Below are 144,179 nucleotides of genomic sequence, written 5' to 3'. Positions count from 1 at the left end.
ACTGATGGAAAAGATAGAGAACACAAATACAAAAACTTCAAGGAAAGTCACTTAACAGCACTGTATATTCTGCTTTCAGATGAATGGTTATGAGGAACTATATTAACCTCAGAATGAAGCTGCTTTTGCCTCTGAACAGGCTGGCTCAGTGGAATGCCAGAACTCCTTCCGTAGCAATGTCATTTTTATCTAGCTGTGGCTGCTGTCTGTCTCAAGGCCATGACATTACTGTAGAAAATTCCATTCTTCCCTTTTCCAAAAAAAATTTTTGAGATAGGATTTTTCTGTGTATCTTTGGAGACTTTCCTGGAACTCACTGTGTAGCCCAGGCTAGCCTAGTCTCTCTGTAGACCAGGTGGCCTGAAACTCACAGAGATCCTCCTGCCTCTGTCTCCCGAGTACTGGGATTAATGGCATGTGTCACCACCACCCAGTCTCTATTTCTAACTTTTAAAAAATTAAATTATATGGGTGTTTTCCATGCACGTGTCTCAGCACAGTAATTATAGAGGCCAGAAGAAGGCAGGAGATGCCTGTAAGCGGAATTACAACAAATGGTTAGCTACCATGTGGGTTCTAGAAATAAAGCCTAGTTCCTCTGTAACAACAGCCAGTGCACTTAATTGCTGAGCCATCTCTCTAGCCCCTCTTTTTATTTAAAATTAATTTCCATAAATTGTTAATTAAAATATATTAATGTCACATTTTCTTTCATCACTTCATTCCATCCCTTCAAAAATCCCTTTGAACTTCTTCCTTGTTAGTTATGGGTGAACAAGTATTAAGAAATACATGAATACAACCTTCTGTGTCCATTCTTATTAGTTGTACATATATTGATAATCAGCTAACCATATTGTACTGAATAAACAATTATGAAGCTCATCTCTGCCTGAGGCTAATTCTCTCAAATGGAGGAGAATTCCACTTTTTAATCAGCGCTTTCTTCATGAAAAAAACAACTCTTTGTCCTTACTGGAGTGGATACTTATTCTGAATGTAGATCTGCATTTCCTACTGCTATGACCAGATTGCAGGGAACCCCCACAAGACCAACATAGAGACCAAATTCAATATATAAAATCAAAGAGCTTTTATTTTCAAGCTCAGACCTTGGTCTGTGGTACACAGCAGTAAGAGCAGACAGATCTGTGTCCAGGAAGTTTGGGGGTTTTATCATAGCAGAGATTAGGGTGAGGAGATTTCTAGGGTTCAAGACCCTGATTGGCTGAAAAGGGGACTTGAGAGGGGATGGAATGAAGAGATGGAAAGAAATGTGATGTAATATCTTTTAATTAAAATTTATAGAAGTAAATTTTAAATAGAAAGGGGCTAGAGAGGTGGCTTAGCAATTAAGGTCACTGGCTGCTATTACAGAAGACCCAGGTTTCACTTCTAGAACACACATGGAAGCTAAAAATTTGCTGTAACCCCAGTTCCAGGCATCCCCTGCCTTCTTCTAACCTCTGTTAGTACTGTGCACAGACAAAACATCATAAAACTAAGTTTTTATGTTAGAAAAAGAAAAATCATGGAATTCTTTACAGTGAGGGCACAAACCTGAGAGATACAGGAGCCAGGGCTAGTTAAACATAACTTCTTCTGGTTTTGCATGGAAGCAGCTGTGGCCTTCTGCTCCTAAGCCAGCCTGCTCAGAGGAAAAGCATCCTTGTTCTGAGGTTAATAGCGATCATCATAACTCTTCATCTAAGAGCAGAATATATAGTACAGTTAAGTGACTTTTCCAGGATGTTTTCTGTATTTGTATTCTTTCTCTTTTGTATCTGTGTGAATTGTGGCATTGGTACAGTTATCTTTTTTATAACATCAAGATTGACAGGTCACATGTGCTCAAGAGCAATCTACTTTCACTCTGTCATTTACCTGATTTTCAGCTAAGACCTTGTGGTACAAGATGAACATCCCAGAAGCATTTCTTCTTATCATTTTTATAATTTATCTAAGTTTCTACATTACTTTGAGATAAGAATTCCCCTAAATGCCTTTGCTTTTGCATTGTGATCATGTTCAAAAATGGATTTGTTAACCTAGCCTGTTTAGGAATAGGGGAACTCTACATAAACATGTCCAGACACCCTAAGTAAAATGAACATGTTCACTTTGTTTAGGAAAAGCATTGGAAAATCATCTATTACTCTACTGGCCTCCTACTGGTAAGAAGTTTTTCTTCTTTCTTCTGTCTTGACTATTGTGACTGTTATTTTTGGTAGTCCAACTACTATATTTGGACATAGCTAAAACCTGAAGAGTTGGGTACACTTGTGAGGGATTTTTTAAAAAGGTTTTGAAATAAAAGTCTTATCTTTAATGTGGGTCATTTGAGGTGATATCATCCTTCAGCTACTTGGTGGCTGTGCACATCTTCAACTCCAGCACTCAGAAGGCAGAATCAGTTGGACTTTCTGAGTTTGAGTCCAGCCTGGTCTACAGAATGAGTTCCAGGGCTTCACAGGTAAATCCAGTCTCAAAACACCAAAAAAAAATAAAGTATAAGCTCCACCTTCACTCTTGATCATACATTCTGGAGACAGCTTAAATATATAGAACACTGAGGAGGGAGCACAACTTTGCCTGCTTGTCCTGCATCTGGCTACCACGTTCTTTCCTTTAACAACATTAAAACCTACTTCCTTAGAATTGTGGTGTGCACTGAAGACCAATTGAGATATACAGTCTCAGGAACTGAATAATCACTGAATTCTACAATTTCCATTGGTAGCAGCCATTGTTAGACTACCTGAACCACAGTTTGTAAAACATTCTAATAAATCCACTTTCTGCCAGACAGTGGTGGCACACTTCTTTAATCCCAGCACTAAGGAGGCAGAAGCAGGTGGATCTCTGTGAGTTTGATCGAGGCCAGCCTGGTCTACAGAGTGAGATCCAGGACAGGCTCCAAAGCTACACAGAGAAACCCTGTTTTGAAAAACATAAATAAATAAATAAATAAATAAATAAATAAATAAATAAATAAATATAATAAATAAATAAATAATAGATAGATAGATTAGATAGATAGATAGATAGATAGATAGATAGATAGATAAATAGATAGATAGATAGATAGATAGATATAGATAGATAGATAGATAGATAGATAGATGATGATGATAGATAGATAGATAGATAGATAGATAGATAGATAGATAGATAAATCTACTTTCTTCATACATGCAGAAATTCATTCTACCAGTTTTGATCATGTAGAGAACCTTGAATAAAGCAATTGTATTTTTTGACACCTGCCCACTGAGTAAGATGTGCTGACTAACAATAGTGCTTATAAACACATTCTTGCTAGTTCAATTATTCAACTATCCATGAAGACTACTCTTTACTATCATTCATTTGCTAACAGTTTGCTCTGAATATTTGGTATAGAACTCCCAATGCAATGTAACTATTATCTTCATTGTGATCATGTCCCTGCTTTGCTTTGCTGCATGTCTGAAGTCCCTGTGACAACCAGATAAAACATACCTTCATTTTACTTGATGTCAGTGTTAAGTCACACAACAAACACTCTCCTTGTGTGCCTTTACATCTCTCTTTAGTTGTTAATATCCCAGACACTCTTCTGCCAGTGTGACAGGGAATGACTCCACCCCACATAATATATAGTGGTCTCTTCAGGCTAACTAGTCCCATTGTTTCCAGGAGGAAGAAGACGAAGTGCCTATGGAGAGCAGGAGGAGAGTAGGGTCTGCTATTAGAGCCAGGGGCAAGTGCTATTAATAAGCATATCCCCGCTGATCTAGAAAAAGTCTTCGTCTGGGGTGGAAGGGAGGGACAGGAACCATTGTGCTGTGTTTTTAAACACATTGTAACCCATGGGATGTGCTCTTGTTACTTAGTTCTCACTTGCCAATCAGGCCCTCCAGATGATCTGTCAGTCAAAAGAGGTACAGGGTCCTTCCTGCCTCCACAGGCTTCAGAATTTGCTTTGAAAAAGAGTTGGCACCAACAGTTTTATGTGGTGTGTTGTGCTGTGATTGCTGCTGCAGGAAGCTGAGCTGAGAAACCATGACATGGTGAGTGAGGAGGTGCTGTTTCCCCGAATGATGGAGCAGATGGTGAGGTGCAAGAGCAAGTGTGGTGTGTCCTCCCCGGATCTGGGTGGGAACCTTCCTGCAGAACCTGTCCCGTGAGATCCCATGTGGTACTTGAAACTCCCTGGAACCAGGGACAAGCCACTGAATAACTGCTTTGTGGGCTGAACCTGCTCACAAAATTGGAAGTAGGAAGCTGTGCTTAAAAATATCTTTGTAGGCAAACTGAAAATGCTTTGGTGCACCCATGGAAAGCAGTCTGCCAAACATGGAGAGTACCTTCTAGAGGTTCAGTATTTTGCATTTAACTTTTATATGTAAGGTCCATTTATAGTTAATTTTGTGTAGGTTGTAAATGGCATCTCATGCATTGGGAGCACTCCACTACTAAGATGAGATGTAGAAGAGTAGAATTGGTGATATAAAGGATTTACTGATGCTTAGCATATAGTAAATCACCCAAACTAGAATTTAGCTGAGGGAGGACTGCTCCTAATTCACCCCAAAGATAAGTACATGCTAACCAGTCAATTAGAGTTTAGAAGTGTAGCATATACTTTTGTTCATCAAGATTGTCCAGATATTTGGCTCTAAGCAATTACAAAGGAGCCACTGCTAAGTTACAACCAGCCACTAGGCCAAACTTTTATCAAAGAATGGGACTCTAACAAGATGCTCATTGAGGTACTACAAGGTCACAATCAACCTTAAGGCTTGGTGTGCCAAACGTTTTGCACAGATTGCAATGACTATCAAAAGAGCAGCAAAGAGACTTTTATTTATAAGCTCAGAGATTGGACTCTGTCTCATGGAGCAGTTTGGGCAGAGAACCCAGAGCCCAGGCAGGGTGAGGTTTTTAATCATAGCAGAAGTTGGGGTGAAAGGATTTCCAGGGTTCAGGACCCTGATTGGCTGACTTTGTATAGGGATATAGGAAATGTTCAGAATGTGAAGTATTTCCTCTTAGATGCAGGCCCCACTGTGTATGGTCAGCTTATGGCTTTTCATGGGTCCAGGTTTTGCCACACAGAAACTGTGTCTGGGCCTCTAAGCCTGTCATGGCAGCTGTATGGTCAAACTGTTTTGGGGACCCCCACACCATAAAGTTTCAATTTTCTTCTTGAGAAAAGCATAGTTCTGCCACATCAACAATATGACACCAGGTGACAACTGTTTGAAAAGAGAAACACTGTTGTGTTAAGGACTGGCCTGTAGCTAGAGTTTTCCTGCCTGGACCACAGTCAGGACAAATCTCTCTCACTTGCCAGTCCCACAGCCACTCAGAAACAACCAAGTAAACACAGAGACTTAAATTGCTTACAAACTGTATGGCTGTGTCAGACTTCTTGCTAACTGTTCTTATAGCTTAAATTAATCCATTTCTATTAATCTACACCTTGCCACGTGGCTTGTGGCTTACCGGCATCCTCACATGCTGTTTGTCGTCACAGCGGCTGGCAGTGTCTCTGACTCAGCCTTTCATTTCCCAGCTTTATTCTCCTTCTTGTCCCACCTATACTTCCTGCCTGGCCACTGCCCAATCAGTGATTTATTTATTGACCAATCAGCAACACACTTGACATACAGACCATCCCACAGCACTTCCCCTTTTTTTTTTTTTTTTTTCAAAAAGGAAGGTTTTAACATTAACAAAGTAAAATTACATATAATGTGTGAATTTGGGCGTAGCTTCTCTTACTACTTCCTGCTGGAGGCGGGCACTGTATCTTATGGGGACACAAAGAAAATTTGGGGATTATGGAATAGTCTGTGAGGCTGTATTGTCTGAGCCAGTTGCCTTCAACCATTCTGGATGTTGGATCATCTGGGCCATGGTGTCATCAGAGACCTTTCAGGGGGTCTTGGCTGGTCAAACCTGATGTATCTTAATCTGGAACAAATCCATAGCCTCTGGCTTTCTGTGGGAACAAAAGCAGAGTCTTCTTTCAAAGCAACACACCCTTACATCCAAATTTTGAAGTCAAAGTATCTTTAAAATATACATATTGGTTTAACTCAACATCTTTTACGATCAAATGTTTTTCTGCAGTTAAAAATCCCAAAGACAACACAATCCAGATTCTCTGTGTAATATTCATCTTCACGTGGCTTATTTTTTATATTAAATTTACTGTCTCTTTAAAGACTTTATTTTTTAAAACTATGTAGTTGTTTATATAACTGTATATACCACTTTTTCTGTCTCTTTCAAGCCTATGTATATTTTACACACATTGTAAACTATTACATCTGAATCTGTCTTATTGTAAATCTATTGCTTTAAACTGCAGCATTCCAAGACTGAAACAGTGCTATGGCTGCTGGCTCTGCCCACCTCAGCTTCCCAACATGGCAGTGGTACGTTTTCCACCAGCTCTGGGAGCTATTGTGGGTCTATACTTTTATCCAAGCAGTGTGTAGTCCAGAAACCACTTTTTTGTTTTGTACTAGCAAAGGCTAAATCCATCATGCAGTTTAATGTGCCACTTGCAGAGGCCTCATTCCCGCCATACGGCAGGTTGAGCTTGCACTCGAGGAACCCACAAGTAGCTCAAACCAGCAGCTGCCGCTCACTTGAGAGAGACAGTTAGGACACTGTTTTTAGCTCTGTTTTAGAATCTTTTCTCAGGTTTTATGTGGAAACTCTTGCTAACTCGTTGGGCACCATTTGTAGCTAGAGTTTTCCTGCCTGGCCACTGGCCAATCAGTGATTTATTTATTGACCAATCAGGAACACACTTGACATACAGACCATCCCACAGCACTGGCCTGATCAAGCAAGGCTTTCTTTTATACTCTCCCCTACATTGCTGAGAGAGCTAGTAACAGCCTGGGGCCTAGGCCTTGGGAGCTTTCACTAAGGGCCTGATATATTGACAATAAAACAGGACTCCTTCCCTAAAACCAGGATTACGTTTGGGAGAGCTGGTAATGGTCTGTTATCAGGGCCTTTGTGATAGGCTTGTTTCAAGTCATGAGAATCCAACGCCTTCTACCACATGAGGCTGTAGTTATCAGTCCATAGATCTTTGTGGGCTTAGTCAGTCATGTTCTTGTGATGCCCTGTATCCCCTTGTGCAGCATTATTTGATTAGCCTCCTCTTTGTGTCGACCCAATTATATGATACTTTCTGCTGACTTCCTAGAAGTTTCCCATTTCCTTCCATGTCCCCCTTGGAAGTTGTATACAGGGTGTTATTCTTCTTATTTATTTATGTATGTTTGTATTTATTTATTTATTTATTTATTTATTTTTTTTATTTTTTTTTTTTCGAGACAGGGTTCCTCTGTAGCTTTGGAGCCTGTCCTGGAACTTACTTCATAGAGCAGGCTGACCTAGAACTCACAGAGATCTGCCTTTCTCTGCTTCCTGAGTCTTGGGATTAAAGGCATGGTCCACCAATGCCAGAATGCTACTGTTCTTAAGAAGCTTAGTTGACATGAGACATAGATTTTGTAACACCTCCCCATCTCAGCTTTTATCTTTTCTACCTTATACTTTTCTTCTCTTTCTCATTCCCTGTGACCTTCACCTCAGGACCCTGTCATTAAAGAAGATCCTTCTGTTTCACATCACGGGGGTACTTAAGAAATGATTTTGGAAATGTCTTTACTGTTTAAGTCTCCCATCTGTCTAAGTGAGTATACATGAAGTCTTCTGTACCTATTTAAGTTGTTCAAGTGTTACCTGGAGCCTGAACCCAAATGTCACAATGATGATAGCATATGTAGAATGCAAGATCTCTTCTAGGCTGGCTCCTTTTTGAGCATTAGTCAGGGATGGATACACTGTATAATAAAAGAAAATTTTCTTTATTAATCTCTTAAGTGTGTGAAGTGATTTCTCCTTGAGAAGGTATATTAATTTTAGAACATCTGCATTTTGATCCTGTTAGAAAAATCTTTCTGAAACAAGATCTCTTACACTGACATCAGTGACTTCACTGTCCTCTATATTATACATGCAAAATCTTAAATTCAATGACTGTACCACCTCAGAGTTTCAAAATTGCCCATTTGAGTTGTGGAATTGAATATCTATTGCAATAAAAGGATTTTCATGTGGAGCATGGTTTCTACCTTAAGACCAGAATAGAAGAAATAGTTTATTGTGTACACTGATGGGGAAACAGGTAGACAACAGGTTGCTGGGATTATCATTATGAAAAATGACTTGACTGTAGCAGGGGGAGGGATTGTTCAATTTTCCAGCATGTACTAATTGATGTTTTGTGAATGAAGATAAACCAGACTGGTTTTTGTACACTTTCAGGAGATTTAAGTTCATCAAAGAATATTGAATTTTCAATTAAGTAGCTCTCCTATGCAGATATATTCAGTTCTGCTTGACACAGCTATGCCAACTCAGAGGTTTGAGAAAAAGGCCATTGACTATGACACTGTGTGTCAAGATCCAGATCTCAACAGCCAACAGCTGTATATAGGCAAAATCAATCTATCTCTTATGAATGACATCCCCTCTTCTAGAGAAGGACCTAAACTGTTCTTCAAAGTCAATATAGCTAAGTTTTATCTTAAAAATACATTATTTTTATCATATTAAAGTGTCACTTATTGGTATTATTTTTAACATTTTCTTTAAGTGCATCACTACTATTACCTATTTGTTTCTGTTCTTTAATGTTTCTAGGTCATTAATTGTTTCATTCCTTTTCTCTCCAGAGCTATTGATTATTGATTTCTGTGAAGAGCAAGGTCTCCTGAAGCATAGGGTTGATTCATGCTATGTAATTGAGAATTTTCTTTGAATACCTAGTCCTTCCTCTGCTGCCCAGTGCAGGGAAGACAGTTCTGCAACTCCTTTTTGGCTGGGCACAGAGAGAAAGAAAAAATTTTCATCAATGTTGTTTTAATCAGATATTATAGAGAAAGAGAATATGTAGGTCCTTAAGGCTCCTGAATAACACCTGTGCTGAGCCTCCATTTGAAATTCCTAGCTGACTCTCTTGTGTGTAGCAGGTTAATTCAATCACATTCCCATCTCTATTCTAAAGTCTTTCATGATGCAGGTCTGAATGCATGAAAGGAGAACCCTCAGTTTGGTCTGCCACTGAGAGCCATAGTGCACTATATCTCATTTCAGCTATAGAACAGGAAATGAGAATTTTGTTCCTTGCCTTCCAGTCTCTGTGTGTATTAGCAAGCAGAGGGTGTTATTGGTGTTTTAAATCTGAGATATTACCAGAAAGGTGAAATTTTAAAATAAAATTTTCTGAGAGGATCCACATGGAAGGAAAAAGAGAGATGGCATATTCTCAGGTAAATATATAAATGGAGATGAGGTATGTTGACTGTAATTACAGAAATGCTTCATTTGCAGTAGCTCCTAATGTTTAATTTACCCCTTAGTTTTGACAAGGTTTTCTTTTTCTTTTTCTGAAGTGCTTGTGGAAGTAAATTCTTATGAATGCATGTCACCTATGTGTGCATCTCCACTTCTAACAGTTCTTCCACTATTTTATTTTTTCTGTATTAATTATTTCAATTGATGCATAATTTAGAATTTTTTGATGTTACACTCAAACATGGAAACTCACTTCCTACTTAGAATGTAACTGAGCCATTTCTAAAATTGAGGAGGACCCAGTTCCATGATCCTTTCTCCCAGGAACCAATTGCCCATTATTTAAAAGCCAAAGAAAGGGGGACAAAGAAATGCTGCAGGCCACAGGAATATATCATAAGAACTCAGCTGGTTATGGCAAAGTCACTTCCAGGAGAGATCAAGGATTTCCTCCAGAGGAAACCAAAATCCAAGGAGCCTTAGGTGTTATTTGGCTTGTTATATAGCAGCTGTCTTCTGTTATGAAAATCATGTGTGCCTTCATAGTTTTCCCAATTGACTTTTCCCTAAGAAATGCTAACAGTGTGGACTGATCACTCTCTGGACATACACTTTCCAGATATTTGGAGAACAGCCTCAGGAAAGGCTTTCGCTGGAATCAGATATCTCCCTTAGCCACTTTCAAGGACAAACAGTGATATGCTAACCTGTCATTAGCACTCAATTGACCTCCTCTTTTACCACTCCCATTTTGGATTGTGAAAAAAAGCCTGGTGGTCACTGCCTGAGGAAAATTCTTGCCTGCCTTTATAACCCTGTAGAATTCAAGCCTCGTGACCTTGCTCAACCAGGGGCTTGATATAACTGAGGACGGAGAAGAGAAAAGAGAATGGAAGAACCAGATGGGTAAGAACTTGAGAGGAACAAACTGAAATGGGGAAGAACTAGATTGAAGGGCTAGAAGAGAGTACTAGAGGAATGAGATGGAAGATGATGAAGAGCCAGATGGGGAAGTCCTAGCTGGGTAAGAACAAGGTGAAAAGGACCTAGATGAGGCAGAATTAAGATGAGAGAATTAAGATACAATTTAAGAGGGAGCAGTAGATAAACAGAGAGAAATCAGGCAAGAAAGGAGCTAGGCACGAGAACAGAACTAAAGCTGTGTATATAGGATGTTATGTCAGAGGAATTAAAGCAAGTGGACTATAGAGCTTGGTGTGCTGAGATTCTATTTCCCGAATATAGTCCTCGCCCTTAGTAGTTCTCTCTCCTGAGTCCCTGGGATGTATAATATTAAGGCTGGTCCCTCTAATATTATACAAGAAAGAAAGAGTATGGTATGTCTGCAACCCAATTATAATGTTTAAAGTAAAATTTCTATGAAAGACATACTGTCTTGGATACTAAGATGAAATATTTAAATATGATACAAACTTCCAAATGGAATTCATTAGTCATGATGTGGTGTGAAATTATCCTAACAGAAGTGTTTTGTTCTTTTTACTCTTCTGTTTTTTGACTAGATTTAAAGAGTCTATTCCATCATTTATTTTTGTTAACTACTAATCTCCAAGGAAAGCCACAATGCCCTCCTGTTGTGTTGACACCTGGTACCAATTTCTCCCATGGGGACTGATGCTGATTTTCTTGCATTGGCTGAACAGTGTCACAATTGCCTTCATCACGTAGAGTTCACAGTTTTCTCTTTAGGAGTTGTAACAGCTTTGAAGAAATTTACAGAGGAATATGCAAATTTAATCAGGATTCATGTAAAAACTGGAGTTTCTCTTCAGGTATCATCTTTACTCCCTTTTGACACAGGAGGAAACGTCCAACATTCTGTATATGCGCTCTAGCTGTTAAAAACAGAGATGCTGATGCAGGGCTAAGTTCTATGCCTTTACATTTGTGTTGCTTACTCATTCCTGAAATAATCCTTTGATAGATCAAAGCCCATCCAAGATGAGAAACATCCTTTATAAAGACATAACTTCTAATTCTTTCTTAAAGAGATCCACCTACTAAGAGAAAAACATTCAAATGAATGAGCCTCTGGGCACCATTCAGAGGGAACACCACACACTTGAAAAGAAGAAAGCCAAGCCTTTTACTGGCCTTTTCATTGGATAGATTGTGGTGTCAAAAAGAGGTCATTTTACCCATGTAGGTCAAGTCCACACAAACTGTGTTTAATACAAATACACAAATGTACTCAAGAATATTTCTATCCTGCTAGCTTTACATGCCTAGAGTCATTATCTTTCCACATAGTTTCTGAACCCTCTTACTCTCCCATTCTCCATTAGACTTGTAAAAAGTATAAAGCTAAAAAATATATTAGCTATCACTACTTTTTTTTAATGAAAGGTTTGGTTTCAATATCTTTATCTTTCTGTGAAGTATCATGTTCCAAACTGCTTCTGGGCAAGAAGCAGTTGAAAACAGCAGTTCACATCTGAAAATCCAGATTTTTTTAATTATAAAACCAGTTTGCAGTCTCCCAAAGAGTTCAGTAATGTTAGATGATCACTCAATTCTGGATATGACTGTGGGGAATGACTTACACACTTTCGTTCCTCTGCACCAGCTCACTGATACATTCATAGGACTATCTGGTTTCAGAAATAATTAGCTACAGGCTTACATTCCCCACTTCAACTTCTGCATCTGTTCTGATGATCTTGTATGCTTATGTCCTGTGTGTGTTCCATACTATGCTCTGCCTCAGAATATCAGCAATCCCAACTATTTCTTTTCCTATTTTAAATAATTAATTGATATCTGCATCCTGACTAGTGATTTCCCTCCCTTGCTCCTCTCCTTCCAGTCCCTTCCTCCAACCATCCTTCTGCCTATCACCACCCAATCCTTCTCCTTTCTATTCAAAAAAGTGGCAATATCTCATGTATTTTAGCCAAACATGTCACATCAAGGTTCTGTAAGTCTAGGCACCTCTTCTCCTATTAAAACTGAACAAGGCAATTCAATATTAGAAATGTGTTTGAAAAACAGGAAACAGACTCAGAGACAGCCCCTGCTCCCTCTCTTAGGAGTCCAACAAGAACAATCTACAATGCTTTTACATCTGTGAAGAGGACCAAGTTCAGTCCTATGCATGTTCTCCATTTGTTGTTTCAGTCTCTGTGAGACCCTATGAGTCCAGTTTATTTGATTTTGAATCTCCACTATATCTTTGGTATAGCTCAACTTAGAAATGGAAAGGAAAGAGGGATCCCTTTCTTGCCATGATATCACTAGAGAAATGTACATATAGAAATTCTGGAATGCATTAGAAATCAAGTTCCTATTCTTGTTGTGAAATCTACTGTTCTCCAATGTTCCTTTTTAGACAATATGTAAAGGTCACATCACAATTCTATATCTGGTGTATGTTCATCTATCTTTCTCTGCCAGAGTTATTGGGAAGAAAATTGCCTTGGCTGAGCTGCATGCTGGTGTTGCCTAAGAATCAAAAAGCCAAAATCACACAACACGTTTCAATCTGGATTTCCCCTGTAACGCTGATTCCATACCTCTCTACCCATCATGTCACCAGCACTTATTTCACACCATCCTCCTTCTCACAACCAACATATTCAAATAATATACATTAATTACTGACAAGAGAATGTTTTATATTTAACCAATTTTTCTCTCTGCCATCAAAACATTTACATTTATGGACATAAGTTATAACAGTATGTTTTTCTCAACCTGTTGGCTTTCAAGGATATGGCCATTAACTTCACCCCAAAGGAATTGGGTTGTCTGGACTCTGCTGAGAGGCCTTTGCCTTTCAATGACAAGTTGAAGAACTACACCAACCTGGTCTCTACAGGTGAGTTTATGTATTTTTTTATATTATTAGTAGTTTAAATTTGAGATTTCTATCAAGTGTTATTAGGAGACATACAATTTTTTTTGTTAATAAGTCCTACATGTCTTTTTTCAAATGGTTGAATTTTGGTATATAACACCCATTTATGTCACTCATTCTTGTCTTTATATCCATCCTCCTACACAATGATATAATTTTTACAATCTTGTATTATACATCGCTGCATACACTCTGTAGAATATAATTCATGGATTATATAATACATGGATACCCATCTTCACATGATATTCCATGCTTGTAGTTTTGCTTTGTTGTAATTCAAATGGCACTAAATGTACAGAGAGAGAAATCTGAAAAAATCTCGATATTTTAAAGCATCTTATAGGGCATTTAAAGTCAGAAAGTCAAATATAGATCTTCCATTATTTTCCTCTTTCTCTGAGTTTAATCTTGAGTTAGGATTCCAACTATATGGATCATATAAAGACTGTGTCATGTTTCTGCCAATGCACAGGATATTTTGTATCATCACAAGTGCTATGTACCAACCTTGACCAAAGCAAAAAATCCTGGAATGAGGCTGTAGAGCAAGCAGGATTCAAAGAACCTGGTAAGTTCAAATGAAGCATTGACAAGGGCCTGGGGTCCACATGAAGGAAATTTCAGTCCTGCAGTGGCCCAAGGCAAGCTATTTGGTAAAAAACATTCCTGAAAATTTCAGGTGGAATAATATCTTTAACATATGTGTTAGAAGACCTTATCTTATTCACACATGAAATGTGTTGATTGGAAATATAGAAATTCAATATAAATTGGGAAATGGATGTGAGGGCCTATTCTATACCCCTCTGCATATCTATACCAATCTGTGTTTTTCAGCATTGGAAATAGTATTAAATTGCTATGATTGCTGTATTAAAATAAATCTTGAAATTAGAAAATATAGACCAAGGAAGATTTTTTTTCTATTTAGAACATTCCTGAGTTCTTCATGATTACATGAATTTTCCCAATATATCCAGGATCACATTATTCAATTCTACAAGCAAGTATCAGTAATTTGTGGTTTGAAATTGATCAGGGTTCAAAACTATATTAGTGTTGTGCTCTAATCCTTAAGAAATAGGGAATGTTAAGTTTAATTGCTTTGAGTCCAGAGTTATAAACAAAGTTATTTCATGTTTTCCTAATTGACTGATATTTGTCTTGTGTTCCATTATGATGTCTATTTTAGAGGACCTACTATGGGTTGAGCAATAGAATTCATATTCTTTGATATTTATATAGGACATTCTATAGCTAACCCTTCTGTCTACTTGATGTATGATTTCATTTAATTCTTATATTTATCTACTTACTTTTTTGTCCTGATCACTTGTGTATATAACAGGGTGTTGTGCTGAAATCATGTATTATTATATTTTTTGTTAATCTCAGTGTATAAGGTATTAGGTATTTTATGAAATAGGTTATACCTCAATTTAATGTACATACATTTGTGGTTGTAATGTCATCTTTCTTGATTACTGAATTAATTGAGATGTTAATTCCTCTTTACATATTTCTTATCAATTTTCCCCTAAAGTCCATTTTGTCAGATAGTAGGGTAAAAACATCTTCTTTTCCCCATTTATTAGAGTAAATATTTCATCCTTTCCTTTTATGGCAGTTCCCTATCTTTAAAGCTGAGTTTTTTGGAAGCAGTAGTAAGATTGGTTTCATTTTTCAATCCAGCCACCTACCATGTATTATGTGATTAGAGAATTGATGCTGTCATTATTTCAAGCTATTCTAGAAATGTATGTGCAGTATAAATTTTAAATATATTTTATTCTTTATTTTGTTGGATTTGTTTTTAATTTGTCCTTATTTGTACTCTGTGCTTTAGTATTTACAGCTGATTTTATTTCCTTTCTCTACTCTCTGAGTTAAGGTTATTATTCTCTTTAGTATCATTTTTAAAACAGTTTTAATTCTATTTCAGTCATGTACTTATTCTTTCTCAGTTTCTTCTACATCCTCTCCTTCTATTTACCAACTGGGTTTTAAGTGCTTTCTAAAAAAAGAAAAAGAAACCCAATACAATGAAAATGGCCCCCAAACCAATGAAACAAAATCAATCCTATACAAACAGACACAGAAAGAAACAAAAACCACCAACATATAACCAAATTAAAGAACACACACCAAAAACATAGGAGGTTCATTTTATATTTCGTCAAATACTCATGAACATGAGGTCAAATCTGGAGTGTTTAATATGTTGAGTGTCACTCTATTGGAGAAACTTTATGTTATGTCTCAGCTGGTTAAGTGACAGTTCATTTGTGCACATTTAAAATAATGCTTTCATTTTAACTCAGTCTTTGATTATCTTTAAATGCAACAAAATAAATTGTAATAAGATAAAACAAAACTTATCATATTGAAGTTTTACAAGACAAAACAACACAACAAAAAGAGTCAAAGGATAAGCATAATAATCAGAAATCAACTCATTGTCATGCTCAGGAATCCCAGAAAACCATTAAACTGGAAGCAACAGTTTATACAAAGAAAACTTGTACAAACCTGTGCAGTCCCTGTGCCTGTTGCTTCATTCTCTCTGAGTTCATATAAAAATCTCCCATGTTAATTTAGAGGGCCTTGTTTTCTTGGTATCTTACAAGAAATCTTGTGCTATTTCCACCTTCTTTTCTGCAGGGTTGCCTGAGTTATGGAGAGGTGGTATTTGATAGAAAGATCTCATTTAGAGCATAGTGTTCAAGATCTCTGACTCACTGTGGAATGTCTGGCTGTATGTCTATACATTTTCTATATTCTTTAGGAGAAACCTTCAGTGACATCATGTGAACAACACACTGACTTATGAGTATTGCAGAATATCAAGAGGAGTTATTTTATCATTACATTTTTCTTTCTTTAGACAAGTAGTATTTTGATTTATTATAATTCCTTTGGCACTCTAGCATCAGGTTTGTGGTCACCTAAGAAACATCAGAAAAGGTATTCTTCTGGAGAAATGACCTTAAGTCAAATCAGTTATAAGTTGTTTGCTCCTTCAAGTTTTGTTCCACTTTTGTCCTACCTTATCTTGCTTGCAGAAAACCATTGAAGATGAAGGCTTTTGTGGCTGATTTGGCATACATGTTTCTATTTAAAATGCAGAGATCATTCTTGTACCAAAGAAAATAGGGGTTTAAATCTCTCTGTAGGCACTAGGCCTATGTCTCCATTTTCAATGATTTGTATAATTATTGTCTTCAGCAATTAAATCTTGCATTCATTTCATGGAGAGGAAGGTATAGAACTGGCAATAGCCTGGCTTCTTTGGGTATATACTTTGGTCTACTTGAGTAACATTCAATTGTATTGAACACAATTTTCATACTGAAATAAGTGTTAGATCATAAGAGAGAGACATTTGGGACTCTGCTTGCCCCATTATTTGACAATATTTTTTAGATATTATATATATATATATATATATAATATCTATCATCTATCTATCAATCTATCTATCTATCTATATCTATATCTATATCTATATCTATATCTATATCTATATCTATATCTATATCTATATCTATATCTATATCTATTCCTTGAAGTTGCTCCTGAATTTGGTTTCAATTCTACCCCTCAAATACCCATTAATTTTTCTCAGTCTCTCCATGTATTCCTGTCTAGAACCCCATCTTTACTCACCTGGCACACTACTTCCTCCCATTCCAGTGTCCCATCTATCCATACTTGTTTATTCTATTTCCCTTCCTAAGAAGATATACTGATTCATCCCCCTTGTGATTTTACAGATTGTAGCTTTTTTATCATTGTCTTCATGGCTCTTATCCACATATAAGTGGACCGTGAGTGAGGGGAGTCAACACCAGAATGTCTGATAAAGATCTGAGGATGAGCCAGGTGGTGGTGGCGGCGGCAGCGGCGGCGGCGGCGGCGGCGGCGGCGGCGCACGCCTTTAATCCCAGCACTCGGGAGGCAGAGCCAGGCGGATCTCTGTGAGGTCGAGGCCAGCCTGGGTTACCAAGTGAGTTCCAGGAAAGGCGCAAAGCTACACAGAGAAACCCTGTCTTGAAAAAAAAAAAAAAAAGATCTGAGGATGACATTGAGAGACAGGACTTAGGGACAATGAGGGAGAAGTGATGATGTGCAACTAGTGTCCTTGCTTCTTTGGTCAGGATGGCATCTGTATTTGAAGAGAATGACTGCTGAAGTTTCACTTAGGAAGAAAGAAATGAGTTAGGAGATGAAAATATGGATGGGGAAATCTGTGTAATACATTTTAGATTGGTGCAATAAGAAAGGAATGGCTTCAGAATGTGTTGTGTTTTCTTCCAGATCTGGGAGTGAGACTTTCAGGATAGACTGAAAAGAGCAGAGAAAAAGATGAAGATCATCAATACACCTACCTGCATCTCTTCCCAGTGTGGTTCTTCAGCCTTTGTTTCTGCTGGATTTGGAGTGTGGGGCCATGCAATCAGTAGTAGAAGGAACGTTCGGGGGTGGGCTGTGGGATCCCCAACAGATAAGGAAGGCTGAGGCTGCCACAGTTCTGCTACATGGCTGGGGCTGAAACTAGTGTATTGGACTTAAAGAGCCATGGTGAGAGGTGAAGTTCTGGAGTTAACCTAACTTCTTCCCTGGCAGGAGTGGCTTATAGAGTTCCAGGGAGTTCCTGCCAGAATTGGGGGCTGAGATCAAGAAAGGTTGTGAGTAGGAGATTAGAATTGGAAGACGTATATTACCCAATGGAGGTGAAGTCACAGGCAGCATGGAACCTGCAGCAGGCCATTTTGTCACAGCTGAAGATGGGTCTGTAGGATTAGATTAAGGGAAGCAAACGTTGAGGTGAATTTCTGCAATTAATATATCTGCTGTACTGGCTGGAGTTGCCTGTGTCCATTCATCAGTCTAAAATAATGGTTCCTGTATTGATGTGCATGTTATGAATTATTTCATACCTTCTAATTCATAAAAAAAAACCCTTCTCCTTCATTTACAGCAGATAGTTCTGCTTAGTACACTAGTCAGTATAGGTCCTTACTCTTTAGGATTGCACTGTTCCTGGTTCTTTTGGTCAGTATCTTCTGTTAAATCAGCTGTTATTTTAATGGGCTTTCCTTTACATAAGGCATTTTGTTACTTTCTTGATATTTCAATGCTCTTGTTTTGTTCTGTATATGTTCTGTATACTAACTAGGGCTTGCTGTGTGGTGTTTCTTTTTATATTTTTGCCTACTTGGTGTCATGAGTGTTTCCAGTTTCTGAAATGTTATAACTTCTTGAGTTTGGCAAATTCTTTCATGATCTTGGGGGAAGATTTAATCTGTGCCATTGAGGTAAGATTCTTAATACATATTTCTTTAAAATTTCTAATATTCCTATGGTATAGATCATTACCTGTGTAATTCTTTTTTGTTCTATATTTTCATATACAAATATATATATATACATATATATATATACATATATGTGTATGTTTCTGATCTGCAGTTAAATGACTCTTGTTTTATTGAGTTTTGATATTCTATTTGGTATTTTTCTGTCTTACTTATAAAGCATTATCTTGACTTTGCTAACTAGTTTCCTGTTATAACTTCACTTCAGACTGAGTTCTAATTAATAAATCTATACATTTTTTGAGTTTTTTAAAGACTGCACTGTCCTGATTTAAGTCTCTGTGGTCTCTTACATCACTCAGGTTTTTAGGTACTCCTGATTAATTTTATTGGGTTGTTTATTAGTATCTAATTTAAGCACTTTGACTACTTTAATAATGTTTGTGATAGTTCTTCCATCTTCTGTATCATGGTAATTACTGATTGAAGAGTATTTCAATGACACTGATAGAATTTGGTGGGGGGGATGTTAAATGCTGACTTTATTTTTTATATACTATGTGTGACTTCCTATTGTTGTGTTAAAACACCATTGCCAGGGAAATGTATAAAATAAAGGGTTTCATTGGTCTTACAATTCCATGACAATAAGACTCCACTATGCCACAGAATGAATTCAAGAGGCAGCAGACTTAGCAGAAAGAACAGATAATATTCAAATATCAAATTTCAATCAAGCACCAGAAAAGCAACTAAAGAAAGTGTGTAGTTCTTACACTTGAAGGTCTTAACACAATTCTACATTTCATTCACTAAGCCCATATTTTGAGTAAAATAATGTGGCTACTTGAAAATGAAGTTGCCAAGTATCTGACCTTTAGGGAATATACTTCAAAGTAGCATACATAATGATCATATTCTTGTGATCAAAATTGGTGTGGTTAATTATTTTGTCATTTCTATGTCATTTCAAAAGGCAGATTAAATAGACAACATTAATTGCAGGGAAGCTTATATGTGAAAGCTATATGTAGCATGTGTAGATTTTTCAGGCATAGGGACTAGGCAGTTTGCAAAGTGTGCATTCCATTGTAAGGGTGAATGTGGGAATATTCTGGACAGAGCTTATTAGTCTAGACATGGGCACATAGGGTGGAATATAGGCTAGAACCTGGGAATGGTTAGGAAATATGGAGGAGGGGATATTGTGGATTCACCAGTCTGAGGACAAGTATAAAATTTATGTTACCAGAAAGGGATCAAAAGTGCTGATGATTTGCATAAAGTAGAACTGTGAAGTATTCTGTGCTCCCTTGCTAGGGATAGAAGAAAGCCTGGGCCATTCACTGTGTTTGTAAGAGTTAGCAGGTGAGGTTGTAGCTTCTATCTTTATTGTGTGTGTAGGAAATGATTCAGAGTCGGGTGATCATAAGTTATTATGCAAATCAAGAGTTTGTTTGTGTTCATTTCTTCCAGCTCTGTCATATCACCAGACCCAGGAGGTTCTCCAACGGAAGTACAAGCAAGATCTTTACACAGAGAAAGAGCAGGCATATTTGAAACTAGTGGTCTTGACATGCTACATACAAAGAAGTTCTGGTAATATCATGGTGACAACAGACAATATGAATTATGTTATAATGAGAGTGATGTTTATAAAAAAAGGCATTACTTATGAAAAACATCAGGAACCTCAAGTGTCTCAAAACACATCATACTCTGTGTCAGTCACAAGTTCAGAGTCAAGTGATTTTAGGGAAAAATATTCACACCAAGCATGGAGACCTGGTTATACTCTAAATGGATATGTGAAAACTTCACAAAGGGACACACAGAGTAATAGCTCAAATTCTTTGCAACACTTTTCAAGTGCTGTAAAGATCAAATGCTACTTCATCAGTTCCTGAAGGAAGGAGTGCTTTAAGCACAGAAAAATATTTGAATTGGCAGCAGTATGGTATTTCCTCTATTCAAAATTCAGTAGAGTTTCCTGGACAATTACTTCCACTATATGACAATTTCCACAATTTAGATCAACATGAATATTTTAGGAATGAAACATGGCTTAAAATGTGTCATGGGGAAAGTAGTTGTGAAAATTTCTACACTTTTAGTGATGATAATAATGACCTTGCTAAGTTTTCTTTGCTAAATAATTGCCAGGATAGTCAGTTTGGAATACCTTCTAATGGCAAGGACTCATGGACTTATTCTACTTTTGATATACTTCCTAGTAATTCTCCCATAAATACCTGCTGGACAGTTAATCATTTTGAAAATCATGAAAATCAGAAGGTTTTTGATAAGTACTCAAAGACTTCTTTGCACCGACTTGACCATAGCCAAGAAAAGCATTGGACAAGCAATCAACATGACCAGATTCTTAATGAATTTGCAAACTTTTTTCAGTATAATGAAATTAGTACTCAAGAAATTTATGAGAGACTCAGAGGTGTAACAAGTACTAAGGTCACAATTGAATCCTCAAATCCAGAGATGGATAATATAAAGCATAAAGAAACAAAATTTTGCCAGGTTAAAGACTGTGATAAATTCTTCTATTTCCATTCAAATATCATTCAGAATAATTCAAGTCACACTGAAGAAGAGAAACCATACAGATGTAATGATTGTGAAAAGTCCTAAAGCAAACTCTCATACCTTAATATTTATCACAGAATCCATATGGGAGAGAACCCTTATAAATATGAAGAATGTGGAAAGTCCTGTAGCAAAAGTTCATCCCTTCCTCTTCTCCACAAAATCCTTACTGGAGAGAAACCTTATAAATGTGATGATTGTGGAAAGCACTTTACTAGGGACTCATCTCTTCATGTTCATCAGAGAATCCATACTGGAGAGAAACCTTTTAAATGTGATGACAGTGGAAAGTCTTTTGTCCAGTCCTCCAGTCTTCAATGTCACAGGAGAATCCATAGTGGGGAGAACCCTTACAGATGTGATGAATGTGAAAAATGGTTTAGGTATAGCTCATCTCTTCATGTTTATCAGAAAATCCATGCTGGAGAGAAACCTTATAAATGTGATGAATATGAAAAATCATTTGTCACGTCCTCCAATCTTCAATGATATAGGAGAATACATACTGAAGAAAAACCTTATAAATGTAATGAATGTGGAAAGTACTTTAGGCATGTTTCCTCTCTTCATGCTCATCATAAAATTCATACTAGAGATATACTATACAAATGTCAAAATGCATCAAATCATTTACCCATTGCTTTTCTGTCAATGATCATCACAGAACTTGTACCTAAGTTAAGCCATATAAATGTAAAGAATATGGAAATTCCTTTACCAAATCTCTTTACCTTTACATTTCTCTTCCTTGAACCCATACTAGAGAGAAACTTTACAAGTATGAAGAATGTGGAAAATGAGGCACGAGAAAACTCACAAGAAAGAAACAGAAAGAAATTCTCTAATAATTATCAAATTTATTTTATTATCATATATTTTTGCAATAAAATTTTTTTCTAAATGTGTGGAATATACAAATCTTTGATCAATATTCATTCCTTACACAATATCACAAGTATCACTTTAGGAATCTCTACCCTTGATGCAAATTTAGAAGTGTTTATTCAGAAGCAGACCTTATATTTACTAAATGCTTATTGAAAAAATATCTATGCATGTTTTTTAAATGTCAACTCATTAATTACAAAGGGTTCTTGTTTGAAAATATTAAAACAATGACAATGTGAAACAGAAGAATTCTTGCTAATAGATAATTATTGACTGCAATACAAAGTAACTACATAATAACTTTATGCAATTTGTTGAAGATGATGTTTTATTTTGTGTGATATTACTGTATTCTATATCACTTATATTTCCAGTATTTTAGATTTTGAAAAGTATAAGTGATTGTTTTAACCTCATTTGGATTCCCTGTTTTTATGAGTACAAATAAATGTATTATTCCTTTGGTTTATTTATATTTGCCTTGATGAGTTGAATCTTCATTAAATACGAGGAAGGCATTATGAAGATTAGTTGTTACACAAATGACAGTGCTAACAACAATGTATCATTTAAATTAAAACTAGGTTCTAAATTGCCATCATGCATTTGATTTTTGGCTCACAGCCCTAAATAAGGAGCAAGCTGTGTTATGAAACATTGTCATAGTATAGCTAGATAGTCTGTCTGTCGCCTTTTAGCCCTTTCTTCTTGTGTTGTATCTTTAAAATTTGGAAACTGCCTTTCCAGAGGACATTTATTTCTGTCTCCCTCTTAGGTTTAAGATGAATGAGGACACACTTCTGATGTCTTTACTTAGTCCATTGTACGATGTAGGAAACCCGGGAGTAGGGTATGGGAAATGAAGTATTTGATGAGGAAAATGATTCTCAATGCCAATGGAAGGTATATCTCAGAACGACAGACTTTCCTACCACAGAATGTGCTACTGAGGTCTTTTTTTTTTTTGCTTTCTTATATCAGCAACATTTCAATTCTCAAAAGTATTCTGTGATTTTTCTCTTAAGCATCACAGAAATTCAAGTTGAAGGAACACCTGCTTCTTCTGATGCTGGGAATGATAATGAAAGTAAAAATAATTTTTCCTGTAATTTTTCTCTAGTGCCAAATGAATGCCTGAGCTACCCCTAGTGCATGGTACCATAAGTGGAGACCCACAGCTTTTTGTTTTCCTTTAGTGAAAAGCATTTTCATGATGCAACAAAAAATATAAACTTTAAACAACCTGTAAGATTTCACAAATATTTTACCTGTGGCTACTGCTTTTTAAAATGGACAAGGAAGGTTGCAGTTGGAGCAGTATAAAAAATGACCAAGCCAAAATCAGCACCTAGGGTCTTAACAGAGATACCCCACAAAATGAACTACCTGGAGGGCAGGAGAGACTTGAACTTCCTTCTCCGAGGGTCGAGACACAGTTGCTGTCATTGTGCTTTGTGTTTGTTCTTGCTTCAGTTAGGAGTGTTTGGATGGTGAATTCTTCCATGGTAATAGATTTCTATGTTCTCAACTGGAGAGTTTACAAGGAAGGCTTTTTTGATGGCTTAAAGGGAGGTGTTGGAATGACCCTAATTTGGGAGCTTCTGACCCAAACTTAAAATATCAGATAATGTTGCACGTTTTAAATACATTTTCCACTTGACTACCCAGGACCAACACTGTTCTAGATATTGTATATGAGGATAATGATAATATGCACATATCCAAGATGGAATTAAGGACAGCTTTGAAGCGGGAAGACTGTGCTGATGATGGGGAGCAAACTGAGTCATGCTGGTGGTAAACTGGCTAGATTTATTTAAACTGTAGCTGCACATTGTGCACTCTGGCTGAGGGTCTATAACGTCTGTCTGTAACATCACTCCACATTTGCATTGGGGAGCACATGTATAAAGCCATTATTGAAAGAAGTGATCTTCATGCCTGTTTTTTCCATCATTTGTTTTTGGTAGAATTCTTTAAAAATAAGCTCAGCCAAATGTTCCATAAACTTTTGTTTTTAAAGAAAAATAAGTAGGTGTGGAAGGTGGGAGCTTTGTAGCTAGTTTCCTGGGCTGTCTCCTGCAGCCGTGGCTGTCTTTGTTTGTGATTGGTAGAATCATGCTTTGAATTCCAACTTTCTTGGCAGTGTTAGTGATTTCCCAGAACACTTCTCTGTCATGTAAATTGTCACATAAATGTGGATGAGCCAGGAGTGCAGGAGGGTGTCTCTCACTTTTGCATTTTGGAAGTGAACTCTTGCATTTGGAAGTGAACTCAGTGACTAACCCCAGTCTGGGCAGCAAACCCACCCCTTACTTGCTGAAGGAGGGGGTAACTCACTCTGACACCACAGCTTTTTATAGTCCACCCTGGTTGCTCTGACAGCCCAAACACCTGAAGGTTCCCCACTGTGGGAACTTGAAACATGCAAACCCCAAAGAAGCCCACCTGCCAAGCTTTGGTTTTGCTGGTTTCTGAGAAGGGTTTTGATTTCATTACACCAATAGTTGATGTCAGGGACAAGAACAGAATCTCTAGTTAGTGGAAAATACAGACCCCCCCCCATAAGACAGGGAACTAGATCATCTTACGGTCAGGTTGCCTAGCAACAGGACATTAAGTCAGAGCCCTTGACCTTTTCACCCTGTAAACATCCTATACAAACATTCTGTTAGCTTGCCCCACCCTATGCAGATAACAGCTTCTTGCTCCCCTCCACCCTGTAGGAACTATATAAACCCTCCTGGAGAAAAATAAAGTTGCACCTTGATCAGAATCTTGTCTTGGTGTATTTCTTTGTGTCTCCTGTCCCTATCATTCCATCCTTAGGGTGATTGAGTTCCCATTGAAGCCCTGCTGGCTGGGGTAACTGGTGCCCAACGTGGATGAAACCACCTCTTGAGGATCCAGAATGTCGTCTCCAGGAGGAAAGACCAAGGACTTGGTGAAGTTGTTGGATCCCTCTGAAATCGCCCGATTCAAGACGTGATCTCGGAGGAGAGCAGAGGTGATGCACATAAGAAAGTAACGAGCCATGGGACAGGCAACTTTGTCACAAGATTTATTCATTTCTGGCCTAAAAGAACCCCTCAAGACATAAGGATCTAGGGTAAAGAAAACAGACCTTAAAGCCTTTTTTGATTATTAATGACATTCTTAGGGTCTATAAACATTTCCCTGACATACAAGAGGTTATCAATATAGGAGAAAAATCTTAAAACAAGCCTTCCACTCCCCTTCTACCTGCCATAAGACCCATGAGTGCTTTCTAGTCTGCCTTTGGTCTGTCCTTAAGATCACGACCTGCACTCTATGGAAGAGGGGACGCTCATGGCTTTTCCTAAGAATCCTCAGGAGTCCGCCCCTGACCATCTTTATCCCTCTGTTAATAATTTTACCTCTAACTCCCCTCTAGACCCACCAAGGAGGCTTCGCAAGAAAAAGGGGCGGCCCATTACCACAATCCAGACTGGCCCCCCTACAAAAATCTCCCCTTAAAACAGGAGTCCTTGGGCCCTTTTATACCACCTGAAAAATCTCTGGCATTTCCCCCTTCTGCAATGCCCCCTCCCTATGTTTCTCCATCTTCCCACTTTTGCCGGCCATTCTTGATGAGTTGGCTCCCCCTGTCCCAGATCTCGGCTCACTGGAACCGGCCCTCCAGGATAGCAGGGAACATATTGAGCTTTTAAGAGAATTGAAAACTTGACAAAGAACTTAAAGATCTTGTCCTTGAAGTGGTGGTTCCCGGCTTGCTAAAACCATCGCAAAAATCTATTAAATCAAAAATTAAGCCTCAGCCTGTCCTGGCATTTCCCATTACCCGGAGCCAGACCTCTGGGGACTCATCCAAGGGAGCTGTCCAGAGCGCCCCCTCAGAGGGTTTGGAAGACCAAAATTAGGATGAGGAGGAGGAGGAGGAAGAGCTGTCATCAGAGGGTCCCCCACACCCCGCCACGTGAGACTTATCACAAATTAAATTTCTGCCTTATTGAAAAACTGAAATCCGCCTGTGCTCAGTGTGGTTCCATGGCTCCTTTTACAATAGCCTTGGTGGAAAACCAGAGCAAACATTGGTTGACCACTAATGACTGGTATTTCCTTGCCCTCGCAGCTCTTTCTGGGGTGACATTGTCCTCTGGAAAACAGAATTTACAGAAAATTGTCAAGAAGTTGCTCAAAAAAACATTGAACAGCCTCAAAAACTTCAACGCTAAAGAAACACCTCAGCAACTCCCCTTATGATACAAATGCAGCAATGCTAAATTCCCTCCTGGCCTCCTGGCCCAGATTCAAAACACTGGGGTCTGGGCCTGGAAACACCTGCCCCAAAAGGGTTCAGCTACCACCTCATTGGCAAAGATTCATCAGGGCTCTGATCATCCTTTTAGCGATTTTGTCTCTCGCTTAAATGATGCAGCTGAGAGACTGTTGAGACCTAGCGAAACGAAAGTACCTTCATTAAACACTTGGCCTTTGAAAAAGCAAACTCTTCCTGCCAGGAAGTCCTCCGACCTCATAAAAACAGAGGAGACCTGACTGAATATGTCAGACTCTGTTTGGGTGTTGGCACTGCCCATGCCGTGGTATTAGCAATTGGTGCCACTCTGAGGGATTCACAACAGCCTGGAGCCCACACCTGTTATTCCTGCAAACAACCCAGACATTTCGCTAGTGAACATCCCCAGAAAGGTAACAGCCCCACACCCAGCCAGCCCAGGAGGCAGCCTCTATGAGGCCCCTGCCTTCCACTCTCTGCCCCCGCTGGAACAAGGGCCATCACTGGGCTAGAGAATGCAGGTAACGAGGGTACTTATTTCGAAGTTTTGGCACAAGAAGAGGCCTGGCAACCAGAGAGTAAATGGCATTGGCAGATGAGGAAGGCTTCATTTTTGGGTGCTCACTCTCTGGATCTGCTATTGGACTGCTATTCATAGTCATGGAAGTATCCAGACTAAATGTGCTTACAAGTCTATGAACATCTCCTCTAGATTCCATTTGTGAAGGCAATGAGAATGGAAGTGAGTGCTGATTAGTCAGTTCTCTTCCATTCCAAGGATCACTAGGGCATGAGGTAACTACTGGTATTTTTGGGATTTGCCAAGGCAATCTTGAGTCCCCTGGGTGGCTGGAGGAGATAGGGTGTGGTTTGTCTCTGGATGGGCAATCGCCTGGTGTACAAAGCAGGGACCATCTCTGAGATCATGTTTCTGCTCCAATGGAGTAGGGTCAGTCTGGAGGAGGTGGTGGTGGAAGATCTCGAAGTGTGGCAGGTATAGGCAATGGTTTGTCTTTGTGAAGGTAGCCAGAACCAACCTTGGAAGTAGTTCCCAAGACTGAAGTGCTGGCAGGACTATATGCTTGCTGTTGTAGAAGTTCAAGTCTTGGTGGCACTGGAGGGAGGGAAGCTTGTGGGGCCATGGAGAATGGAGAGGAAGGCCTTTCCACCTTGGCACCTGCCAACTCCTTCATCATGAAGAGAGAGTCAGAAATGCCAACAGAAAGAAGGAAAGTCTGAGAAGGCCAGCAGCTTTCTGATTCTCATGATGTGAGGTAGGAGAACATTCAGCATTAACACCATTGCTGATCATCACAGAAAGACTAAATCCTGTTAATGGTGCCATAAAAGAGATATACTCTGCTCCCAGATGGTTACCAGAATGCCTGGTTAGAGCTGTAGATATACCTGATCTGCCCAGGAGAGACAGCCCCTCTCCTGAGGAACCTTCTTCTGTTTCAAATGCTGTCTCTCCAGAAAGCCTTCCGGGCTGTTGTCCTCACCCACAGCAACCCCCACCAGCCCTTTAGCTCTGTTATCACTCTGCTCCACCCTTTTATGAAAGGAGTGGTTGTTGATTTAGCTTGTGAAGTGTGTGGGTCACCAACTTCCGTTCCCTCTCCTTGGAGTTCCATTGGCTGAGCTCTAGCAAGCATGTCAGTTAGAATGGCACGTGAAAAACAAAAAGATGAGGAAACGATCTTTATTACTGATTAATATTGCTATGTTGGCTTTTCAGAGTTCCTGTGGGGGGGGGACAGTGGGAACTTTTACAGCAAACTGTGTTTGAGAACTTTCACATAGCACACAAGTCCCATAGTCAATCATGTTCTGGCCTGAGCAGGGACACTGCTTGTCACAAATCCAGTCTGACAGCAGGGGCCATGTTTCCAAGAGCAGTGCTGAAATTTCATCCAAAGAGTCAGAAAGGCTTGTTGGACCTGCTGGCCTTGGTGTCACAGGTAGTCATAGCCCTGTTGGGCAGGTAGCACAGCAAATAGGGCAGCACCAAAGAGAGGGCACCCATGAAGGACCAGCGGGTACAGCAGTTGGAGCAGGAGTAGGAGCAGGGATAGTCATCGCAGGAGCCCTCATCATCCTCACTGGTGCAATGGTAGAAGATGCCTTGTACTAGGCACATGCATGTGCCATAGACTCAAATCATCCTTGCTCAGCTGATTCTAACCTTCTGCTTACAATGATACTCTTTAAAAAATCCTGTAACACTGATGGCAGAGGAAGCCCACCGATCCCATCATATGTAGTGCACCTGCAGATAACTGGGTGGGGTCACTGTGTTGCCACTCAGGGCACTCAGGTTCCTTCCACCTAGACTAACCTATTATTTTTCAAATCAATTCCTAGATCTCTAGGAAGAGAAGCCACACTGAGACGACTACTTTGATGGGAGCCTGTTACTGCCATCACCTTAGCGGTCCTTTTGGGGGTTGGAGGAGCAGGAACAGGCACAGGGATTGCCCCTCTGGTCCTGTCCAACCAACATTACTCTGAGCTTCAATTTTCCATAGATGAGGATATTGCCCACCTTGAATGGGGAATTTCTGCCCTCGAGTCATCCCTTTCCTCCCTAGCTGAGGTAGTTTTACAGAACAGGAGAGGCCTGGATCTCCTCTTTCTACAACAGGGTGGCCTTTGTACTATGCTCAAAGAGAAATGTTGCTTCTTTACAGACCACACTGGGGTAGTCAGAGACAGTATGGCTAAGGTTAGAAATGGACTAAAAAAAGAGAAAAATAAAAGGAGAACAAGAGCTCGGGTGTTTCTAGAATTGGTTTTCCACCTCCCCTTGGCTAATAACTCTTCTTTCCTCCCTCCTAGGACCTGTTGTAGTCCTGGTCCTTGTCTTTGGGCCATGGGCACTTTCCCGGCTCACTCAGTTCATCTGAAGCCAAATAACAGACCTGTGGGCCAGGCAGATCCAGGTTCATTACCACTGTCTTGATATGCAGGACTCTAGGGTTGAAATTTCCCCTGACAAGAGATGTCCCACACAGACCACTTCACTTGGGGGAGGCTGCACCAGTTTGTGGAAAAAGGCTCGCTCAAGGCATGATTGGAGTGCAGCTGGGACTTCACAGGCTGGGGACCATGGTACCCCAAAATCCCGAGAGCCTGGATTATATGCCCTGTTGCATAGCAGTTGTGCAGTAGCAGCTTTGTGCTTACCCATTTCTGCTCCCTCAAAAAATTGCATAGGCCATTGATTCCTGCACTATGGGGACGCCTGTGGTGCTTGAGTCTGGAGAGACATTCCCTCTCGAACCTTTTTTCACAATCTCTAGAGGGACAGGGCCTCTGTAATCCTCCATGCAAAGCCTCTTTCAGAGCCCTCCTTATAGACCATTCGAACCTGGTTTATGTTGGCCCTTAGATTTATTACTAAGAAGGGGGAGATGTCAGGGACAAGGATAGAAATCTAGCTAATGGAAAAATACAGACCCCCCGATAAGACAGGGAACTAGAATATCTTGCGGTCAGGTTGCCTAGTGACAGGACATTGAGTCAGAGCCCTTGACCTTTTCACCCTGTAAACATCCTGCATAAAGATCCAACACAAGCATCCTATTAACTTGCCTACCCTATGCAGATAACAGCTTCCTGCTCCACCCAACCTGCAGGAACTATATAAACCCTCCTGGAGAAAAATAAAGTTGAACCTTGATCAGAATCCTGTCTTGGTGTATTCCTTTGTGTCTCCTGTCCCTATCATTCCATTCTTAGGGTGGTTGAGTTCCCGTTGAAGTCCTGCTGGCCGGGGCACATATTAACATGTATTAAATCATTAATCACAGAAAATCTATATATGATATTTTTTCATTTCTATCACTTTATCATTTACCTGTTTGGATAGGATAATTTGATCTAAATTGATAATGCAATTTCCAAGTGAACAGAAGGTTTAATAATGGCTAATAGTTTCATTTTATATTCTAACAATTATATTTACATTGTTGGTTACATTACTGTGCACCCCAGCCTGAGCACTGAGAGGCAGAGGGTGTTTCCCAATGTGTATGCTAATTAGAGGCCGAGTCCCTGAGTTAGAGGCACTTTCCACAAGTTTATGCTAATAAGGGGTGGAGCTTTCCTCAGAATGCTAATTAGAGGCCATTTCCACAGGTTTATGCTAATCAGGGATGGGAATTTCTGCAGTATGCTAATTAGAGGCCATTACTTCTTACAGGGAATCAAAGGCTGCTCTCAGTGACTGAAGTCCAAATCCAGGTAAAGTGTCAGCTCCTACAGGAGGGACTGTCAACACTCACAAGGAGGACTGAGTGTCAGTACCCATAAGAATGACTGAGTGTCAGCACCCATGGAAAAGACTGAGCACCCAGGAACCAAAGGAAAACTGAGGATCCAGAACCCACGGGAAGGACTGAGTGTCAGCACCAATGGGAAGGACTGAGACTCTAGCACCAATGTGACCCCAGTTCCCATGGGAATTACTGAGCCCCAGTACCCAGCCCAGAAAAGTGCAGGCAGATGAGCCACAGAAGACCCAGCACCATGGACTCATGAGCCCTGACTACTAAAAGTAGTGGTGGAACAGAGAAAGGCATCCTGGGAAAGGAAGTCAAACACATACTGATGTTGGACTGTTGTAGAGAGAGGCATGCTGGGAAATGACCTGAGGGGCATGATTGGAAATATAGTTTGTAATACACTAACAATACTGAGATGTTGTAGAGAAAGGCATGCTGGGAAATGACCTGAGGGGCATGATGGGAAATATAGTTTGTAATACACTAACAATACTGAGAAAGGCATCCTGGGAAACAAAGTCCAACACCTAGTGATGATGTAATGTGAACTGGAAGTTTCCTCCCAACTCCAGAACCATGACGGGAAATGTAGTTTCTAGAACAATGACGATGTAGAGAGAAAGGCACCATGGAAGATGAAGTCCAGAGCTGAGAGATACCTAACCCTTACCCTAACTTTGACCCTGACCCTGACCTTACCTCCTGACCCTGACTCTGACCCTAACACTATCCCTAACCCTAACCCAAAACCTAACTCTCACTTAACCCTAACCCTAAGAATAACCTTAACCCTTAAACCTAACCCTGACCACCTGACCCTGAACCCTGACCCTAACCCCATGACCCTGATCCCCTGACCCTAACTCCATGAACCTGACTCCCACCCTCACACTGCTGAGGGCACAACAAACCTGCAGAAAGTTCCGTCCACGTGCTGAGGCCCAGGATACATGCTGAGGGCCCTAGACACCTGATGAAGAATAGGGGAAACTCCTGAGGACACAGGACTCCTGGGAAATAGAGTCCAAATGTTAGAGTTCTGTGGAGAAAGTCATCCAGGGAAATGAAGTCCAAAGCATATTGATAGTATAAAGAAGGAACAGGAAGTTTCAGTCTCCCTCAACAGGCATAATGGGAAATGTAGTTTTTAATATACAATACACAGAAAGGGATCCTGGGAAATTAAGGTCAAAGCATATGATGGTATAAAGAGGAAACAGGAAGTTCCTTTCTGACCCAAGAGGCATGATGAGAAATGTAGTTTCTAGAGCCATTCTAATGTACTGAAAAGGAAACCTGGGAAATGGAGTCCAATCCATACTGATGGTGTCATCAAAGGCATCCTGGAAGAGGACGCAAGAGGTATGATGGGAAATGTAGTTTGTAGCACACTAGCAATGTAAAGAAAGGCATCCTGGGAAATGGAGGCCAAAAAGAAATGATGATATTAAGATAGGACAGGAAGTTTCCTCCTGACTTGAGATCCATGAGGGGAAATGTAGTTTCTAGAACATTGCAGATGTAGAGAGAAAGGTATCCTGGGAGATGAAGTCAAGATGGAGAGACACCTAACCCTGACCCTGATACTGATGGTAAATCCGGAACCTACCCAGACACTGCTGAGGATAAAAAACCTGCAGAAGGTCAGGTCTACCTGCTGAGGCCCTACACATGCTGAGAGCCCTGGACACCTGCTGAAGAAAAGGGGAAAATCCTGAGGACACAGGACACCTGGGAAATGGAGTCCAACATGTCATGGTGCTGTGGAGAAAGGCATCCTGGAAAATGAAGTCCATAATATAGTGATGCTGAAGAGAAAGGCATCTTGGGATATGAAGTCCACAATGTCATGGTGCTATGGAGAAAGGCATCATGGGAAATGTAGTCCAACTATAGTGATGCCATAGAATAAGATATCCTGGGAAATGAAGTACATATGTACTGATGCTGTAGAGAAAGGCATCAAGGGAAATGGAGTCTAAAATATAGTGACACAATACACAAAGGCATCCTGGGAATTAAAGCACAAAACTCTGATACAATAAGGAGAGGTATCCTGGAAAATAACCCCAGTAGCATGATGAGAAGTGTAGTTTATAATAGACATACAATAAAAAGAAAGTCATCCTGGGAAATGGAGTACAAAGCACACTCATGGTATAAACAGGGAATAGGAAGCTTGCTTTTGACACAAGAGGCATGATGGGAAACATTTTGGCATCGATAATACATAGAAAAGCATGCTGGGAAATGGGGTTCAACAGGTAGCGTTGCCAAAAGGAAAGGCATCCAGGGAAATGACGCGAGTGGCATGATGAGAAACGTAGTTTGGAATATAAGGCCAATATTGAGAAAAGCATCCTGGGAAATGGAGTCCAACATCGAGCAATGCTATAAGAAAAGAGATCCTAGGAAATTATCCAAAAGGCATGATGGGAAGTGCAGTTTCTAGAACCATTCTAATGTACTGAAAAGGAATCCTGGGAAATGGAGTCCAATCCATACTGATGGTATCATCAAAGGCATCCTGGAATAGGACATAAGAGGTATGATGGGAAATGTAGTTTGCAGCACACTGGCAATGTAGAGAAAGGCATCCTGGGAAATGGAGGCCAAAAAGAAATGATGATATAAAGATAGAACAGGAAGTTTCCACCCGACTTGAAATTCCATGTGGGGATATGTAGTTTCTAAAACATTGCAGATGTAGAGAGAAAGGCATCCTGGGAGATGAAATCAAGATGGAGAGAGAACTAACCCTGACCCTGATACTGACAGTAAACCTGGAACCTGATCCTGACCATATACCTGGAACCTGACTCTAACACTAATACTAACCCAATACCTAACCCTTACCCTAACCCTAACCCTGAGGAGCAAAGGACACACCTATCCCTAACCAATAACCCTAACCAATAATCATAGCTGTAACACTGTACTAACACTAACCCTAACCCTAATGCTAAATTTAACCACTAACCCTAAAACTAGCCCTAACCCTAACCACAAAATCTCTCTACCATAACCATAAAAACTCGTAATCCTTAACCCTAACCAGAACCCAATGACAGTAACCCCTGACCCTAACACTAACCCTTATACATAACATTAAACCTAACTCCCTAACCCTAACCCTAACAACCTGACCCTAACCCCCTGAACATGACCCTTGACCATGACCCATACCCACACACTTCTGAGGCAACACAAACCTGCAGAAGGTCAGGTTCACATGCTGAGGCCCAAACCTGCTGAGGGCCCTGGACACCTGCTGAAAAAAGGGGAAAATTCCTGGGGATACAGGACACCTGGGAAATGGAGTCCAAAATGTCATGGTGTTATGGAGAAAGGCATCCTGGAAAATGAAGTCCAGAGTAAAGTGATGCTATAGACAAAGGCATCCTGGGAAGTGAAGTCCAACACCTACTGTTGCACTCAAGTGTGAAGAGGAAGTGTCCTCCAAACTCAAGAGCAATGATGGGAAATGGAGTTTCTACTCCAATGCTGATATAGAGAAAAAGGCATCCTGGGAGATAAAGTCCAAAACATAGTGACAATATAGAGCAAGATATCCTGGAAAATGAAGTCCTGATCAAAGAGACACCTAAACCAAACCTAACCCTAACCAAAACCCTAAAAACACATATAATTTACTGTAGCTAGAGTTTTCCTGCCTGGCCCACAGTCAGGACAAATCTCTGTCACCTGCCAGTCCCACAGCTGCTCAGACCCTACCAAGTAAACACAAAGACTTATATTGCTTACAAACTGTATGGCCATGGCAGGCTTCTGGCTAACTGTTCTTATATCTTAAATTAATCCATTTCTATAAATCTATACCTTGCCACGTGACTCGTGGCTTACCGGCATCTTCAAATGCCACTTGTCATGGAGGCAGCTGGCAGTGTCTCCCTCCACCTTCCTGTTCTCTTAATTCTGCTCTTTGTTAGTCCCACCTATAATTCCTGCCTGGATACTGGCCAAACAGTGTTTTTTTATTGACCAATCAGAGCAATACTTTTGACATACAGACCATCACACAGCAATTTACCCTTACCCTAACATTAACCTAACCCAAACCCGAACCCTAACCCTAAATTTAATGACTAACTGTAATCACAAACTCCCTCAACCCAAATCCTGAAAACTCGTAACCCTAACCCTAACCAGAACCTACTGACCATAACTTGTGACTCTAACACTAACCCTGACCATTAACCCTAACCCTAAACCTAACCCCCTAACCCTAACAATAACCCTAAACCTAAGACCCTGACCCTGACCCCCTGACCCTGACCCCCATCATCACACTACTGAGGATAACAAACATTCAGAAAATCAAGTCACCTTCTGAGGCCCTACACCTGCTGAGAGCCCTGGACACCTGCTGAAGAAATAGGGAAACTCCTGAGGATATAGGACACCTGGGAAATGGAGTTCAAAATGTCATGGTGCTATGGAGAAAGGCATCCTGGGAAATGAAGTCCATCATAGTGATGGTATAGAGAAAGGCATCCTGGGAAATGAGGTCCATAATGTAGTAATGTTCTAGAGAAAGGCATTCAGGAAAACGAAGTCCAAATGTAGTGATGGTGTAGAGAAAGTCATCCTGGGAAATGAAATCCAAATGTAGTGATGGTAAAGAGAAAGTCATCTTGAGAAAGGAAGTCCTACATGTACTGATGCTGTAGAGAAAGACATCCTGGGAAACAAAGTCCAAAGCATTCTGATGCTCAAAAGAGGAAAAAGGAAGTTTCCTACCAACTCAAGAGCCAAGATGGGAAATGTAGTTTCTAGTACAGTGTCAATGTAGAGAGAAAGGCATCCTGGGAAATGAAGTTCAACATGAAGTTGCACTATTGAGAAAGGCATCCTGGGAATTGAAGTCAATAAAGTACTGATGGTATTCATAAAGAAATACTGGGAAATGGAGTCCAATCTGTAGTGATGCTGTAGAGATATGCATCCTAGAAAATAAAGTCCAAATGTACTGATGCTGTAGAGAAAGGCATCCTGGGAAATGAAGTCCAAAATGTAATGATGCTCTAGAGAAAGGAATCCTGGGAAATGAAATCACACATGTAGTGATGTTTTAGAGAAAAGCATCCTGGGAAATGAATTCCAGAATGTACTGATGCTATAGAGAATTGCAAACTGGGAAATGAAGTCCAAATGTAATGATGCTCTAGAGAAAGGCATTTTGGGAAATGAGGTCTATATGTAATGACCCTATAAAGAAAGGCAACCTGGGACATGAAGTCCAGAGTGTAATCATGCTATCGAGGAAAGCGTCCTCAGAAATGAAGTCCAGTATGTACTGATGCTATTCTTTTGCCATGATGTGTATGTAGCAGTGAGAGGACAACTTATATGTCTGGTATCTATTCATCCTATGTGAGTTCCAGAGATGAAAGCCAGGTAATCACTTGGTCGCCAGTTACCTCAATGGCACCTATTTGTATTTTGAAATTATTTATGTATGTGCTGGCATGTGAGTGTCCATATGCCACACCAGAAGTGTAGAAATAAGAGAAAGATTTGTAGGAGTGATATGGGCTCCTAGATTACGAACTCAGGACACTAGGCTTAGCAGCAACCTCCTTTACTCATAGAAACTACTCCCTGACATTGATTTGTTGTTTGGAGAAAGTGTTATGAAAAAATGTTTGGTTCTTAGAATAAACTAACTCATTACACATGCAAGAAAAAGAAAAAAGAGATATCAGTATATCATTTTTATTTACAAATAGTATTTATTAATCAATATTTCCTATTTTCCGTTATTTTTAAAAGAAGATGTTTTCAATCAGAAAAAAACAATAATTTCCTGTATTAATGTTTCGGCTAATCTTATTTCAGCATCAATGAGACAGCTCTATTAGAAATGTCTGTGTTGCACAAGGCTGTGACCTCATCTTGATCACCATATGAAGACAGACAAAAGTAGACCCCACAAAGTTGTCTTCTATTCTTCACATTTCTGTCATGGCCTAAAAACCCATAGTGACATTACACACACACACACACACACACACACACACACACACACACACACACACACAAACACACACACACACACACACCAGATTTTTTTAAGTAAATGTCACTGCTATTACATTATCTGGTACCTCTATAATACCCCTTAAAAAGCAATACTTCAAGACATTATGACAAATGGATAACTGTTGAGGATATGAAGATGCACAGAACTTCAAATAATATATACATATACATATACATATACATATACATAGTATATCAAGTTCTATTATAAAATATTCAGTTGATTACTGATAAACTTAAATTATTAAATGTCTTCCAGATAGATGAAAATGTTTCTTTGGATAGACACATAAGTATTTAATGTTTTTATACTCTCTATTAAGTATTCTAACATTAACATTGTTAAAATATTTTGAGAAAATTACAATTATTGGAAGTAAGTCATCCACCCCTTGACTTGTACTCAGGAGACTGACACATGAAGTTCATGAATTCATATAATAACCATGACTAAGAACTGACATTCAAGATATTCTCTCACATTCATTTGTTGATCTGAGAAACATTTGTGAACAAATGTTTGGTCCTCAGAATAAACTAAATAATTTTACATGCAATAAAAGGAAAAACAAAAGATATAGCAATATACCATTTTCACTTGCAAATAGGATTTATCATTCAATTTCTTCTACTTTGCTTTATCTTTCATTGAAAATATGTTTACAATCTGAAAAGGCAGTATTTTATTGATTTAATAATACAACTAATCTTATTTTAGCATCAATGAGACAGCTGTGTTGGAAATGCCTTTCTTGTGCAAGGCTGTAATGTTATCTTGATCACCATATGAAGTTGGACAAAAGTAGACCTCGCAAAGTAAATCTCACTGCTATTACATTATAATTCCCTTAGAAAACAATACTTTGGGATGAAGTGCCAAATGCATAACAGATTAGGACATGGAGATGCATGGGATAGAAGAAAATATTTCTTTGGATACATACATGAAGTATTTAATGATTTTTTATATTATCTATTAAGTACTTTAAAATTAACACCATTAAAATGTACTTGTAAGTAAATTGGTTGCAACAACTCTGGGTTTGGTCCCAGATTTTGGCACCAAAACGTGAGATTTACAACTCTGAGCAAAGGTGTCCTGAGTACCTGGGAGTCAGAAAACACTTTGAGCAGCTTAGGACAACTCTGACAGCTGGAACTGCAAAGAGACAGTTCAGCCCTGGAGGACAAGGTAACCTGGACACCTCAAGTAGTTCTGCCCTGAAGGTGTCCTAGACACCTGGAGCTGTTTAGCACTTCTCTGATGATTGTAACTGCAAGGAGATAGTTCTGTCCTGAATGGCAAGGTATCCCAGACACCTCAAGCTGCTCAAAACAACAACTCTGCCCTAAAGGTGTCTTGGACACCTGGAGCTTTTTAGCCCATGCCTGGAGGAAAGATTTTCTGATTTCTCAGGAAACTCAGGCCTGGAAATGCTTAAGCAGGGAAGGGTTTTCTGACTCTTCAGGAAAGTCAGGCTATACCTGGTGTGATGGGGGATGGTCTCCCTGCAGGATATAGCAATCCTGCTCCTCTCCTGAAGAGTCACTACAGCTGAGTTTGCTCAGCGCCCACTTAAGGGGGCTTCCTAGAAAATCCCTGTTTCTCTGGCCAAAGAAATTACAAAAATATAGCAATCTCCTCTGGCTCAGGAAAAAAGTGTTACTTTTCAGCTCTTTTGCTCTGTCTACTCAGGAAGGATCTTCCATTTAGTTCCCCCTTGCTCAAGCCATTGTGAGACATCTCAGCAAGGTTCTTTTGTTCAGTTTCCCCTTGCTCAATCCAACAAGGTTTTTCTGTGAACCAGTGAATGAAGGTCTTCACACCCAAAACAATTTTGAGAAAGTGATTTATTTGGGAATTAGGAGTCCAGGAGAGTATCTGCATCTACCAGGGTTGAGAGTACAACTCTCCATTGACCAGACAGGTCAGTTTATATAGGATGTTTTGGGGATGGAGTCAAACAATCGTTTTTTTTTTTTTTTTTTTTTTTTTTCTGCCCAGGGATTGGCTAGTTTTGTGGGCTAGGGACAGAGATGGTCCTGATTACAAAGAAAAATTGTTTTTCTTTCAGTGGCCTTTCTTGGCTTTTTGGCACTACCTTTAAGGCCAGGGCTCATTTCTTTCACTGACTCTGATTCTAGGGACCAAGAGTATTATTTTGGAATCAATTTCAGAGTCAGGGCATGTTTTCTTGTTTCATTTCTCTGGCTCAGGTCCCTGGCTCAGGTATAAAATACAAGTTGTGTTTCCTTCCCTGTTCCTGGGCCCTAGAGACAGGATTCTACTATCCTGTTCTGTGATTGGTTCGTTTTACAAGTCAGTTGGTCAGGGGAAGAGATAGTATGATTTGAGCCAAACTGTGTTGTTTCTCTTTTGTTTGTTTTTTTGTTTGCTTTTTTTTGTGTGTGTTTTTTTTAAACTGGCCTTATCATCTTTCCCTAGTTCTGGGCTCCAGGATCATTCTGGGATTCTTTTTTTTTCCCCAGACAGGGTTTCTCTATGTAGCTTTGCACCTTTCCTGGAAGTTGCTTTGGAGACCAGGCTGGACTTGAACTCAAAGAGATCCACTTGCCTCTGCCTCCTGTGTGCTGGGATTAAAGGCATGCACCACCACCACCCACCATTCTTGGTTTCATTACCCAGCACCTTTTCCCTACACTTTTGACAAAACAACAATCAATGGAAGTACATCATATACACTTAGACTTGTGCTCAGGAAACTGACACACAAGGATCATGAATTCTAATGTATCCATGACTAATTACTGACATTCAAACCAAGCTGGATAACAAACAATATTTCAAGGGATTTTGTGAAAAAATGTTAAAAAACAAAATCAAGAACAAAAATCCACCACACTTTCACAAACACCCTTACTTGAAAAGTGTGATCACATACTGCCTGAGACTTAAATAAAAATCAAACTTAGATGATCGCCATCTCATTCTAATATATTGCAGCAGACAAATACCTCTTACTACATTAAAGTCAAAAAAGATGAACAAAAACCACAGAAGAAATGAAAGAACCACAAAATAAACTTCACTAATTGAATTTGTCACACATGTAGCACCCTTTAATATCTCTCATGTTGCAAAATAGAAGCCACAATGTAGTCTTCACATCAGTCTTTAGTGAACTTGGTTAATAACTTACTTACTTCAAAGCTACAAGAAAAAAGACTTAAAACAAGGTTTTTTTTCCTTGAAATTGAAAACAATTGTGATGTCTAAAGTCTCACATAAAGTTAACATAAGTAGGGTTTCTTTTGTGTGAGTACATATATATTTCCTGGTATCAAGATAATATAAAGAGCTTTCAAATATTGACAGGGGCCAGGCGGTGGTGGCACACGCCTTTAATCCCAGCACTTGGGAGGCAGAGGCAGGTGGATCTCTGTGAGTTCCTGGCCAGCCTGGTCTACACAGTGAGGTCCAGAAAAGGCAAAAAACTACACAGAGAAACCCTGTCTCGAAAAACGGAAAAAGCAGAAATACTGATTAAAATGTTGACAGGGATAGAGAAATGGCCAAGCCTATAATACAAGTTCATTTCCTGGACCAAAGTCTGGTTTTCAATGACATGGAGTAATTCCTGCTATAAGAAGGGCCAAGGGCTTAACCTTCTTGGGAACTAGAATGCACATACATATACCCACAGAAACATATACAGATATTGCTTAATTAAAATAAAAACAAATATTAAAACTAACTTTCAATAATGAATGTTTTTCTATTATAATTCTGGTATCATGGGTTTTGAGGCATCTAAATGATTACAGAGTTTTTTTCTATCATGAATTGGTCCATGTTTGAGAAAGAAAGCATAGAGACTTGAAGTTAGAGAAATAAATCATTTTCAGTCGATGATATGTTTTGGAAAGATTTAAGAAATGGTACCCTGCTGTAAGAAATCTGTCACTGGGGATTGGCCTGAGAGTTTCCATCTGCATACCATTTCCAATTTACATTTTTCTTCATGCTGCAGGACAATAATGTGAATTCTTAGCCTCTTGCTTTAACTGCCATGTCTGTCACTTGTTAACATGACACTTTTACAGGGTTCATGTATTGCTCTAGATCCAAGGGCTAAATTAAACACTGTTCTAAGTTCACTTAGATATCATCCATTATCAAAGCAACAGAAAAGCAATGATACACATCTATGAAATTTTATACCAGAATTTATTATTTCATGTATTTGAACAGATTATGAAATCTAGGAGGGTTACCTTATCATTTAAATTTATAGGCCTTCTATCCATATTAGTTGACAGGTGTAAACAAAATAAAGAGATATTATAATGCTTGAAAAGATTATTGACACATTTTAGATTTTTTTCCAAAATAATTAATCTTGTGTAATTGAATGTAAGTATGTTGGCTAAAGATAATACCAATTTATATATATTCAGATTTCCTTTGGTATTTTTTTTTCAGATCTTCAAAGTCTAATGTTATATTCTAAGGCTTTAAGATACCAATTACACACTAAAAGTTTTACAGTTATAGGGTTGCTGTGTTTTCACTAGGCATTACCACATTGATAATGTTCAAAGGGTTTCTCTCCAGTATGTGTTTTTATATACTTGAAGATGACTGGGGTGTGCAAAGGCTGTACCACACTGTTTCAATTCATAGGGTTTCTCTCAAATATGTGTTCTTCCATGAAACTGAAGAGCAGTGTGATTAGCAAAGGCTTTACCACACTGATTACATACATAGGGTTTCTCTCCAGTATGTGTTCTTTCGTGCCTTTGAAGAGTACTATGACGAGCAAACGCTTTCCCACACTGATTACATTCATAGGGTTTCTCTCCAGTATGTGTTCTTTCATGCCCTTGAAGATAACTATGACGAGCAAATGCTTTCCCACACTAATTACATTCATAGGGTTTCTCTCCAGTATGTGTTCTTTCATGCAAGTGAAGAGTATTGTGATGAGCAAAAGCTTTACCACATTGATTACATTCATAGGGTTTCTCTCCAGTATGTGTTCTTTTATGCCTTTGAAGAGTATTGTGATAAGCAAAGGATTTACAACACTGATTACATTGATAGAGTTTCTCTCCAGTATGTATTCTTTTATGCCTTTGAAGAGTATTGTGATAAGCAAAGGTCTTACAACACTGATTACATTGATATGGTTTCTCTCCAGTATGTGTTCTTTCATGTACTTGAAGATGACTGTGATAAGCAAAAGATTTACCACACTGATTGCATTCATGGGGTTTTGCTCCAGTATGTGTTCTTTCATGGAATTTATGAGTACTGTGATGAACAAAACCTTTACCACACTGATTACATTCATAGGGTTTCTCTCAAGTATGTGTTCTTTCATGCTTTTGAAGATCACTATGACGAGCAAAAGCTTTATCACACTGATGTCATTCATAGGGTTTGACTCCAGTATGTATTCTTTTATGCACTTGAAGAACACTGTTTTGTGCAAAGGCTTTCCCACACTGATTACCTTCATAGGGTTTCTCTCCAGTATGTGTTCTTTCATGCAATTGAAGAGTACTGTGACAGGCAAAGGCTTTACCACACTGATTACATTCATAGGGTTTCTCTCCTGTATGTGTTCTTTTATGCCTTTGAAGAGTATTGTGATAAGCAAAGGATTTACAACACTGATTACATTCATAGGGTTTCTCTCCAGAATGTGTTCTTTTATGTACTCGAATATGAGTGGGGTAAGCAAAGGCTTTACCATATTGATTATATTCATAGCGTTGGTCTCCAGTATGTATTTTTTTATACTTTGGAGGATGACTATGATGTACAAAGACTTGACCACACTGAGTGTGTTCAGGTGATTTCTCTGTAGTATGACTTATTTCACACCTGCAAGGATAATTGAAACATTTAATAGCTTTGCCACATTCATTACATTGTTGAGTCTTTATATCTGCATGAATTAATTTTACAATTTTGTGTGATTATAAAGAGTTATGTTATCTTTAGTTTTTAACATGATGTGTACATTCATGTTGTTCCCTGCATTAAGGATGGCTTTGCATATTTGAACATGCCTGTCATAGTAAAACCCTTTATTACCTGGCTCATATTTATGGCATCATTTTTCTCTAAGATTTTTTTAATATTTGAAGATAACTGGGAGAATTCAGACATTTACATCACATACTCTATTGATAAGCTTTCCTATACTATGAATGCTACATTTCCAAAGTGAACCAGAACAAACAGAAGCATTTACACAGGCCTAGTACTCATAGGTCTTTTCTGTGATGTGTTGTTGATTTAATCCAAATTAAGCTGGAAAACTAATTGTTTGTAAATTTAAATGTCATTCAACAAGTTTGCTCAACATGGGGCTACTACATGTTTTGTAATTGTTCTGAGATTGAGAGATGTACATTACTTCTTTTCATATCCTTATGTTCATATGGCTGGTATCCAAAGTGACATATGATATAACTATTAAAGAAAGAATAACAACAAGGTTTCCACATTTTATTTACTGTTGGACTTTCTTTTTCCCATCAACATGTAGCATAAGAATTACTATTTCTCTACAACATCCCCACTTTAATTCTTGACTCTAACCACCTATCTAAATTATCAAAGACAGAATAACTTTTTGAGTAACAATGCTTTTACTATGGATTATTTGCTTATCAAAAGGTTGTGTACATATTCTTATCATGCATTCAGTGAGTATACCTTTTGTAATTTGAATAGTATGAAATTAAAGGATTGTTATTTGTACAGCATAGCTATGATGAAGGTATTATTCAAATGATGATTGCTGTGGGATGGTCTGTATGTCAAATGTGTTGCTGATTGGTCAATAAATAAATCACTGATTGGCCAGTGGCAAGGCAGGAAGTATAGGTGGGACTAACAGAGAGGAGAATTGAGAGAACAGAAAGCTGGGTGAGAGAGACACTGCTAGCCGCAATCAGGACAAGGAAGATGTAAAGTACCGGTAAGCCACAAACTACGTGGCAAGGTATAGATTTATAGAAATGGATTAATTTAAGCTGTAAGAACAGTTAGCAAGAAGCCTGCCACGGCCATGCAGTTTGTAACCAATATAAGTCTCTGTGTTTACTTGGTTGGGTCTGAGCAGCTGTGGGTCTGGCAGGTGAGAGAGATTTGTCCTGAGGTGGGCCAGGCAGGAAAACTCTAGCTACAGATGATTTCTGTTAAGGCATTGATTCCTTGTCTTCCTTTTTAAAAGAATGACTTGCAAACACAATTCACTTACCTGCCATTGAGGTATGTGTGTTTATAAGCATGTAATGATCATCAATGCATTTTGAGCTGTGTTTATTTACAATGTTTCATTTCATTAAAACTTCCAGATAAGTTAAATATATCCAGAGGCCCATTTGTATCAGCTTGCACAAGAAAATTACCTTCCATGTTTTCGAGAATTTTAACAATGTTCTTCAACTTCAAGATCTTCCCAGTTGTAGCCTAAAATATCAAACAAGGAAATGTATGAAATATTACAGGAAACTGAAAAATTTACAATACTATCTTCAGTGATCCTTAGAACCAAGCCTGTTTTATTCACCTCATTCTGCCTCATGCTCAGTCAGAATTACAGAAGAGCATTGATAACAAGAAACTGTTGTCCCCTTATTTAAAATGTGAAGAAAAATTTACAGTATTACCTATAGCAGTGAGGTTCATAATGGTCTCCAGCATCACATCTTTGTAGAGATTCCTCTGTGAAGGATCCATCAATGCCCACTCTTCCTGAGTGATGTCGACATGCACATCATTATAGGTCACTGTATTCTAAAATATGCCATACATAAATATGCGATCCATATGTATGAAACAAGAAGCATGATACAACATTGTAAATGTGTGGTTCTTTGATAATATAGCCACATAATTCTTGTGAGGGCTACACATATTCTATAACTCAGACAATACAATGAAATCATCAACTTATTTCACAAAGAAACTGAATAGGAGGTTCACCTCCTTTTTTTCTGAATGCTTTGAACAGGATATCACCTTACAAGAGAAATACCTATTAACAGAGATAGAGAGACAAGCAAACATTTCAACAGTACTGAGCACACATCTGAGAAATTGTATGAACAATTATTAACTACAAGGAAGATTTGTAAGCTGGGTATTTTGGCTCATGCCTTTAATCCCAGAACTTAGAAGGTAGAAGCAGGTATGTGTGCTTCTAAGGTGAAAGTTAGCCTAGTCTATGCTAACTGTATCTGCACTGAATTTTCCATTCAAATAAACAAAACACATAAGATAAACTCAGATTTTTTTTTACTGAAGATCCTACAAAGAGTTCGGCATTCACTCCAGTTCTGTATTAATCTTCCAGAAAACTGATTTGCTCCAGTTTAAACTACTTTAATAAATCTTACAAAAAGGAACTGTGCATTTAAAGAGGTACAAATAGAAAGAAGATAACATTAGCAATATCATTAATGATCATAAATAATCAACACAGGGAAGGAGAGATGGCTCAGAAGTTGTGTGCTCTTACTGGTCTTGCATATAGATGGGCTCAATTATCAGTACTTATATGGGGGACTCACACAACTGTTTATTATTCCAAGCTTGTGGGTTCTAAAACTCTCTTTGGACTACTGTGAGGACAGGTGAACATGTGGTGCATATCCACGTACATAGACAAAAGAATCATATTCATTAAAAAAAACATTAAAAAAACACAAAAAGCAAAAAGAATGTCACACAATTGCAATCTAATGATTCAGAAGGCCCAGACACTACATCTAGGAAGAGAATGGTATCTTCTACTGAATTTCAAAATTGAAACTGGGGGGGTAAAGCTCAGCAAAACAACATATACTATAGGACCATCCCACAATAATATATATTAAAAAAAAACCTGGAATGTTGAACAACCGTTAATCTCAGCATGTGGGAGCAAGAGTCAGGTGAATCTCTGAGTTGGAGGCCAACCTGGTTTACAAAGATACTTTTAGGAGAGTCAGGGCTACTCAGTCAAATTTTTTCTTCAGAAACAAAAATAGGAACAACAAAATTTTAAAAAATTCAGGCTAACAAAGTGAGTTAACATTGAATACCAATTCCATCAATTGTATTTTATGTGATTTAGTGATACTATCTATACTGGTGGTGAAGTCATGGCAGCAGAAGAAGAAAGTTGGCTGATTCATTTCAACCACTACATAGTAGATACATAGAAAAGGAAATGTGTTGAGGCTATGGAAACACATATCACAAACCCCAATGAGATATTTTATCATGAGAGGTTCTACAAGTACCCCAAAGAAAGTCACCAAGGAGAGACACATATTCAAATACCTCATCCTATCTGGGAGATTTTCATTCAGTTGACTAGATTCTCACCCAGGTCACTATAGGCTCAAGGGTCATCCTTGAAGAAAATATATTTAGTCACTTCAATGATTCTCATAGTCTGCAACAACTCTTTCACTGTTGAAATGTCCAAAGTCTCTTTTGACAATCAAGACAAATTCTTGATTGTGGCATCTTATAAAATGAGAAAACAATTTAAATATTCCAAACATGTGAATGGCACAGAAAATCCATTACCATCCCAAAGGAGAGGAACTAAGACACAGTGAGAAAAGACTGAAGCCCAGCAGGGCAAAAATTGAATCTGGTACTTCTGTGTCAGAGACATAGGGCTTCATTTTCAAAGGGCTTAAATGTCTCTCTCTCCACAACTTCCCATACATCTCTCTCTATGATTACTTCCACTCCATATATGTAGCTAGCTCTCCACGTAAGATGTCTCATAGCTTAAGTATTTCAATATCTTATGGTCTCAAAATACAACTCAGGTTTCATCCTCATAGTATCATGTAATGAACTTACACAGTCTTCTCATTGGTGATCTTACCATACAAATAACACAGATGCCTACAACAGAGCTGATCTGAAAATGCAGACTAAAAATGCATAATCTTAAATTTTATATCATTCTTGTCTCCATAACCAGGTCAACATCAATGATTCCCCCAAATTTGGTTTGTAAGTTGTGATGGCCTCTGCCATACTTGGACCAGAGTTGCTGCAGACCTTGAATAAAGGTGCTTCCTGGGACTGGCAATCACTTTGCCTAGTCTCTCCATTAAGTGAGGGCATATAAGGATGGATTCTAACCCTTAGTGCACCTTGCTAAGCTTCCAATGTACAGTAAGGGACATCTTTTTAATAGTGATAATCTCCCTGAATATTTATGACTCTCTTCAGCTTCTGACTACCTTCTGCAAAGTCATAGTGCTGTTTTTCTCTACAACCTGGAGACTTTTCATTTCTTTATGATCCATTTCTTGATTTTTTAATGTAGTACTGAATGAATCATAAGTAATAGTTATCCAAGAGAGACAATATTCCCTCTAAGAAATCAGCCCCATTATTATTTTTTTTTCATTTCTGACTTACTCAATTTCTTGAGGACATCGGCAAAATGAGAAAAGTTAGGAGCCAAAATATCATACAGATGACTTCAATTTCAATTCCCCCCAAAATCCTTTGACCTCTACCTCCACTGTTCACAATACCTTTAAGAGTACTTTATTCAAAGAACTACAAGAATAACCAGTTAACCTCTGTGTGCAGCTTTTATATCCTCTGCCAAAATCAAAATCAGAGAAATCACTGACCACCACTCACCCTGTGCACTCCAGTTCTCTCCTTCACCAATTTTGATATGCTCAACATATCCAAATTTTGATATGCTCAACATTCCCACCAAAAGTCATCATTTCCAGCACCTTTGAACAACAAAATCACTTTTGGTTTACCACATTCTGTTACAACTTGCTTTGATTCAATTCTCTACACAAAAGCAACTAGGTAATAAACGTGCTTATTTGGCTCATTCTGCCAGATCACAATCTACCATTGTCAGTGTTTAGGACAGATATTCAATCTAGCAACTGAAAGCAAAAACCATGGGGAAGCTTTGTTTCCAGGCTTTCTCTCTAACATAGTCATTGTCTTTTATGCCAAACTTGCTGTCTTATCTAGGGCAGGCCAACTTTCTTAGGGATATTGCACACTCAGTGGAAGGGCTACCACCCATAAATCATCAATCAACAAAATCTCTAACAGACTTAGCAACTAGTTCTTCTAATGTGGCACATCTTCATCGGATGTTCCAAAAGGTGACTGTGGGCTCTGAAATGTTGACATCTCAAAGTAATTCAGACACAGAGACAATAATATATGAGACTTTACAAACCCAAACCCAATAAATCAACTACATCAATAACTTAAATAGCAAAAAAAAACATTGATGATGATAACAATTAGCAAAACAGATACACCAAGAAATGAAGAAATACAAGTTTCTAAGATCAAGATGTGAAAACTAAAATTATTCTTCTACAGAAAATCTCCAAATGGAAAACCTAAGGAGATCCTAACATAATGTAGTAATTTTCCATAAAATAAAAATAAGTGAAGTTCCATCATTTGCCAGAGAAATAATATAACTACATCATAGCTAATACAAAAAACCTCATACAACACAGATGGTACCACTGCTAAAGGAGACAGAAAGACAGACCTACAAATATAACTTTGTCTCTTAAAAGAGAATTATAAGTTTCTAATGAAAATCAAAATCAGAGAAATCACTGACCACCACTCAACCTGTGCACTCCAGTTCTCTCCTTCATCAATAATAGAAAATGGGTTGGGTAAGGAGACTGTTCCACCAAAATTGGAATCATTCACTTGAAGCCTGATATTTCTACATTGTGAAAAATAGTTTTGTCTATTAATACTATCTCATTCTCCTTCGATAAAGAAAAGGATGTCTGTTAGAAAATTTAGAAAAAATTTTGTTTCCTATGATTGAAGATTAGACGTAAACCTGTATCAGAGTGAGGAAATAAAAAAAATTAAATAAATGAAAAACAATATTTTTAAAGATATTGTATGATTTTATTATATACATAAAGCAACCTGATTTCTCTAATTGCTTTATAAGTCACAAGAGCTTTTGAAAACAAGTCTAGACCCATTGTATGTGTCTATTTGTATGTATGAGAAGGAATATTTTCCATGTGTGTATAGGTGACAGAACAAAGAGCATGTCAGATCCCCTGGATCTGGAATAGCAGTTGATTATAAGCCTCCAAACTTGGGTGCTCATATCTGAACTTCCCCAAGAAGAGTACTTGCTGAGTGACATTTGCACCCCAAATACTACTTTTTTTTCCAATAAACTAAATGTCTTTCACAGATTAGCCACAACAGAAGCCTAAATAAGTAAATAAATGATCTCTGGGAACCTAATGAATCAGTATTAAGATGTTGGGTATGGGACCAGGAAGACTATCCACAGTCCTTCCCCAATCTCAGGGATCCAATACTCAGGATTGCCCTGAGGGCTAAAACAGAACTCCAGCTACAGCTTCTCCTCTCCCTTTCCCTGTCTCCTGTGGATTCCAAAGACCATCCCCACCTACCCTTCCCTACTCACTTCATATCTGAGTCCCATCAGCCAACTGGGGTGGACACCCTCTGGTCATTTACTCACCACATATTCCAGAAGATAAGTTAGGATGTCTGCAGATCTACTACATTGTCTCTTACCCCACAGCTGGTTTTAAAGTTGCACCTATCAGTGGAGTAGAACATCAGAGGCAGCTTATTATCTTCCCTCTCCATGCCTCCAGTGCGTCTGAAGATCATCTCCCCTGCATTTCTCTTCCCCCAGTTTCCAACACCACCAAGAATTTTCCCTTGAACACACCAGCCAAGAAGGCCAGGAAAAAGGCAACAGTCATTCAACATGCATTCTGAAACTCAAGAGAAAAAACACAAACCCAGGAACAAAACTCCCATCCAATAAAGATGATGTTATAAACCAGCACCTAGACCTATTATCACCCTAAACCCAGATGCCTAGCAGAGGAACATAATTAATAAAAGCCAGGGCACTATGTCACCACCAGAACCCAGGTGTCCTACCACAGCAGGCCCTAAATACACAAAATAATTGAAATACAAGGGACAAAGAAGTAAAAACCAAATATATAGAGATAATAGACCCCCTTAAAAGATGAATAAATACATAAATTCATGAAAGTACAAACAAACAAACAATGGGAGGAAATCAATAAACTCCTCCAAGAAAGCTAGGAAAATGCAAACAATTGGAGTAAAAAAATAAACCTCTTAAATAAAAAAATATAAAACATACAAATCATTAAAGGAAACAAATACTACTGTTTAAATCCTAAAAATAGAAATAAAAACAATAAAGAAAACAAAAACTGAGGGAATTCCAGAAATGAAAAATTTAGGATTACAAAGGGGAATTACAAAGGCAAGAACCACCAATAGAATAGAGAAATGTTAAATGTTAACCTCAGAAAAAAATTGCTTTTCCCTCGGAGCAGGCTGGCTTAGCAAAAGGTCACAGCTGTTTCTGTGCAAGACCAGCAGGAGTTCATTTGAATGACCCCTGGCTTGTTTTCTGGCACAGGGCTGTGACATCACTGTAAACAATTTCATTCTTTCCTTTCTATAACTTTTTATTAAAAATATTTATACAGTGTTTTGCCTGTATGTGTCTGTGTGCTGTGCCTACCAAGGGCAGAAGAAAGCAGGACATGACTGGGACTAGAGTTACAACAAATGTTTAGCTACTATGTGGGTTCTGTGAATGGAACCTGGGTCCTCTATAAAAACACCCAGTGCTCTTAATTGCTGAGCTGTCAATCTAACTCCTTTTTTATTTAAAATTTATTTTCATAAATTTTTAAATGAAAGATATTATATCACTTTCCCCTTTTATTTCTTCATTTCATCCCTTCCCAAATCCTTTCCAAATTCTACTTTTTTAAGTGTGCATGAATAAGAATGCTGAAATACATTAATACAATCTGCTGCATCCGTATTTATTGGCTTTATATATATATATGGATATTGGGCTGACCATGTTGTATTGGCTAAATAATTAGGGAGCTCATCTTTGTCTGAGGTTAATTCTCTCAGAACTCTACTTTTTAATCAACATCTGGTATCTGATCTTGACTGGGCTGCCTTGGACAGGAAACATGATCAAGAATAGAAAACTTAGGTTGGAAAATACCTTACCAGTTAAGAGCACTGAAGATTCTTTCAGAGCATCCAGCTTCCATTCCCAGTACATACAGAGAGTCACTAATATCTCTAACTCCAGTATCAGGAGTCCTGACACCATCTCCTTGCTTCCCTGTACAAAATAAGAAGTGGAGTCTTCGACCATAAAAATTATTGTTCAAGCTGCAAACAGTAGTACATTCTTTTACTGCCAGCAAACTGGGCACAGAGGCAGGAAGATCATTGTGAGTTTTAAAGCCTGTGCCACAGTCTACACAAACACAGAGAGAAAGAGAGAGAGAGAGACAGAGACAGAGACAGAGACAGACTGAGACAGAGAGCAAGAGAGAGAACTGAATTACATACAAGAAAAAGAGCATTGGAGAATTAGAACAACACTGTACCTCTTAACGTCATTTGAAGTTTCTAGCACTGCTGCCCATAAAATCATTTTCAAAAATAAATATGGCCAAGCATGAGAGCACATTCCATTAATTCCAGTCACTGGGAGAAACTGAACATTTGACAGTGGCCACCACCTTATCATGTGAACTTAACTGCCCATTGTCAGCTGGAGGTTATCCAACCCACCAAGTCATAAAGTGGGACATACACAGCTGCCGGGGGATTGTCTTTCTGTATTCTGTGAATGGGTGTTTCTTCCATTGGTTAATAAAGAAGCTACTATGGCCTATGACAAGGCAGAATAGAATGAAATCCGTAATCCAAGAGGGATAAAGCAAGAAGAAAGGTGGAGTCAGAGGAGATGCTGTGACCCATAATAGCTGTGGTAGTGGTGCACACTTGTCATCTCAGCACTTCTTGAAACATGGAAGAAGGATCAGAAGTTCAAGAATTCAAAGGATTTCAAGGTCAGTCTGGGCTACCTGAGAGCCTGTTGCAAAAAAAAAAAAACTCAACTAAATACACAATAGCAATAAAGTCTAACACAGACAAGATTAACCAGCTTACCTATAATGGGGGCAAAAACTGAGAGGAGGTAGCAAAGGCTTAGCAAGTAAAACCATTGATGACTTTTATTGGGGACCTGGGGTTGATTTCTAGCATTGACATGGAAGCTCACAGCCATCTTTTATTCCAGTTGCAGGGAATCTGACATCCACTTCTGTCTTTGATAGGTACCAGAAATACAAGTGGTACACAGATGTACATGTGGGCAAAATACAAACATGGGAAACCTTAAATTACAATTACTATCTTCTAGAAAACCCCAAACTTGTCCTAAAAGCCACACTGGATAAACAGATTTATCACTGTGACAAAGCAAGGCATTGAGATTCCCTAAAAGGAGCATAACCTGTTCTCAGTGGCCTAGAAGAACATACTCTGGGAGTGTAAGATAACTTTATTCCTTAATTCATTCTGGAACATTGTTTCTGTTAAAAAGTAATAATAGCATCACTAAAATACACATAATGTCTCCATACTACCATAGGACTGAAAATGTGTCCTGAATTTAAGTAATCTGAATTCAAAAATCCTATCTAACTTCCGACTGAAGAATAAAAAAAATCTAGCCCAATGATTATCGACTTGTAAGCAAGAGCTACATTTGTTAGCTGATTTCACATTTGCTGCAATACATAATCATTTAATTAGACACTTATGAGGGGAGAAAATAACTGGAAGATAAATGATAGTTTATTGGACACACACCTATAATCCCAGCTCTTAGAAGGTAGTAGGATTACCCCAAGAATGAGACTAGCATGATCTGTATTGATGAATTCCAGGAAAGTTACCCAACAAAACTAGCTCAGATATATTGATCAATTCATTATTTATAATTTTAAAAACAAGCTAAATATAATTTAGCTACATTTTTTTTAGGCTTTGTGACAAAATGAAAGACAATTCCTTACAGAGTCTCAATATTATCCACAAGAAAAACATGAGTCTTTGTTCAAAGATAAGATATATGAAACAAAAAGCCTTAAAAACTGAGAAATGAAATCATTCAATAGCAAAATTTTCTACTATAAGAAATGTAGAGGAAGTAAAATCTCATACAAAAGATTTACTAAGCAAAGAGCTTTATCTATTTACTGAGATCATACCAAAAAATGTTCAATCATCACACAAGTATTTCTAAGGAAGAAAGCAGCTCAGTGGAAGAGCAATGCCTAGCATGAACCCTGCCTGAGTTTCACTCCAAGATGAAATTGTCCGGAATAAGAAATCCAGGATATCCAAAAATTCATAATTCTAAGAACAAATAAGCTTTTTAAAAGAAAAAATGAGTAATGATGATTTAGAACTAATTTGTGAATACATGGGCCACACAGGTCAAAGAGCAAACAGAAATCAAGCAGATGTGAATGAAAAACAAGATTATACTTTAACTCTGATCCAAAACTTGTGCAATATGAAAAAAGGAGCAACATTGTCACAGTTTACATGTTTAAATCATAAGCTGGGCAGTGACTTGTGTGGGGCTGAGAGCTACAAGAAAAGGCCATCCTCACCTGAATATGGAATTAAAAGTCACCTCAGCCTACTAAAGACCAGGTCACAAAATAAGTAATTCTGGCCAAAAATTTTTACCCCCCTTGATTTATTCTGCTTTTTCAAAGTACAACCTACATTGACATTTAGTAGTCGTATAAAGAATATCTCAACCAGATGGGGCAGCATAGACTTTAATCCCAGGACTCTGGAGTTCAAGGCAAGCAGATTTCTGAGTTTGAAGCCAGCCTGCTCTGCTCAGCAATGCCAGACCCATTAAGGAAACATATTGAGAGTCTTTCAAAGAACCTAAATGAAGGCCAGGCATGCTGGTTTAAGCTTTCATTCACAGCACTTGTGATTCAGAGGCAGGAGGATCTGTGTGTAAGTCCAAGGCCAGCCTGGTCTATATGAAAGCTCCAAGACAGCTAGGGCTACAGAAACAGAATGTGTCAAAAATGAAACCAAATCCAAACAAAGTCTATTTTTATTAGATCAAAATATAAAATCATTTATTACTTAAGCTTTAAGAGTGTTTAAAATTTCAGTGTCTCCAAGAGTAACAGCCATTTTTTTAGGATTGATTTATTTTTAACATTTAAAAGTATTTTTCCATCTTACATACCAACCACAGTTCCCTGTTCCTCCTCTCAACCTGCTCACCCCACTTTCACCCACTCCATCTCATCCACTCCTCAGAGAGGGCAAGGTCTCCAATGCAGATTTGACAAAGTCTGAAATATCAAGCTGAGGCAGGACCAAGCCCCCAACCCCTCTGCATCAAGGCTAAGCAATGTATCCCTCCATAAGCAAAATGCTCCAAAATGCCTGTTCATGCAATAGGGATAAATCCTGTTCCCACTTTCAGGGGTGCTACACACTACAGAAGCCTCACAACTGTCAGCCACATTCAGAGGATCTAATTTGGTCTTATTGAGGTTCCCCAACTGTCAGAGTCCTTGAGCTATCACTAGGTCAGGTTAGCTGTATCTGTGGGTTTCTCCATCGTGATCTTGATCTCCCTTCTTTTGTAATCCCTCCTTCATCTTTTTGACTGGACTCTGGAAGCTCAGCCCATAGTTATGGATCTCTGCATCTGCTTCCATAATTTACAGTTCTAGCCTCATATGGTACTGATAATGTTTCAAAATCATTCTTCTAAACCACTAATATTAAATGCAAAAATATTTTATACAACTTCTCATACTAGCCAAAGTATTCCAAGTGTTATACTTGGCAAATATTTATGTTATGGCTACCAGGAATGACTACTTTTATAAGGTAAGACCTGGTCAGAACATGCTGGTATGTCATACAGGTAAAAAATAACAAAACAAAGGAAAACATCCAGTTCTGTGTAAATTTATTCAACACATCTGAAGTGTTCTTTAAATACTGTTTTTAAAAGTTTCTTTGTGGGTATATGTGTGAATATAGGTCTGTGTATGTCTCTTTGTGTGAATTGTGTATGTTTGTACATATATTTGTGTGTATGTGTTTGTGTGGTGTGTGTGGTTTATGCGATCTTTGTCTCTGTTTATGTTTGTGTGTCTTTTTGTTTCTCCACGTATTTGTGTGTATATGTGTTTTGAAATTTGTGTGTATAGTTTGTGTTTGAGTGCAGTGTGTGTATTTTTGTGTGATGTGCATGTTTATATATATATTGTGCATCTATTTGTATGTGTGTGTGCGTGTGAAAGAGAGAGGTGTGTGTCATGTGGGTATCTGTTTGATGTGTAGTGCACATACATGCTAGACCCCATATACAGTGGCCAATAAACAACTTTGAGGACTTGGTTCTCTCTATCATGAGTTCCCAGGAACAAGCTTATTGCACTTGTACAGCAATGTGCATTGACTTGATGAGTCATCTCAAGATCTCATTAATACATGTAAATAAACTTTACAAAATAATTGCTGGCACCTAAAGTCAGTGCAAATATACTGTCTTGTGTGATTGTTTTTTGAACAAACAAGAACTAACTCAGGTTTACTACAGAATCATCTCAGGTGATTTCATGATTGGGGAGATTTTAGTGGTTAACATTATTTTATCTAAAGGAATAGTGGCTACAATTACCCAAATTTCCTATATCCACTGGTCTACGAAGCTGTTAACACCAGTTTGAAACTTCTCTAGTGCTAAACATTAGATAGATACCTTTGTCACAGGACAAAGTTGGCAACTCTAGATATACAAATTATGATACCACCCATTAGTATAGGCAGGTGACGGGGAAGTCCTTAAACTTTCAAATATACATATTACATGAACTAGCAAATAATCACTCTAGTGTGAAGATTCCACATGATACTAACCTGAGAGTTCCTACTTCTCTGAAACTCTCTAGGGCTGCAAATTGCAAATACCAACTTTAAATAATCCTTATTTAAAATTCTATTTCTAGGATCATCTCATAACCGGTATGAGTCAGAGTAACTCAGATGGTGTTGAGTAAGCTGGAGTAAGCTCTTCTTGCAATCCTGGCAAGCAGGAAAACTTGGTTACCATTATCCTAAACTTGTTGAGTATTTGTTTTTAAATCCCCCATATCATTCCCTCATTGAGTGAATGTCACAATGGATGTGAACAAATGCCCTCAGTCTCTGTGGACTCTCTTATATAGCTCTATTGGCTGAGCCACTTTCCTTTCTAACCCTACAAGAAACAATAAACTCAGACATTCTTATTTAACACTAATCTTTTATTATTAATAGAATCACATGATATATAACCCCAGCATTCAGAAGCTGGAGAAAAGATGCCATGAATCAGTGGCCTCTCTGGGCAAAAAAAAAAAAAACAACAACAACAACAACAAAATAATTCTATTCAAGAGAGTAAGGAGAGGCCTAACAATTTCAAGTCCTTTGCAGTCAGAAAAATCACATTTTAGGTAACTTTATTTTTTTTTATTCCAAAATTCTTCTCTATAGGTGGAATTAAATCCTCTAACCAGAATCAACTCATATAATTAACAGGGTTTTTTTTTTTTTGGTTAATACCCTTAGGCCACAGTCCCTTCTTTGTGGGAGCTTAGGATAGAAATCAAGGTAATAAATGAAGGGAAAATATAGGGAAGCATTGCTTCCTAGCTTTCTCTCTTGCTCTGTCACTGTCTCATCCTAAGCTAGCTCTCTTATCCAGCCCAGGCCCACTTTCTTAGAGATATTACCAACTCAGTGGAAGAGCCTTCCCACATCAATCAAAATCAACTCAATCTCTCTCAGACTTAGCAACCAGATATTTTGCTCTAGGTACACTCTCAACTGAGGTACCCCCAGATGACTCTAGGCAATGTCATGCTTACAGCTGAGGCAATTAGGGGGGAAAGATAATAATATATGAGGAGGTTTTAAAGATCCAAAGCCAATGTATTAATTATATCAATCACTTGAGCAGCAAAAACAGAAACATGAAGATAGCAACAACCAGAAACCACACATATGCCTGGAAATGGGAAGAGACAAGCATCTAAGATCAAGAAGAGAAAACTAAAACTGTATCTCCACAAAAAATTCACAAACCAACAAATAAACAATGATTTCATAACAAGAAATATTCAGAATACAAAATTGTTGACGATTCATAATTTTATAGAGGAACAATGATATAATTAGATGATAATAAAACTAACAACATCAATTGCACCACAGTAAAAAATGAGATGTAAAAAGAAACCTACAAATATATCATAATCCCTTAAACAAAAACAAAAAGATTCTAATCAAAATCAATCTACAAGAAACCACTGAGCAACACACATCCTGTACAATAATTCTCTCCTTTGCCAATAATAGAAAATACATTGTGCGAGGAGGGTGTGCCACCAAAATTGGAGAAATTCACTTCAAGGTTTTTGATGTTTTAACTTTATAGAAAATAGTTTGACTTCTGAAAGGATCTCATTCTTTTATGATAAAGAAAAGGAAGTCTGTTAGGAACACTTAGACACCATTTTCCCCCTATGATTGATGATTGCCTATAAGTCTGAATCAAAGTGAAGACATAAAAACTTTTTTAAAGCCGGGTGGTGGTGGCGCATGCCTTTAATCCCAGCACTCAGGAGGTACAGCCAGGCGGATCTCTGTGAGTTCAAGGCCAGCCTGGACTACCAAATGAGTTCCAGGAAAGGCACAAGGCTACACAGAGAAACCCTGTCTTGAAAAACCAAAAAAAAAAAAAAAAAAAAAAAAACAAAACAAAAAAAACTTTTTAAAAACAAAATAAAAAAAACAATAGATTTTGAATGTATCAGTGTACACCTAATTGCTTTATAAGTCATAAGAATTTTGAAAAAAAGTTTTTTTTCCAATGTTTGCATATGTTTGTGCATGAGAAAGAATGTTTCCTATACATATACAGGATCTGGAATAGTAGATAATTATGAGCCTCTCAACTTGAGTGTTGGTATCAGAACTCATGTCATTCTCAAAAAGAATATGTGTTGAGCCACCTGCCAAAATCATAACATGTTTTATCCAATAAACCAAAAGTCTTTCACATATAAACAACAACCTAAATAAATACAGAAGCAAATAAATGATCCTTGTGACCATGGATGCATCAAAATGAAGTTGTTGCTTATGGTAAATTTATAGCATAAAATGAACACAGTCCAATAACAATGCTCAACAATTTACAACAGGATAACTGATTACAAAGCTGCTTTCACAGTGGAAAAACTCAAAGTGATCACTGGGATTATGAAAAAATTGTACACAAGTTGACATAATATGATTTCTATACTTACTACTAAGCTATAGTGATCAAGAATGAGTGTATCATCTGTGAAAAAAATGAAGAGGATAGAAAAGCAAAAAACAAAGGCAGAAAAATATAGTCAACAATAAATCAGAGACCAAAGGTAACTTAAGCAGGAAAAATGTGATCTTGAACAATGTTACGCAGCTACCTATGATTCTTTGTGAATAGAAAGTAAATAAGCACAGACTTCACAACTTCCACAAAATTAACTCAAAGTGACCCTTTAACAATTGATTTTAACCTGAAAACTACTGATATTTCTTACAAAGGCAGAAGCCCAATGCTCTAGACCTCTCTTTGCAAAAGGAGGTGATCTCTTGCTATGGCTCTCTAGCCCCTTATGCCTCCTTGTGGTTTCAGGTAAGACCAGCCCCATTGATGTCCAATCCTAAAGCAACAGAGAAGAATAAATTATAATCTGCTTTACATCACATGTATTATGGCACTAAATGTGAATTCTATCCTATCTATCTACCGAACACCATGCACACCTAAAAAACCTCTGTACCTCATAAAACTCCTTTGTCCCTTAGAACTAAAATTTGCTGAATCACACTATTGCAGCTGGTGGTATCAGAAAGTGAGAAGTGTTCTGATTATGTACTGCTGAAACACAACCCACTTCACCATCTTTCTACCAGTTTCTAAAATATTGAAAACATTTATAAGAGAAACCTGAAAGTGGAATGCAATATTCAGACCTTTTAGAAATCAGACATTAAGTATTCTAATGTGTCTTCCAGTTGCACACCAAAAGCTTGTCTGTGGGTACTCACTGGACAGTGATATTACAAGAATCATATCCTCCCATGACAAGACTGTAGTCTCCCCCTACCAAAGAAATCCTTTCACAGTGAATCTCAAATTACAAGGACCACTGCCCAGGTCACCACATAAACCAACAGAACCACAGTCTGGCTCATCATCCATCCAAATATCAACAGACATAAAAGCTCAACAGACCTGCTCTGAATACCCTATATTACCATGGCATAGCTGCTGATCTTCCCTACAACTATTTACAGCAGAAGCAGAACATAATCCTGGAATGAATCTGCAAGCTACCTGCCACTCTTATTACTCATTGAAAAGTATTCCATAAGTCTTTCATTGGCTAGGACCACCCAGTTGTGCCTCAAAATATCAGCAGTTCTCCTACTGGGTGATCAGAGATCCAAGAACACAGAAAACACAGTCCTTCCAGCTCTGAGCTTCCAACCCAGGGGACAGGGTCCTAGTCTAGAAAGATTCTACTTTTTGTAGATATTCTTCTACTCTCTTAGAGCATAGCCTCTTCCTCATCGAAAGCACAGGTTCCTGTGTGAGAACATTTAATTATATACACAATACGCAGTGCAGCCAATCCATTGCCTCATCATAGCTGGAAATTGTGTAGTGCAAAAAGGTCATATTCACACAGTAACTGTTGTTACTGCATAATTGTTAATAAAGAAAAACAGGCCATGCATTAGAAAACAATGAGTGATCATGGTATGGCGTGGAGACAGGAAAGAGGATGTGGATATGATGTAGATAAAATCTCAAAAATATATTTTGAAAAGTTGAAACAGGTATAATGGCCATGTGCTCCAGAGTCTAGGGATTTGTATTAGAACACATGAAAGATTTCTCAAACCTTTACCTCTGGATGTATATCTAAAATCTGCAAAATAATAGTCCCATTAGGCATGGCCACATTTTATATATATATGCACACACATATATGCATTTACATATACATGTAATATATATAATATATATACATATATTTCTTTTTTGATTGAACTACTATAACTATAGCAATTTGGTTTCATGATAATGACAGTCCTTTATTCAGATTCTTGATTGCCCTTGCCTGGGGACTCCAAGAAATGGCCAGTCAGGACATTTATGGAACATCTAATACTGATTGCCTAATTCCACAAAGCTATTCTCAAGTACTCTTGAAGTAGGAAATGTGTCAACCCCCAACCTGCCTCTCCCTTTCTGCACTGTGACTCCACCAGCTTCAAAATTGATCAATGAACTCAATTGTTGCACAGGTCCCTGTTCATTTATATCTCTCCACTAAAAGCAAGAGAGATTAGGGGTTACTCATTAACTGGTATATTTTTTTTTCTTACTGACCAGTCAAGGCCTAGAATGGAAAGAATTGGAGGCCATTTTTCCCAGCACTGGGAAGCAGAGGCAGGATTAGCTGTTCAATGCTATTCTCAATTACATAGAATGAGGAAAGCTTAAACTAAAGGAGACATTGCTCTACACAGAAATCAACATCACTTGAGAGAAAAGGAATAAAACTACTGATTACCTAGAGACATTGGAGAACAGAAACAGATAGAGGTAAGAGCAGTAATGCAATAAAAATGATACCAATAAGTAATCTTTAAAATGATAAATAATGCAACTTTAAGATAAAAAAATTTTGCTATATTGATTTTGAAAAAGAAAAGCCCTTCCCTAGTGGACAGGATGTCATTAATATGAGATAGATTGATCTTGCCCATTTGCATATGTTGGCTGCTGAGATCTATAACTTGGCACACCGAGTTATAGTCATTGACCTCTTTCTCAAACCTCTGAGCTAACATAACTGTGTCAAGCAGGATTTGACATATCTGCATATGAGAATTGCCTAATAGCAAATTCAATATTCATTGGCTCAAGATAATTTTCAGAAACTCTACACTCACACAATCAGGTCTGTGATCATTCACATCACATAAATTAAAACATGATGAGAAATTATAAAACAACTCCTCTTACCACAATCAGGTCTTTTTTATAATAGTGACTCCAGCAGGTGATTGTCTACCCTGCTTCCCCCTGAAGTGTGCACAATAAACTGTTTCTGCTATTTGGTCTGGACTCAGAAGCAATGCAAAACCTTTTCTGGTGACTGCATTGGATAGTCAACTACATGACTCAAATGGATAATTTTAAAACTCTGAGGTGCTACAATCATTTAATTTAAGAATTTTGAAGGTGTAGTATAGAGAACAGTGAGATCATTGGCCTGGAGAGCAAGAGAATGGAATCAGGGACACCAGAGTCAACATAAAAGAGCTTGTCTCCAAAACATTTTTCTAACAAGATGGAAAATCTGCTGTCCTAGAATTATTATTGATTTCCCAGGGAGAAATCACACTTAGGATACAAATATAGAAAAATACCTTTAATGATAGTATGCATCCATCTCTGGCAAATGCTTAAATAGGAGACAGCCTGGACACATTTTGCATTCACCATGTGCACTCATCCTTGTGTCTTTTAGCTTCATTCTCCAGGTTCCAGTTTGAATAATGTAAATAGAGACTAGCAACTTGTAGGTCTTGCCGTTTGGGCAGATGGATGAGTTAGATAGCAAAAATATTCCCAGAATTATTTCTTAAACATACCAGACACCTGAGACAGCAGGTCATTCTTTAGTGACATTGTGCCTGGCTAAAGCTGACAGGGGATGAGAATGATGGGAAAAGTGGAAGGTAGTAAAGATAAGAGCTGGGTTGGGGAGGTCTTGCACAAGCTATATTGTATGCCATGTAAGCTTCTTAAGGAAAATAGCATCCTGTATATTACTTCTAGGGGGGGAAATGGAAGGGAAAGAATGACTTCCATGAAGTCAGCAGAAACCATCATACAATGGGACAGACTCAGGTGGAGGCTAATCAAATATTGCCATAAAGGGGAACACAGGGCATCTCAAGAACATTACTGAGTAAGACCACCAGTGGTCTTGGGACTAATAACCACAGCTACATGTGGGATCTGAAGCCACCCCACCATAAAAGGTCTGGTTCCAGAACATTAGCAGTTCACCCAAACATATTTCTGGTTTTAGGCAAGGAGCTTTGTTTTATTGTCAGTACATCAGTCCCTAAGGGTAAGCTCCCAAGGCTTAGACTCCATGTTATTGCTAGCTCTACCAAGAATATTTCTCCTTTGTAACAGAGGGGCTAAAAGAAAGCCTTGCTTGATCAGGCCAGTCCTTAACACAACAGTATTTTTCTTTTCAAATTAATGTCACCTGGTGTTATATTGCCTATGTGGCAGATCTATGCTTTTCTCAAGAAAACTGGAATTTTATGGCATGCCAGGCTTTAAGGTTGTGTTTGACTTTATAACGTCTCAATAAGCAGCTTGTTAAAATTGAATTATTTGATATGTTTGGGCCTAGTGGCTTGTTATAAATTTGTAGTGGGTCCTTTGTGATGTTTTGGAGCCAAATATCTGGACAATCCTGACAAACATAAGTACATTTTACCCTTCTAATCTCTAATAAGCCTGGGTAGCATGTACTTATCATTGGGGTGTATTAGAGGTAGTCTTCCCTCCTCTTAATTCTATTTTGTGAGAATTACTATCTCCTAAGCATTAGTAAATCCTTTAAGTGACCAATTCTATTCATCTACATCACACCTTAGTGGGGAGTGCTATCCAATGCACGGGATGCCTTTTACAACCCCCCACAAAACTAACTCTAAGTGGATCTTACATGTAAAAATTAAATGCAAAACACTGAATCTCTATATGTTAATAGAAGGTATTCTCTAAATTTGGCATCCTACTTTCCATGAGTTCACCAGAATCTTGTTGAAGTTCAAAGATATTTGTTGGTGTTTTTTCTTTTTTTGGTTTTTTGAGACAGGGTTTCTCTGTGCAGCTTTGCGCCTTTCCTGAAACTCACTTGGCAGCCCAGGCTGGCCTTGAACTCACAGAGATCCGCCTGGCTCTGCCTCCCGAAGGCTGGGATTAAAGGCGTACGCCACCGCCACCCAGCTTTTTGGGGTTTTTTGAAACAGGGTTTCTCTGTGTAGTTTTGGTGCCTGTCCTGGATCTCACTGTGTAGACCAGACCAGGATCAAACTCACAGAGATCCACGTGGTCCTGCCTCCCAAGTGCTGGCATTAAAGGCTTGTGCCATCACCACCTGGCTCTTGCACCACCACAGCCCAGCTTCAAAAATGTTTTTAAGCACAGCTCCCTACTTCCAGGTCTGTGAGCAGATACTGCACATAGAGCAGTGATTCAGAGGCCTGCCCCTGGGTCTAGGGAGTTTCAAGTCCCATGTGGGATCTCAGAGGACAGAGATTCTACTGGCAGGTTCCCACCATCTGCTTCAACCTATCTGGAGACAGAAGCAATTCACTCACCTTTTCATGGTTTCCTAGGTCAGCCATGCTCTCTGCTCAACTCCCTGTAGCAGGGCTCACAGCACAGCACACAAAGCCAATAGCACCAACTCCTCTTGAAAGCCAAGTCAGAAACCTGTGGCAGCAGGAAGGACCCTGCACCACTTTTGACTGGCAGATCACCTGGAGGACCTGATTGGCTAGGGAGATCTGAGTGACAAGAGCACATCCCATAGGGTTACAATGTGCTTAAAAACAGAGCACAATGGTCCTTGTCCCTCCCTTCCCACCCCAGACAAAGACTTATTCTATATCAGAAGAAATATGCATTTCAATAGCACTTGCCCCAGGCTGCAAAGTAGACCTCCTCTCTTCCTGCTCTCCACAGGCATTTTGTCTTCCTCCTCCTGGACACAATGTGGCTAGCTAGCTTGTCCAGCCCACTATACTATGTGTGGTGGAGTGATTAGATGCCACACAGGTAGAAGGGTGCCCAAAATTTTAACAACTGTAGAGATATTTAAAGACACACAAGGAGAATGTTTGTTGTGTGACTTAACACTGACATCAGGTGAACTGAAGGTACTTTTTACCTGGTTGTCACATGGGCTGCAGACAAACAGCAAAAAAAAAAAAAAGCAGAAAGTAGATCACAAACAATATAATAGGTCTTTCTCCCATCAGGAAGGTGGAATATGGCTCCATTGCTTTAGGAGTTTTATTCCTGAAATTCAGAGCAAAGTTTTGGCAAAATAAATAATAATAAAGAATAGTCCTCATGGAAAGTTGAATACTTAGAGAGTAATGGAGCCAGGAAGAATGCATTTATGAGCACCATTGTTACCTAGCACATCTTTTTTCATAGACAGGTTAAAAAAAAAACACAACTGTATTATTTAAGCTTCTCTACATGATCAGAATGCATAGAATGAATCTTTCCATTTATGTAGAAAGTTGATTTCATAGAATATCTTATAAGCATGCAGTGTGGGAGAAAAAGGGAAAAAATCAGTAGCCATTTTGAGAGAAGTTTGCTCCTCCCCTCATTCAAAGGTATTTGTTAACCAGCAGTTTTAGAAGTTACCAGAAGTTGAACTTATAAGGCTTTGACAATAAATCTATGTATCCTGGACTTCGCAAAACAAGATACAGGGAGTAATGGGTTCAATTGACCAGAAGCTGAACTCAGAGGAGAGTAGAACTGGAACAATAATTCTGAATGTGTATATCTTGGGTTTAAAAAAAGCAGGACATAGGTTGTAAAAAAAAATATATCTCTGTAGATACCCTGAATCCTGCTAGTCATCAGTCACCTTATGCTTATAGTTCAGCCTGTAACTTCAAAGAACTACCTCACCCCTAGCCTCATTGTCCAATCCCCAGGTGCAAGTAAACATTTCTTATATAAACCCCTTAAAGTGAGTGCTCATGCTCATTGTGTCAGATGTTGGGTGTGGACCAAGCTTACTTGTTTTGTTATTGAAAACCTCTGTGTGCTTTCATTGGATAATGGCTCTGTGGTGGTCTTGGTTGGGGGTCTTGGGTGCTGGACACAACAGGAAGGAGATTATTTTAACTAGCCTTGCCTGCCATCTGTCTCAGGGCTGTGACATCATTGCAGAGAATTTCATTTTAAAGCTTTATTTTATTTTATGTATATGGATGTTTGCCTCCAGTTGTCTGTGCAGAGGAACCTGTGTTTTATGTAACAACACCTGGTGCTGCTTTTACCTGTTAAGCTCTCTCCCTAGGCCAATTTTTTTTCAGTTTTCTTAAGAAACTTTCTACTAACTCCACATACTATCCACAGATTCACACTCCTAACTCCTCCCACCTCCAGCCATCTTTTCTGAAGCCACCTGCATCCCCACATTCCCCAAATTGATGTCTCTCATGGGGAATCAGCAGAGTCCAGCACACTGAGCCTAGGCAGGTCCCAACCCCTTCCCACTGCACCAAGGCTGTGCAAGATGTCACACCACAGCCACCAGATTTCAGAAGCCTGCCCATAGACCAGGGACATCCTGATCCCCTTGTCTGGATGACCCCAAACAGTTCAAGCCAAACAACCATCTTCTGTGTACAGACGGCCTAGTCAGGTACCAGGTGGCTCCACAGCCATTATTCCATAGTTCATGGGCTTCCTACTAGTATAGCCAGTTATCTCTGCACATCCTCCCATCATGGTCTTGACTTCCCTTGCCTGAAGAATCTCTCCTCTCTCTCATCAATTGGATTCCCGGAGCTCAGCCTGGTGCCTGGCCATGGATCTCTATATCTGCCTCCATCAGTCACTGGACAAAGTCTCTATGATGACAACTAGGTTATTTGCTAGACTGGTCACCAGAGTAGACCAGTCCAGGAACCCACTAGACCACTTTCAGCAGACCAAGCTGAGGTCAACCTTGTGGATTCGTGAGAAGCTCCCCAGTACCCTGCTTCTTCCTATTCCCATGATGTCCTCGTCTATCATGTATCTTCCTCCCTGCCCTCCCACTGTGTCCCTGTTCCAGCTTGACCCTCCCATTTCCTGATGTTTTCATCCCTCACTCCTTGCCCTATGCCCCCCACCCAGTCTACTCATGTAGCTCTAATCCACTTCTCCTTCACAGGGTCATCCATGTGTCCCTCCTAGGGTCTTTCCCTGTTAGCTAGCCTCTCTGGAGTTGTGTGTTGCAGTCTGGCCATCCCTTCCTTCACGTTTAGTATTCACTTATGAGTGAGTACATACTATGTTTGTCCTTCTGAGTTTGGGATACCTCACTTAAAATGATATTTTCTAGATGCATCCATTTGCCTGCAAATTTCACGATATCATTGTTTCATACATTGTGTATATGTGCCGTGTTTTCTTTATCCGTTCTTCAGTTGAGGGACATCTAGGTTGTTTCCAGGTTCTTGCTATTACGAATAATGCTAATATGAGCATAGTTGAGCATGTGTCCTTGTGGTAAGATTGAGCATTCCTTGGGTATATGCCCGAGTGGTATAACTGGCTCTTGAGGAAGACTTATTCTCAATTTTTTCAGAAACCACCATACTGATTTCCAGAGTGGCTGTAAAAGTTTGCATTCCCACCAACAATGGAGGAGTGTTGCCCTTGCTCCACATCCTCTCCAACATAAGATAGCTCTTATATCTTAAATTAATCCAATTCTATTTTTGTATATTTTGCCACATGTTCCAGGGCTTACCGGTCTGCTGGCATCTTGTTCCTTGGGTGGCATGCTGGTATCTCTCCAGACTCCATTTTTCTCTTTCCCGTCTCCTACCTTGTATTTCGTGCCTGCCTCTAAGCTGACTGTCCAAAGGCCAAATCAGCTTATTAATTAACCAATGGGAACAACATATATTCACTGAAAGGACCAAGCAGATGCCATAACAAGCTGCTCAGTCTTCTCTCTGAGATCAGGCCTCAATTTCAGTTTCCTGAGACTTGAGCAAGCAGTTTCTGGGAGGGCTATGAACAAAAGACATAGTCCTTGAAGTAGCTCCCTTTCTGCACATACTCTGTCTGCTCAAAGTTCAGCCAGATGTTTACTCTCTGGGGCCCCTCACCAACTTAGAGTTATGTGCAGTACGTGCTTGACCAGCCAGCCCCCATGGTGGCTCAAGGACAAAGCCTGGGACTTGTGCTGGACTGCCCCCAAAGTTATAAATTGTAACCACCAACCAGTAAATTCAAAGGTTACATACCCTCACCCAATTAAAAGAGAACAGAGATAAAAATAAACCAATCTGAGTTGCACCCGTGCAAAACTCCCCCAACCCCCCTGAAGGGCTTGTGGATTTTGCCTTTAAAAAGCTAGCCACACAAAGAAAAAGCAAGTTCCTCCTGGCCTCACGACTACGAGTGAGTGCTTTGGATCGAGCTTCCCTGCCCGCGGCTTGTAAACAAACAGAAATAAACCATGCTGTTGCATTCTGAACCTAAGGTCTGTGGTGAAGTCTTTGGGGTCCCTATCTGGGCCTAACATTCACAGTGCATAGGAAGACATCCTCCAGCAAACTATATTTTAATTGGACTTAATATCTGCTTAAAAAGAGAGAAACCACTCTTGGTACTGGAAGCCTATCTATCTATTCAGTGCCAATGAAGTCATGGTTATTGAGAAGTCTCTACTAATACCAAATTTCTGGACCAGTATAGTCTCTAATAATAAAAAAAAACATTTGGGCTTATACTTACATGTCAGTTTAGTCTAAACAACTTAGCAAAGAAATTTTTATTGACAACATACGAAGTCCTCTACAGAAAACCACAGCCAATTAAATATCATAGTGGTGGATTCTAGGCACAATGGACATGTCTAAAACAATGACTGCACCCATGTCTTAGAGAATATTATGAAAGTTGAAACAGAAATATTTAATTGCCAGATGCTCAGTGAAATTCCTGTGGATTGTATCTCTTTATGTCAGATTTATACTCATTTAGTCTTAGAAACAACTGCCTAAACATGATCTGAATAAGTACAGCACCAATTGATATGCAGAGAAGGGCAAGGAAAAGCCCATGACACGTCAACTTTACAAAAATGCTATAAGAAACTAAGGATTGCTCAGAATAGAAAAAGGAACTTCTTCAAAAGAGAACACAGTGATTGCTTAACTAATGCATCAGTTAAGTTATGGAAAAAATAATTTCCATGCAGAGTAGTAAAACAGGTTTTCTTGCTCATTTCAGATATTATCATTGGTTAACATGACCAATTTTTTGGTTGGGATCCAAAATTTCTGACAGAGACTCAAATGTTAAGTAGTTGAACATTTGTGCACTATGTTCAGAAGTTCCGCTGTTGGGGGGTTATAAGCACAGGAAGGCCCTAACCAGAAGATGATGCCTTTGTGATATAATCAGAGTTGTAGCACATATCTTACATAGACCATAAAGTTTCAATGAGATGAGTAGCATTTTGTACATATGTTCTCATCATTACTGACTGAAATAAGAGAAACATGGGGGCAAAATTAGCCTTTCATCCATTTGCTGATATTTCATCTGCAATTTTCTTAGAGCAATTGAACTTAGTAGACCATCTTCAGTGACTTAATGTTGCTTGCTTGAATATTTCCTTACATAATAGAACTATGTCAGCAGGCATGAGATCACACATGGGCATATGTACACATATACACACATAAGTAGAAACACTAATCAGAGGTTGACTCTTTACAAACCTATTTTTAACTTAATGTACTTGAAGTTATAGGTACAACCACATAATGAATAGTAGGAGATTAGAAGAAGAGTTATGGGAAATACTGTGTGTGTAGTATTTTAATATTGAATAATGTCCTACAAATAATGCATTCACATAATATGGCACATAATTTTTTGTTAAATTCAATACCTCTGTTATACTACAATAGCCATTTAGAATAGTTTTCTGCCAGCAATCTGACCTGGTTATGGCCAGGTCTTGGAGAGGAGGAAAAGAGTAGGTATGGATAGGTTGAGTCAGGGATAATCACCCAGAGAATCTTGCAGCCTGGTTGACTAGTAACCAGAGCAATTCTTTGTTTATATAGAATTCAGTGGGAAAGAATAGATTCATATTGGTCCAAAACATAGGTCAAATCATGTTTTTGGACATGAGTTTAACTATTTTCTCTTGCACATCTGCGGTTAAAAGTTTAGTCAAGCCGGGCGGTGGTGGCGCACGCTTTTAATCCCAGCACTCGGGAGGCAGAGCCAGGCAGATCTCTGTGAGTTCGAGGCCAGCCTGGACTACCAAGTGAGTCCCAGGAAAGGCAAAAAGCTACACAGAGAAACCCTGTCTCAAAAAACAAAAAAAAAAAGTTTAGTCAAAATTGATGAAACATAACAAAACAATGTTACCTTTTACAAACATTTTTCTTGAAGTTTAGTAATTATTGATAAACCATTATCTTTTACAATCAATTTTCCTCATCAACTCTATAACCCAATTTATACAAATCTAGAGGCATATGACAGCCTGCTCTCAGGCTGGTAGCTTTTATGGCTTTAAGGACTCTAGACAAAGATGAAATTTCCAAGCCAGGCTGGGAAGATTTCCATATTACCAGCAGTGTATTATTAACTCTTCATAGTCAGAGTGCCCAAGAAATTTCCCCAGGCCAAAGTTGCTGCAGTCATTACTCAATTTCTGGCATAAGCCAATAAACATTTTATATCTTTAAATATTCAAAATAAATATTTTATATCTTTGTAGAATTTTGTTATATGTCTAATCCTGACATTCTTTCCTTCCTTGCTCACAGACAGCACAATGGTTCTTCATGAGCTAACTTTTCTAAGAAAGGGAGGTTGTGACACCTCATCATTTTATTATCTTTTCATATCAGACTTTGCCCACAAATATGAGTTTCTGTGTGGGACAGAGGAACTTTTCCTAATTTTACTATATTGCTTCATGTGCCATGTAATTGCCTGAGTGTACAGTGGAAAGGGTCTTGCAATCTGTTCTGTGGCCAACTTCTCAGCCCACTGAATCTTGTGGACCTTCATGTTTACTTTGGTTTGATTATGTTGTTCTTGAGTATGTTTTAAGAATATTGCATGTCCTCATAAAGAGATTTCTGGCTTCTATATGTGTGTCACAACTTCCAAGATATAAGGAGGACAGTGAACTAGATAAAGCTCTCTCCCTAAAAGTGAAAGGTATAGTGTGCTCAGGACTTTACTGTGGAAGCTTAGAAGCAGAAATCTTGGGAGAAGACATAAATCACTCATAATAATTTTTCCAGCAATCCAAAATCCCCAAATTGTACAAATATTAGAAATCCCAAAGTATGCAACACATAGAGCTCAAAACCAAAAATGGCATGGCAGCCAGTATAGTGCTCAGGTTTTCTAGATCTTCTTCAAGCAGCTGCGAAGGCTTTCTGACTTTTGTCCTACCCATCTGATATGGCAGCATCAGTATTGTGCATGTTACTTCAGTAAAAATTTCTTCAGGAAGTCTTTTCTAGTGAAATCAAACATTATGTCTCAATTATAAGAGATCTAAATTAATTTTTTCTGGGGGTAAAAGTAATGGGGAAGAGTTAAATTGTGTGGATAATTTTCTATCTTAGATGTACATTTTGTATTACATTAATGAACATAATACACTATGTTCTTTAAAATAAGTTAAATTTTTCTCAAGTTGAAAAATTAACATGTACATGAACAAAACTGTGAGATCAGGCATTGAAGAAACAATTTCTGCTTTAAACAAGTTATCTTTCCAGATTTGAAAGCTAGTTTCAAGTTATTAGCTTATATGGGGACTAGTATAGTATTTACTTTCATGTATTCTAAAAATAGGTAGAATTTGCAGACAGTTGTTATTGTTCATTTCTGTCTATAAAATTTTATTACAGAAATTCTAATCTCAGGCTCATTAGTACTTAATAATTAGGTAATTTTCTTTCTTAATGAGAAATTATAAATATGATTCTTTGTAAATGCTCAAATAATTGCTTCTCCATTTAAATAGACAATTTCTCTATAGCTTTCCTGTCCAGTATGTCCCCAGAGATAGATCTAAGTGGCCTTGTGTAATAATAAAGATAATACAGAGAGATATAACACTGGGACCCAAAGAAAGCTGGGATCATGTGATCAGTGCTCTCTGAGGTGAAACAACAATACCTTAGCAGTTTTGTGTCAGTAATACCTACATTCAAATACAGTTAAAGATTTACTGCATGGTGATAATAAAAAGGCAGGGTTACTATATAAAGCCATGCACATACTCATGCTTCACTCCTCTCATTCCTTACAATCTCTTTAGCCTTGAATTGTTTAGGCCTAAACATCTAAAAAGAGCAAATTATGGTGAATACCCAACATCTCAAAGCATCAGAAAATTGAACACAAATTTTATTATATTTACTGATAATTGAGAAACATTGTGGACTAATTTGACGTTCAAAACAATATATTATATTATATAAAATCTCAAATATTAGCAACATAAATATTTGTAAAAAAGTTACAGCAGTCTCAGATAGATATCCTGAACCATAAAATATACAGAAAATTATATAGTGAATTTGACGTGATATAGTTATCCATAAAATTATCCTGGCATAAGACTTCACATTTTTAATTATTGTGTTTTTTCTGTTGTCAAATTAATCCTATATCATTTTATAACATGATTATTATGTAATTCAGTTTGATACATTGCTATATATGTAGATTGTTTTCCAAAGAATATTTTTGTGAACATAAATTTTATTTCTTGGTAAAATGTTTACAAAAATCACACAAAGCATAGGGCTTCCTGATGTCACTCATCTGACATAGATTAAGGTTAGAACATTTGTTAAAAGTTACCTTTCACTACTCACATTATAAAGAATGCTTTTATTGTATGAGTCCTGGGCAATACTTACCAAATGAGTTTGTTTCATTCATGAATTTTCTGACATGCTCTAAATTTTAAACTTCCTGTAAAGTTTTTTTAAATTCTGTATATTTGTTAAGTTTCTTCCTGATACTTACACTCTGTTAGGCAAGAATACCTGAGGACTCCACAACACTTGCCACATTCTTAATATTGTATAGGTTCCCTCTAGTATGGATTATGTGATAATCTTCAAGATTTAAGAACCCAGATAAGGTTTTCCCAAATGCTTTGTATTTGTAAGCTTTTTCTAATGTATGGTTTTAGTGAGTTTTTGCAGAAATGATCATGAGAAAAAGATATAACATGTAACACATTCATTACAATTTTAAGGATTCTGCATTCAATGGGCTGTTAAGGCCTTGAACACTTGAATCATAGGCAAAAGGTCAGCCACAATCTGTGTATTTGTAGCTTTCTTCTCCATTATGAATTCTTTGATAAACTTGAAGTGTTCAGTCCCTGGTAAAAGATTTGTCACATTCTTTTCATTTGTAAATTTTCTCTCCTTTGTGGATATTTTGATGTCTTTTTAGAGTTGAGATCTGCCTAAAGGACTTTCCACATTCTTCACATTTGTAAGGTTTCTCTCCAGTATGTATTCTTTGATGACCTTTTAGTGTTGAGCCTAAAGTAAAAGACTTTCCACATACATTACATTTGTAAGGTTTATCTCCAGTGTGTATTCTTTGATGAACTTTTAGTACTGAGTCTACTGTAAAGAACTTTCCACATACATTACATTTGTAAGGTTTTTCTCCAGTGTGTATTCTTTGATGAACTTTAAGTTTTGAGACTACAATGAAGGACTTTCCACATACATGACATCTGTAAGGTTTCTCTCCTGTATGTATTCTTTGATGAACTTTTAGTGCTGAGCCTACTGTAAAGAACTTTCCACATACTTTACATTTGTAAGGTTTCTCTCCAGTATGTATTCTTTTATGAATTTGAAGTGTTAAACTTTGAGTAAATGACTTGTCATATATATTACTCTTGTAAGGTTTATCTCCACTATGGATTCTCTGATGAACTTGAAAATTTGAGGCCTTGTTAAATGACTTGCCACATTCTTTACATTTGTATAATTTCTCTCCAGTATGGATCCTCTGATGAATATGAAGTGTTGAACTCTGAGTGAAAGATTTGCCACATGCTTCGCATATGAAAGGTTTTTCTCCAGTATTGGTTCTCTGAGGAAGATGAAGAGAAAACCCAGAATATGTGCCATATTCTGTACATTTGAAAGCATTCTCTTCAGTGTGAATTTTACAATGAGCTCTATATTGTGAATCATGTAAAAGTAACATGTCATGCTCTGGACTTTTGTGTGATTCTTTTGTCATATGGATTTTATAATGCTCCTTAAGTACTGATAATATAGAAAACAACTTTCCACACATTTTACATTTGTACAATTTTTCTCCAGTATGAACCACATTAATTCTAAGGAGGTCTGAACATCTCGTGTAACTCCTCACAAATTTTTTATATTTTTGTCCAACACTGAATCTTGGATCCCTCTCAAATTTTGAAGGGTCGATGAAATACTGTCTACATGCTTTGGATTTTGGTTGTTTCCCTTCAGTGTTGCTTGATTCATTTTGAATATTTGGAAGGATATTGCAGGATCTGAATTGAAATAACACAGAGTTAGCTTTTTGAGGAGAAGCTGGAACTTCTTCATCTATTCTGTCAGGAATGTCAGTGATGGGTGCTGGATGAAGATCATTTCCATCAGCATATGATTCAGGGTCCTCATTGTCAGATCTACATGCCCAGAATTTCCTGATGAGTAATTCCCCAAAGCTATTACATCCAAAGTGTCCTGATATTTCTCTTTGGCAAGTATCCTGAGTATACTCTTTTGGGAACAAGTGAATGGGATAAAAAAAACAGAGCTGGAAGAAATAAAAGGCAATTATTATCTAACTGTGTAGAATTAGACAAAAATAATATAGAAACCATTTCATAAAATGATACCAATATGTGGAAAGTAGCAAAAACTTGTAACAGAAACATTCAGCACTTCATCCATAAGGAATTAATGTCCAAAAATGATGAACATGGAGAAGTCCATATCATGAATTTATATTTTATATGTAAAATTTGAAAGGTTCCTCTTTAAGCATGTTATAAAATCAACAGCTGTAAACATTATTTTTAGAATATGAAATGAAACTACTAGCCATTATTAAACACATTCTGTTCAATTGGAAAATACATTATCAATTTAGACCAAAATCACATTTCCAAACACATAAATGATAAAATGATAGAAATGAAAATAATATAGTATATATATTTTCTCTCATTAATAACTATTAATGCATGTGAATACATTGGTATTCTGAGAAAGTGATTATAAAAAAACAATAAAATGATAATGAAACACAAATGTACCTATCAGGTCCACAAAGCTTTATGACCACGAGGAGAGAAATTTTCAAAATCCTCACACTCAATGTGATAATTCTCTAAGAATTTTATTTTTTCAGATGCCTAAGAATATCTTAAATTGATAAAAGACTGGCCTTTCATCTCCTCATTTGGAAAGCAGAGGCAGAGGCAGGTGGATCTCTATGGTATGAGGCCAACCTGATCTACATATTCAGTTCCAGGCCAATCATGGCTACATGGTTAGAGACCTTGTCTCAAAAAAGGGGAGGGTTAAGAAAAGTAAATTATATGTCCAGGCAGGAAAAAGTGCCAACAGAATCAATTAGGCCAAGTGGCGCTGGGCAACATTAAGATGCATGGGTTTCTCCCCTGTAAAACAAGTTGTCAGGAATGCAAATGCTGATCATGGCCTCACTATGTCCTCTCCTAGTATAACTAATAGAACCATCCCAGAGGGCCCTTCAATATGAATCACAGTCTGGCTTTTTCCTAAAGTGCTCTTCAATGACTACAATGCAGAGTATAAATGGTGGCCAGAGTGCATTACAATCTGTTTTTCCAAAGAGTCTTAGATCTCTAATATGGTTTGGATTCAGAAACAGAAAAAAAGGCAAGCTGGGCAGTGGTTTGTCACATATCTTTAGTCCCAGCACTCAGGAGACAGTGGTTTTAATCCCAGAACTCTGGGGGCAGACTCCAGCAAGTCTCTGTGAGTTCAAGGCCAGCAAGGACTAAAGAGCAAGTTCCAGGACAGCCAGGACAGTTACACAGAGAAACTCAGTCCCCCCAAAAAACAATGAGATTATAAAAGCCCTACTGAATAAAAGTTACATTTTCAAAGTAGACTGAAATGTAGAATTCTATTTCAAAGTGAAATATCATAACTCAGAATTTACATGTGAAATTTGAAAATTCTTTTTTAATATAGATTTAATTTAAAAATATATTATTTCATTTCAAGTTTATTCCAGCCACTTTTGCTCCAACTCTTCCCATATCCTCAAATCAATATTGGAACCTCCATTTGATAATTGTTACTCTTAAGTGTTTATGTATGTATTTTTTCAAATATATATACTATATATATATATAAAACTTCAGAATGTTAGTCCAGCTTTATTATTAGTGATTATATCACTTCAAGTCTCACCACTTTGCATTAGACAAACAATAATGGAGATAACCTATGACAGATGGCAACTCTCCTTGTCAGAGCATTCATTGGGTGTCTGTAATTTTTGATTAGGGATTTGAGATAGAGGAACACTATAAATTGGTAAACAAAAATTCAGGAGGGTTGTTCAGTTATCATAGATGGAAAATCATTACAAAAGGTGAAAGAAAGACTAGTAATAACAATAGCACCTAGTACAAGCATTGTTTTAAAGTTTCTGGTATAAAATAAATATGTGCAATGAGTACACCATGACTTTTTTCTTTCCTATCTATATGTCCTTGAACTTTATCTTATCTTAGACTGACACTTAGGACTTCAAACAGAACATATAACAGGTATGAAGAGAGTGAGTATCCTTTATTTTCCCAATTATATAGAAGAACTCTTTTGAGTTTCCTTCATTTAGAATGATTATGTTGGTAATTATCTTGTAAAAATAACATATTCTCTTTTATGTATATATGTTTTTCCTACTGCTGAATTTTTATAATGAAGGAATGTTGTATTTTGTTAAAAACCCTTTCTGTGTTCAATGAGAAGATCATTTGGTCCTTTTCTTATAGTCTGCTCTCCTAATATTTTACATGTATTGATTTACTTAAGTTGATTTCCATTAACATCTCTTGGATGAAGCCACCTTGATCCTAGTAGATAATTATGTTGAGATGTTTTTGAAGGGGAAATTTTCAAATTTGTCATATAATTGGAAATATATTAGTGTTAGTTCTTCTCTGATGGTCTGGTGGGTTTCTGTCCTGAATCCATCTGGCTTTCTTTATTTGAGAAGTTTTCATTGTTCCATCTATTCAACTTTAGGACATGTGACATAATGAATTATTTATGCCATTTGATTTATCTGTGTTATGTATGCTAAAAATGCATGCATTTGTTATTGATATTATGTATATTGTAGGTAAATAGATGCAACTGAAAAGAAATATTCTAAGTGTCTTAACCCAGAAAGACAAATACTGCATATTTTCTCAAATATTTATAGGCTAGCTTTCAAGATTTGGGTCTCCCTGTTTTCTATAGTGTTTAGGTAGACTGAGGATATAGGGTTCTTTTCCACAGAAGGGATGATTTAAAACAGTATTGTTAAAAAGAATGAGAAATTAAAACAGTATTAAGTCATGAAAGTGATGATAGAGTAGTGTAGAATAGCAAATACAAAGAGGAGTAACTATGATTACAGTCGTTTTTATGATACCCTGAAGAATATATTTATATATTTATTGACTATGTATGTGGCATACATATGATTAGAGAGTAGTTTTCAGAAAAATCTTTTCACTGTCTGTGCCTTGTTGATTGAACTCTGGTCATATTTGAAGGGAAGCATCTCTACCCATTATGTTATCTCTCGGGACCACATGAAAAATCTTTGAAGAAACATAGGGAACCATACTTCTGTAGAAGCTTGTTAAAACACATACTTGTCTAAAAACTATTTAAGTGTCATTATGGTATAATGGTGTAGTCAATACTCAAACTGGAAATCATGTGCCAACAAATAAAGCCTCCTGTACAAGTAAGTAATGGGTTACGCTGTTTTCTTGTGTTACAGTCAAACATAGCGGGTAGAGCCTTTGTAATTACTTATCACCAAGATTCCATGATGAGGCTCATATACTTAAAATATTGAATGGAAAGATATCAAACATGTGATCAACTAAACACTTCAACACAAGTAAAACTCATTCATAGTGTAGATGGCACTATTTGTGCTACATGAGGAGAAAAGACCTCATCAGACTTTGCCCGTTACAAACCATGTGACTGTATATTCTGACTTGTCTGAAATAAATGTTCAAAATTGGCACATTGTATTGGCAATAGCTAAACAGAATTTGATTGTCTAAAAGCCAACTCCAATATTGTAACCCATATCTGACACTGTTATTGCAGCTAAAAAACTGAAACCAAATTGGTCATGGGCCTAGATAAAAAAAATTGTTATTTTTCTGCTTGATAAACATGGCATTAAACTAATGCTATGTTGCTATACCCATAAATTTGTGCATCACTCATCCTTTACTAGAGAAGCTTAATATGGAAATTTTGGAGAACTACGCTCAACCTGTAGATAAAGATTCCTTTTTCTTAACCCTTGCATCAGGGTTCAGGTACCTATGAACAAATGGATGCAGAGGGAACGTAAAGGCAAGGAATGGTAAATGACTCCTGGGAAGAAGTTTACAAATATAGGAACAAGGGCCATACAATCACCAAGTTTGTGACAGTAAGACCAAAACACACAAAAGTCAAAGACATTTGAAATCTCAGCTTGTGAAATGAAAAGTAGGCCCAAAGTCACAACTCCTTGACAAGGACATGTCTGCAGTGCCTGGCTTCCAGGGTTAGAAAATCTGTTTTTCAGTTGAGTAACACCAGGGTATATCAATCATTTTTAAAGTCTTGTGTTCAGAAACAGTTGGCCAACTCAAATATTCCTTGATTTTTTATGGATTTTCTGTTTTTTCTTTGATAGAGGGAATGAGAAAAGATGGGGAATCATGACATTGGGTTAGTGTGGTAAGGGGTAGTATGCAAGAAGATTAATGAAGGAAAGATATATTAATCGAGACATATTCTAAAAAGTTTCAAAAAGTAAAGGAAAAACCTGAATCACTGACATACAGGAGAAAAATTCAGACATTTATAGGAACACAAAATAAAGCACCACATACATTGTCAAATTGTTATTGGCATACTAAATTTCATCTAATCATTCTTCTGATGAAATGAGGAAAATCATGCAAAATTTTCTGTGTGCTAGATCCTAGGGTACTATTCTAAATGAAATTCTCAGACATCACTTCTAGTAAGTAGCTGGGCTAATCCCACTGCAGTTGTGGTTTGTTTCTTGTTTTGTACTCTACATATAAACCATTGCTTCCTTCCAACTTACCTGGTTCTCTATCCTCTGCTACTTCTATGTTCATGATCCAGGGTTCATTGTTTTGTTTAAGCCAGGTGACTAGCTCTGGTTTTGATACAGAAAGACCTGTGAATTAGAAGAGGCATATGACAATTTAGTTACATGATCTGGAAAAGAGGTGAGTTCTAACACAGTGGATATGAAGGTACACAAGGAAAGATTCAGAAATGAAGTTTTATTAGTCCATACTTGACAGGTGTTGAAGAGTTTTAAGAAATCCATAATATTAATTGTATATACATTCAACTCTATTTACATTATGCCATTCCAAAAGTAAAACTATGGGAATCTGACTGTATTCACACATTATTTCTACTGAGTGACTGCAAAAAAATATATATGGGATTTAAGGGAGTATTTGTTAAATTAAAAGAACACTTAGATAAGAAAATTTTCAATAAGTACTATACTCACCAATATCTAGTAGTAATTGGGAGCTCAGATTCATTGATAGAAAACAATTCAAGTACTAATACAAGTACTAGATATTCATAGGGCTAATCAGCAATTATGAAATAATTTACTCTCACCTACAGAAACCAGGTTGCTGTAGTTCTCCAACATGACCTCTCTGTATAAATCCCTCTGAGATGTGTCCAGGCATTCTCATTCCTCCTTAGAGAAATTGATGGCCACATCCTTGAATGTCAATGGACTCTGAAGTGAAAATTCAATTTTTCTTTGTTATGATGGTTTGAGTCCTTATTTGCCACAGGAAAGAGCATTTAACTAAAGAATTCTCTGTATTATCAGTAATCTGGAATTTTCAAATGTTATACATTAAGATGGAGGACATTGTGACTTTTTCATGAAATCAAAGGACCCAACATCCAAACATTTCATGAAATATGCACGTTTTCTCAGTGATAAATAATGTCTGAAGTTGAGCACAGTAGGAATTTTTTTTTTCAATAGTCAACTCTAATATCAGAAAATTTGTAAATATTTCAGGTCATTAATTCATGTAGTTAGGTCTTACTGGAAAATAAAAGAGGCAGGAAATAGTGGAAAGCAGAATGTAGAACAGAAATGACAGTGATAATAAAGAATTTATATTAGAAATACAATAAAACACAAAATCATAGTTTTCCTCTAGTGAGGAATTATAGTGAAGATTGAGAGCTCTGTAAATGAAGAATTTATGTGTGGAATGTCAAACCATCTCATCCTTGTGAATGAATTTACCTGAGAACATGCCACCTTTCCTTGCCCTTCTTAATAGATCCTGTCAGGAAGTTTATCTTAAAGTTTCACCTTTCTGATACTATTCTGTGTGAAAGGCTGCAGCACCTGCATTCCACACTCAGAGATCAGAAAGCAGGTTAAAAATATTTGCAATTGGAGACTTGTGCCACAGCAGAGATGCAGAAACCATGAACATTTACAGACAGACCAAAACATAGTTTTGTCTTTCCAGCCTTGAGAAGATCCTTTACTCCTTCAGATCATGGAAATCTATACCACATGTGTATGTGGTGTCAGTAACATGCTTTAAATAGAGTCTGAACACAGCTGTACAGAGTTCTACAGACCCCCTTCCTCACATTCCATTTTCCTGAGATCATTAATTAAAACATAACTGACACCTGTATTTGAAATAGTGGATGGAATCTGAGGGATAGCCTCAACTGAAAGTATTTCTCACCCTGGGTAAGTAATATACTTGCTTACAACCAAGGCAGAGTAAAAAAATCATACCTCAACAGTGTCTCCAATGAGGCATTCCCTTTATCCATGTTTCTTTCTAAGATTCCATCATTTTACCGTATTTCAGTGAGGCAAATGATTAGATTCTCTCTTAAGTTTATTTTAAACAGTGAAAGAGCTTCTTTTGGATTCACTTGCAAATGTTGTATCTAAATAATGCCATCCCTGAACTCAATTTAGTACTTTTGGTTGTTAATAAAGACACTTCAACTCAAATCACATAAATTTTCTTTTTTGAGACTTTTTGATTATTTGTGAAATCCACAGGAATATAAGTACCTACAAGTACTCCATTTGTTCATTTGTTCAAAAAATGTACTATATAACCATGGGATGTGATATTGCATCAGCTCCCAGGGGAGTGATTGTTAGCAGGTGTCATCACAACACAAGGGCATTACAAGTTCATTGTAATATTAGTAGCTAGCAAAGAGAAATGATAGAATAGGCTCTGAATCTAGTCACAAAAGAGAAAAATAAAAAAGATAGAAACTTGCCTGATACAATAATTTCATACCACCTTATATCTGGCAAATTCCATTTGGAAATTTGTATTGCATTTAAACATTTCATCTTAGTATACAACACAGTATGTCTTTCATAGCAATACTACTTTAAACATTATACATTTAAGGAAGACATGTCATCCTTTTTCACAGTGCCTCCTTCTTGAAAAAGCCTATATTGAGCAAATGGATACCTGGGCAAAATGATCATGGAACATGGCTTCTTTCTCATTCATGGGAAATGTCTCAATACCATTCTCAGGAGGTATGTATGCATGTTCTTTTTGTCTTCCAAAAGGTTACATTATGCATTAACTCAGAGAATTTATGCTAAAAAAATAAAATGATGAGAAAACAGTGGAAAGCAGCATACATGGGGCATGCATTCAAAAGATTTTAACTTGACAACCACTTCAGAAAAAGAAGAATAAAGGTTTGTAGAAACTTAGAGGTAATGTAAAGGTTTGAGATCACAGCAAAAGAAGCATTTCTATGAGAACAGTCAATATGTCTCACATCCACTACATGCATTCATTTACCTGAGAAAAAGCCATCTCTCTTCCCCTTCTGTGTAGATTCTCTCAAGAAACTTTATCTCAAAATTTTACCTTTCTGATAATATTTTGATTTCAAAGCAGGAAAAGCCCCATATACATTCTACCACATTAAGACACTGGAAGGCAGGATCAAAAAGCTCCTTCTGTGTACTATAACAGTGCAAAGATTTAGAAAATCATGAACTCCCAGAGACAGAGAAAATGGTAGGTTCTACTTTCATGCATTAGGTAGTTAGGCTGTTTAGCCAGCATGGAAGACTTTAGTACAGACTTGGCAGCATGATTAAATTGACTTGGTAGAGCTACCAGAGCCAGGTTGGTATTTCAAGCTAAGGCTGAGCACAGCTGACATGGAGAATCATTAAGGATCCTCACATTCTCTTTCTCTGGGGTGGTTGATTAAAGCAAAAATGAGGCTTCCATGGAGGATAACAAACAGTATCTGTGATGTAGTCCCACATGAAAGTAATTATTCAACTGGGAAAAAAAATCTAGTTGCTTATGTCCAAGCAGCATGAAGGCAATACATTTCCCTCTAAAGTCTCCACTGACTTTTCCCATTGGTTGCCATGATACAATTTATAATATTAAGGTTCTGCAACTTTGCAGTGAAAGACATTATTAAAATTTTTCACAAATTTATATTCACAAGGACATTACTTCACCCAGGAACACTGTTAAGTAATTATGGGTGAAAATGAGGAGATGGGCACTGGTGGCAAATGCTTTTAATCCCAGCATGCAGGAGGCAGAGCCTGGTGAATCCCTGTGTGTTTGTGGCCAGCCTGCTCTACAAACTGAGTTACAGGACAGGGTCCAAAAGCAACACAAAGAAACCCTATATTGAAAAATCAAAAAGAGAAAGGAAGGAAGAAATGGAAGGAGGGAAGGAAGGTTGGAAGGAAGGAAGGGAGGGAGGGAGGGAGGGAAGGAGGGAGGGATGAAGAGAGAAAGAAAAAGGGAAAAAAGAAAGAAAAATGAGGAGAACTGGGTGCAATTCTTTACAATATGTGAGCTCCAAAGAACACTCTAATACCTTAAGATATTAGTAAAAAAAATACTGAATCCTATCCTTTATCTTCATTGTTTCTGTTGGCAATTTATCAGATATCGATGGTTACAATAAGAGGAATTCATGGAGCACTCCCTGGAAGTGACATTGACCACATAGAAATCTGCACACATACTCAGTTTATCTTTGTTTTCTACATGAATTGCATTGTAATTACTCAGACTCTCTATTAATATTTGGAATTAACTAGACAAAACTTTATTTACTTTTTGTCTTTTTCTGGCACTAAGGTAAAGTATTTACTAGACTCCGGGCTGTATAACATGCATGTCTTTGTGCAGAAATGAAGAATGCACAGAAACTCCACGGTGTTGCTTAAATTTCCATATTCATTTTTCACTTCCTACAAACTATGCATATTTTTTAAATGGGATTCTAATGAACACTAATTCCTCTCATTAAAAGGAAAGTCAAATTTTCAAAAGCTCTAAATAGGGTTAAAGAGAAACTACACCTAAACTGAAGAAGGCGCAATGACCTTGTTTGGGTATAGAATTCTGAAGCATAACCACTTCCTTCACGAATGATTAAACCTCTCACCACATTCAAGATGTATATATCAAGATTCTGCACAAAGAAACCAGACAGGAACCCAGAGAAGGAGGAATGAAAAAATGGGGGTAAAATTAAATGTAATCAGTTTAGAGAAATAGAAGCATGTTTATAACAAATAATACCAGCCATGTGCTTCTCCTTACTCACAGAAAGCATGACAAATCACAACTATGTTAATTTGCATGTATTTTCCCTGAAATTTATTTGGTAACTGCGTGCAATCTAATGGCTTCCTTCAAGACAAATCTGGTATCTGAATTGCATGGTTATTAGTTGACTGGTATTATCTAGTCTCTAGCTCTACTGTATCAATTCCACACCTGCAGAAGGCTCATGAGACTCATTGAGATTAGGTGAGGAATCTGCCTGGGCAGTGAAAAGATACCACCTTCTTCATTCATGCTTCTACCACGAGGTTCTATACCATTGCTTTTTTAAATTTTTTTTCAATTTAGATTTATTTATTTGTTATGTATACTTTATTCTGTCTGCATGTGTCCCTGCAGTCCAGAAGAGGGCACCAGATCTCATTACAGGTAGTTGTAAGCAACCATGTGGTTGCTGAGAATTGAACTCAGGACCTCTGGGAGAGCAGTTGGTGCTCTTAAACACTGAGGCATCTCTCCAGCACCACCAATGATTTTTAATTTTAGATTAAGGAAAATATATATCTGGCACAAATTGAATACATGTGTTGTCCTGAAACAGACACATTTCTATTCATGGACATAAGGCAGAGAAACACTCTGAGAGCAAATGCTCCACTAGGTTTGAGTTAAATGCTGCCTCTTTTCTCCTAATAAACTGGGATCTGCACCTTTTTCAAACTGCAGTTAGAAGTCACTTGTAAGACAGGAATAATCTATTTGTCATAAATCTTTCCTCCCTTTTTCCTTTAAGTTTCTCTTTATTGTTGACTTTAATTATTACTACAACATTCAGAAAAAAGTCATCTGAACTAGTTTGTGGCACATTAGAAATGGAAAGTACTCTGTATTTTCCTTGAAATTTCAATAAAAAGAAACAATTTGCCTCCATGCCTTCACATAAATAAGTTTGCACATGATTACAATCAGACACATGATAAAGCACATATGCAATGAGTAGAGTCTAACATTATTCAAGCCTTTACTTCAGCGTAGACACCCACCAGTTCCTTGCACCATAGTATTCAACTACTCCACTTAATTGACACAATTAAGGGAAGAACCAGTATTGTTGACATAACTTGTTCCACAATGACACTTCTCCTTAACATGTGACAAAATCACTTGTTAAACAAAACCAACATTTTCTAAAGTCAGAGCTAATTCTCTTCACTCTGTGGCAAGGAGCTACAACACAGAAGCACACACACACACACACACACACACACACACACACACCACAAAAAACAAGTTTACACACAACATTAATAAAACAGAAGCCCCTTACCCTATTCTATACTGTTGAATTATTGAACTTAAGGAGGCCACTACTTTCCGGCAAAGGTGTGATCTGTAGTATCCATAGTCAAGGGAAAAAAATCCTCCATTTTGTCTTCTCTGTGTGATTCAGGTCTTTGAATATGACTTCCTGAATCCACATCATACCCAATTCACAATGTGACATGAGAAACAGAGAGAACAACATAAGTTATGAGAAGTCAGTAGATTTTGGCTGTGTTTCACACACTCTCCAGTCATGATCAGTGAAGAAGTCTACTAATGCTCACAAGATCCACACTTCCTTTTCTTTTCTTTTCTTTTTTTTTTTGTTTTTTTTTTTCGAGACAGGGTTTGTCTGTGTAGCTTTGCGCCTTTCCTGGAACTCACTTTGGAGACCAGGCTGGGCTCGAACTCATACTCACCTGCCTCTGCCTCCCAAATGCTGGGATTAAAGGCATGTGTCACCACCACCTGGCACAAGATCCATACTTATAGTACAAGTGGCATTGCATTAGAGAAACCCCAGAACACTCGCTGGACACTGAGATAACTGCTTGATGATGTCAAAGCTGTTTAGAGGAAAAATAAGTCTGTTAAAAAATAAGCTAATAAAAATAATAATCATAATCAGTCAGGATGATAATATCTTTATTAACATAGAGATAAATATGAAGGAGACAAAATAGAAAACAATAAAACAGAACAGACAGAATTGAGGGTCCCAAAAAGCGAGGCAGTGGAATAACCTGAGAGAAGTGGTGGTTCAGATCCCTTTTTTGCTTTTCCGTAACAGTCGAAAGTGGTTGTGATTTGGAGGGGCCTAATAATGAGACCAGAAGTTTAGGAGCTAATTAGTGGCTCAATCCATGAGGATGGCATAGATCTAATGGCTTCTACATGGTGAGTTGTCTTTTGTCCATGTGTTCCATGATCTATTAAATTCTGTACCAAGACATAAGAATAGAAATTGAGCCAAGTATCCTTGGAATGAAATAACACAGGCAACGGTTCAAATAAGCTTTTCTTCATTTGAGATGATCTTCAATGCTCATGATCTTATGTGATTTTATATGACAGTATAGGTATACACACCCCTATCTATACCCAAATGAACATACCACATGCACTTATTTTCCTGAGGTTTTCTGTTGGAATCACCTTTCTGTGTAACAGAACTCAGTATTTCTTTTACTTACTGAGTTTTCTGTTAATATTTTCATTTGTGGAAGTTTTATTTTTACTACAAGAATTCACTTATATATTGACAACAATCAAACCTTTGCTTCAAAGTAAGGGAACAAAGGTAAAGAAATGAACAAATTAGATGTACTTCTTATTTAACAAATAGAACTTTCATTACAGAATAAATGCAGCCTGAGTTATGAATATAGCTCCAACTTTTGGTGTTTGAATGGTTTGATTTCTAGTAATGAATAAAAATTTTCTTATTTTCAGAATCTCAAAGCTCCAACATGACATTGACTTATTGCTAAAATCAGCGTGGTGCATTCTACAATATGAGAATAGGAAGAAGCAAAGTGCTAGAGAGGCCCACAGAAATCCACAAAGATACCTCCACAACAGACTGCTGGCAATGATCAAGAGACAGTCCAAACTGACCTACTCTGGTGATGGGATGGCCAAACACCCTAATTGTCGTGCTAGAAACTTCATCCAACTACTGAGGGATCTGGATGCAGAGATCCATGACTAGGCCCCGAGCGGATCTCTGGGAGTCCAATTAGCGAGAATGAGAAGGGTTTATATGAGCGAGAATTGTTGAGACCAAGTTTGGATAAAGCACAGAGACAACTAGCCTAACGAACGGAAACACATGAAATATGAACCAATGGCTGAGGGGTCACCAACTGGATCAGGCCCTCTGAGTGGGTGAGACAATTGATTGGCCTGATCTGTTTGGGAGGCGTCCAGGCAGTGGGACCGGGTCCTGTGCTCATTGCATGAGTCGGCTGTTTGAAACCTGGGGCCTATGCAGGGTCGCTTGGCTCGGCCTGGGAGGAGGGGACTGGACCTACCTGGACTGAGTCTACCAGGTTGATCTCAGTCTGTGGGGAAGGCTTTGCCCTGGAGGAGATGGGAAAGGGGGGTGGGCTGGGGGGAAGGTGAGGGGGCGGGAGGGGGGAGAACAAGGGAATCTGTGGCTGATATGTAGAACTGAATTGTATTGCAAAATAAAAATTTAAAAAAAAAAGAAAAAAAAGAAAATATTCAGTGAAGTTTTATGATGTTAAGGATACCATATCCTTAATATCAAGTATAAATATTCATTCAAATTATACTCTGCAACATTCTTTTAAATGATTAAAGAGTGACAATAATCTTCAATAAAAATAATTGTGGGTGAGGATATATGATATATTTCAGGATTAAGTTCTATAAGAAAAGATCCTGCATGTCATAATTATATTGGATCACACTGGGGCATTTGTATTACTTTCTCTATGAAATGAATAACTTGTGAAAGTTTAAAGGTTCAGATGATTTTTCTGTGACATATAGATAGCTTTACTTTATATTATTAAACTCAAAACAGTTTATGAAATCAAAATCAGCTGCAACGGGGGTCCAACATTTCATTTTACTTGGATAGAACACTCATTTTAGCTCTTGCAAAACATTTGTAGGTTACTTGAGGAGTCCTTTTGTCAATTTTGGAGATGTTTTCAAAAATACTAGGCTATCTGGGGTCTAGCTTGAAATCACTTAACAGTATTCAAATAATAAGTTACATCTTTCTTATTGTTGCTTATATGTATATCTCTCTACATAATCAGTTTAGAGAAACCATTCAGCCACAGTTCTCAACCTGTGGATCATATTCATTTGGGGGTCCAAAGACCCTTTACCAAGGGTCATCACAGACCATTAGAAATATCAGATATTTACATGAAAATTTATAACAGGAACAAAATTATATTTATGAAGTAGCAACAAAAATACTTTTATAGTTTAACGTGACAAAAAATGAAGACCTATTAAAATATCACAGTATTAGTAATGTTAAAAATGGTTGTGCTACACTGAGATTCATCAGTAGTCAATATACAAACAACATTTTATGTTTGTTTTTGTCTGTGTGGTTGTATTCTTTATTCTTCTAAAAATTTAATAATCTATTATTTTACATCCTGATCACACTTTCCCCTCCCTTCTCTCCTCCAATTACCTTCCTAGTTTCCCTCCACACTGTATTCCACTCCCCCTCTTTCTCTGATAAGAAAGGTGCCAGCCTCCAATGTATATCAGCAAAGCATGGCATATAAAGTTGCTGTAAGACTAAGAACCTCCCCTTGTAGTTAACTAAGAAAGGCAATACAGTAAGAGGAATAGGCTCTAAAGAGCCAATCAAAGAATTAGGGATAGACCCTGCCCCTATTGTAAAGAGTTCCAAACATAGACAAACTACAAATATGTTACATATATGTAGAGGGTGGAGTTTGGTCCCATGAAGGCTCGCTGCTTGCTGGTTAAGACTTGTGTGTTCCTAGAATAGAGAGAAAAAGGATTGTAGGAACCAGGGGGGATCAAGCATTATCTTATTTCTATGTGAAAATAGAGACATAATTTACTTAAAATAATCTTGTTGTCTCCCTCGTTTTGGAATCATAATATTGCTATTTGCATATGCTTATTTCGACTGGTACAGTTTTCTATACAACCTGTTTTTAATGATATGTTTTTATTAGCACTGTCCTTTCTGGAACATTTAATCTTCATTATGCCATCCTCACACTAAATGAAGATTCATCTCATCAAGGTAAATAAAAATCAACAAAAAGTATACTGCATTTATTTGTACTTGTAAAAACAGGGAATCAATATGAAGTTAAAAACAATCATTAATATACACTCTACAAAAGCTAAAATACTGGGAATATAATAGTGATATAGAATATAATAATATCACACAAAAGACATCATCTTCAACAAATTGCAAAAATATTATGTAGCTATTTGGACTTTCTATTGTAGTCAATAATCATCTATTAGCAAAAATTCTTCTGTTTCACATTACTGTTATTTTAGTATTTTCAAACAAGAACTCTTTGAAATTAATGTGTTGATAGGTTAATACAACAATATCCATAGCAAATTTTTCAATAAGCATTTAGTAATTATAAGGTGTACTCCTGAATTAACACTTCCAAATTCACACCAATGGTAGGGCTTCCTAAAGTGATGTTTGTGATATTGAATAAGGAGTGAATATTGATCAAATATCATGTATATTCCATATATTTTTGAAGGAAATTTTATTGCATAAATATAATGATACTAAAATAAATTTAATAATTATTAGAGAATTTTTTAAGATTCTTATGATTTTTCTGATGTCTTCTAAGTTGAGAGCTCATGAGAAGTATTTTCCACATTCTTCATATTTGTAAATATTTTCTTTAGAATTGGTTCAAGGAAGATGAAGTGTTGAGGATTTGGTTAAGAAATTTTCACCTTCTTTACATTTATAAGGCTTGGCTCAGATGCTAGTTTTCTGATGAAATTTAATAGAAAGAAATGGGTAAAAGACAACACATTTTAATATTTCTATGGTTAATCTCTAGTATGGATTCTCTGATGAACATGAAGAGATGAGCCGTGCCTAAAGTATTTTTCACAGTCATAACATTTATAAGTGTTTTCCTCCAGTATGGATTCTATGATGAACATGAAGATATGAGCCGTGCCTAAAGTATTTTTCACAGTCATAACATTTATAAGTGTTTTCCTCCAGTATGGATTCTATGATGAACATGAAGAGATGACACATCGCAAAAACACTTTCCACAGCCATGACATTTATAAGGTTTCTCTCCAGTATGGGTTCTCCTATGACATTGAAGATGGAAGGACTGGACAAAGGACTTTCCACATTCATCACATTTATAAGGTTTCTCTCCAGTATGGATTCTCTGATGAACGTGAAGAGATGATCCATCCCTAAAGTACTTTCCACAGTCATCACATTTATAAGTTTTTTTATCCAGTATGGATTCTCCTATGACGTTGAAGATGGGAGGACTGGACAAAGGACTTTCCACATTCAAAACATTTATAAGGTTTCTCTCCAGTATGGGTTCTCCTATGACATTTAAGATGGGAGGACTGGACAAAGGACTTTCCACATTCATCACATTTATAAGGTTTTTCTCCAGTATGGATTCTCTGATGAGCATGAAGAGATGTTCCATCCCTAAAGTACTTTCCACAGTCATCACATTTATAAGGTTTCTCTCCAGTATGGATTCTCCTATGACACTGAAGATTGGAGGACCGGACAAAGGACTTTCCACATTCATCACATTTATAAGGTTTCTCTCCAGTATGGATTCTTCTATGACACTGAAGATGGGAGGATTTAACAAAAGACTTTCTGCATTCATCACATTTATAAGGTTTTTCTCCAGTATGGATTCTCTGATGAACATGAAGAGATGATCCATCCCTGAAGTACTTTCCACATTCATCACATTTATAAGGTTTCTCCCCAGTGTGGGTTCTCCTATGACATTGAAAATGGGAAGACTGGACAAAGGACTTTCCACAGACATCACATTTATAAGGTTTCTTTCCAGTATGGATTCTTCTATGACACTGAAGATGGGAGGATTTAACAAAAGACTTTCTGCATTCATCACATTTATAAGGTTTTTCTCCAGTATGGATTCTCTGATGAACATGAAGAGATGATCCATCCCTGAAGTACTTTCCACATTCATCACATTTATAAGGTTTCTCCCCAGTGTGGGTTCTCCTATGACATTGAAAATGGGAAGACTGGACAAAGGACTTTCCACAGACATCACATTTATAAGGTTTCTTTCCAGTATGGATTCTTCTATGACATTGAAGAAGAGAGGACTTACCAAAGGACTTTCCACAGTCCTCACATATATAAGGTTTCTCTCCAGTATGGATTCTCTGATGACCATGAAGAGATGAGCACCTAGTAAAGTGCTTTCCACATTTATCACATTTATAAGGTTTTTTTCCTATATGGATTATGTGGTGAACATGAAGGGATAAACTTTTCCTAAAGGATTTTCCACATTCATCACATTTATAAGGGTTCTCTCTCATATGGATTCTGTGATGAATATGAAGGTATGAAAGTTTGCTATAGGACTTTCTACAATCATTATATCTGTATGGTTTCTTTTCTGCAGTGTAACTTGAATCATTCTGAATGATATTTGAATTGAAATCAAAGAATTTATCACATTCTTTAATCTGGCAAAATTTTATTCCTGTATACTTCATATTATCCATCTCCAAATTTGAGGATTCAATTGTTACCTTCTTACATGCATTATGTCTGAGTCTCTCATAAATTTCTTGAGTACTAGTTTCATTATTCTGAATACAGTTTGAGAATTCATTAAGAATTTGGTCATGGTGTTTGCTTGTCCTGTGCTTCTCTTGGCTATGTTCATGTTTTTGCAAAGAAGTGTTTGAGTACTTATGAAAAACTTTCTGATGTTCATGGATTTCAAAATGATTAACTGTTGAGTATGTGTTTATGTGAGAATTACTAGGAATTACACCATTAGTAGAGTAAGCCCATGAGTTCTTGCCATTAAAAGGTATTTCAAACTGACTATTCTGGTAATTATTTACCAAAGAAAACTTAGCAAGGTCATTATCAACATCACTAAATATATTGGAATTTTCACAACTTCTTTCCTTATGATACATATTATGCCACATTTCATTCCTAAAATATTTATGTTGATCTAAATTGTGGAGGTTGTCATAGAGTGGAAGTAATTGTTCAGGAACCGCTACTGAATTTTGAGTATAGGAAATACCATACTGCTGACAATTCAAATATTTTTCTGTGCTTAAATCCCTCCTTTTTTCAGGGACTATTGGAGTATCATTTAATTTCATAGCACTTGAAAAGTGTTGCAAAGACTTTGAAGTGTTACACTGTGTGTCCCCTTGTGAAGTTTTCATATATCCATGTAGAGTATAGCCAAGTGTCCATGATTGGTGTAAATATTTTTCCATATACTCATTTGGTTCTGAACTTGTAACTGACACAGAGTACGATGTCTTTTGAGATATTAGAGGTATATGATGTTTTTCATAAGTAATGCCTTTAGTATCTTTTTCATAAACACTCTCATTACAACATAATTCATATTGTCTGTTGTCACCATGATATTCCCAGAACTTCCTTGTATGTAGCATGTCAAGACCACTAGTTTCAAATATGCCTGCTCTTTCTCCCTGTAAAGAATCTTGTTTGTACTTCTGTTGGAAAACCTCCTGGGTCTGGTGATATGACAGAGCTGGAATAAAAGAATACAAACTCTTGATTTGTAAAAAAATAAAATAAAATAAAACACTCTATGAATATTATGCATAAAATGATAGCAGTTCTGGGAATATGTCATGACTGTATAATAGGAAATTTTCAAAGTTCTGCTGTTGTGCTTATGAAAAGTGAGTGAAACTCATAGAATGTTTATCCTTCAAAATGTCATGTAATAGGCAAACTTAGACAACAATTTTCAAAAACATTGAAGCTCTCTCCCACTTGCCATGTGCATTAGGAACATGCCCATTGAATTCCCTGCTATAATTCTTTCTGCTTAAACATCATAGTCTAAGAAATCACAAGGTTTTTTTTGACACTACTCCTTGTGAACAGCCTCTTCTTTCCTTTTTTTAAAACAGGGTAACTGGTATTGCACCCCAACTGATTTCCTCCCACAAAGAGATCAGGCCTTTCATCCCTTCTCTAGGAACACAATAGATACTGCACAATTATGTCTGCCATCCCCTTTGCATTATTACTATCTCCCATAAGAGTGAGTCACTATGTCCATGCCAGCATATCCTCTCTTCCACACCAGCTGTACAAGTAACATATGATAACCTGACTTTGGATCACTTATTACACAGACAATAAAAATAGAAAATACAACCTGTGCTGCTAAATCTTACAAACACAATAAAAGGTCCTGGCTTTCTTCTACCCCTAGCAAGGAAATACAGAATAGTTCCCAGTTCTACTTTCTGAAAATCATCAACACTTTTGATGACAGTCTGGTAAAACACATTTTACACCTTATCTCAGATTGGTGAATCAACAATATTCCCTCATTGACATTTCCTCACCAATCCCAGGCTCTCCCATGTATTCCACCCCATGTGCTCATATCTAGACTAATCTCTGTCCAGGATATTCTTATATTCACCCTTACAATGAGATGCATATTTTGTAATTCTGCCCAGCCCCTGTACCTGAGACACCCTGTCACACATGCTATATATAGTTTTCACTTATAAACTTCCCTGCATTCATTGTTGTCTGTTTAATCTGTTTTTTAAAATGACATAGAAATGACTAAATAGTTAACAAGCTCAATTTTAATGATGAGAACATGATCATTATGTATGCTACTTCAAACACTAATATTCCCTAAAGATCAGATACTTGACAAATTTGTTTTCAAGTAGCCACATTCTTTGACTCAAAATTGGGGTTTAATGAATAAAATATAGATCTGTGTCAGGACCTTGAAGTGTCAGAACTACACACTATCTTTTAGTTCTGGTGCCTGCTTGAAATTTGATATTTGAATGTTATCTGTTCTTTCTGCTAAGTCTGCTGCCTCTTGACTTCATTCTGTGGCATAGTGGAGTCTTATTCTCATGGAACTGTTAGACCAATGAAACTGTTTGTTTTACATACTTCCCTGGTAATGGTGCTTCATCACAAAAACAGAAAATCACACATAGAATATAAAAAAAATTAAAGTAGCATTTACCCCCCAAATTTATCAATCTCATAGAAGTATTCTTCAATTAATAATTACCATGATATAGAAGATGGAAAAACTATCATAAACATTATTAAAGTAGTCAAAGTGCTTAAATTAGATAAAAAGGAACAGCCCAATACAATTAGTGATGAGAGCTCTCTTTCTGCACTCTCTCCTTCCATATTCTCCCCATCTCTAAGTGGTCTCTCTGTCTCTTGCTCTCTCTCTCTCTCTCTCTCTGCCCCTATAAAGATCTAGAAAGGTTAAAAATTAGTGAGGAGGAACTTAAAAATCTGACTGATGTAAGAGACCACAGAGACATAAATGGAGACAGTCCATTGTTAAAAAAAAAAACTCAAAAAAAGCTATAGAATTATTGATGAGAACTCAGTCTGAAGTGAAGTTATAACAGGAAACTAATTAGCAAAGTCAACATAAAACTTTATAAGTGAGACAGAAAAATAGCAAATTGAATATTAAAATTCAATAAAACAAGAATAGTAAATTAACTTCTGATCAGAAACACACATATATACATATGTGTGTGTATATATATATATGTATATTTAAATACAGCACAAAGATAATTACACAGGTAATGCTCTACACCATAGGAATGTGAAGAAATTTAAATAAATGTATATATGTAAGATAAGAATCTTACCTCAATGCCATAGATAAAATTTCCCTCAAGATCATGAAAGTCAAATCTGTCAAACTCAAGAAAGTCATAATATTGCAGATACTGGACATTCACAACACTGAATAGGAAAAATATAAAAAGAAATACCACACAGCAAGCCCTAGTTAATGTACAGAACAAAACAAGAGCATTAAAATATGAAGAGGGGAACTAAATATCTCATGTAAAGAAAAGCCCATTAGAATAAAAGTTGATTTCACAGAAGAAGGTACTAACCAAAATAGCCTAGAACAGTGCAATTCTAAAGGGAATAAGGGCTCATACTGACTACTGTACTAAGCAAAACTATCTGCTGTAATCAAAAAAGAAAGATTTTGTTATGAATTAGAATGTATGGAATGGCTTATAACATGCAGGCCAATAGAAAACAAGAGATAGAAAATAGCATATAAGACTGATGAATGGACACAGGCAACTCCAGCTAGAACAGCAGATATGCTAATTGTAGACCTTCACCTCAACTTTTTTTTCCTCTTAATCCAATCCCACAGACCAATCTACAGCTTTGACAAAATGGTCTGCTGCAGATTCTCTGCTTCCTGTGACTTCATCTCCATTGATTAGAATACATCTTCCAATTTTAACATCATTCTCACAAACTTTCTTGATCTCAGCAAGCAAATCTGGCAGGAAATCTATTGAAGCCCACAGGCCACTCCTGCCAGGGAAGCAGGTAGGTTAACTGCAGAACATCACCTCTCATCTTGGCTCTTTAAGTTCAATACACTAATTTAAGCCCCAGCTCTGTAGTGAAACTGTAGCAACCTCAGCCTTCCTTATCTCTGGGGGATCACACAGCCCACCACCAAACCTTCCTTCTACTCCTGATAGCGTTGTCAAACACTCCAAATCCAGCAGAAACAAAGACACAAGAACCAAACTGGGAAGGGAACTAGGGAAATGGATTACTGATCTTCACCCCTTTATTTGTTCTTCTAAATCTATCTCCCAAGTTTTGTCCCTTATCTGGAAGAAAATACAACACCTTCTGAAGCCATTCCTTCCCTCCTGCACCAATCTAAAATGGATCACACAGATTTCCCAACCCAAATCTTTATCTCCTATCTCATTGCTTTATTCCTACCTGAAACTCCAGGGGTTATTCTCTTTTAACACAGAGGCCATCCTGACCAGAGAAGCGAGGAGATTATTTGTACATCTTCACTTCTATGTCTTATCTCCCAAACTCATCCCCAGATCTTTATCAGACATTCTGCTGTTGACTCCTTTCACTCTTTGTCCATTTACATGTAGTGGATAAGAGCCATTAAGACAATGATAACAAAGCTATAAACTGTAGAATCACAGGAGGGATGAAGAAGATCTATCTTCTAAGGAAGGGAAATAGAATAAACAAGTACAAATAGATGGACAACGGAATAGGAGTGTGCAAGTGGAGTGGAGATGGGTTTCTAGGCAGGAATACGGAGGAAGATTGTTAAAATTGTCATTTGAGGGGTACTATTGGAACCAAGTTCAGTAGGAACTTCCAGAAATATATATGAAGGATATCTGGAAAACATTGCCAAATAATGGGAGAGCGAAAGTCCCTACTGTCTCTCTCCTATAATCTAACACAGTTTTCATTATGAAAATTACATTACATACAATTGAGTGGTCAGCCAAGAAGTCCAAATATTATATCAAAACAAGTCAGGCTGTGGCCAGTTCTACACAAACATCTCCATGAACTGTAAGCATGGTTTATTTGCTGAAGACAATAATTATAAAAATTATCAAAAATGGAGACTTAGGTCTAGTGACTACATAGAGCTTGCAACTCTTATTTTCTTTGGTACAAGAAAAAAATCTCTGCATTTTTAGACATAAACATGTATGCCAAATCACTACCCCCCTCCAAAAAAAAACCTATATCTTCAATGTATTCTCCCAGCAAGATAAGGTAGGACTAAGGTAAAACAAAGCTTGATGGGACAAGCCACAAATAATTGATTTGACTTAAGGCCATTTCTCCAGATAGATACCATACCTGGCATTTTCTAGGTGATCACAAACCTCGTAATAGAAAAACCATGGAATTAAAGTAAAACAAAATACTACCTGTCTAAAAGAGAAAAAAAAATGTAGTGATAATATGACTCATCATGATATCCTGCAATACTCATAGATCAGCATGTTGTCACATAACATCATGGAAGGTTTCTCTTAAAGAATATACAAAAATATATGGACATACCAGGTGGTGGTGGTGCATGCCATTAATCGTAGCACTTGGGAGGCAAAGGCAGGCAGATCTCTGTGAGCTCAAGGCCAGCCTGGTCTCCAAAGCGAGTTCTAGGAAAGGCACAAAGCTACACAAAGAAACCCTGTCTCAAAAAACCTAGGTAGATAGATAGATAGACAAACAGACAGACAGACAGATAGATAGATAGATAGATAGATAGATAGATAGATAGATAGATAGACACACTGCCAGGCATTCTACAATGACACAGAGATCTTGAACATTCAGCTTTAAATGAGATCTTTCTCTCTAATACCTTCTCTCCATAGCGCAGGCAAACTTGCCGAAGTGGAGGTAAAAAAATGTGTAAGAGCCACAGGGATAGAAGATACCATGAAAACAAGCCCTCTAAATTAACATGGAGGGATTTCATATGATCTCAGAGAGAATGAAGCAGTAAGCACAGGGACTGCACAGGTTTGTACAAGTTTTCTTTGTATAAATTGTGTCTGCCAGTTTAATGGTTTTATGGTATTCCTGAGCAGGAAAATGAGTTGATTTCTGATTATTATGCCTATTCTTTGACTCCATCTGTTCTGTTGTTTTAGTTTTTAAAACTTCAATATGTTAGTTTTGTTTTATTTTATTACAATTTATTTTATTACATCTAGAAAATTAAAGATTGAATTAAACCAAACCACTATTTTAAATGTGAGCAAGTAAACTGACACTTATCCAGCTGAGACACAACATAACTTTTCTCCAATAGAGTGACACTCATCTATCAAACACTCCAGAACTGCTCTCATGTTCACGAGTATTTGACCAAAAATACAGAGGACCTCACATGTGTTTTTGTGTGTTCTTTTACTTGGTTAAATGATGGTGTTTTTTTCTTTGTTTGGCTGTGTAGGTTTTATTTTGTTTCCTTGGTTTGGGAGCCATTGCTGTTGAATTGGGATTTTGTTTGTTTTATTCAGAAAGCAACTTAAAGTTCAGTTGGTTGGAAGAGGGAGAGTTTGTAGGAGGAAGTGGGAAAGAGGAAGTATGTGATCAAACTAGAATTAAAAACTGTTTTAAAAGTGAAAGAAAAAAGAGAAATAAGCATAACTCAGAGAGCAGATAAAGTAAATAAAATCATTTGTAACTACTAAAACACAGAGTACAAATAAGAACGCAAACAAAAACAAATAAAAAAATTTAAGAGTAATATACATTTAAAAGTTTATGCTACAAATACATTTCTAGAATAACTTGAAATAATAATGCCATCAATTGTCTAATCAAATGATGCAAGTTACATGAAGGATTAAAAAATGAAACCAATCTTTCTATTACTTCCAAAAAACTCAGATCTAAAGATAAGAATTGTCATGAAAGGATGAAACATTTTTTTCTAATAAATGGGAAACAAATAGTTGTTGTAACCCTATTATCTGATGAAATAAACTTTATAGGAAAATTTAAAAGAAAAATATAAAGAAGGAATTAACATCTCAGTTAATTCAATAATCAATCAAGATGATATTACTACCCAAAGTGTATATATATATATATATATATATATATATATATATATATATATATATATATACAGTAAATTAATGTACAGACTGTTTCTAAAAATACATAATAATTAAAATATACACTGAGATTAGCAAAAAACAGTAATATTACATGATTTCATCACAACACTCTGTTATATATACAGGTGATAGGGACAAAAAAGTAAGTAGGGTAAATATAAAAATGAAAAGAAATTATACATCAAGCAGCCAGAAGGGTTATCTATAGAATATCCCATACAAATATCAAATACCATGCTCAATCCATGGTAGACCCTCTAAAACAGACATCATAATAGAACACAAGAAAAATCTCAGTCAATTAGAACACCATGAAATGTCTCTGTGAAACCTATTTGACCTCAAATCAATTAAAATTAACATTCCCTAATTCTTAAGGATTATAGCAAAACAGTAATACTGTTTTGGACTCTGAACCATTTCAGACCATGTAATTACTGATGGTTGCTTGCAGAATTTTATAAAGTCATCTTGGATGTATTGTGGAAATTCATGAAATCAAGAAGAAGTCAGGAATTTTCTAAATAGAAAAAAAACTTCCTTGGTCTATATTACCTCATTTCCAGATTTATTTTTATAAGCAACCACAATAATTTAATACCATCTCCATTGCTGACAAATACAGAAATGCAGATGGGCATAAATAGGCCATCTTATTCATTTCCAAGCTTATACCAAATTTCTAAATTTCAAATCAACACTATTTATATGTGAACAGACTAAGATCATCTTACACACATCTTGGGAAGCACATTGAGGACATTATTTAACCTGAGATTTTTCAGGAATACTTTTTCCTAACTAGCTGGCCTCAGCCACTGCAGGATTGAATTTGCCTTGCTATGAACCCATGGCCCATTTCAGTGCTTCATTTCAACTTACCAGGTTCTTCAAATCCTCTCTGCTCTATGGCCTCATTCCAGGAATGTTTGCTTTGGTCAAGGTTGGTGAAGAGCTCTTGTGTTGACACAGAATGTCCTGTGCATTAGAAGAGACATATGACACTGTCTTTACATGATCCAATACAGTTCTAATCCTAACACAGCATTAAACTCAGAGTAAGAGGAAAATAATGGAAGACCCATATTTGACTTCCTCATTGTAAATGCCTTGTTAAAAATATTTTAAAATATTGAGTGATTTTTCAGTTTTATCTCTCTGTATATTTATTATAACTACAACAAAACAGAAATACAAGCAGGGAACATCATGTTAAGATGGGTATACATTGCTTGCAGCGATGTATAATACAAGATTGTAAGAATTATATCATGTGCAGGAGAATGGATGTAAAAACAAGAATGAGTTACATAAATGGGTGTTATATACCAAAATTCAACCATTTGAAAAAAGACATGTAAGACTCATTAACACAAAATATGTGTGTCTTCTAATAACACTTGATAGAAATCTTAGGGATAAACTACTTATCAAGTAAAAAATATATAATCTTACCTGTAGAGACCAGGTTGGTATAGTTCTTCAACTCGTCTTTGCCAGGCAAAGGCCTCTCAGCAGACTCCAGGCAACCCAATTCCTCCAGGGTGAAGTCTATGGCCACATCCTTGACAATCAACAGGTTCAGAAAACAATACTGTTCTAACTTATGTCCATTTATGTAATGCATTAATGGCTCAGAGAAAAATTAGTTAAATATAAAACATTCTTTTGTCAGTAATTGATACATATTATTTGAATAGATTGGTTATGAGAGGGACGATGGTGTGAAATAAGTGCTTGTGACATGATGGGTAGAGAGGTATAAATCAGCATTAAAGGAGAAATCCAGAATGGAATGCACTGTAATTTTAGCTTGTTGATTCTTAGGCAAGACCAGCATCAAGCTAAATGAAGGCAATTTTCATCCCTACAACTCTGGCACAGAAAGACAGATGAACATACACCAGATATACAAGGATGAAGAGGCCTTTATCTATTGTCTGAAAAGAAATATTGAAGAACAGTAGATTTCACAGCAAAAACAGGAACTTGATTTCGAAGGCATTCCAGAATTCCTATATGTACATTTCTCTAGTGATACCATAACAAGAAAGGGATCCCTCTCTTCCTTTTCCTTTCAAGTTGAACTATAAAAATGATATAGTTCAAATTCAAAATCAATGAAACTGGACTCATAGGGGCTCACAGAGACTGAAGCAATAGAGAACTTACATGGGACTGACCTAGGCTCTCTACACATATGTAACAGTTTTGTAACTTTTTTTCTTGTGGGACTCTTAACAGTGGGAGCAGAAGTTGTCTCTGAATCTGTTTCCTGCTTTTCATATTATTTTCTAATACTGGGTTGCTTTGTTCAGCCTTATTAGGAGATGAGGTTCCTAGTCTTACAGCATCTTGGTATGTCACGCTTGGCTAAAATACAAGTGGTGCCTCCAATTTTCTGAATCAAAAGGAGAAGGAGTAATGATGATAGGCAGAGGGATGGTTGGAGGAAGGGACTGGAAGGAGAGGAGCAAGGGAGGGGAAGCTCTAGTAAGGCTGGGAAAATTAATTAATTAAAATAGCAAAAAAAAAATGTTTGGAATTGCTGCTATCCTGAGGCAAGGTCTAATGCAGAACACACACAGGACATAGGCATATGATACCATCAGAGCAGATGGAGAAGTTGAAGTGTGACATGTAAGCCTGAAGCTAATTATTTCTAAAACTAGATCTTCAAATGAATATATCAGTGAATCAGTGCATTGGAGCTAAAAGGAATTATTTATGTTCCACAGTCATATCCAAAATCGAATGAACATCTAATATTACTAAACCCTCTAGGAGACTACATACTGGTTTTATAATGGAAAAAATCTGGATTTTTTGATGTGAATTGCTATTGTCAACTGATTCTTGACCAGAAGAAATTTGGAGCATGATACTTCACAGACAGATAAGGATATTGAAATCAACCCTCTCATCAACAAATACTTAGTGATAGTACAATATATTTTAAGGTTTGTAATTCTTACATTGCTTATGAGTGATTGGAGGGTAGGAGAGTTCAGAAACTATGTGGAAGGATAATGACTCTAGATACAAATATAAATCTAGCACAACAGAAGTATTGTTTTTTATTAAGATTTTTTTCATTTTACATATCAAAGATCCAACTCTTCCCTCTTCCTGTCTCTCGATTCTCCCTCTTCTAATCCTAGAAATATTCTTAACTATATGCATGTATTTGAGTAAAACCCAGTTTGAGTGGACATGACCTACATGAGTGGTACTACCTTGTCTTTGTGGATAGACTTTCACAATGTATCAAAAGAAAGGGCCAGTTAAAGGCATGGCTTATTTCCTTTTGAGTGGGTTGTGTTCCCACTGAATGAACCCCATAAGCTCATTTATTTTAATGTTCTTCTCTTAGGAGGTGGATCTCTTTAGCAGAGACTAGAAGTTGTTCCTTCATTAAGGATGTTTCTCATCTTGGATGGGCTTTGATCAAAGGCACATTTCAAGCATGAGTAAGCTATACACATGTAAAGGCATAGCACTTACGCCTGCTTAAGCATCTCTGCCTTTAACAGCTAGACTGCAGATACAGAATGTTGGACCTTTTCGCCTGGGTCACAAGGGAATAAAGATGATACCTAAAGAGAAACTCCAGTTTCCACATTAATCCTGATTAAATTTGCATATTCTTCTGTAAATTTCCTCAAAGCTGTTACTACTGCTAAAGAGAAAACTGTGAACTCTAAGTGATGAAGGCAAGTGTGACACTCTTCAGCCAGGGCAAGAAAATCAGCTTCAGCCCCCATGGAAGAGATTGGTAGCAGGTGTCAGCACAACTGAAGGGCATTGCAGGTTCACTAAGAGATTTGTAGCTGACAAAGAGAAACAGTTGAATAGACTCTTTAAATCTAGTAAAAAAAAGAAACAGAAAAACAAAACAACAACAACAACAACAAAAAAAACCTAAAAGAAGAAAACACTATTATTAGTATAGTTTCACACTGCATTATGCCTGATGAATTGCATTTGGAAGTTTTATCACATTTAAATACTTCATCGTAGTATATGACACAGTATATCTTTTATAGAAATTCTATTTTAAATAGTATTTCTGGCAATGCAGATATTCCATCCTGTTTCTTTTGTGCCTCTTTCTTTGACTTTTATGTAATGGATATTTGATCGCTGTGAGGAAGGATCATGGAACATAAGTCTTTTCTCACTGAGTAATATGACTCAATTACTTCTAAGTAGGAAGTGAGTGTACATGTTTGTGTGTAATATCAAAAAAGTCTACATCATGCATTAATTGAGAAAATTTATCCAGAAAAAAACTGAAATAGTGGGAGAGCTGTGAAAGTGGGTAAACACACATCTTTCACATGCATTTAAACTGTTTACTTTCAAAACCACTTGAGAAAAAGAAAAAGAAAGCCAAGTCAAAACTAGGGGGTAAATTAAACATTAGGGGCTACTGCAAATGAAGCATTTCTGTAACATCAGTCAACATATCTCATCTACATTTATATACTTACCTGAGAATATGTCATCTCTCTTTTTTCTTCCATGTGGATCCTCTCAGGAAACTTTGTTTTAAAATTTCACCTTCCTGATAATATTTCAGATTTCAAACACCAACAGCACCCTATGCTTGCTACCACAAACAGAGACTGGAAGGCAAGGATCACATTCTTCATTCCCTGTTCTAAAGCAGAGCCAAAATACAGAGTTCTCCCAGCTCTCAGAGGCAGACCAAACTGAAGGTTCTCCTTTAGTACATTCAGACCAGCATCTTCAAGGGCTTCAGTACAGAGGTGGGAATGAGATTGAATTAACCTGATGTACCCAGCAATGCCAGCTAGCGATTTCAAATGGAGGCTCAGCACAGGTGTAATTCATAAGCCTTAAGGATCTCCCAAGGACCCATACATTCTCTTTCTCTCTAATGGCTGATTAAAACAACAAGGATGCTCCCATTGCAAATGACAAAATCTGTGTAGATGCAAATGAAAGTATTTCAACCTAGGTGTTTGGGGCCAAGAAGCATGAGGGCAATCCATGCCTCTCTAAGGTCTTTGGTAATTTTTCCCATTGTCTCCTTGTTTATTAGAATTACTTTTGTAATATAATTAACATTTTTTATTTTAGTTTTTGAAGACAGGGATTTTCTGTGTCATCAACTTGGCTGTCCTGGAACTCACTGTATACAACACAGTGGATGTAAAACTCACAGAGACTGGCTTGTCTCTTGCTCTCCAGTGGTGGGATTAAATGTGTGAAGTGGCTGATAATGTAATAAGAAAAAATATATGAACAGAAAAATGGACACACAAAATGGCTGGAATTTGGTGGATCTTTCCTTCCGATGGAGAAACAACATCAACAGGAATCTTTGCCTATTCACTAAAAAAAGTTGAACAATGTTTCAGGGATAATACCTACAGGTAGAGGGGACATTCTATCCAACTGAATAAGGGGGCAGGTTTGGATCATATCAGGAGAGACCGTCTCTGTAGAGGAGCAATTCTGAGGCTTAAACCACTGTTGGAGAAGGCTGGGGTGAATATTTCCTGAACACTATCAATATCCACATGGAGCACAGGAAGCTTTCTCATTCTGCTGAGCCTGAAGTGGTTTGTTTTACAAATTTCTCATGGGCCTGAGTGTGTGCTCTCTGACATAGATGTTTTCCTCTACACAAAAGAAACTCATTTATTCCTCCACAAATTCCAAAGTTTTTCTGCTCCCCAGAAACACATTTATTGATTTCTATGTTAGACTTTATGTCAAACAATGTACTAAGAAATAAACACATTTTACTTTGTATAAGGATCAATGGAGCAGATGATATTAATTACATAGTTTATCACAAAATGATTATTTATCATGCTAAGGCAGCAGGTATTGAACACAACGTATTAACATTTATTGGGAATTTAGTCAAGGAAATAATTTAATGTTAAAACTTTTTATAATATACATTTAGTTAAAATTGCAAATGCTATGTACAAAATAATCTTCATGTAGAATATAACACAAACACTAATATCCTAGCTTATTGATGTTTATAAATAGTACTACCTGGCTTTAAGTCATTATATTTTAAATCATTTTGCTTTGGTCAATTTTCACATAAATTTGAACCATTTTAAAAAAATAATTTCTAAATCATTGTGTACAAAATTTTGTTGTCTCTGTAGCTTATTTACCAAGAAGCTGCTTGGTAAGTTGCATTTCTTGGTGAAAAGTTTCTAAATTTAAGTTATACATATGCCTTCTTTTTTTATTTTCTCTGACATCAAGTAAGACATGAACAATGTTTAGTATACTCTAGTCAAGTCTTTCTATTTTAAAGAATATTTTCTATGTATAAACAGTAGGACAATGATTATCTATCAAATTTTGTTCCAACATAAATCTTTAGTAATATAAACTCTAAGCTCAAGGCATTGGATTTGTAACATTCTTTAAATCTGTATTGTTTCTCTCTAGTGTAAATTCTGTGTTGATCTTTCAGAGTTGAGAAGTAGGTAATGGATATCTCATGTTGTACGCATATAGTGTTTTCCTCTTCAATGAATTCTGTGGTGGGTTTGAAGATGTGAGCAGTATATAATGTAATATGTAATTGACACATTCTTCTCATTTATAAGTTTTCTCTCCAGGATTGATTTTTTGATTGTCTTTAAAAGTGAAGTACTAGGCAAAGGTCTTGACACATTCTGTACAACAGCATGGTTTCCCTCCACTGTGGAGCCTCTTACATGTCTTGAGTGTGAAGGATCTCCTGCAGCATTTCAAAGATTTCTCATATTTTATTCTCAATAAGGAATCTTGGACACCTAATAAGATTTAAAAGATGAGTCAAAAACTGTTTCTAAATTTTGATGCAAATTTTTATCTCCAGTGTTGCATAAATTATTTGAATGAAGTTTACATAGAAATTGAAGGATATGCCCTAATTTATACACTTGCAAGTTTTCCACCAACATAATGTTTTGAATCCCTCTTTAAAATAGCTGATTTTATTGAAACTTTGCTTTACTTACTCTAGTCCAATTATATTTGTCAAAATCACCATAGTTCTAGTACTATTACACTCACTACATTATCAGGATGCATTTAAAATTTCTTCTTTCAGATTGCTTCTGTAAACCTTATCTTGGGTATGCTTCAGCAAGAGAAAAGACTGTGAATATTGTTCAAGCCCATTTGAAATTTGACGTTGTTATTAGGATTTCTGAACAGTAATTTAGTGAGGATTGGTTAGTTCAACAGGCAAAACAAAGTTTTCAAATTTCATTATTCATTGTAAAATTAATAAACTTATGCTGCAAATAGTGTCTGAAAAAGAATATGATGCACACAAGAGCAATTTGACACTTGGTACAGCTCTTACTAAAGGAAATGTCCTGTACAGCAATCTTCCATATCAAGGAAGCTAGAATGTACTATTTCTTTAAAATAATGTGGCTGTCATACAGCCTTTTCTGAGACAGAAAATATTCTGTGACTAAGAACTCTGTGGAACATGTCACATTGAGGACCCTGGGAAATGTTCTGTAAAACTTACATTTCCACCACAAGTACATGGGGGTGTTCTGTTTCTTAAGCATGAAGAGCCATTTTTTTTGCAGGTGGTTCCATGGATATGTTCACCACAGTTTCCTACTAAAGAAAATATTCTATCTCCTTTTCAACAGATTTATTGATCATATAGTATCTGTGCTTATCATTGCCTATAAAAAATACTCAGTACTGAGGCAGGTTGTGGTGACTTATGGCATTAATCCTTCCAACAAGAGGCAGTGGATGAAGGATATCTGTCAATTTGATGTCAGACTGATCTACATAGCACATTGCAAGCCTGTAGGGCTATACACAAATGTCCTGTCTCTAATCAAACAAACAAGAAAAATACTCCAGGGAGTAGGGAACACACAGAAACCTCAGCAATGAAAATACTCTGCATCATTAGAGCTTCTTGTATGCTCATTGAGTCCCTGATGTCACCTACAGAGAATTCACAGTTCAGAATTCAGAGTCTTGATTTATAGATTGATCTGAGCTACCTATTCCAAACTTCTGCTTCTCTTTGAGGAAGGCTTGATACCTTGTATCTCAAATGCATATTGCATTGTCATAGGAATCAAATAATGAAATCTTGTGCATTTAATATTTTAAGTATTTTATATGAGATGAATACATCAAAATAACATCTCTCCTAAAAAACTTTTTGTGTAGAAACTCTGGATTTTGAGTTACTTCCAGGTTGCTGAGCCATAATGAGACTAGAGTGCTCCAATTAATAAATACCCTTTCCTGCATAATTTGACTTCTTTGTATGTGTCTCATTTTCTAGTTCCAGTATTCTATTTTGAACATGTATGTGGTTGTTTGCTTGTGAACACACGTGCATGGACATGTACATATGCTTTAAAGAAAACATTCTTGATTGTTCATCTTATTAACTGAGTCAAGATAAACACACAGCTGATCAAGATAGCTTGTCTTTCTGTCTTTCAACATTCTCTATGGGTAGCCATTTTAACCTTCATCTGGAAGATCCAACCCCCATTGAGCCTTGGTATCTGTCACACCTACAAGGCAGGGCCAAAAGAGGACCTTGAAGACTTGAGATCCTGATGCACTGTCTCTCTTGGTTCCTTGACCCTGGACACTGGAGGTAGACTGAGCAGAGTTCTCCAGAGAACACCACTGGACTGTGCCACACCTTTCCTAGATCCTGCAACCTACCTATCCCTTCATTTGTAAGTTACACCACTTAATAAACCTCCCTTTTAACGATGTGGAGTGACCTTAATAATCTCACCAATATCCATGTCTCTGCCTGTAAGATCTGAATTAGAGGCTGGCCACCACACCTGGCATTTATTTGGGTTATGGTGATCTGTACTCTGCTACACTGTAATTTCATCCACTCCATTTCCCATTCCACTTATAAGAGTCTACTCACTTGTTACCTTTTCTATTTTTCCCAGGCTTGATACACATTAACAGTGTTGCTTCTAACACTACAAAGTTCATCAACTTCCCCATTTCTGTCTGAATATTTTATTTACTATTTCCATTATCCTAATTTTAATGAAGTCAGACACCCCTTAATTGTTAATTGTTGTTTCACTCCTTGATGAGAACGTCTTGATTTAATTTTGCTTAGGCACCTGACATTGTTTCCTCTTCTTTTTGTTGCTTTTGTTTTTCGAGACATGGTTTCTCTGTGTAGCTTTGCACCTTTCCTGGAACTCACTCTGTAGACCACACTGGCCTCAAACTCACAGAGATCCACATGCCTCTGCCTCCCGAGTGCTGGAAAATTAAAGGCATGCGCCACCACTGCCCGGCTGTTTCCTCTTTTTTAATTTTAAAACATTTCCTATGTTTGATGTACATGAGTCTTCTCTGGTAACCTCTATTTTTTATTCATTCTCTACACTTTGCTTATAACTAGCATCATTGCCAAAGATTTATTAATGACATTTTCTTACATTGTGCATATTATTGATTATCCTCCTTTTAATGGCTCCCTCTTCTTTTTGCTCAGGAGCCTGTAATACTTTGGAATTCCTTCTAGATTCTTAGTGTTTTCTGTGTTCCTTTTCCATTCTCTTTCCAATCACTTCCTTTGAGAATTCGTCTTTCCATTTGACAGAATATTTTCTAATTTCATTAAGTATACTAAATATCTTCAACCTTATTCACATGCATATAAAAACGAGAGTTAAACATCCATGTGGGATAGTCAAAAGTTATTCCATTTTTGGAAAAACAGTCATGCTTTTTAAGAAAATTATTTTCACCGGGCAGTGGTGGCGCACACCTTTAATCCCAGCACTCGGGAGGCAGAGCCAGGCGGATCTCTGTGAGTTCGAGGCCAGCCTGGGCTACCAAGTGAGTTCCAGGAAAGGCGCAAAGCTACACAGAGAAACCCTGTCTCGAAAAACCAAAATAAATAAATAAAAAAAAAAAGAAAATTATTTTCAATTGTGATGATTCCCCTACAACTTTCATGATTTATATTTTCATGAATGGTGAGTGAATTTCATTGTTTACATCCCATTTTTTTTTTTTTTTGGTTTTTAGACACAGGGTTTCTCTGTGTAGCTTTGCACATTTTTTGGAACTCGCTTGGTAGCCCAGGCTGGCCTCGAACTCACAAACGTCCGCCTAGCTCTGCCTCCCAAGTGCTGGGATTAAAGGCGTGCACCACCACCACCCGGCTTACATCACATTTTTAATCATTTTCTGTGGAGAAATTTATGAATAACAGGAAGATATTCTTCCCTCTAGGGGCTTAAAAAACTTCATGTAACATTTTTGGTGATGGAAGAGTGAAGTGTAGTCTAAATATATGTTATGGAATTCCTAAAAATAGTATATGTCCTGTTAAAGTACAAATATTTTCCAACCAATTCCTTCAGAACAAAGAAAAATGAAACATAAAAATGAAAAGTAATTCATCAAGTATTAGTAAATAAAAAGCTGAAGAAGGGGAGGAGGATTGTACAAGCTGGAGGGTCAAGTTCATGATGGGGAACCCACAGAAACAGCTAAACTGAGCTTGCAGGAACTCAGATACTCTGAACAAATGGTTAGGGAGCCTACATGGAACCATCATAGACCCTCTGCTTGTGTGTGACAGTTGTACAATTTGGTCTGTTTGTAAGGCTCCTAGCAGTGGGATCTTTACCTGTCCCTGGTGCTTAGCTGGCATTTGGGAACCTGTTCCCCATGCTGGATTACCTTGCCCAGCCTTGATGCAGGGGGAGGAACTAAAATCAGACTTAATTTTATGTGTCAGGCTTTGATCAAGCCCATGAGAGGCTTGTCTCTTTCTGAATGGAGATGGAGCAGGAGTGAGGAGGGAGGTGGGGTAGATGGGCAGGCAGGAGAGAAAGTGGGAGGAGAGGAGAGAAAAGAAACAGTGTTCAGTATGTACAATAAATAAAAAATGAAAATAAAAAAAATCATTTACAAATTTTTAAGAGGAAAAAGAAGAACAAATCACTGTTTGGGGTATGGGGGTGTCTTAAAAATGAGAGACAGTATAATTCACTCTGTGAATCTACTAAAAATCAAACAAAATCACCACCCTGGGTTTAGTATATGGTCTTACTTCATTGAGGCTAATATGTTCTGCTGTTTGGAATTAATGAAAATATTTGAGTGCATGGGAGCAGGTGTCTCCAACTCTTCCACCTCTCCTTCATTACACATATTGTGCAAATTAAGCTCAGACCTCCCTTTCTCTCACAACCCAAGTGGAACCTTTGGGCAACTAACTTAGAACAAATGGTTTTTCTTCATACTAGGTGCTTCAAGCTGTGGCACAATTTACCTAGCTATGGAGTACTCTTCTGCCCTGCCAGAAATGAGGACATAAGAAAATAAAGGCAGTTTTATTTTAGTGACTCATAGACTCTCTTACTTAACAACTTGTCAGATTGTAGTTTGAGCTCATTTATAATAAAGTTGTAAATTGTCACCTAACCACAAATGAAGATATATTTTGAGCACCTAAATTCACTTTCTGACTTATTCCAGGCCATATGTGACCCCACTTCCTTTATTCACTCCCCTTTTGAATGAAAATGAAGCTGACTCTCAATGTTCTTATGGGGACCTTGAGAGCTTTTGCATTATATTGTGAAAGAGTGGCTGCTGCTGAGGTTGTAGACTTGTTCTTTGACAGGACTGGCAGAATTTTGTCACAGAAGAATAAAGTGGGTAGAGCAAAGAGCTCAGTATGCTTAGAGATTTTTTCCTCAGATTATTCTCGCTGATGGTAGCAACTCTTCTGCAGACCCTGGGAAGGAGACTATTGGAGATTGGACCCCTAATAGTTTCCATTAATGAGGCATTTAATGTTAATGATATTCTCTTCTATTAAGCTTTTTAACATTAACATTGTTAAATTTTGTTCACAATACAGCACACATTAGGAGTACATCATCTACCCATAGACTTGTATTCTGGAAAGAGACACATGAGGATTTGGAGTTGAAATGTATCCCTGAATCATTCCTGACATCCAAGTCAGGATGAATAACAAACAACAAAATCTCAAGGGTATATGTGAAAATATGAAAAACAAAACCAGCAAAAACAACCCACCACCTTTCATAGACAACCTTACTTGAAAAGTATGATCACACACTGACTGATATTTAAATAAACAATAGACAACTGAGATGAATAGGATCTCATTCTATACATTACAGCAGAAATAATACCTGTCACTAAGTAAAAGCACATTTGCAGATGAACAAAAGCCACAGAAGGTATATAAAAATCAAAAAATAAACTTCACTAAATAGATTTGCCATACTTAGAGCACACTTGAGTGTCTACCTCAAATGTTTCAAAATAGAAACCACAATGCAGTGGTCTCAAACATATGTCTTGAGTGAACATGGTAAGTAATTTACTTCCTCCAAGGCTACAATGAAAAATAAAGAAATGTATTCTTTTGAAGCTGAAGACAACTGAGGTTTCAAAAGTCTTTACCAAATTATTTACACAAATAGGGTTCTTCTCTTGTATGAGTTTGTCCCCATTTTCTGACGTCAAAATGATAGAAACAGTTTTTAAAATATTTACAACACTACAGGCATAGCTGAGCAGTTAAGAAATGTTCATTCCCATGACCAAAGTCTGATTTTTGACAATTTCCTGTAATTCCTGCGACAAGAAGATCCAAGTGTTTAATGTTCTCAGGAACAAATACACATTCACACACTCCAAAAGACCAACAGTGACATCACATAATTATAATTAAAGCAAATTTTAGTAAAACAATTTTTCATTCATGAAAGTTTTTTCTCTTGTAAGTATTCAATCTTATAGCCAGTGTTTAGCTGGTCTAATGGCTTGTTACAGTGTTTCTTCACCATGAATTGTTTCATGTAACCAAAAGCAAGTATGTAGGCATGAGTTCCAGAAATGTATACTTGTAATTGGTGGTTTCATTTGGAAAGATTTAGGAAATTCTGCCTGCTGCAAAAAATATGTTACTGGAACTACCAGGTAGAGAATTTACGTCCACACATCATTTACAGGTGCCACACTCTGCTTCATGCTTACAGTTAAGGATGTGAGTTCTTAGTCTTCTGCTTCTGCTGACACATCTGACAGTTGTTTCCATGCCACTTTCATGGTGATCATGTATCCTGCTGGGATTAAGGGCCAAATTAAACACTTTTGTAGGTTGACCTAGACATTATATCACAACAGAAAAGGAATTAATACAAATCCATTAAGTTTTATACTTGAATTAGTTATTTCATGCAATTTAAGACAAGTATAAAATCTAAAAGGGTTATGTTATTGCTTAATGAAAGAATGTACCTTGTCTTTAGGAAGTTAGACTACACCTACAGGTGTGATTGGAAGGTATCCTATATAATTACAGCTGTGAAGAGAAAGGTATCCTGACAGGAAGTTAGGCTATGCCTGGAGCTGTGTTCCCATGAGAGATAATCTCCACACATGAAGGAGAAATTCTGCTTCTCTCTGAGAGAGAGCTCTTAGAGCTGGGCTCTGCTCTACTCTGCTAAGAGAATTTTCCCACCAGAGATGTCTGTTGTTGCTCTGTTCTACTCCCCAAAGGGAGTTTCCCAGAGGAAGTGTCCATTGCATCTTTGCTCCAAGTCACTAGAGATATTCTGATCCACTGGGGAAAAAGGATGTCTTCACTCAAAAGTAATTCAAGTCGTGTATTACAAGGGAGGAATCAAGGAGAGAGTCTAGATTCCTTTTCCAGTATGGAAAAGGTCAGCAGCCAAATGAACATGCACAGGGCTTATATGGGGCTTCTTAGGGCTGAGTTTTTCCAGGGAGATTTCTGGAGTGGGAATTGTTTGGATTTCAATCCCTGTGTTTGAACAATCTCAGAGTTAGGCTACATTTTGTGCTCATTGATTGGTTGGTTTTGTGCTCAGTTTGTCAAAGCTAGAGTGTGTTTCATTGGCTGTGCTTTCAGGGAAAAAGTGTTTCTTTCACTTGGTCCCTCTTAAAATATTGCCTCTAGTTTCAGGACCACAGTGTATCTCTCACTGGCTCTGGAATCAGGGACAAAGTGTGTTTCTTTAGCTGGCCCTTTTACTCTACACACAGTGCTTCATAAATTCGATTTTTCCCCCATGAGATAGCTGGGCCAAACTATATAAAAATGGAAATCATAATGCTTGAACAGTTTGTTGAAACTCTCAACTTTTTTTTTCTACAGAATAAATAATGTTGTGTAATTAGTTGTAAATGTATTGGTTAAAGATCTTACTAATACATTATAATAAATAGCCCTCAGTATCATTTTCAGGTACTCAATGTCTATTGTGATAAGCAAAGGCTTTAAGAAATCAGATGCACACAAAAGTTTTACTCCTGTATAAAGTGCAAAACCTTACCACACAGACTATATTTTTAGGGTTTCTCTGCAATATGACTTTTTCTCATGATTTCAAATATTACTGATACATACAAAGGATTTATAGCACTAATTACATTCATAAGGTTTCTCCTTATGTTTTTTATATACACTTGAAGATGGTTGTGATAGGCAAAGGGTTTATCATAATGAATACATTAATAGAGTTTCTCTCTAGTATGTATTGTTTCATGAATTTGAAGATGACTGTGATACAAATGCTTTACCACATTAATCAGATTCTTTCTCCAGTATGTATTCTTTCATGCATTTGAAGATGGCTCTTTTGTGCAAAGTCTTTGCCACACTGTTTACATTCATAGAGTTTCTCCCCACTGTGTGTTCTTTCATGCATTTGAAGATTACCATGCTGTGCAAAGGCTTTACCACATTGAATACATTCATAGGGTTTCTCTCCACTGTGTGTTCTTTCATGCATTTGAAGACTGCCACGCTTTGCAAAGCCTTTACCACATTGCATACATTCATAGGGCTTCTCTCCAGTATGTGTTCTTTCATGCACTTGAAAATTACTCTGTTGTGCAAAGGCTTTACCACATTGAATACATTCATAGGGTTTTTCTCCAGTATGTGTTCTTTTATGCATTTCAAGATGACTTTGACGCACAAATGCTTTACCACACTGAATACATTCATAGGGTTTCTCTCCAGTATGAGATCTTTCATTCCTTTGAAGATGACCATATTGTGCAAAGGCTTTGCCACATTGCTTACATTCATAGGGTTCCTCTCCAGTATGTCTTCTTTTATGTACTTGAAGACCATTGTTATGAACAAAGGCTTTACCACATTGATTGCATTCATAGGGTTTCTCTCCAGTATGTATTCTTTCATGCCTTCGAAGAATATTGTGATGAACAAAGGCTTTACCACATTGGTTACATTCATAGGGTTTTTCTCCAGTATGAGTTTTTTTATGCATCTGAAGACTACTCTGATGACTATAGGCTTTACCACACTGATTACATTCAAAGATTTTCTCCCCACTATGTGTTCTTTCATGCCTGTGAAGATGACTCTCATATGCAAAGGCTTTACCACATTGAAAATATACAGGTTTCTCTCCAGTTTGGTTTCTTTCATACCTGCAAGAATAATTGGCACATGTAAAAGCTTTACCACATTCAATACACTGTTGACTCTTTATATATGTATAAATTATTTTTATAATTTGGTCATATTATAAAAGGAAACAGATCTTTAGGTTTAATCACTATGTTTACACTCATGTTGTAGTTACACAGTCCTAGTACTCATAGGGCTTTTCTGTAATGTGAGTTTGTTGGTGTTTGAATGAAGCTAGAAAAAGAATTACTTGAATACTTGCATCAAATTCAACAAATATATTCAATGTGGGGACTGCTACATATCTTCTAGTTGGTCTGAGAGAGAGGTATGATATGTCTTTCCATATCTCTATGCTCATATGTCTTGTATCCACAGTGACAAATGATATACCTAGTAGAGGAAGAATGACAAATAAAAGGTTTCCATAATGAATTCAGTTTGACTTCCTGTCCTCATAGACTTATAATAGGGATTAACATTTCTCCATAACAATGCCCATTGACTATGGACTCTAACTGCCCTTCTCACTAAACAGCACAGTCACAATAAATATATGAGCAATACTATCTTTACTATGGACTCTGCTTACTAGAATTTTTTGGAGATACACATCTTACCTCTTCACTGATTATTAATTTTGTAATTTGAGTAGGATAAAATAAATGGGTTTATAGTCCTACAGCATAGCTCTCATGGTGCAATGATTCAAAAGTTGATAGTTGTTGAGGCATTTTCCCCTTGTCTTCTTTCTTAAAAGAATGCCTTGCAAATGCAATCACCTACTTAAAATTGAGGTATATGCTTTCTAAGATTTTAATAATCACCAACACACTTCAAACAGTGCTTATTTACACTGTTGCATTTGTTTAATTCTTCCAGAACACATTACAATTTCTTCACAGGTGCATTTTTATCAACTTGCACAAGACAATTACCTTCCATGTCTTCTGGAACTTTGAAAATGTTCATCAGTAGTATTGTCTCTCCAAATGTACCCTAAAATATAGTATCAGAAAATGGATGATATTTTATTGGAAACTGTGCAAAATTTAAGTTACTATCTTCAGTGACTCTTTGAAGCATGACTGAATTATTCACCTCATTCTCCTTCCTCAATCAAATTACTGAAGAGAATCAATAACCAAGGAAATATTGTCCCCTTATTTTAAAACATGAAGGAATATTCAGTCTTACCTATAGAAGTGAGGTTCCAGTAGGTCTCCAGCATCACATCTTTGTAGAGATTCTTCTGGAAAGGATCCAGCAAAGTCCATTCTTCCCAAGTGAAGCCAACATGCACATCATCATAGGTCACTAAATTCTAAAACAACCCATACATGTGTACAACAGAAAGCATTGTAAATGTATACTACTTTGACAGTGTAGTCATATAATTCTGATCCTCCCACAATATTTCATAACATAGACATTGCAATATAATCACAAAGTCACTTTAGATAAAAACTGAATAGGAGGTTTACCTCTGTCAATTATGTACCCCTTGAAAGAGATATTACTTTGCAAGAGAAATGCCTATTAACATAGAGAGACAAGTAAACAGATCAACAGTACGGAGTACACATGAGGGAAATTGTATGAATAATTACAAACTACAGAAAAGAAAAGTAGGTTAGGTAGACTAGGTGTAATGTTCATACCTTTAACCCAAGCACTCAGAAAGCAGAGGCAGGTATATCTGCCTCTGATTTGAATAGAAGTCTAGTCTATGAAATCAGGTCCAGAAAAGCCAGAACTATACATTAAGACCTTATCTTCCATGCAAAAATAGACAAAAAAGATAGAGGAATGCTGTGGGATAGTCTGTATGTCAAATTGCTCTGATTGATAAATAAATAAAACACTGATTGGCCAGTGGCTAGGCAGGAAGTATAGGTGGGACTAACAGAGAGGAGAAAAGAAAGAACAGGAAGGCAGAAGGAGTCACTGCCACCCTCCGCCAAGACAAGCATCATGTGAAAATGCTGGTAAGCCACGTGGCAAGGTATAGATTTATGGAAATGGATTAATTTAAGATGTAAAAACTAGATAGCTAGAAGCCTGTCATGGCCATATAGTTTGTAAGCAATATAAGTCTTTGTGTTTACTTGGTTGGGTCTGAGCGGCTGTGGAACTGGCAGGTGACAAGGATTTTTCCTGACTGTGGGCAAGTCAGGAAAACTCTAGCTACAGAGGAAACTCGGAGGTTTTTACTGAAGTTCGTTAAAAGAGTGTTGGATTTATTACAGTTCTGTTTTCATCTTCAAGAACATGAAGTGCCCAATTCAAACTGTAACATCAATAAGATTTTGATAAAAGGCACTGCACATTGTAACAGTTATAAATGGACAGATGAAAAATTTAGAAATATAAATGTTGATCAAATATAATCAACACAGGGCAGGAGAGATGGTATAGCAGCAAAGAGCTCTTGTTTGTTTTGCATGGAGGTGGGCTCAATTGCTCTTGCTTACATGGAAGATCACAACTATTCATTATTCCAACCTCAGGGTTTCAAAGACCATCATTTGATTACTGTGATGACCAGGTTCCCATGTGGTGTATATCCATGCATACAGGTAAAATATTCATATTCACTTAAAAATTCAAACAAAACACACCAGGCAGGAAGAAGTTCATACACCTGCTATAAAATGTCTCAAAAGGTGCAGGCAGTATTAGTGCCATGAGTACATGCCATCCTGAGAAACAGAAGGATGCTCTCTGGCAAATTTTAAAGAACAAGATACAGGTGAAAATCTGTAAAACAGCATATGTTTGACATGTATAAAAACCTATATCTCAAGCCTATCACCCAATAATATAAAAACAAAAAGCTAGGAATGTTGGCCCTCCTTTCATCCCAGGATGTGGGGCCAGAATCAGCAGGATATCTGAGTTTGAGGCTAGCTGGTGTAGAGAGCTCCTTTCAGGAGAGCCAGGGCTACACAGATAAACCTTGTCTTCAAAAACAACAGCAAGAAAACATTAAAAGAGCAGGCTACCAAACTGCCTTATCACTGAATTACAAATGCTTCTACTCTATCTTATGTGATTTTGAGATAGAGTCTATAATGTTGGTGAAGGCATGACAGAACAGGAAGCTGGCTGATTAATTTCAACACAAAACAGTATACAGAACAAACAGGAAATGTGTTGAGACTATATAAATGCATATTACACACCTAGTGAGGAATTTTATCCAGAAAGACTCCTCCTAGTAAAAGTTTCAAAACAATAGAAAGAAATATCCAAGGAGAAACATGTGTCCAAATACAGTGTTTTATCTGGGAGGTTTTTAAATCAATTACATTTTGAACCAAGTCATTAAGGCTCATGGCCATTTATGAGGAAAACGCATTTAGTTACTTCAATGGTCCTCATAGTCTACAACAGCCCTTACACTGTTCAAATGTCCAAAGTATCTTCTGACCCTCAAGATGATCTCTTGACAGTGATATTTTGTAAAATTAATAGAGTTACATCTTTTGAACATACAATGGCATACAGTCCCATTCACATTCCAAAACAGTGAAATGGGGACACAGTGAGGGAAGGTTGAACGAAGAAAAGACTGAAGCACAGCAAGAAAAACAACAAATCCTGTATCTCTGTCTCAGATGCAAGGGGCTTCAGTTCAAAAGGGCTTAGATGGCCCTTTCCCTGCAATTTCCCAAACATTTATCTCTATGGTTACTTCTATTCTCTATATGCAGCTAAGTCTAAATGGAAGATGTCTCATAGGTTAGGTATCTCAACATCTTGTGGTCACAAAATGCAACCCAGGTGTGTGGAATATTATTTTAAGATGTGTTATATTTGTATATGCTGTGGAACATTTTTTTAATGATGCAAAGATGTGTTGCAATTTTTTATGTTGCATTTGTTTAACTCTGTGAAGCTGTGATACATTGTCTGTCTAAAATACTTGATTGGTCTAATAAAAAGCTGAATGGACAATAGCTCAGCAGGAAAAGATAGGAAAGGATGGCTGTCAGAGATAATAAATGGGAGAAAAAATCTGCATAGAAAAAAGGCAGAAGCAGCAAGAAAGAAAAAAAAGAGAGAGAGAAAAGACACCAGGGGCCATCCCCTCACCTACACAGCAAGCAATGGAGTAAGAAGTAAAGAAAGGTATACAGAATAGAGGAAGTTAAAATCCAAAAGGTGGATGTGATAATTTAAGGTGAGAAAAGCAGGCTAGAAACAAGCCAAGTTAAGGCCAGGCAATTATAAGAAAGACTAAGCCTCTATATGTGCAATTAATTTTAGAACTGGGAAGCCAGACACCAAAAGAGTAAAGAGTTAAAAAAGAATTAAAAAGCACCAAGCCTCATCCTTACTACTCCATGCAGTGAACCCTCCCAATCTTCTCACTTGATTTCTGTCTCTGCCAATCATAGATGACTGCAAAAATGCTGAACTGTAACCAGAGGCTAAGAATCGATGACCTTAAATTTTGATTCTCTCTTGTTTCCAGGACCAGCAAATGATGGGGGATCCAGCAAAGTTTGACTTTTTGATTGGGATGGACACTAACATGCTTGGACCACAGGTGAAGCAGGTTTTGTATGAAGTTGCTTCATGGGACTAGAAATCACTGTGCTTACTCATTTCATAACTTCAAGCACTAGGTAAATAGAGCATTAACCTTAGGAGACCTTCCATTACCCTTCGTGCTTCCATTTTCTGTATAATGGTGATAAAGTCTTTGAAAACCCTTGCCTTTTTCAGCATTTCACTGCCCTCTGAAACTACCTTCTCATTTTCAATTGTTTCTGCCTCTCTTGTTTTCTTCCACTGTTCACCTGAATGAGTCTATAAAAACACTCCAACACATTCAATATTCCATTTAAGTAACTAGCACATTATTTTTTAATTCTGCATTAATAAATATCCTGGGCATTGACAGAATAAGAAATGATTTGGAGCCAAAATATGACACAAGTGACTCTTAGCCTAATTTTTACTGAATCATTTTGACTGAAATTCTGTAGCCTCAATCTCCATTTTCAGCCATTACTCTTAACATTCCCATATTCCTAGTCATACACAATGGACCAATAATGTTCTGTGTGTAACTCTCTATGGTTTTTGCCAACTGAGGTCCTGGTATCTTCCACATTCTTCCAAAAGACAACATTCTCAGGTTCTACCTAGCAACAAAATCACTGTTGGTGTTCCATATTTTGTTCTAACTTTCTTTTATCTTGCTGCGATTAAAGCAATCTGGCTGATTGTGTCAGATCACACTCCATCACCTTGAGAGATGAGGATAAAAACCCATGCTAAAAATTGAAGGCAAAACCCACAGGCAAAGATTGCTTTCCAGTGTTCTCTCTTGGCAGTAACTGTCTCATGCTCAGTTGGCTCCCTTTTCTAGCCCAGGCCCACTTTATTAGGGTTATTGTCACTGTAAGGAACATGTAAGACCTAGGGTGAACTGGAGTGATAAGCAATAGAATGACTTAAGTAAACCACAAATGGAGTAGGGATGAGCTATAATCTATGTGTGGAAGTTGGGATAAGACTAGAAACCTTGCCAGAAAGAGATATAAAATGAAGCCTCAGACCTGATCAACAGATCTCATCAGACCCTTGCATAAGATGTGAGATCCTGTCCCCAGTGAAGACATGGCTAACTGGAGGAAGGTTGACCCAAGATCCAAAGGAACAGATGTGGCGAGTCCGGACCTGTACACCTGGAGAGGTACTCCATTTCCATTTGGAAGACAGGATAAATATTACTTGTAATCTTAATGTGTGAATAAATGAGTGTTATACCATGTCTGAATCAAGAATGATTATTCCTCCCCTGTAACTTGGGTATGTTCTTGCTACAGTCACCCTAGATGGAATAGCCATTCCTGCTACCCTAGGTGGAGGAGCCTTCTCATTTCAATCATCAATCAGCAAAATCTCTCACAGACATAACAGTTTCTGGCTATTATAAATAAAGCCTCTATGAATCTAGTTGAGCAATTGTCCTTGTGGTAGGGTGGAGGACCATCATTTGGGTATATGCCCAAGCTGAGTCTTCATGTAGATTGACTACCCATTTTCAGAGGATTGCATATTTATTTCCCACAGTGGCTGTACAAGTTTGCACTTGTCAAAGCAGTGACTCCCCTGGCTCCATGTCCTTGCCAGCATTAGCTATCATTTGTTTTATTGATCTTCTCATTCTGGCAGATATAAAATGAAATCTCAAAGAAGTTTTAATATGCATTTTCCTGATGGCTAAGAATGTTGAACATTTCTTCAAGTGTTTCTCAGCAACTTTAGATTCATCTACTGAGAATTCTGTTTAGAGGTATATCCCAGAATAAATGGATTATTTAGTTTGATGTTGTCAAGATTCTTTAGTTATTTATTATCCTGAGTGAGTCAAACATGGTATGTATGACAAACATGGTATGTACTCACCTATAAGTAGATATACGGTTGAGCCGGGCGGTGGTGGCGCACGCCTCTAATCCCAGCACTCGGGAGGCAGAGCCAGGCGGATCTCTTTGAGTTCGAGGCCAGCCTGGGCTACCAAGTGAGTTCCAGGAAAGGCGCAAAGCTACACAGAGAAACCTTGTCTCGAAAAACCAAAAAAAAAAAAAGTAGATATAAGTAGTTCAGTAAAGTACAATCACAGTAATCACAGTTAATCACAGTAAAATTCATAGATGCTGTGGGGCTAAAGAAGAAACAATGGCCCTAGACGAGATTTGCATCTCTCCCTTGGAAGAGGGAATAGAATAGATATTTTGGGTGCACTGATGGCAAGTTGGGATGGGAATAGGAAGGATCAGGTGAGTAAGGAAGAGACAAATGAGGAGAAGGTAGGGAGAGATAACTGGAATAGGGGAGCTTTTAGCAGGGGTTATGAAAATAGTGCAATGTAAACAACCTGGAACCTGGGCTGGGAGATGGCTCAGTGTTTAAGGGCATCGACTGCTCTTCCAGAGGTCCTGAGTTCAATTTCTGGCAACTACATGGTGGCTCACAACCACTTGTAATGAGATCTGGTGCCCTCCTCTGGCCTTCAGGGACACATGTAGGCAGAATACTATATAGATAATAAATAAATCTAAAAAAAAAAAAACCATCTTGGAACCTATAAGGGTGACCCTAGTTAGGATTCCAAACAATTAAGAATATGGAGGCTGAACTAGCAATTTTCTGTAACTACATAAGGCTCCAGTGATGGAACTGGGACACCAAGACAGCCACAGAACATTCAACTGAAACTTGACCTGCCTATAATGTATGCTGGATCAAGGGTTCCAGGCCACCAGCACATAAAATTTTCACAGTTCTTCCATTCCAATTAGTCTCATCTGTCTTAATTCCCAACACTTAAATTAGTAAATGCTTAGAAATTACAAAATCATTCCTCCTACTATAATCAGGTTCTGTTTTTTTTTTTTTAATAATGGTGACTTCAGCAGCTTATTATCTACCCTCTTTTCTGCAGTAGTGTGCACAATATACTATTCCTTCTATTCTAGTCTGAAGGTAGAAACCATGCTCCAAATGCAAGTCCTTTCCTTTTACAACAACGGATATTAAATTGGATGAATCAAATGGGTAGTTTTTAAACCTAGAGGTGATACAATCATTCAATTTAAGATTTTGCAGCTGTAATATGGAGGACAGCAAGATCATTGACCTGGAGAGCAACACACTGGGACCATGGCCATTTGTGTCAACATAAGAGAGCTTGTGTCAGAAACATCTTTCTAAAATGATTAAAATGCAAGTGTCCTAGAATCAATATGCCTTCCAAGGGACAAATCACTCTACACAATTAAGAGATTAATACGGAAAAAAAACATCTCTTTAATGAAAGCATGCATTCATCTCTGGCTAATGCTCAAAGAGGAACCAGCCTAGAAGAGATCTTGCATTCCCCATATTCCATCATCCTTGTGACATTTGGTTTCAGGCTTCAGATTACATTTTGAGTAATTCAAATTGGGACCAAATACTGCAACTCCACCCACTTAGACAGATGGGAGACTTACACAGCAAAGACATTTCCAAAATTATTTCTTAAGTAACCCAGTGTTATGAAACAGTAGGATCTTCTTCAGTAACAGGGTTCTGAGGTGAAGGAGATGAGAAAGAGAGAAAATAAATGAGGTTTTGTACAACCTATGTCTCATGTCAACTAAGCACCTTTTTTTAAAAAGGATTTATTTATTTATTTATTTATTTATTTATTTATTTATTTATTTATTTATTTATTTATTATGCATCATACAGTATCCTGCCTGCATGTATGCATGTAGGCCAGAAGAGAGCACCAGGTCTCATTATAGATAGTTGTGAGCCACTATGTAGTTGCTGGAAATTGAAATCAGTTGCTGGAAATTGAAATCAGGACCTCTGGAAGAGGAGTAACCAGTGGCCTTAACCACTAAGCCAATTCTCCAGCCTCAACAAAGCTTCTTAAGAAGAATAGCCGGGCGGTGGTGGTGCACGCCTTTAATCTCAGCACTTGGGAGGCAGAGCCAGGCGGATCTCTGTGAGTTCGAGGCCAGCCTGGGCTACCAAGTGAGTTCTAGGAAAGGTGCAAAGCTACACAGAGAAACCCTGTCTCAAAAAAAAAACCAAAAAAAAAACCCAAAAAAACAAGAAGAATAGCAACTTGTATACTACTTCCAGGGGGAAAACTGAAGAAAATGGATGACTTTTATGAAATCAGCAGAAACTATCACACAATGGGATAAATTCATGATCTGAAAAAACCCCACCACAAAGGCCCTAGCCCTAGACCATTACCAGATCTCCAAAGCATATTTCTGGCTTTAGGGAAGGAGCTGTTCTATTGCCAACACATCAGACACTTAGGGAAAGCTCTCAAGGCCTAGGTCCTAGGTTTTAACTACCTTTTCAAGAATTTTCCTCCTTCCTGCCTGAGGGCATAAAGGAAAGCCTTGCTTCATCAGGCAACTCTGTAACACAATAGTGTTTTCCATTTCTTTATTTTTATTTATTTATTTTTCATTATTTATTTATTTATTTATTTATTTATTTATTTATTTATTTATTTATTTTGGTTTTGTTAGACAGAGTTTCTCCATGTAGTTTTTTGTGCCTGTCCTGGATCTCCATCTGTACTCCAGGGTGGCCTTGAAATCAGAGATCCGCAGGCTCTGCCTCTTGGGTGCTGTGATTAAAGGTGTGCACCACCACCATTCAGCTCTACATTTCTTTTTTCTCTTTCTTTATTTTTCTTTTTTCTTTTTTTTTTTTTTTTGGTTTTTCAAGAGCGGGTTCCAATGTGTTGCTTTGGAGCCTCTCGTGAAACTCACTCTGTAGATCAGGCTGTCCTCAAACACACAGAGATCTACTTGCCTCTGCCTCTCAAGTGAGTGCTGGGATTAAAGGCATGTACTACCACCACCACAAACCTTGTGTTTTACTTTTCAAACGTTTGTCACTTGGCCATAATGCTCATCTGGCAGAACTGTGCCTTTCTAGAGGAATTTTTTTTTCAAGGCAGAGTTTCTCAGTGTAGCTTTGCGCCTTTCCTGGAACTCACTCTGTAGCCCAGGCTGGCCTCAAACTCCTGCCTCTGTCTCCCGAGTGCTGGGATTAAAGGCGTGTGCCATCACTGCCCAGAACTATGCCTTTCTAAAGAAGAAATTGGAATTTTATGGCATGACAGGACTTAAGGTTGGATGTGAACCTGTAATGCCTCAGTGAGCAGCTTGTTAGATATTCTTTGATATAGCATTAGGCCTAGCGGCTCACTGTAAATAAGCAGTGTCTCCTTTGTAATGCTTTGGAGCCAAGTGTCTGAACAATACTGGTGAACAAATGTGTATTCTACTGTCCTAATCTGTAACAGCCCTGGAGAATACACTTATTTTGTGTTTTTTTAAGTAGTCCTCTCTCAGCTAAATTCTATTTTGTGAGACTTACTATCTCCAAAGAATTAGTGAATCTTTTATATCACTAATTCTACTCTTATATATTACACCTTAGTAGTGGAGTTCTACCTAACACATTAGATGCCTTTTACAACCTCCACAAAATTAACGAAAAAGGATCTTAAACATGAAAGGTAAATTCAAAGTGCTGAATCTCTAGAAGGTACTGGAGAAACTAGGCCTCTTCTAGTTTAAAAACATGCTTTTGTGTAAGTGTCCCCAAACAATGTGACCACACAGCTGCATGAAAGGCTTAGAGGCCCAGACATACCTTCTGTGACAGGCTTAGTAGCAAGCAACACCCGGAGTCAGGAAAAGAAATAAGCATACACCACCCAGGGATCCACCCAGGGATGAGGAAGCACCTAACATCCCATACATTCCAAGAATTAGATAAGGTGGCCAAATATCCTTGAATCTAGCCCACAACTATTTTTGTTTTTGAGATACCACTAGATAATAGTCAGCCAATCAGGGTCCTGAATTCTAGAAATTTCCTCACCCCAACCACTGCTATTATAAAAACCCAATCCCACCTGAGCTCAGGGTTCTCTGCTCTCCCTGCTGTGTGGGACACACAAAGCCCCGGAGCTTGAAAATAAAAGCTTTTTAATTTCACTTATGGGATACAGCTTCCCTAGTGGGATTTTGGTGATCCCCACAATCTGGGCATAACTCTTTCAAACAAAAAGAATGTTTAATTTGATTACAAATATCTTTCTACACTCAGCTCCCTGCTCCCCATTCTGTGAGCAGAATCAGCCCACAGAGCAAAGTTATTCAGAGGCCTTCCCTGGGACTAGGAAGATTCAAAGACCACATGGGACCTCACATGACAGGGATTCTGGCTGGAGGTTCCCATCCATATCTGGGGAGAGCCCACCCCACTCTCTCTTGCACCTCAAGATCTGCCCCACCCCATCTGGGGACAGCAGCCCCTCACTCACCATGTTGTGGGTTCCCAGCTGGTCCATGCTCTCTGCTCAGCTCCCTGCAGCAGCACTCACAGCACAGCACACAAAATCAATGGCACCTTCTCCCCTTCGAAGTCAAGCCTGAAGCTGGCTGCTAGAAGGACATTGAACTGCTTCTTACTGGTAGATTGCCTGGAGGGCCTGATTGACTAGTGAGGCCTGAGTGAAAAGAGCACCTCCCATAGGGTTAAACTATGCTTAAAAACACAGTACAATAATTCCTAAGCCTGCCTTTCCCCACACACAAAGATATTTTCTAAATCAGCAGATATCAGCATTTCAATAGCACTTGCCCCTGGCTCCAATACAAACCCTGCTATCTTATTGCACTCCATAGGCACTTTCCCTTCTTCCCCCTGGACACAATGTCACTAGCTAGTGTGCGCAGCTCACTGTACTGTGTGGTGTGGAGTGATTCCCTGTCACACAGGTGGAAGGTTTTCCAGAATATTAACAATTAAAAAAAGATTTAAAGATAAAAAGATGTTTGTAAAACAAATTGCTAAATTGTCATATTAATAAAAATTCCAGAGCCAGATATTGGGGAGAAAACTTAAACATCATCAAACCAGAACAAGCCACAGCCAACCTTACCTCGTCAACACCTCACACGATCCTGTTTCCACAAATCCTCACACTGAAAGCCTGTGAATCCTCCCTCCCAAGGAGCTCAGTTGAACTGCTTAAATGCATCTAGTTCCTTGTCCTCATGCCTTATAAAACTCTCTGCTTCCTCCCATCACTTCCTGAGATTAAAGGTCTGTGCCCTCCCCAGGCAAAGACATGAGACCATAGGTGTCAGGATTAAAGGTGTGTGCTATCATGCCTGCCTCTGTTTGCAGTGTGGCCTTGAACTCACAAAAATCCAAATGAAATGTTGTTTGCTGAGTGATAGCATTTGTGTGTCCCAAAACTGTCTGGCCTCTATGTCTAACTAGTAGATGGCTCTGTCTTCTGATCCCCAGATAAGTCTTATTTGCTAGAGAACCAATAAAATAATTTCATAGATGTTTGTTCTGTGACTTCACATTGAGTTCAGGTGAACTGAATGTACTTTTTGTCTGGTGGTCACGGGGAATTCAGACAACCAGGAAAGAAAGCAGGAACCAGATCACAAACAAGAAAATAGGTCTTTCTCCCAGCAGAAACCTGGGTGATGGCTCCATTGTTTTAGGAGATTTATTCCTAAAATTCAGAACAAACTCTTAGCAAATGAATAATAATAAAGATTAGTCTTCATGGAAAGTTGAATGTTTTAAGCATAGTTGAGCTAGGAAGGAATGTGTTTGCAAGCACTATTATTAGCCAGGACATCTTCTTTCATGGGCAGTTGAAAACAAAACAAAGCACTGCATTATTCAAGGTTCTCTGCATGAACAGGACTGGTAGAATGAACCTTCCATGTATGTAGAAAGTGGATTTAATAGAATCTCTCACAAGCTATGGTAGAGATAGTCAAACAATGGTTGCCTACCATAGAAATATGAAGAGTTCAGTAGTTGTTCATTCCATGAGGCCAGAGATCTAACCTGGTCTACAGTATAAACCAAAATTCTAAGGAAGTAGCCTCCAATGTTAGTAAAAAGTGAAGTTGTTATCCATATCTAACACAAGCAGGCAAAGAAAGAACTTCCTTCTTTAATACCCTTTATATATGTAGGCTGACACCAAGACTTGCTACTCAGATTAAAGGTGCATCTTATCCTTTGTTGTGAAAGGACCAAGCAGACATCATAACAAGCTTCTCTGTCTTCTCTCAGAGATCAGATCTCAATTTCAGTTTCTTGAGAATTAAGCAAGCAGTTCCTGGGAGGGCTATGACTTATCCCTTTCTGCACATACTCTTACTGTTCAAGGTTCAAACAACTGTTTAATGTCTGGGACCCCTCACCAACTTAGAGCTTTGTGCATGGGTCAATGTGAATATGCAAGGCCAGCCAGCCTCCATGGCAGCTCAAGGACAGAGCCTGGGCCACTGAGTCAGCCCCCACAGTCAGTATGTACAAGGCCAGAGAGCCCCCATGGGAGCTCAAGGAGAGAGCCTGGAACTTGTTCAAGCCTTCCCAAAGATGATAACTGTATCTCCCAACCAGTAAATTCAAAGATTACACACTCTCATCCAATCATATGATGTTAAGGCTTGTACCACCATGATTGTGGTTTTTCCAATAAAAAGCCCCTCCCTCCCCATGCTCCTTCACCTGGTTAGCCTGTGTGTTGGACATGGACCAAGCTTGGGCTTCCTTGTTATCAATAAGTTCGTGTTTGTTTTGCATGAGATATTGGCTTTATGGTGGTCTTGCTGGGGTCTCACAATGCAGCCACAACTGTTGATTGGATTTTTGGTGTTTTCAAGACAGGGTTTATCTGTGTAGTCCTAGAACTCAGTCTGTAGACCAGGTTGGCCTCAATCTCAGAAAATCAAACTGCCTCTGCTTACTGAGTACTGTCATTAGAGGTGTGCATGACCACCAAGCAGCTGAAGGTGGGTATCACCTGAAATGATTCAGATTAAAAATGGTTCTTTGTTGTTGTTTTTGTTTTCAAGACAGGATTTCAATGTGTAGCTTTTGTAATCTATTCTGGATATCATTCTGTAGACCAGGTAGGCCTAGAACTTACAGAGATCTGCCTGCCTCTGCCTTCTGAGTGCTGTGATTAAAGCGTCTTTAACTTTAAACCTTTAATAAAATCCCCTTACATGTGCACCAAACTCCTTGGGTTTTAGTTATTCCAGACTTAATCTGTTTGATTACCAAGAACAGCCATCACAGCAGATGGGACAGATAAATTGAAAAAGATTTCTTACCTGCAGGAGGCAAGGTGAGAATGGGAGTTATTTCTAAAACAATGCTTTTCTAAACAAAGAATTGTGGGGACTTTAATTAGGTAATCTGGACTTGTTCATGTAGGATTCTCCCTCTTTCTAAGCATGCTCAGTTAACAAATACACTTCTGAACATTATCAGAATGTACAAGTAAAGACACTGTTATTTCAAAGTCATGCAGAAACATAAATTATAAAAATGATCAAAAGAAAAGTCTCTGACATGTTCATCTTGCACCACAAGGTCTTACCTGAAAGTCAAGCAAAAGACATAGTGAAAATAGATGGTTTTGGAGCCTATGTGACAGTCAATCTTGATATTTAATCTAAAAGGTAACATACCAATGCCACAATTCTCCCATACATGAAAGATAGAGAACACAAATACAGAAAGCATCAAGGAGAAGTCACCTAACAGCACTGTTTGCTCTGCTGCTACATGAACAGTTATGATGAGCTCTATTAACCTTAGAACAAAGGCTTGGGAGAAGGCCACAACTGCTTCCATGCAAGACAAAAAGAGTTCATTTTAACTAGCCCTGGCTGCTGTGTGTCTCAGGGCTCTGACATTAATGGAGAGAAACCCATTCTTTCCTTTATTTTAACAGATCCACCTGACTCTGTCTCTCAAGTGCTGAAATTAAAAGCATGCACCACCACTGCCTGGCTGGAAGTAATTTTCAAAATTGGAAAAATGACTCATGTAACCCAGAAATTCTTTCTTCAGTGTCTGATCTCACAATTTCATCATGTACATGTGACTTTTTAATCTCTTTTTAAAATTGATGAAAGTTTAATTTATTTTAATGAATAAGGTATATTGTATTATTGATTATTATTATATTATTGATATAACCCTAACCCCTAACACTGACACCTTGACCCTGACCCCCACCCTCACACTGCTGAGGCACATCAACCCTGCAGAAGGTCACATTAACCTGCTGAGGCCCTACACCTGCTGAGGCCCTGGACACATACTGAAGAAAAGGGAAAACTCCTGAGAATACAGGGCACCTGAAAAACAGAGTGCATGGTGTCATAGTGCTGTGGAGAAAGGCATCCTGGGAAATGAAGCCCATGTGAAATGATAGTTATAAAGGAAAGCAAGTTGGGAAATTAAGTCTATAATGTAGTGATGCTCTAGGGAAAGGCATCATAGGAAGTAAATTCCATACATAATGATGCTGTAGAGAAAGGCATCCTGAGAAATGAAATCTATAATGTAGTAATGCTACTGAAAAAGGTATCTTGGTAAATGAAGTCCAGATTGAAGTGATGCTCTAGAGAAAGGCATCCTGAGAAATGAAGTTCAGATTGTAGCGATGCTGTAGAGAACAGCAGCCTGGGAAATGAATTTCCACATGTAGTGATGCTTTAGACAAAGGCATCCTGGAAAAAGATATCTATATGTAACGATGCAATACAAAAAGGCATTTTAGGAAATGAAGTTGATAACAGAGTAATGCTGTAGAGTGAGTTATCTTGGGAAATAAAGTAAAAAAGGTTGTGGTGCTATGGAGAAAGGCATCCTAGGAAATGGAGTTGAAAGCATGCTAATGTTATAAAGTTGAAACAGTAAGTTTTTTTTTTTCTGACACAAACAGCATGATGGGAAAAGTAGTTTGGAATAGAAAACAATACAGGTAAAAGAATCTCAGGAAATGGAGTCCAAAACAGTAATGATATAAGGAAATCATCCAAAAGAATGATGGGAAATGTAATTTCTAGTAGACGTCCAATATACAGAGAGGAATCTTTGGAAAAGAAATCCATCATAATTATACTATTGAGAAAGGGATCCTGGGGAAAAAAAGTCCAGAATGTACTGATGCTGTAGAGAAATACATCCTGGGAAATAAAGTCCCACATATAGTGATGCTGTAAAGAAAGGGATCCTGGGAAATGAAGTCCAAAATTTTATGGTGCTACAGAGAAAGGCATCCTGAGAAATGGAGTTTAAATCATACTGACAGTATAAAGAAACAGTAAGTTTCCTTCTAACCCAAAAGGCATGGTGGGAAATGTAGTTTGGAACAGAAGGACTATACAGAGAAACACATCCTGGTAAATGGAGTCCAACACAGAGTGATGCTATAAGGAAAAGCAAATTAGGAAATCATTGAAGGGGTATGATAGGAAACATATTTTCTAGTACATGACCAAAACACAGAAAGGCAACCTGGGAAATGAAGTCCAAAAAGTAGAGACACATAACCCCAACTCTGACCCTAAACTAACTCTATCCCTAATGTAACCCTAATGCCTGACCCTAACCCTAATGTAACCCTAAATCCTGAACCTGACCCCCTGACTCTGACACCCACCCTCGCACTGCTGAGAGCCCATCAAACATTCAGAAAGTCAGCATCACACGCTGAGGGCACTGGACACCTGCTAAAGAAATCAGTAAACTCCCAAGAACACAAGACACCTGGGAAATGAAGTCCACAGTGTCATGGTGCTGTGGAGAAAGACATGCAGGGAAATGAAGTCCAAACCTAGTGATGCAATAGAGAAAGGCATCCTGGAAAATGAAGTCCATAGGTAGTGATGCTGTAGAGAAAGGCATCCCAGGAAATGAAGTTTTTATGTAGTGATGCTATAGAGAAAGGACTCCAGGGAAATTTAGTCCAGAATGTAGTGATGTTGTAGAGAAAGACATCCTGGAAAATAAAATAGTGATACCCTAAAAAAAGGAATACTGGGAAATAAAGTCTAAAATATAATGGTGAACTAAAGAAAGGTATCCTGCGAAATAAAGCTGAAATGTCCTGATGCTATAGAAAAAGTCATCCTGGGAAATGAAATCTAGAATGCAATGATGCTCTAGAGAATATCATCCTGGAAAATGAAGTTCCACATGTAGTGATGCTGTAGAGAAAGGCACCCTGGGAAATAAAGTCCAAATGTACTAATGCTACAGAGAAAAACATCTTGAGAAATCAAGTCCAGAATGGACTCATGCTATAGAGAAAGGCATCCTAGAAAATGGGAACCAGATTGTACTGATGCTGTAGAGAAAGGCACCCAGAGAAACGAAATCCCACATGTAGTGGTTCTGTAGTGAAAGAAATCCTGGGAAATGAAGTACAAATGTAGTGGTGCTGTAGAGATAGACATCCTGGGAAATGAATTCCAGAATGTAGTGATGTTTCAGAGAAAGGCATCCTGGGAAATGAAGTCAATATGTAGTGGTGCTATAGAGAAAGGCATCCTGGGAAATAAAGTTCAGAATATAGTGATATGCTCTAGAGATAGGCATCCTGGGAAATGAAGTCCAGAATATAATGATGCAGTAGAGAAAGACATCATGTGAAATAATATGCAAATGAACTGATGATGAAAAAAGGCATCCTGGAAAATGAAGTCTAGAATGTACTGATGACGTAGGGGAAGGCATCTTGGGAATAGAAGTTGGTATGTAGTGATGCTGTAGAGAAGGCATCTTGAAAAATGAAGTCCTGAATTTATTGATGCTATAGAAAAAGTCATCCTGGGAAAAGGCGTCCACATGTAATTATCCTGTAGAGAAAGTAATTCTGGGAAATGAAGTTCGACCAGTAGTGATGCTGTAGAGATAGTCATTCTAGGGAATGAGGTCCAAATGTACTGATGCTATATAGAAAGGAATCCTGGGAAATGAAGTTCAGAATGTAGTGATGTAGAGAAATCCATCCTGGGAAATGAAGTCCAGTTTGTAGTGAATCCATAAAGAAAGAGATCCTGGGAATGAAGTCTTAATGTACTGATGCTATAGAGAAAGGCATCCTGGGAAATGAAGTTCAAAAAGTACTGGTGCTGTGGAGAAAGGCATCCTGTAAAATGAAGTGCAGAATGTAGTGATGCTCTAGAGAAAGGAATCCTGGGAAATGAAGTCCAGAATTGAGTGATGCAGTAAACTAAGGCATTCTGGGAGATGAACATACAGTGATGCTCTAGGAAAAAACATCCTGAAATATGAAGTGCGAATGATATTCAGAAAGACATCCTGAGAAATGAAGTACAAAAATGTCATGGTGCTATGGAGAAAGGCATCCTGGGAAGTAAAGTCCAACATATATTGATGCTGTAGAAAACGTCATCCTGGGAAATGGAGTTCTGAATGTACTGATGATGTAGAAAAAGGCATCTTATGAAACAAAGTCCAGAATGTACAGATGTTGTACACTAAGGCATCCTGGGAAGTGAAGACCAGAATGTTGTGATGCTCTCAAGAATGGCATCCTGGGATATCAAGTTTAGAATGTACTAATGCTATAGTGAAAAGTATCCCAGGAAATTCACTCCAGAATATACTCATGCTGTAGAGAAAGTCATACTGGGAAATGAAGTCCCACATATAGTGATGCTGTAGAGAAAGGCATCCTGAATGTCATGATGCTGTAGAGTAAGGCATCTTGAAAAATAAAGTCCTGAATGTATTGATGCTATAGAGAAAGTCATCCTGGGAAATGGAGTCCAGAATGTAATAATGCTCTAGAGAAAGTCATCCTCGGAAATAAAGTCTGAAATGTAGTGATTCTCTAGAGACAGGCATCATGGGAAATGAAGCCCAGAACGTAATTATCCTGTAGAGAAAGGGATCCTGGGAAATAAAGGCCCACCAGTAGTGATGCTGTAGTAATAGTCATCCAAGGAAATAAAGTCCAAATGTACTCATGCTATAAAGAAGGCATACTGGGAAATGAAGTCCAGAATCGATTCATCCTATAGAGAAAGACATCCTAGGAAATGGAGTCCCGAATTTAGTGATGGTGGAGAGAAAGGCATCCTGGGAAATGAAGTCCAGAATGTAGTGATGTTGTAGAGAAAAGCATCCTGGGGAATGAAGTTCAGAATGCAGAGATGCTGTAGAGAAAGGTATCCTGGGAAATAATTCATAATATAATGATGCTGTGGAGAAAGGCATCCTGGGAAATGAAATCCGGAATGTAGTGAAGCTTTAGAGAAAGGCATCCTGTGAAATGAAGTCCAGAATTTATTGATGCTATACAGAACAGCATTCTGGGAAATGAAGTCCATATATAATGATGCTCTAGGGAAAGTCATCCTGAAAAATGAAGTCCAAAAGTAGTGATGCTGTACAGAAAGACATCCTGGGAAATGAAGTACAAAATGTCATGGTGCTGTTGAGAAGAACATCCTGGGATATGAAGTCCATATATAATGACACTATACAAAAAGGTATCCTGAAAATGAAGTACAAAATGTTGTGATGCTGTAGAGAAAGGCATCCTGGGAAATGAAGTGGATATCTATTCATTCTATGTGAGTTCCAGAGATGAAAGCTAGGAAATCACTTGGTTGCCAGTTACCTCAATGGCACTTATTTGTATTTTGAAACTATTTATATATGTGCTGGCATGTGAGTGTCCATATGCCACACCAGAAACGTAGAAATAAGAGAAAGATTTGAAGGAGTGAAATTGGTTCCTGGAGTATGAGCTCATGACACCAGCCCTAGCAGCAACCACCTTTACTCACAGAAACTCCTCTCTGAAATTCATTTGTTGTTTGGAGAAAGCATTATGAAAAAATTGTCTGGTCCTAACAATAAACTAACTCATTCAACAGGCAAGAAAAGACAAAAAGTGATATCAGTATATAGTTTTTGTGTACAAATAGTATTTATTAGTCAATGTCTACTATTTTCCATTATCTTTGAAAGAAAATGTTTTCAATCAGAAAAAAACAATGTTTTACTGTTTTAATATTTCAACTAATCTTATTTCAGCATCAAAGAGACAGCTCTGTTAGAAATGTCTGTGTTGTACAAGGCTGTGACCTCATCTTGATCACCATATGAAGATAGACAAAAGTAGACCCCACAAAGTCTTTTATTCTTCACATTTCTGTCATGGCCTAAAAAAAAACCCATAGTCACATATCTCTCTCTCTCTCTCTCTCTCTCTCTCTCTCTCTCTCTCTCTCTCTCTCTCTCACGCGCACGCGGGCACACACACACACACACACACACACACACACACACACACACACACACCAGATTTTTTAAAGTAAATGTCACTGCTATTACATTATCTGGCGCCTCTATAATTCCCTTTGAAGGCAATACTTCAAGATATTATGCCAAATGGATAACTGTTGAGGACATGAAGATGCATGGAACCTTAAATAATATATACATATACACAGTACATCATGTTCTACTGTAAAATATTCAGTTGATTATTCATTAACTTAAATTATTAAATCTCTTCCAGATAAATGAAAATGTTTCTTTGGATACACACATAAGTATTTAATGTTTTTATATACTCTATTAATTATTTTAACATTGTTAAAATATTTTGAGAAAATAACAATTATTGGAAGTAAATCATCTACCCTTTGACTTGTACTCAGGAGACTGACACATAAAGATCATGAATTCATATATATTCATGATTAATAACTGACATTCAAGATATTCTCTCACATTCATTTGTTGATCTGAAAAACTCTTATGAACAAATGTTTGGTCCTCAGAATAAACCAAATAAATTCACATGCAATAAAAGGAAAAAAAAAGAGATAGCAATATATCATTTTCATTTGCAAATAGGATTTATCATTCAATTTCTCCTACTTTGCATTATCTTTCAAGGAAAATATGTTTACAATCTGAAAGGATGGTATTTTATTGATTCAATATTACAACTAATTTTATTTGAGCATCAAGGAGACAGCTGTGGTGAAAATGTCTTTCTTGTGCAAGTCTCTAATGTTATGTAGAACAAAAATATGAAGTTTGACAAAAGTAGACCCCACAAAATAAATCCCACTGCTATTACATAATCTGACATCTCTGGATAATTCCCTTAGAAGACAATACTTTGATATGAAGTGCCAAATGCATAACAGATGAGGACATGAAGATGCATGGGACTTTAAATAATGTATATATATTCATAGCACATTAATTTTATTGTGAAATATACAGTTGATTACTGACTCCCTTAAATTATTACATCTCTTCCAGATAGATGAAAATGTTTCTTTGGATACATACATGAAATTTTTAATGATTTATTCTCTCTTAATTATTTTAAAATTAACCTCATTAAAATGCATTTGTAAGTAAATAGGTTGCAACAACTCTGAGTTTGGTCCCAGATTTTGGCACCAAAATGTGAGTTTTGCAAATCTGAGGAAAGGTGTCCTGACTACCTGAGAGTCAAAAAAAAAAACACTGAGCTGCTTAGCACAGCTCTGATAGCTGAAACTGCAAAAAGACAGATCAGTCATAGAGGGCAAGGTATTCTAGACACCTCAAGCTGCTCAAAACAACAACTCTGCCCTGAAGGTGTCTTGGACACCTGGAGCTGTTTAGCTTAACCCTGCAGGGAAGATTTTCTGACTTCTCAGGAAAGTCAGGCCTGGAAGTGCTTCAGCAGGGAAGGGTATCCTGACTCTTCAAAAAAGTCAAGCTATACCTGGTGTGATGGATGATGGTCTCCCTGCAGGATATAGCAATCCTACTCCTCTCCTGGAGACCCACTCCAGCTGAGTTATGCTCAGCACCCTCTTAAGGGGGCTTCCTAGCAAAGCCCTGCTTCTCTGGCCAAAGAAATTACAAAAATGTAGTAATCTCCTCTGGCTCAGGACAAAAGTGTTACTTTTCAGCTCTTTTGCTCTATCTACTCAGCAAGGATCTTCTGTTCAGCTCCCTCTTGCTCAATCCACTTGAAACATCTCAGCAAGGTGCTTTTGTTCAGCTTCTCCTTGATCAATACACTATGGTGTATCTCGGTAAGGTTCTTCTATTCAGCTCCCCCTTGTTCAAAACAACTTGGGATGTCCCAATAAGGTTCTTCTGTGCACCAGTGAATGAAGGTCTTCACACACAAAACACTTTTGAGATTTTTATTTGGGAAGGAGGAGTCCAGGAGAGTAACTGCTTCTACCAGGGTGGAGAGTACATCTCTCAATTGACCAGGCAGGGCAGTTTCTACAGGATGTTTTGGGGATGGAGTCAACCAAGTAGTTTTTTTTTTTTCTGCCCAGTGTTTGGCCAGTTTTGTGGGCTAGGACAAAGATGGTCCTAATTACAGGGACAAATTGTTTTTCTTTCACTGGCCTTTCTTGCCTTTTTGACAATACCTTTAAGGGAAGGGCATATTTATTTCACTGACTCTGATTCTAGGGACCAAGAGTGTTATTTTGGCACCAGTTTCAGAGTCAGGGCATGTTTCCTTAGTTCATTTCTCTGGCTCAGGTCTAAAACATAAGTTGTGTTTCTTTCCCTGGTTCTGGGCCCTAGGGACAGGATTCTACTATCCTGTTCTGTGATTGGTTAGTTTCACAAGTTAGTTGGCCAGGGGCAGGGATGGCACTAATTTGAGCCAAACTATGTTTTTTTTTAACCAGCCTTATCTGTGTCATCTTTCCCTAATTATGGGCTCCAGGGTCATTGTGGGTTTCTTTACCCAGCCCCCTTTCCCTACACTTTTTACAAAACAACAATCATTGAAAGTACATCATCTACCCTTAGACTTGTTCTTAGGAGACTGACACACAAGCATCATGAATTCTAATGTATCCATGACTAATTAATGACATTCAAACCAAGCAGATAACAAACATTTCAAGAAAATTTATGAAAAAATATTAAAAATAAAAACATGAACAAAAATCCACCACCCTTTAACAAACACTCTTACTTGAAAAGTGTGATCACATACTGCCTGATAGTTAAATAAAAATGAACCACTTAGATGATAGCCATCCCATTCCATACAAGGCAGGAGATAAATACCTCTAAATAAGTGAAAGTGCCAAAGAAGGTGAACAAAAGCCACAGAATGAATATAAGTACCACAAAATAAACTTTACTAATTGAATTTGCCTTATATCCCACACTTCAGTATCTTACTCAAATGTTGCCAAATAAAAGCTGCAATGGGATCTTCATATCAGTCTTAAGTTAACTTGGTTAATAATTTACTTATTTCAAATCTACAACAAAAGGTTTAAACAAGGTTTTTTTTTCCTTGAAACTGAAAACAACTGTGTTATATAAACTCTTAAACAAATTGTTTACATAAATAGTTTTCTTTTATATGAGTACCTATCTATTTTCTTATATTAAGAGAATATAAAAAGCTTTAAAATATTGACAGGGATAGAGACATAATCAAGCCTTTAACACAAGTTCATTATCTGGACCAATATCAGGTTTTGGATGACTTCCAGTAATTCTTGCAAGAAGCTCCAAGGGTCTAACCTTCTTGGGAACCAGAATGCACATTCATATACCCAGAGGAAGACAGACAGACAGACACACACACACACACACAAACACACACACATGCAGCATAATTAAAATAAAAGCAAATCTTTAAACTAATTTTTAATCATGAATGTTTTTCTATTATAATTTTGGTAACATGGGTTTTGAGGCATCTAAATGATTACAGAGTTTTTATCCATCATGAATTAGTCCATGTAACAGAAAGCAAGCATGTAGGCTTGAAGTCAGAGTAATCTATCATTTTCAGTTTGTGAAAAGATTTGAGAAGATTTAGAAAATGGTACCCTGCTAGAAGAAATCAGTTTTGAGGGTTGGCCTGAGTATTTACATCTGCACACCATTTCCAATTTACACTTTCTGTTTTCTGCTGCAGGACAAGAATGTGAATTCTTGGTTCGTGTATTGCTCTGGAACCAAGGGCCAAATTAAACCCTTTTCTCAGTTCACTTAGATATGATCCATTACCAAAGCAACAGAAAAGCAATGATACACATCTATGAAATTTTACACCAGAATTTATTATTTCATGTATTTGAAGAGAAGTGTCTTCTAGAAGTGTGTAGGTCAGTTAGCCTTCAAAAGCAGAAACTCAAAAAGATGGAAAGTGATGGGCATGGTAGTGCACGCCTTTAATGCCAGTACTCAAGAGTCAGAGTCAAGTGGATTTCTATCAGTGTGAGGCCAGCCTGCTCTACAAAGTGAGTTCCAGGACAGCCAGGGATATGTAAAGACCCTGTCTCAATTACCTTATCATTTAAATTTATAGGCCTTTTGTACATATTAGTTGACATGTGTAAACAAAATAAGAAGAGAAATAAGGGCTGGAGAGATGGCTCAGAGGTTAAGAGCACTGACTGCTCTTCCAGAGGTCCTGAGTTCAATTCCCAGCAACCACATGGTGGCTCACAACCATTTGTAATGAGATCTGGTGCCCTCTTCTGTATACATAATAAATAAATAAATAAATTTTTTAAAAAAAAGAGACATAATAATGCTTGAACAGATTGTTGATACAGTTTAGATTTTTTTCCAAAATAATTAATTTTGTGTAATTGAATGTAAGTATGTGGGTGAAATCACAACAATTCATAAATATTCAGATTGCCTTTGGTATGAGTTTTTTTTTAGATCCTCAAAGTCTAATGTTATATTCAAAGACTTTAAGAGACCAATTACACACTAAAAGTTTTACAATTATAGCGTTGCTTTGTGTTGTGAGTAGGCATTACCACATTGATTACATTCTTAGGGTTTTTCTCCAGTATGTGTTATTTAATATACTTGAAGATGACTGGGCTGTGCTAAGGCTTTACCACACTGTTTACATTCATATGGTTTCTCTCAATTATGTGTTCTTTCATTAAATTGAAGAGCACTATGATGAACAAAGGCTTTACAACAATGATATCAATTGTATGCTTCACTCCAGTATGTGTTATAATATAACTTTGAAGATGAGAGTGATGAGCAAAGGCTTGTAGAACACAGATTACATTCATAGGGTTTCTTTCCAATAGGTGTAATTTCATGCCTTTGAAGATGACAGTGTTGTGCAAAGGCTTTTTCCCACTGATTACATTCATAGAGTTTCCATCCAGTATGTGTTTTTGCATGCCTTTGAAGATCACTATTACATACAAGGGCTTTAACACATTGTTTACATTCATAGGGTTTTTCTCCCATGTGTACTTTCATGCAATTAAAGAGCATTGTGACAACCAAAGGTTTTACCACACTGATTACATTCATAGGGTTACACTCTAGTATGTGTTCTTTTATGTACTTGAAGATAACTAGGCTGTGCAAAGGTTTTACCGCATTGTTTACATTCATAGTGTTTCTCTCCAGTATGTATTCTTTCATGCCTTTGAAGATAAGAGTGACAAGCAAAGGCTTTACCACACTGATTACATTTATAGGGTTTCTCTCCTGTATGTCTTCTTTTGTGTACTTGAAGATGATATGACTGTGTAAAGGCTTTACCACATTGATTGCATTCATAGGGTTTCTCTCCAGTATGTGTTCTTTCATGCCTTTGAAGATCACTGTGTTGAACAAAGGCTTTACCACACTGATTACATTCATGGGGTTTATCTCCAGTATGTGTTCTTTCATGCCTTTGAAGATCATTGTGTTGAGCAAAGGTTTTACCACACTGATTACATTTATACGGTTTCTCTCCAGTATGTGTTGTTTGATGCAATTGAAGAGCACTATGTTGAGCAAAGGCTTTACCACATTGATAACATTTATAGGGTTTCTCTCCTGTATGTGTTCTTTTGTGTACTTGAAGATTACATGGCTGTGTAAAGGCTTTACCGCATTGATTACATTTATAGGGTTTCTCTCCTGTATGTGTTCTTTTGTGTACTTGAAGATTATATGACTGTGTAAAGGCTTTACCACATTGATTGCATTCATAGGGTTTCTCTCCAGTATGTGTTCTTTCATGCCTTTGAAGATCATTGTGTTGAGCAAAGGCTTTACCACACTGATTACATTCATAGGGTTTATCTCCAGTATGTGTTCTTTCATGCCTTTGAAGATCACTGTGTTGAGCAAAGGCTTTACCACACTGATTACATTTATACGGTTTCTCTCCAGTATGTGTTGTTTGATGCAATTGAAGTGCACTATGTTGAGCAAAGGCTTTACCACATTGATAACATTTATAGGGTTTCTCTCCTGTATGTGTTCTTTTGTGTACTTGAAGATTACATGGCTGTGTAAAGGCTTTACCACATTGATTACATTCATAGGGTTTCTCTCCAGTATGTGTTCTTTCATGACTTTGAAGAGCACTGTGTTGAGCAAAGGCTTTACCACACTGATTACATTCATAGGGTTTCTCTCCAGTATGTGTTCTTTCATGCCTTTGCAGAGAACTGTTATGAGCAAAGGCTTTACCACACTGTTTACATTCATAGGGTTTCTCTCCAGTATGTGTTCTTGCATGCAAATAAAGAGCACTGTGTTGAACAAAGGCTTTACCACACTGATTACATTTATAGGGTTTCTCTCCTTTATGTGTTCTTTTGTGTACTTGAAGATTATATGGCTGTGTAAAGGCTTTACCACATTGATTACATTCATAGGGTTTCTCTCCAGTATGTGTTCTTTCATGCCTTTGCAGAGAACTGTTATGAGCAAAGGCTTTACCACACTGTTTACATTCATAGGGTTTCTCTCCAGTATGTGTTCTTGCATGCAAATAAAGAGCACTGTGTTGAACAAAGGCTTTACCACACTGATTACATTTATAGGGTTTCTCTCCTTTATGTGTTCTTTTGTGTACTTGAAGATTATATGGCTGTGTAAAGGCTTTACCACATTGATTACATTCATAGGGTTTCTCTCCAGTATGTGTTCTTTTATGTACTTGAAGATGAGTGGGGTGCACAAAGGCTTTACCATAATGATTATATTCATAGGGTTTCTCTCCGGTATGTGTTTTTTCATGCCTTTGAGAATGACTATGATATTCAAAGGATTTACCACACTCAATATATTCATATGATTTCTCTGTAGTATGACTTCTTTCATGCCTGCAAGAATAATTGAAACATTTAAAAGCTTTACTACATTCATTACATTGTTAAGTATTTATATCTTCATGAATTAATTTCACAATTTGATCTAAGTATAAAGAGAACTGAGATCTTAAGGTTTTAACATGTTGTTTACACTCATGTTGTTTCCCTGCATTAAGGATGACTTTGCATATTTGAATATGCCTTTATGGTAAGAGCCTTTATTACTTGGCTAATATTTGTGGCATCATTGTTCTCTGTGGTTTTTAACATGTTTGAAGAGAACTGGGAGAATTTGGACATTTATGCCCCTTGTTCCATTGATAAAGTTACCTATATTGTGAGTCATGCTACATTTTCAAAGTGAACCTGGACAAACAGAAGCATTTACACAGTCCTAGAACACATAGGGCCTTTCTAGGGTATTTTTGTTGATATATTCTCAATGAAGCTGGAAAACCAATTGTTTGTAAACTTGAATCACATTCAACAAGTATGCTCAACATGGGACTACTACATGTCTTTTAAGTGTTCTGAGATTGAGAGATGTACATAGCTTCCTCCATGTCCTTATGTTTTTATGGCTGGTATCCAAAGTGACATATAATATAACTATTAAAGAAAGAATAACAACAAGAATATTTCCACATTTCATTTACAGTTGGACTTTCTGTTCCTCATCAATGTGTGGTAGAGGGAATAATGTTTCTCTACAACAAGCCCCTTGTTTAATCTTGATTCAAACTACCTATTTAACTGAAATTAGCAAAGACAGAACAACTATATGAGTAACTATACTATGGACCATTTGCTTATTACAAGGTTGTGTATATATTCTTATCACATATTCAATGAGTATATCTTTTGTAATATGAAATAATATGAAACTAAATGGATTGCCATTTGTATAGCATAGCTTTGATGATGCTATTATTCAAATGGTGATTTGTCATAGGCATTTTTTGTCTTCCTTCTTAAAAGAATCACTTCCAAACACAAATCGCTTACCTGCTATATGTCTTTATGAGCATTTAATGATCATCAATGCGTTTTAAGCTGTAATTATTTACACTGTTTAATTTAATTAAAACACCCACATAAATTATATATAACCAGAGGCCCATTTCTATCAGTTTTTACAAGAAAATTACCTTCCATGTTTTTGAGAACTTTGACAATGTTCTTCAACTTCAATATTTTCCCAGTTGTAGCCTAAAACGTAGGACGAAAAAATGTATGAAATATTACAGGATACTGAAAATTTTACATTACTATCTTCAGTGATCCTTAGAACCAAATCTGATTTATTCACCTCGTTTTTCCTCATTCTCAATCACAATTGCAGAAGAGCATCAACAACTAAGAAACAATTGTCCCTTTATTTAAAATGTGAAGGAAAATTTACAGTATTACCTATAGCTGTGAGGTTCATACAGGTCTCCAGCATCACACCTTTGTAGAGATTCCTTTGTGAAGGATCCATCAATGCCCACTCTTCCTGAGTGATGTTGATATGCACATCATTATAGGTCACTGCATTCTAAAATATGCCATATATAAATATGCCAAACATACGTATAAAACAAAAAGCATGATACCACATTGTAAATGTGTGCTTCTTTGAGAATATAGCCATATAATTCTGGTTAGAACTGCATGAATTCTATAACTCAGACATTAAAATGAAATCAAATTACTTCACAAATAAACTAAATAGGAGGTTGACCTCTATTATTTCTGAATGCTCTGAACCAGATACCACCCTGCAAGAGAAATGCCTATTAACAGAGATAGAGAGACAAACAAACACTTCAACAGTACTGAGCACCCATCAGAGAAATTATATGAACAATTATTAACTACAGAGAAGATTTGTAAGCTGAGTATATTGGCTCATGCCTTTAATCCCAGAGCTTAGAAGGTAGAAGCATGTATATGTGCTTCTGAGGTGAAATTTAGCCTAATCTATTCTAACTGCATCTGCACTGAATCTTCCATTCAAACAAACAAAAAAGATAAGATGAACTCAGAGATTTTTTTTACTGAAGATCCTACAAAGAGCTTGGCATTCACTCCAGTTCTCTATTCATTTTCCAGAAACCTGAATTGCTCCAGTTTAAACTTTACATTAATAAATCTTACTAAAAGTAACTGTGCATTTAAACAGTTACAAATAGAAAGAAGATGACATTAGCAATAGCAATGATGATCATAAATAATCAACACAGGGAATGAGAGATGGCTCATAAGTAAAAGATTTCTTACTGGTCTTGCATACATGTGGGCTCAATTTTCAGAACTTATATGGTGGAATCACACAACTGTTCATTATTCCAAGATTGTGGGTTCTAAGACCCTCTTTGGATTACTGTGAGGACAGGTGTACATGTGGTGCAAATCTATGTATATAGACAAAAGAACTATATTCATTAAAAAAATCATCAACACAAACACAAAAAGCAAGAAGAATGTCACACAATTGTAATCTAATGACTCAGAAGGCCCACACACTACATCTAGTAAGAGAATGGTATCTTCTGCTGAATTTCAAAATTGAAACTGGGGGGTAAAGCTCAGCAAAACAACAAATGCTTGACATGTACAAAAACATTTACTCTAGGATGACCACGCAATAATATATATTTAAAAGACCTGGAATGTTGAATAACCTTTAATCTCAGCATGTGGGTGCAAAATTCAGGTGAATCTCTGAGTTGGAAGACAACTTGGTTTACAGAGCTACTTTTAGGAGAGTCAGAGCTACTCAGTCAAAGCTTTTCTTCAGAAACAAAAATAGGAACAACAAAATTTTAAAAAATTCAGGCTAGCAAAGTGACTTAGCATTGAATACCAATTCCATCAATTGTATTTTATGTGATTTGATGATACTATCTATACTGGTGGTGGAGTCATGGCAGCACAAGAAGGAAGCTGGCTCATTCATTTTAACCACAACATAGTAGAAAGATAGAAAAGGAAATGGGTTGAGGCTATAGAAGCACATATCACCAGCCCCAATGAGATATTTTATCATGAGAGGTTCCACAAGTACCACAAAGAAAGTCATCAAGGAGAGACACATGTTCAAATACCTCATCCATCTGGGAGCTTTTTATTCAATTAACTAGATTCTCACCCATGTCACTATAGGCTCAAGTGTCATCCATGAAGAAAATGCATTTAGTCACTTCAATGATTCTCATAGGCAGCAACAACTCCTACACTGTTGAAATGTCCAAAGGCTCTTTTTACACTCAAGACAAATTCTTTACTGTAGCATATTATAAAATCAGAAAACAATTTAAATATTTTCAACATGTGAAAGGCACAGAAAATCCATTACCATCCCAAAGGAAAGGAACTAAGACATAGTGAGGAAAGATTGGACCAAGGGAAGACTGAAACCCAGCAGGGCAACCATTGAATATGGTAGCTAGCTCTGTGTCAGAGACATGAGGCTTCATTTTCAAAGGGCTTAGATGGCTCTCTCTCTCCACAACTTCCCATACATCTCGTTCTATGGTTACCTCGATTCCCTATATGTAGCTAGCTCTCTATGTAAGATATTTCATAGCTTAATTATCTCAACATCTTATGGTCTCAAACTACAACTCAGGCTTCATCCTCATAGCATCATATAATGAACTCAGACAGTCCTCTCATTGGAGCGCTTACCATATCAAACACATATTCTTACAACAGAGCAGAACTAAAAATGCAGACTAAAAATGTATAATCTTAAATTTTACATCATTCTGGTCTCCAGAACAAGTTCAACATCAATGATTCCACCAAATTTGGTTTCTAAGTTGTGATGGCTTCTGCCATGCTTGCACCAGAGTTGCAGCAGGCTTTGAATAAAGTTGCTTCCTGGGAATGGCAATCACTTTGCCTAATCCCTCCATTAACTGAGGGCATATAGGGATGGATTCTTACCCTTGGGACACTTTGCTAGGCTTCTGATGTAGAATAAGGGCCTTCTTTTTAATGGTGATAATCTCCCTGAACATTCCAGACTCTGTCCAGCATTTGACTACCTTCTGCAAATTCATAGTGCTCTTTTTCTCTACAACCAATAGTCTTTTCATTTATTTATGTCCACTTCTTGATTTTTGTAATGTTGTACTGAATGAACCATAAGTAATAGCTATCCAAGAAAGTCAATATTCCATCTAAGAAATCAGACCCATTATTTTTTTTAAAGATTATTTTTTTATTATGTAATTAGTGTTCTTTCTGCAAGTTTGCCATATGGCAGAAAGGGGCATCAGTTCTCATTATAGATGGTTGTGAGTAACCATGTGGTTGCTGGGAATTGAACTCAGGACCTCTGGAAGAGCAGATAATGCTCTTAACCTATGAGCCATCTCTCCATCCCCCATTATTTTTTTTTAATTCTTCCTTACTCAATCAATTTCTTGAGGACATGGGAAAATAAGAAAAGGTAGGGTCCAAAATATCACATAAATGACCTCTATTTTAATTCCCGCTGAAATCCTTTGACCTCTACCTCCATTGTTTTCAGTACTTTTAACAGTATTTTAGTCAAAGTATTACAAGAATTACCAATTAAGCCCATAATGCAGCTTTCTATGTCTTTTGCTATCTAAGTTTTGATACGTTCACATTCCCCCAAAATCATCCCCCCACCACCTTTGAACAACAGAATCACTTTGGGTTTACCACATTCTTTTATAACTTGCTTTTTTCTTGCTGTGAATCAATTCTCTACACAAAAGTACCTTAGGTAACAAATGTGCTTATTTGGCTCATTCTGCCATATCACAATCCATCATTGTCAGTGTTTAGGATAGATATTCAATCTAGCAATTGAAGACAAAAACCATGAGCAATCGTTATTTCCAAGCTTTCTCTCTAACATAGTCATTGTCTTTTATGCGAAGCTCACTGTCTTATCTAGTGCAGGTCAACTTCTTTAGGGATATTGCACACTCAGTGGAAGGAATATCACCTGTCCATCATCAATCAACAAAATCTGTCAAAAACTAGCTACTCTGATGGGAAACATCTTCAGCAGATGTTCCCAAAGGTAACTGTGA

General features: G+C 37.5%; 2 protein-coding genes across 3 annotated transcripts; both read right to left on the bottom strand.

Moving 5' to 3' along the window:
* Positions 1-26,078: 26,078 nt before the first annotated feature.
* LOC131900978 (zinc finger protein 120-like) lies at positions 26,079-123,509 on the bottom strand. Its single transcript, XM_059252279.1, has 8 exons — positions 123,483-123,509; positions 113,804-113,930; positions 113,545-113,605; positions 111,933-112,626; positions 98,572-98,680; positions 97,999-98,094; positions 77,997-78,092; positions 26,079-26,200 (listed from the first exon to the last, which is right to left on the bottom strand). The coding sequence occupies exons 1-8, from the start codon at positions 123,507-123,509 to the stop codon at positions 26,079-26,081; spliced, it is 1,332 nt and encodes a 443-aa protein (XP_059108262.1).
* A 13,833-nt stretch (positions 123,510-137,342) lies between these two features.
* Positions 137,343-140,647, bottom strand: LOC131901004 (zinc finger protein 431-like). Of its 2 annotated transcripts, XM_059252322.1 has the most exons (4): positions 140,533-140,647; positions 140,271-140,331; positions 138,953-139,134; positions 137,343-138,784 (listed from the first exon to the last, which is right to left on the bottom strand). In XM_059252322.1, exons 1-4 carry the CDS (start codon positions 140,600-140,602, stop codon positions 137,343-137,345), a joined length of 1,755 nt encoding a protein of 584 aa, XP_059108305.1. In that variant the 5' UTR covers positions 140,603-140,647. The 2 variants fall into 2 exon arrangements, with proteins under 2 accessions (XP_059108305.1, XP_059108303.1); XM_059252320.1 differs by having other exon boundaries at positions 137,343-139,050; positions 140,533-140,617.
* Between the last annotated feature and the right edge of the window lie 3,532 nt (positions 140,648-144,179).

This window comes from Peromyscus eremicus, unplaced genomic scaffold, assembly GCF_949786415.1.
Source record: "Peromyscus eremicus unplaced genomic scaffold, PerEre_H2_v1 PerEre#2#chrX_unloc_1, whole genome shotgun sequence".
Lineage (NCBI taxonomy): Eukaryota > Metazoa > Chordata > Mammalia > Rodentia > Cricetidae > Peromyscus > Peromyscus eremicus.
The sequence above is the reverse complement of the archived record's forward strand: the minus strand, read 5'-3'. Positions and strand labels throughout refer to the sequence as shown.

Coding starts and splice junctions, on each gene's coding strand:
- LOC131900978 (XM_059252279.1), bottom strand. CDS start 123,509: ATGGACCAGCTGGGAACCCACAACATG. Junction 98,681..111,932: donor AAAGAACACACAGTGGAGAG/AAACCCTATGAA, acceptor TTGATTGTCAAG/GATGTGGCCATAGACTTCAC. Junction 26,201..77,996: donor AGCAGAGGATAGAGAACCAG/GTAAGTTGGAAG, acceptor TCTGTTTTCCAG/AGGACAATGTCACCCCAGAA.
- LOC131901004 (XM_059252320.1), bottom strand. CDS start 140,602: ATGGATCCTTCACAAAGGAATCTCTACAAAGGTGTGATGCTGGAGACC. Junction 140,332..140,532: donor TATGAACCTCACAGCTATAG/GTAATACTGTAA, acceptor CCTACGTTTTAG/GCTACAACTGGGAAAATATT. Junction 139,051..140,270: donor AGTTCTCAAAAACATGGAAG/GTAATTTTCTTG, acceptor TCATTCTCAAAG/GCATGAAAAAACACATACCG.